This window comes from Elgaria multicarinata, chromosome 18 (genome assembly GCF_023053635.1).
Source record: "Elgaria multicarinata webbii isolate HBS135686 ecotype San Diego chromosome 18, rElgMul1.1.pri, whole genome shotgun sequence".
NCBI classification, from domain to species: Eukaryota; Metazoa; Chordata; class Lepidosauria; order Squamata; family Anguidae; genus Elgaria; species Elgaria multicarinata.
The window spans coordinates 22527704-22633812 of NC_086188.1; the positions used below are offsets into that span (position 1 = coordinate 22527704).

General features: G+C 44.8%; 1 protein-coding gene across 2 annotated transcripts; it reads right to left on the reverse strand.

Annotated features, from left to right (window-relative positions):
• Positions 1 to 12007: 12007 nt before the first annotated feature.
• On the reverse strand, positions 12008 to 104559 carry SPECC1L (sperm antigen with calponin homology and coiled-coil domains 1 like). 2 transcript variants are annotated; one of them, XM_063143998.1, is made up of 16 exons: positions 104468 to 104559; positions 95775 to 95964; positions 88709 to 88862; positions 85893 to 87526; positions 84695 to 84902; positions 73464 to 73537; positions 72906 to 73081; positions 69388 to 69551; positions 57912 to 58003; positions 56607 to 56697; positions 40299 to 40382; positions 38706 to 38862; positions 23933 to 24035; positions 19201 to 19317; positions 16504 to 16563; positions 12008 to 13634 (listed from the first exon to the last, which is right to left on the reverse strand). In XM_063143998.1, exons 2-16 carry the CDS (start codon positions 95925 to 95927, stop codon positions 13545 to 13547), a joined length of 3357 nt encoding a protein of 1118 aa, XP_063000068.1. In that variant the 5' UTR covers positions 95928 to 95964; positions 104468 to 104559; the 3' UTR covers positions 12008 to 13544. The 2 variants fall into 2 exon arrangements, with proteins under 2 accessions (XP_063000068.1, XP_063000069.1); XM_063143999.1 differs by lacking the exons at positions 85893 to 87526; positions 88709 to 88862; positions 95775 to 95964; positions 104468 to 104559 and having other exon boundaries at positions 72906 to 73109; positions 84695 to 84810.
• Between the last annotated feature and the right edge of the window lie 1550 nt (positions 104560 to 106109).

Consider the following 106109-nt stretch of genomic DNA (forward strand, 5'->3'; position numbering starts at 1 on the left):
AAGGGAGTTTGAGGAACTCAGGCAAATAGTGGTGACAAAAGATAAAGTTTTCAACCTTATTGATAAAGAACTCAAATATGAAATTGCTGATCATCTAACGAAAACATGAAACATGTCCCTTAGATGATGGGATCTGAATCTGATGGGAACTGACCTGGCAGTGACTGTTCAAGAAAGAGATCTTGGGGTTGTGGACAGCTCAATGAAAAGGTCCACCCAGTGTGCAGCTGCTGTCAAGAAGGCAAACTCCATGTTAGGCATTATTAGAAAAGGAACTGAGAATAAAATGGCCAGTATCATACTGCTTCTGTACAAATCTATGGTGCGACCACACTTAGAATACTGTGTACATTTCTGGTCACTGTACTTAAAAAAAGATATTGTAGAGCTGGAAAAAGTACAGAAAAGGGCCATTAAAATTATCAAGGAACTGGAGCATGTGGATAGGGCAACATTTTTCTCCCTCTCCCATAATACTAGAACCCAATGGGGTCATTATCCCATGAAGCTGATTGGTGGGAGATGCTTCTTCACAGCACATTGTTAAAGTGTGGAATTCACAACCACAAGATGTGGTGATGGCCACCAATTTGGATGGCTTTAAAAGGAGACTGGATAAATTCCTGGAGGAGAAGTCTATCAGTGGCTACTAGTATTCAAGGCTATGTGCTACCTACAGGATCCGAGGCAGTAAGCTGAGGAACATGGATGGGAGGGTGCTGTTGCACCGTGTCCTGCTTATGGGTCCCTGGTCGACAGCTGGTTGGCCATTGTGTGAACAGACCGCTGGACTAAATGGACCCTCAGTCTGATCCAGCCTCAGCCTTATGTCTTCTTATATTCTCATTTCCCCTGCAAACCCTGGACCAGGGCCAGCATCAAGAGTAGGCGTGGTTCTACACCTGCCAAGGGTCCACCCCCCCGCCAGCAGGAGGGCACTGACAGGACCTCCTGGAGTTGCCCCTTCACCCTTGCAACCTGCTTGTACACTTCCTCTCGCTCTGCCCCAGACAACAGCAGTGGCGAGAAGGAGCAGGAGATGTCGCTAGCCATCAGTCGATGTCCCTGTCTGTCAAGCAAGCGGCAGCAATGATAAGAGGAGGCACAATAGAAGCTAGAGACAATGGTAGTAAGGAGGTAGATGCATTGTGGGAGGGAGCCCATTTGGGGCGTCTTGCCAAAGCACCCTCAAAAACCTGGAGCCAGCACTGAGTGGTGGAAGGGCAGTGAAAACCACAGGTTGCCAGTTCAGATGGCTGGTCAGAAACCAGAGATGCAGGAGGGAGCACAAGCGTCTCAAGGCACATTCCAGGCTTGCTCACTTCATTTGTTACATCTGAACTGAGCCACTCAACGCATGGTTTATTTGAGGGTTGTTTAATCTCAAATAACCCCTGCCATCTGCTTTCCCCCCAAAATATGAACAGAGCTTGCAAAGGGACCAAAGTGATAAAATCAGGCAAAAGGCAAGAACCAAGTCCACTTACATAGGATTGCTTTGTCTTACTCCACGCGACGATACCTCACAGAAGCTCCTCAGAGAGAGACCACCCACCTCCCCCCACCGCTTGCATGTTGTTAGGGGGGAATCTAACTGCCATTATGAGACAAAGCAGTCTTGGGGTTTTGAAAGATGAAGGGAGTTCTTGTATGTCAAGTGGAGAAGTTTACAATTTGTTGTGTTGGGGAGACTGTGTAGTATTGGGATGATGGGAAATGGAACAGATGTACCAGCAGAGTGCCTCTGCTGCAAAACCAGTGGCCCTTACTATTTCATGACCTGGCAGTGCAGAATCAAGGAGCACACCTAAGCGACCCACCTGGCACTTCAGGGGAAGCGTAACCCCTTCCAGTTCCTAAGCCAGACTTCCTATTGATCAGTATCTCCATCTCCTCTGGATGTGGTCTCAGCTTGTTCTCTGAACCATTTATTGAACCCAGGCAATGCTCAAGGGCTCTGACTGCTTACTTAAGTGTTAGGCGACAAAGAGCAACAGGGCTGGGTGTCATCAGCATATTAGTACCACCTTACTCCAAAACTCTGAACAACCTCTCTCAGAAGTTTCATGTAGATATTAAATAACATGGAGGACAAAATAGATACTTGTGGGACACTATTGGCCAATAACCGTTGAGTCTATCAGTAATTCCCCATCACCACCTTCTGAACATGGCCTGTCAGAAAGGGCAGTAACCGCTGCAAAACAGCACCCCCAAGGCCCAGCCCCACCAGGCAGTCCAGAAGGAGACCATGGTTAATGGTATCGCCACCAGGAGGTCCACGCTCACCCCATCATTCGGTTCCTGGTGTATGCCATCCACCAAGATGACCAAAACAATCTCCGTCCTGAAATGGGTCGAGATAACCAGTTTCATTCAGATGTCATGACATCCCCTCCTTGATCACCCACATTAAGGGGGTGAGAGGTTGAACACCACTGCAAACCCCAGGGCCGTGGCTTTTTCTTGGATGACTTGAATGGCTGAGTGATGACATCTGAAGATCTTGCCGGAGGCTTAGCCTTTAGTTTTCAACTGAAGGTGACTGATGGCCCAATACAAAAAAATCTCTGGGAGAGTGGTCCAGGTGAAGGGGGGGAAGAGATAGTTGGATATTAGAGGGCACACTATGACCTGGTGATAGACTGTGCTCCTGGGAACTTTAACAGGCTTGCAATTTGTGCAAGACAGGCTCAGATGGATAACTGGCGTCAATATGGAGCAGTTGTTTTAACTGTTCTCCAGCTCTATTGTATGAATCACTTTGAGAAATGCAGGTTGCTTACCTGTAACTATAGTTCTTCAAGTGGTCATCTATGCATTTACACATATGGGCTTTGCGCCTGCGCAGAGACCAGACCGGAATCTCTAATAGCTTAGGGAAACGCTTTTGGGCGGGAACCCCTCCCCCACGCTACTGCGCATGTCCATGGGGTTCCCGCCCTAACCTCAGTTTACAGGAGTCCAACATTGTGCCCCCATAAACATGAGTGTATTACATAAAGAAAATAAAGTTAATTCATAGTCAATTATATGTAGATATCACACCACCAAGAGGGGATGGTGGGTGAGTTGTGTGAATGCATAGATGACCACTCGAAGAACTACAGTTACAGGTAAGCAACCTGCATTTCTTCATCGTGGTCTCTATGCATCACACATATGGGCGAGTAGCAAGCTCACATACCTTGGAGGTGGGTTGGTGTATTATTTCAACACTTCCGAGAGCACCGTCCTTCCAAATGAGCAATCATGTCTGGAGCGAATGTCCAAGCTATAATGCTTGACAAATGTGGAAGGGGTGGACCAGGTCACAGCTTTGCAAATGTCCTGAAGTGGAACACCCCTGTTAAAGGCCACAGATGTTGACATCGCCCTGGTTGAATGAGCTGTCACCGGACGCTGTATCTCGAGTTTGGAGATAGAGTAGGCAAGCTCAATTGTCTCTACAATCCAGCGTGACAGTCTTTGGGATGACACTGGGAGTCCCTTATAAGGCTCACCATAGCATAAAAACAGTTGCTTGGATTTCCTAAATCCTTCGGTTCTAGCTCTGTAAAAAGAGAGAGCCCTTCTAACGTCCAGCATGTGCAGAGCAGTGTCTGCAGGCGTTGTAGGATTAGGGAAAAAGGCTGGCAGGATAATATCCTGAGCCAGGTGGAAAGGTGTTACCACCTTAGGCAAGAAAGATGGGTCTGTTCGTAAGACAACCCTATCATTATGAAAAACTGTATAGGGCGCACCTATTCTTAGAGCTCTAAGCTCACTTGCGCGCCTTGCCGAAGTTATAGCAACCAAGAACACAGTCTTAAGGGTCAAGAGCCTTAAGTCCGTTGTAGCCATGGGCTCAAAGGGTTTTCTTATTAGCGCGTGGAGCACAACGGATAAGCTCCATGAAGGTACGACGTTCCTATTTGTTGGAACAGTATTTTTAAGTCCTTTTAGAAACTCCTTTGCAGTTGGGTGAGTAAAGGGCGAGAACCCTTCCACACCTTCATGAAACACTGTGATGGCAGCCAAATGGACCTTGATTGACGAAACTCCTAATCCTCCTCGGTAGAGTGAGAGCAGATATTCGAGAATTACTAAGATGGGACAAGTCTTAGCCGTGTGATTTGTTTCTAATGCAAATTTAGAAAACCTTTGCCACTTAGCTGCATACGACTTTCTTGTTGAAGGCTTTCGTGATGCAGTCAGAATACTATGTACAGTCAGTTGTGCGGTACCATCCTCCACGCTGTCATTTTGAGCGTCGAGAGGTCTTGGTGTCGAACTCTGCCCTGGTGTCGAGACAGAAGGCTCAGTATCGATGGTAGTTTGATGTAGTCCCCTCTCGACAGTCGAAGGGCGTGAGGGAACCACGGCTGTCGAGGCCACAACGGCGCGATCAGAATACAGTTTGCGCTGTCTGTCCGTATCTTGGTCACGACTTTTGTCAGGAGTGGGAACGGGGGGAAGATGTAGAGTAATCCCCCTCACCACGTTCTTGTAAAGGCGTCTCCTAGCGAGTTCCTTCCGCCTCCTGCTCTGCTGCAGAATCTGGTACAGACTGCGTTTTCTGCAGTGGCAAAAACATCGACAGCAGGATGGCCCCAATACCGAAAGAGATCGTTCCTTACTTCGGTATCGAGCTCCCATTCGTGGTCGACATGGAAGGACCTGCTTAGGGAGTCCGCTACGATGTTCTCCTTGCCCGCTACGTGGATCGCAGTCAGGTAAGTCTTTCTCTTTATGCACCAGTTCCAAATCCTGAGTGCAGATCGGGTGAGGGGGTACGACCTTGTTCCCCCTTGCCTGTTTATGTAGCAGACTACCGTGGTATTGTCTGTTGCGATCAGAACATCTTTGCCCTCGATGATTTGGGTAAAGGCTTTTAACGCATTTTCTACCGCCAGGAGTTCCAGATGATTGATATGTTCCTCTTTCTGCCGAGGAGGCCATCGACCCTGGGCGGTGAACGAGTTGCAATGAGCTCCCCATCCGATGAGGGAGGCATCGGTCGTGATAGTTACCGATGGAGCCCTTTGCTGAAAAGGGATTCCTTCCAAGAGGTTTCCCATCGAGAGCCACCATTTCAACGACGCCCGTACCTGTCTCGGTATCGAGAGGTAGGTTTTGCGAGTGTTGCGTCGAAGGTCGAAAGTCCTTAAAAACCATCCCTGAAGAACCCTCATTCGTAATCTTGCGAATCTGATGACAGCGGTGGTTGCTGCCATCAAGCCCAGTAATCTTTGGATTGTCCATGCCGAGGGTCTTGCTTGGGTTTCGACATCGAGAATAAGGTCTCGAAGTGTCCTTGCTCTTGCCATCGGGAGGTAAGCTCTTCCATCCCGAGACGATAGAGTCACTCCTATGAAGTCTATTGTTCCCTGAGGAGTTAGTATAGACTTTTCTTGGTTGACCCAGAGTCCTAGGGAGTCTAGGAGATTGAGAGTCGTGACTATGTTCTCCTGGAGCGTGTAGCCGTTCTCCGCTACCAAGAGCCAGTCGTCTATGTACAGATAAATGTGGATTTCTTTCTGTCGTAGATGGGCGCATACAACCGCCATCACCTTCGTGAAGACCCTCGGTGCCGTCGCAAGGCCGAAGGGGAGTACGGTGAACTGGAACTGCTTGGCGCCGATGGAGAAACATAGGTAAGTTCGATGCGACTTCCTGATAGAGATATGGAAATACGCATCCTTCAGGTCTACTACCGCAAACCAAACCCCCGTATGCAACAGCTGGAGAATAGAGGCAATCGTTGTCATACGAAACTTTCTGGGGGTGATGTACTTGTTCAACTGTCTTAGGTCCATAATCGGTCGAAGCCCTCCATCCTTCTTCGGGACCGTGAAGTAGCGCGAAAAGAACCCCTGGTTGATCTCCTCTGCGGGTACAGGCGAGATGGCTCCCTTCGCTAGTAGAGTTTGTACCTCAAGCAGCAGAGGAGGGGATGGCGCTGTTACTCTCACTCCCGAAGAAGGAGGAAGGGTATCGAATTCGATGGAGTATCCCGTCTTGATGATAGTGAGCACCCAGGAGTCGGATGTTATGGACTCCCATTGATGGTACATGGGTGCTAGACGGTCGGTAAACGGTAGTAGGCCTGGAGCAGGGAAGTCAAAGACGCTGTCTTTTAGAGAAGTCAGGCTGATGTCTGGTCTGCTGGTATCGGCCTTGGTAAGGCCTCTTTCTTTGAAGTTGTTGCTGTTGTTTTACAGGCTGTTTGTCATATTGAGGGCGCTGTTGCAGCTGTTGGTACGGTTGCCTTGTCCAGCGCTTTTGTCTAAATTGTGGTTGGGGTTGTGAAAAACCCATTTTTTTGGCAGTTGTGCGAGCCTTATATATCGAATCTAAGGACTCGTCAGTCTTATTGTTGAATAGTCCCTCTCCGTCAAAGGGTAGACTCTCTATTCTTGTCTTTGTTTCATTTGTCAGGTTGGCTGATCTTAACCAAGCATGACGCCGAAGGGCTATAGATCCCATCATTGATTTAGAGTGGGAATCCGTCTGATGTTTTGCGGAATTTAGTTGCAGACGAACTATTGCCGTAGCTTCAGTCTGGAAAATCCTCGCTAACTCCCTTTTGTCCTCAGGTAGATGGTCACAAAGGGAGTTTATCTTCTCCAGTAGGAATATTTGATATCTGGCCGTAGTTGCTTCGTACGCCGAGGTTCGTATTCCTAAGGATGAGGACGCATACACCCTCCTGCCGAGATAGTCGTTTCCTGCCCTCTCTATCGATGGGGGCTGAATGTACTTTCTGGGATCTTCCCTGGGCAGATTCGACGATTATGGAATTAGGTTTTGGGTGTTGGAAAAGAAACTCAGCATTATTTTCTTTGACCTTATACATCGACTCCAATCTCTTAGATGTTGGTTGAGCTGCACAAGGGGTCTTCCAAGACGTTTGAGCTGTTCTCCGCAGGGTAGGAGGGAACGGAATAGCAATGGTCGAGCTAGTTTCCGTTCGCATCACGTCATAAATTGGGTCGTCATCGACTTCCGTTGGCTGATCGATGTCGAGACCTAAAGACTGTGCCATTCGAAGTACATGGTCGGATTAGTTTCCCACATCCTCCGAGGTGGAAACGGGTTCCTGAGTATTTACTATATCGTCAGGTGACGGCATCGACGGGGCCACCGACACCACAGAGTCTGAGTCAGATCTGTAGTCTTCATCAGGAGAGTTTTGATTCGCCTGCACCGTTCGATGTACTGGCTGTAAAGCCTGATCTTGGTGAGTTGATGGAAGCACAACAGTTGCTGTTGGTATCGAGAATTGATCTATACGATCATCTCTATTGCCTTTGCTACGAGGAGTGCGGGATTGCAGAGCCGGAGGAACTTGGATAAGTCTTGCATGTGGAGGAGGCTGAGCATAATGGTCGTAGTGTCTCCGTTCACTTGGATAAAACTCCTGGGGACGGTAGTATTCCCAGTCATAAGGGTAGTCCCTTTGGTATCCAGAGTACTGAGAGACTCGATCGAAATCAGGTCTAGGAGACTGTCGTTGTCGGTGTGATGTCTGAGCCACGAGCTCGATTGGCTCCTGTGGGGCAGTAGTGCACGGTACTGTAGGGTACGTGGCAGAGGCAGCCGATGTGGAATCTCGAATCTCTCCCTCCGACATCGAGCTTCTTGCTGTCGGTAACGGAGTTGGTACCGACAACTGTGTCGGTACCGAGGTCGACGCCGGCCGGGTAGGCTCGGTGGGTACCGTGGGTATGGTATCAGACCTTGAGGTGGAGCGTTTTTCAGCGTCCTTCCTCTTTTTCTTCTTCTTCTTTAATTGCTCTGCCGATTTAGGGGTCCGGGCTTTCTTTGAGATTCTCTTAGCCGCGGAAACCGCTAGGGATCGGCCTGGCGTCAGGGGTATGGCCCTGTTATCCGCCATCATCTCCTCATTGATAACAAGTGACTGAATCTCAGGGCTTTGAGTTTGGTCCATTGCCCTTGAGGAGGATTGTTCCTTACGCTTTTGAGGCGTAGGTTCAGTAGCTCGCAAGGCTTTTTCCCAAAGAATAGACCATAGTCTATCCGCTCTGTTCTTCCGCGTTTGTTTCGTGAACGCCATACAGTGATGGCACTGCTGAACTTTATGTCCCTCGCCCAAACAAAGCACACAGAGCGAGTGACCGTCTTTAGGTGGAAGTTTAGCGCCGCATTTGACGCACTTTCTGAAAGGGGCCCTTACGGCCATGCACCTGAGGTGCCAACGCGATCAAACGATCGCTAGCAAGGGAGAAGGGAGGAAGAAGAAGAATAACAATTTTTATATATATATAGTAAAGAAGAGAAATGAAGAAAGTATGATAGGAAAGAGGCTGTGAAAAGAGCCAAAGGGTATTAGAACGATTTGAGAAAAATTGAGCGAATTCACGGTTCCTAGGTCTGTGCACAATGGCGGATGACGAAGAACTGAGGTAAGGGCGGGAACTCCATGGACATGCGCGGTAGCATGGGGGAGGGGTTCCCGCCCAAAAGCGTTTCCCTAAGCTATTAGAGATTCCGGCCTGGTCTCTGCGCAGGTGCAAAGCCCATATGTGTGATGCATAGAGACCACGATGAAGAACTTGTTGGAAAGCTGAGATTATATGAATACATCATACACAAGTATTAGCATTACACAGAGTTTGTCTGAGCAGGTGCCCTTGGCCAAACTGAGCTAAACAATCCATGGCCAAACAAACCGCCCAGAGAACTTCGGCTATTGGGTGGTATAGAAAGGCAATAAAATTAATAAATAAAGTCCATATGAGCTGTAGAAATGTTGAACTATGAGCAGTGCAAACAGGCAGGATCCTGATCTTCCTTCCTTCCGTTACTCATAAGACACCACGTTGCCAGCTGAAATCAAGGAGTCCTGACAGAGTCTTTTCAACTGCCAAACACAAGGACGTATTTGTGGCACCTTGGTCCACAATGGAGGAGTAGAAACTGAAAACAAAGGCAGGATGTGGCTCTATGTGGGGAATTTTGGCAGCCAGTTTCTGGCGCTTGCAACGTTCAGTCTCAAAGAGACGTCTGCAGGCAAGAAGAGTTGCTCCTTCCAACAAGTTTGCTTAGTTTTTGACAATGGGTTGAGGAATCGACTGTTCTTTAGCTTCAGAATCCAGGCACTTATTAAAACAGACCCACTGAGCCACAAATATGAGGAAAGAATGAATGGTGACCTAATCAAACAAAAGTTCAAGCGGCCCCAATCTAGAGGGGTTTCTCACTTGTCTAATTAGAAGAGTGGGAAACCTGTGGCTCCCCAGATGTTGTTGGTCTCCATCTCCCATCAACACCATCCAGGTGGCCAGTGTAGCCTAACAGCACCTGGAGGTCCATAAATTCCCAATCTCTGGGTAAAGGGAAGAATTTAGTGATAATCTCACTGGAGAAGTTATCTCCCTGTTGTGGCCAAGAGACGTGAGTAGGAAAGCCCCAGGCCCCACCCTGTAACACCCATGTTTAGGAGAAAGACTCTGCAGGAGGGAGAGGGCAGGTGCTCAGCCGCAGGACTTGAGCTCTAGAACATTTCCAAAGGGCTCTGTGCAGGCACAGAACCCAGTGGCATCCCTCTTCCAATGGCACCACAATTGCTGGCAATTCAAGCAACAGAGAGCCAACGATGCTTATGTTGAGAGGGTTCCCCCACCCACCCTCAGTTCCCTGACCTGGGGAAGACAATAAATCTGTCACATGGAGGAGACCTTTAGTCTGAGACCCGTCTTGCCTGCATTGTCTCCAGTTCTCAATAGTGGGTAATAGACTTCCCGCACAGATCAAACACATTTGCAGTTTCCACCCCACCCACCCCAGTAAAGTTATTGCATCACACTGAAGTCCGCCTGTGCCTGCAGCTGGGCCTGTCTGCCCATTTTGCTGAGGTGGTTCTGAGACTTCATCAGTCCTAAATTATCAGTTATTTTCATAACTGCTGTAGTACATTGGACAACCAAGCTTTCCAACATTGCCGTCACCTGCAATTGTTTCAGATTTGGAAAGAGTTTGCATCTTCAGGTTAGCGGCACCCTTGTGTATGTTTATGTATGTTTGTGTGTGTTTCCACAGATCTCTCTGATTCCATGGAAGCTTGAGCCATAATAAACCTGTTAGACTTTAAGGTGCTACAAGATTCTTTGTTTTTGATAATTTAGCTGCCTAAGCCTGAAACAATTGTTGGGTCAAATTTTCTATCTCTAAAATATGATCCGTAGGGCAGAAGGGCCATAAAGGCCTGGAGGCGATGGTCTCCTCCGAAGGGAAGGTTGCGGACCGTCCCCCTGGGGACCGTGGGAGCCGTCGCGGTCGATGGGAAGCCATTGGTGTTATTTTTCACAGGATGTCCATCCTCCAGTCACCAAGAAAGGCTTGGAGGGGTGGGGGCAGGGAGAGAAAGATAAATTGCTCCGAGAAGTGCGGGGTACAGCTTATTTTGGGCCAAGGGGCTCAGTCAGTAGGTCCTACCTGCAGACTCTGTTCCCAGGGCAGCCAGACCACAAACTAGCCCTCGTCCTCCTCTGGGAAAAACATCAGGCCTGGTGAAGACTGCAGATGTTCTTGCCTCCCTGTGTGGTTTGCCCCCCTGCCCTCTTCAAGTGCTCTGAGGTTTCAGGGAAGTGTTTGAATCACCTGAAATAGCTTTCCACCAATAAGGTAAGGAGTAAACCAGATATGCAGGAGCATCTGCAAGGCATCTGCTGAAAAGCAATTTTAAAAAATCAAGTACGTTGTTGGACAATTTTATAGTATATTCCAAAAATATTTAATAGGACAAAAACAGCAAGATTGTATTTTACAGTAACATGTAACATAAGTTGGTCTTTAAAAGGTGAGGAAGGAATTAAATAATACCTTTTAAGAAGGGTCATGTAGCTAATTATCTAATCAAGAGCCAAAAATGTTTCCTTGAGCCCAGTTTTTATTGTAGAATGAAATGTTTGTTTTCAACTTAATTTTTTTTATCCCTTTGAGTTCTTCTTGTCTTGATGAAATCATCTCTTTCTATGATGGGACTTCTGGCTATAGCTCCATCTTTACCAAATAAAAATCTACAAATAAACGATGCAAGGAAGTAACACAGTTCTTTTCCTGGTCTGTACGCAAACTTCCACGCTTAAGTTCTTCTTATGTTCTGGCTGTTTGCCTCCTTGCACAACTGAGCGCTCATTTCACCAGTTCCCTCTTGATTAGATATACCCTTTTAACAATGGAGCAAGGGTTTATAAATAAGATTCTGCTCAAAACTTGTCTTACTGCCACAGGGACAAGCACAGCCCATAAAATAAGTTGCTGTTGAGTTTAGGAGAAAGAGAGATTGCTGGGGGGGGGGGGGGGAATGTTTCTTCAATTATAACGCAATAAATAAAGAAGTGCCACTGTGGAGCAAGACATCTTCAGTTCACAAGAGACAGACGGGAAGTGACCTCCCCTGCACCACAAACAGCAAGAAAAGCATTAAATAGTAAGAATGGCTTTGTTTTAGCATCTCATTTTAGGGCTACCTAAAAGGGTTTTTTTCCCCGTTCAGAAAAGTGAGTTCCATTTCAATCTTACCCACACTGGGTAATGTTAACCCTGTTTACTCGCAGGCTGAAATCTTTTAGGTATTTGCGGGAATCCTTGACATTCGCCTCACATTTGAGAAGAAAAGGAAGACCACAATAAAGTAGGAGCTCAACGGGAATATTTGCATGGAGCGCCCACCGGGCATTTTACGACCGTGCTCAAGTTTTGATGTATTCCTTGCACTGTACGTCATGTGCAGAAAGTACTGCAGGCACAAGGAGACAGGTTCTGGCTACATTCTTCAGAGTTTGTATTCTGACTTGCTCCAAGATACAGTTCAGCATCTACACCTATCCTGGTGGCCATTCAGCAGCAAGCCTTGGAGCTGGGTTACATTCTTGACAGTTCAGACTCCTATGACATTCAAAAGTGTTCTTTCGAGGCACATAGAAAGAAAGGCAAAACTATTATTTCTAATTGGGCAAAAAAGTGTGTGTGTGTGTGTGGGGGAGAAGCAGAAAGTATGTTTATAAACAAAAGCTAACAGGGTTTATTAAAAGAAACACATACATACACATGCACAAGCACACGAAAGTACTGCATACCCCACAGCAGTGACCAGATCTCCAGTGGGACTGAACTGTTCCATAGCCAGGAAAGTGATGGCAGGTGTGCAAGTCTTCTGAACTGTGCAAGGACAGAATCACAGCAGCTTTTTGTTTGAGCCCTGCGGCAGCGGCGGCATCTCCTGGATGTTGTAGCAGCTGTTAGGTCTTTTTGTTCTGTACAGGGCCCTGAAGCTGCAGCTTCTCTTAATGCAGGGCCAAATAAGGCACTTGTTTGAATGCTTTTCACCCCAAGAATTGTGCCACATGGATTCAAAACCACAATACAAGCATCCAGAACTTTGCATTTTCTTCTCTCACAAGCATTCATCCCACACTGCAAACTAGGTTTATAGGAAGCCAATTTTAGCCAAATGGGCATAATCTACAGAGCGCTCCTGCTACACCTGGTCCATTAATTTAAATAAGTCCCGCAAGGGAAATCCACAGAAACCCCGTTTAAATACACCCAGCAGAGGTGGAAGCAGAAGCAGCTCTTGGCAGGGCAGAACACACTGCAGAGCTACCTGTAGGTCACAGGAGCAAGAAACTATTATTGCCAACTGTTGAAAGTTCTTCTGAATAGGAGCTTACCCTATCCAATGGCCAAAATAATATTTTCATTTAAACTTCTGCAAAAGGAAAGGTTACACTTTGCCAAACATGACTAGAAGGCAAAAGAAAAGAAAAATCCACAGAAAGAAAATTCTTCTGGAAGCACAAATTATCAACTCATCTACATATGGTAATATCTTCAATTTTGGAATCACGTGTGCTATGCTAGAGCTCACCCAGTAATAAAGTTGGAAGCTGTGTTGACAGTGGGGCAGAGGTAGGCTTAAACACAGGCCCTAGAGCTGAAGAGGGTCATTTGCTTTGCTTTGTTTTGTTGACTGAGGGGGCTCCAGATTGGACACCATCTTCCGTCAGGTGAACTTGACAGAGGAAAAAGCAACCCCAGACTTCCCATAATAATTGTGCACTTTCAGGAGGTGGAATAAGGCAATCGCTAGGTTACGATGAAGAGGGGGCCCTCCCCCAGTACTTGGGGGTGCCGTGTTGAGGTGTCACGAGTAGAGCATTCATCCTACCCTTAGGGGCACTTTATAGGAGGAAATGTCATTGTGATGCAGACACACAGATCTCTCCTCCTCTGAAATTTCAGCTGTGCTTTTCTGTAGCATCCACTCAGTTCACATTCCTCCAACAGAAGTATGAAAGCTTGTGACACTCGGCATTACAAGATCATTCTTAAAGTTCAGGCTTCTCAGGCTAATCATTTAATCCAGCGCACTTAGCTATTTGGCTTTACCCAAGCGCTGTGGTAACAAAACCATGTCCCCCAAAGCCACTCCGAAAGGTCCATTAGAGCTCCATGAGAGGTCCAGAGATGTGGAAGATGCCAGCCACGCTTAGTGGGTCAGGTTGGGTTTCTGCTTCCTCCTCACCTTCAGCCTCTCAGGTTTCAAAGTATTTGTAGATCGCTGTGACATACAGCATGACATTCTGCCAGTCTGGACGCTCCGTTCGTACCATCTCATTAATGTCCTATCAAAGGGAAGAGAGAAAAAAAGACCAAAATATTAAAAGATATCCATAGTACTACAACTCTAGGGAAATATACTATTCATCCAAACCATAAAGCTTCTGGCCAGCTAGAAGAAATATTATTAATAAGCAAGAGTTTGCAGCTCTGCTTCTGATTTTGTTCTGCTGAGCTTATCCTGATAGGCAAATGAGGCCTGTTTTAGAATTGTCGTTCCCCATACCAACAATAAGAGACAAAGGGGGGCTGCTGCTGCTGGTTTCTTGCAAAGGGGGGAGGAGAATGAGAGTGGCCAGGGCTGAAATCAGCTCAGGGCCATAGCTGCTGCCCCCCATCCCAAAAGCTTTGGGCCAGCATTCAAGGACTGGCCATACTCATCTGCAGGTGGGCCTTGATGAACTCACGAGGCAAACCTCTGTTGTCCTTCAGCTTTAGTTCCTACCTGCGAAACAGGAACAGTGGCCGACCACCATGCAAGGGCTCTCTTGGGACCAAGTCAAGAGATCTCTATGCTGCTGTACATTTTAAAGTGTTGACCAAAGCAGCAATCCCGTTGTGAACACACAGATACTCACACTAGCTGCCAAAGACTCTGATAGTGGATAAGGAAAGTGATTTTAATAATTATTTCCTATATTTGCCTCCTCTGAAGTCATAGGTCCAAAATATCAAAGCAGAATATAGGTTGACCTCTGTGACAAGTGGTAACACCTTTCCTGCAATCAGAGACAAGAGTCTTGCAGGGCACTGAGCTTTGCCTTGCATACTAATAGCACCTGCCTTGATAAAAACACACACAGAGAAATGGACACCAGACAGAAAAGTGGCAAAAGGCATTTGCACGCGTGCACACACTCTCTTGCTCTCTCTTGAGGGGCCGTTCAGTTTTTAGGATGAAGGTAGTTATCAACCAGGTTCACATGACACGGCAACCCAACCGTGTTTGTCTCTGGGCGGCCTTGTTGTGATGTCTGAACCTGGTACAGTTTCCAGAGAACCCATGGCCTGTAGCTGGGTTGTTCAGGGTGGCTTGTTTTCAGAATGGCTTGTTGTGGCGTGCAAACACGGCACAATGGCTTGTATGTGGACTGTTGAAAAGGGCTACAGAGCCTCTGGGCAAGAGCGATGAAAGACCCAGTCATCCTCAAGAACTTGCTAACGATGTCCCCTCTCTGTTAATCCTCTTTAGTGCATCTTGAAATGACACTAGTCAATGTACTCCTCCACTTCGTCGATCCCTACACAGTGACACCTTTTAAAAAAACTTTTCGGGAGGTCTGCAAAAATTTCACTTTGATTTATTTTAACTTTTGGGGAGATTTGTGCAAATTTGCAGTAATTACTGTGCTTAAGTGAATTTGCGCAAATCTCCCTAAAATGACTATATACAAAAAACTCAAAGGTAGAAAAAAAGTAAAATGTGCAAATCTCCCTGAATGTGACCCCGCCCCCACAAAGTAATCGCTAACTCTGCTAATGAGCACATTTGCATTAGCGCCCATTAGTGGAGGAGGCTCCTAATGTGTCACAAAGGCCCACTGGAGCAAGCAGGAGGACTAAGGGAGAAACAAGCCACAGCAAGTCTCAGACTACCTGGTTGTCTGTCAGGGGTAACGTGGGCTGGCAGGTGAGCAACCGCCCCTGCACCCCCTCACTCCCAGCGGCTTATTTCCAGGGAGGCTTATTGTGATGTGGGAGCCAGCCCATCAGCGTGTTTCTAGTCTAGACTCTTTCGGTAAAGTAACGTCAAATATCCATTTCAATGCAAAGAGAATCAGAACAGATCAGATTCTGGCAGATCAGAACACCCTGCACAGCTACAGGAGCAAGAAGATATGGGTAGCAGCAGCAGCAGCAGCAGCCAGGGCTCCCCGGCACGGTGCCTCCAGCGGAGAGCCTGCTCCCTCTTGCTGAGGCCCTCAGAGGGAGGGAGGGAGGGAGGGAGGGAGGGAGAGGAAGCAGCAGCCCTTCTGCTGTGTCCAGGGCCTGCTGAATTTCTAGTGCCTGGATTTGCCTTTTTCCTCCTCCCTCCCAATCCCATTTAACTTGTGTCATGTGAATACACTTGTGTCACTTGTGTCACAAGAAATTAAAATAAAAAATTTAAGGTTTCCCAGGAAAAATCGCTAGAGTTTGTACGAGTTGCCACAATGGCGGTCGAAGAAAAACTGAAGTTTGGGCGGGAGCTGCTAGCGCTTGCGCAATAAGGGGGAAGAGTTCCCGCCCAAAAAGGTTTCCTTTAGCTTTAGAAGCATCCGATACGAGCTCTGCGCAGGCGCAGAGCCCATATGTGTGATGCATAGAGACCACGAAGAAGAAGTGGAGGACATTCAACATTATCTGTTGCAATGCCCTATATATACATCTCCTAGACAAAAAATTCTCAATTACATTCTTCATTATCTTTCTGACCGATCTTCCCTTGAGCAAATCTGTATATTGCTGGCTGGCAATAATGTATTTATTACTGATCTGGTTGCAAAATTCGCTTTAGCTGCAAGTAAGTTGAGAGCCAGGCACCAAGACTCCCAACAAGTTTCATAATGGAGTGCTGGAAATTTCGTTCTGGTATCTGTACTGATCTAGTTCCCCACTCGCGAGTTCTTAATGTATGTTAATGTGATTTTTATCTTTATATTCCATTTGTGTTCATTATTTTAATTTTACTTTATATTATCCATTTTAACCTATTTAACTTATTTATTTTAGCTTATCTTTTCACTTGTTTTTATTATGTTGAATTGTGATGGCTTATTGCTTTTAGCAATAAAGATTTCATTCATTCACTGTTTTCAATGCAGCTTGTTCCCAGGTAAATGTGTGTAGGACTGCAGCCTTAGATAGAATGCCCCAAGCTTTGCATGCACTTACCAGAGTGGATTTGATGCCAACACTTTCAGCTGCCTGGAAAGCCAGAGTGAAATTTCTTCTCTGAAAGTACAGTTACGTCATAATTATTCAAACATAAGAAACGGCCTTTGGGGCCCTTTTCCAAAGCCAGTTAAGCCCCCTTCCCCTTTCACCACTTGTCACAAATTCTCTCCCTGTGTATTAAGAGTGATCAATTGACTCCAAGAAATGTTGGAGGAGGTGGCTGCACATAAGCAACAGCAGACACAAGACAGACACCACATTCCAAACCTTTGCTTCTTGTCACAACTTTGCTAATCTCCTTCTTCCCCACGGTGAGTGGTACAGCTTATGAATAACCCCTCACCCACATTTCTGGGCCAATAATATTGATTTCATTCACTAAAGGCAGCATATATGCTTATAATACATATACAGGTATACTCATATACTGCACATCAAGGGGTTATGCCAGCCAAAATTCTGCAACTACGAAGTTGCCATGGACAGTCACAAAGCACCCACTTCCCAGAAGGCAAAATGATGCTGCTAAAAGAAAATTAACTGTATCCACAGTGGTTGTCACACAGAGGAGGGCCAGGATCTCCATCATTCCAGAGTGCAGGACATAGAAAAATGGTCCCAAGCCAGGAAGCCAGATTCCAGCTGGACATCAGGAAAAACTTTCTGGCTGTTAGAACAATGGAACCAGTGACCTAGGGAGGTTGTGGGCTCTCCCACATTTGAGGCATTCAAGATGCAACCGGACAACCATCTCTCAGGTCCTGCACTGAGCAGGGGGTTGGACTCGATGGCTTTATAGGCTCCTTCCAGCTCTACTATTCTACTCAGGTTCTTGCCCAAGAGCCTGAATACAAGGACAGGAAGGAGTCTGAGCACCAGCACACAAAAACACGCCTTGTTTTTTGGCTTCAGCATCCATTTTGCAGAAGGCAAACTGATGAGGCTCAAAGACAAGTATTTAAGAAAATGAGCATAAGGCAGAGGAGGTGACTACGCCCCAAATGCCAAGCCAGGTATTTGCCTCCAGAATGCATAACAAAAAGCCCCAGATAGGGCCATATGCCATTCTTGGAAATAAGGATGGTGCACTGTTCAGGTCACACATAGAATCATAGAATAGCAGAGTTGGAAGGGGCCTACAAGGCCATTGAGTCCAACCCCCTGCTCAATGCAGGAATCCACCCTAAAGCATCCCTGACAGATGGTTGTCCAGCTGCCTCTTGAAGGCCTCTAGGGTGGGAGAGCCCACAACCTCCCTAGGTAACTGATTCCATTGTCGCACTGCTCTAACAGTCAGGAAGTTTTTCCTGATGTCCAGCTGGAATCTGGCTTCCTTTAACTTGAGCCCGTTATTCCGTGTCCTGCACTCTGGGAGGATCGAGAAGAGATCCTGGCCCTCCTCTGTGTGACAACCTTTTAAGTATTTGAAGAGTGCTCTCATGTCTCCCCTCAATCTTCTCTTCTCCAGGCTAAACATGCCCAGTTCTTTCAGTCTCTCTTCATAGGGTTTTGTTTCCAGACCCCTGATCATCCTGGTTGCCCTCCTCTGAACACGCTCCAGCTTGTCTGCATCCTTCTTGAATTGTGGAGCCCAGAACTGGACGCAATACTCTAGATGAGGCCTAACCGGGGCCGAATAGAGAGGAACCAGTACCTCACGTGATTTGGAAGCTATACTTCTATTAATGCAGCCCAAAATAGCATCTGCCTTTCTTGCAGCCATATCGCACTGTTGGCTCATATTCAGCTTGTGATCTACAACAATTCCAAGATCCTTCTCGTTTGTAGTGTTGCTGAGCCAAGTATCCCCCATCTTGTAACTGTGCCTTTGGTTTCTATTTCCCAAATGTAGAACTCCATCTACCAGTTTTTGGTTTTTTTAAAAGAAAATTAATTTTAAAAAATCAGGAGGTGCAAGATGTCTGGCAGGCACCAGGAAAGGTATCTGTCATCACCAAGCTGGAAACTCAGACATATACAGTCTGTGAAAATGTGAAATGGTATTATATTATATTTAATCTTACCATTCTCAAAAACCATCAGTGACTTGTCCTATGCCCTATGGACATAGGACATTGGCTGTGTTCACACATTCACCAAAACATAAGGCTGAACTTGTGTTGAGCATGCTTTCCTGGTCCCCTCTCTTTCCCTCTGCTGGTGCAACCATAAGATCAGAGGCTTTTGTTTCCATTTTTGATTAACCACAGTTTAGTGTTAGGACCAAAATCTGAGCTGTGGTTAATCTTAACTATAGTTTACTAAAACAAACCAGCTTCATAAACTATAGTTTGAAGCTGTCTTATTTTAAATAAACCATAGTTAAAATGACCCACAGTTTATTCAGAATATAATGCTGAGCTGCAGTTAGGCAAAAAATGGAAGCAAAACCTTTTGAGCATGTGTGCATGCAGCCTGAGGCTTGTCCTTGTAATACTAAACATTATGTGCTAATGTTTAGTATTTGCTAATACTGCCCCCCAAATTCATACAAGCAAAGCATTTAAATAAAGATGTGATGGACTAAGCATAGGGAAGGGATGCCTATTACTAGAAATAATGCCCATAAAGGCTCATTGCAAGTATCCACAGCATGCTACTAAAAGCGTGGCAAAACTTTGAAAGATTTGATAAGAACTTTGCTCTCCATCACTGTTGTAATGGCTTCTGGCACAGCCCAATATCATACTGTACCTTGTCCTGACTGTTCAGCTCTTGATAGGGAATATGAGCAGGCAGGTAAGTGTGGAGGACGGCACAGAAAGCCAACCCATCATTCCAACTGCTGCTGAAGTTAGTGATATCAATATTCTAAGAGGTGGAAAAATATAAATATGTAAGGTAAAAGTATTAAAACACAGGAAGTTTACTCATTCTGTTACTTATCCTTATCTTTTTACAATTATGAAAGCCAAGCATTCTTAGAAGCAAACTAAAGGGGGGGAAAGGCAAGGCAGTACAGTACAAAACACTTCCAATGTTGAGGAAGGAAGAAATAAAGACAAATTATGGGAAGGGCCCCCAAAAGGGGAATTCTTTGGTAAAGCCAGAACATTCTCCTGGGCAAGTTGGACTCTGCCGGACCGCCCAGTTTATCACTGTCCAAACTCTAGCCTGATTTTTGAGCCTCCAGCTAGCAAACCATGGATAGCCACCCTCTCATACGGAGAGCGCTACCATCTTGTGCATGTTCCGAGGCTGCACGGTAACATCAATTGTACTGGGAACAAGTTCCTTTTCCCCACCACTGTTTTCATGTCACTGGAGTTGTAGACGCGGCTCTCTCTTCACCGCTGTATGTTTTTCTCGCTGATATTATTGAAAATGCTTTGCAATCTGGTCTCAGGCATTTCCACGCAGCAGAACCAGATGTGAAAGCTGTGCAGAAGTTAGTAACATTGCCACCTAAGCATTTATTTGCCATTCTTGGAATCAATCTGCAACATACATAATTGGGAAGCGTGTCACTTCATATGGTTTTTTGGGGTGGGGGACAAAGCAGAAAAATTCTGCTGATTAATGTCAGTTATGCATATTCAGCTAGACCATCGATGCAGAACCCTTTCAGCCCAAGGACTGAATTCCATCATGGAGAATCACTTGGAGGCCGCATTTCAGGGGCAGGTTGGGCAAAAGGGGCAGAGCCCAAAAACACACACGCCTGCATATCTTAGCTTCAAACCCCTTTACTGCTAATATCTATTATTATTATTATTATTTATTTATATAACACCATCGGAGAGTCCTGAGCACTTTTCAGAATGGGGGCGGGCAACTGGGAAGCCACCAAACCATCGGCGGTTGGCGGAAAGGAGACGGGGCAGGGGAAGGGGGCACGCTGTCCTGGGCCAGGCTGGGCTTCCAGGCTGAGGTTCTGCACCCCTGGACTAGACACAGTTCAGGTGAATAAAGGTGGCAACAACAATATAGGCTTATGGCAGAAATGCTGACTAACTGCAAACACGCTGCAGCCCTTAACAATGTTTGCTCAATCTGCTAAGTTACCTATGACTGAGTGCTCAGCTCTTATCTTCTTCTGAACGATGCTCAAACATGAGGGCATGAGGTATCTACCATTTTGCTGAGTGGCCTCTTAGAAATCAACGCAATACACTGCTAAGTTGTTTTTATTCTCAACTGAATGCCTGTGTCAGCAAAGAGATATTGGCATACATAAATGGCACCCATTTAGGCAGTGAAATTAATGCTTTGTAAGCTATCACGTTTCTCTCTCTATGTGGAATCACACTAGTACCACAAATGAACATCGATGTGGCTCATTTATTTGCTAGCAACATGATCCTTCCCCCACAATACAACTTCTTTTGTTCCTGTGCTATTTGTTTTGAACGAAGACTTGTCAAAGAACAGCATCAGGAGAAGAACAAACCACCAATAACTATAGCACACATTGCTATTGCACAAATGCTAGATGCATGATCTGGAGTAATAAAGGCTTTTTAACAGAAACTACACACTGTGACTGGGGCGCTGGGAAAATGCAGCGAGAACAAGGGGGAAGAGCAAGGGAGGGGATCTGTGTTTGGACCTTCCACAAGGGGAATAATTTCACACGCGAAGCAAGATACAAGAAACGTGGGATGTAAATACGCTACTGTTTATAAATAATTATTACAATGCTATTTGTGTACAGAGGAGTCCAAAATTATTGGGCTAAATTCATCTGTGATGTCAGAACGCTACTTAGGCAAAATTAAACTACCAAATATAATAATCCTCTGGATATGGGAATGTAGATGTTTGTTCTTCATGTTACAGTGTCTTAGATCGGCTAGAGCAGGGCCTTCTTAGCTCTGGCTCCACATTCTACAGAGAAAGCAAGTGATTGGTTTATAGCAGAGATGGGGAACACACAGGCAGCATATGGCGCTCTGGCCTCTTTCGTAGCACCTGCTCCCCATGTGGCAAAGAAGAAGAAGAAGAAGAAGAAGAAGAAGAAGAAGAAGAAGCCGCCACCGCCGCATTGTGGCATCAATGGCAATTTCAGCAGCAGGGGCATGTGCGGCCCTTGGTGGGTTCTGTGGTTTGGAAATTGGCCCCAGAGACTATGAAGTTACTCACCCCTGGTTTTGAGGTAAGCATTTAAAGAGAGGCTGGTTGTGTTTTATTTTCCTTTCAGACAAATTTCACCTTCGAAACTGGCTTATAGCAACAACAAAAACCAATATACAAAGCCACCGTATAGACTGAAAAACAGATACAGGCCCTGCTCTCAGGCTTACAAAAGATGGCACATACGGAAAGGGGGAGGGGCATCAGTTTGACCACGCCGGAGGTGAGTTCACAGGCTGAAGCCAGACCTTCCCTGGGCGGAAGTCATTGCTGGGATGGAGGAGGTGCAGCTACAGCAGGAGCCTTATTATGTCATTAATGTGTTTGTGATTCTCCCATGTTGTACACATGCCTCATTCTTCTTTAAGGAAAGTAGAAGGTTTAAAATACATGCCCCCGCTCTCAAACTGTTATTTGCCATTACTTATTCCTCCAAGTTCTTTCCAAGCCTTGGAAAAAGAATATTGCACAATGGTTACCTAATTGGCACCATTATATGCAGTGTGCCAAATTTTAGACTACTGGACACACTAACATTCAGTAGTAATAAGATGCGTCATGAAAAGAAATGGAGACCTCGGCTGTGGAGGCATCATCCAGCACCTTGCTCAGCGCAGAAAATCCATACCTAGAGCATCCCCAGTGGATGGAGCATTGACAGGGTAACGGAGTTATGTTGTTCATTTCCCAAGTAATCTTAAAAGATTTGCTTACAACATTGCAAATGAAGATTCTGGGAAAGTTTAGCCAGTTGCTATGTTTAGTATCAGAAAGGAATTGTTTCAGACAGGAAATGTCTTGCTGCTGCTGCTGCTGCTGCTGCTATTGTAACAGTCAAGGGAAAGGGCTTCCGCAGTGCTGTAAATCCTACCCGACATGGGAGTGACAGGTCAGTTGGTGCACGTGCTCTTTTGGCCTCGCTTGAATACATGCCCTCCTGAGGACAGCACAGCTCACTCTTTACGCAAGAAAGGGAAGGAAGATCAGGAACCCAGGACTCATATTAGGGTGAGGCTTCTCCCCAAAAAGCAACGAACGTGGTGCTTGATTAATTGCACGCCAACTAAGTGACAGATTTAAAAGTGCTATCAAAGAGGCCATGTGAGAAAGGTTAGGGCCCAATGTGTTAGTTTTCTATGTGCAGGGAGCATTAAAAGTGCCATCTCCTACATGAAGCATGAAGTAGCTAGGAAAAGCAATTCTACCTGGTTCTACTGAAAAGACAAGCTGGCCTAAGACTGGTACTCTGCCCTCCTACCAAAACAGGTTTGTGTGATGTGGTTCTGCATGAAGCAGCACATGCTGAAAGTCATGTAACAGCTGCCAGCCCACTAAGGACACCCAGCATCTCCCTCCTCCCCTCTTAGCTGTTGCCGGGAAGATCCAGGAAGATCAATAACAGTCAGACAATCCAATGTGAGCAAGAGGAGAGTCTTCTTGGCAGAGGCAGCTTGGGACAGACAGCCTGGAAACAGATAAATTAAGTACTCTGTCACATGCACCTTGCATCATGATAAGACAAATCAGATGCTTTCCCATTTGGGTATTTTTACAATTTATTAAGCAGCGTACCCAGCATCCTGCCTTTCAAAGCCAGGGGGAAGTGGGGCCCCTCCTCCTCCACAAAGAAGGACCTGCACTCAGAAATAGCACCGTTTGAGAAGGGCAGGGATGCCAAGGAAGAAGGGGAGGGGTGCCTCTGTCTTCCCATCATACAGCCTTCCTATTAATGCCCCCTCCCCCTTCCTGTTACGTGGTCTCCCAGCTTCCTCTGGTATTGTGAGTCTCAAGCCACTGACAAAGCAAAATGACATTTAAGATCCAAGAGCTTATGTTCGACATTCCAAGGGCTTGCAACACACGCCAATTAAACACATGCAACTCGACAGTTCACAGCCTCGTTGGTTTGCAAAATCTTGCTTTTAAGCAATCACCAATGAGCAAAAGCAGGACACCCTCTCAGGCTGGAAGGAAACCGACTAACAACATCAGTGCAGCAACAAGCATGCCTCCCAAGTAATAAATGGCTGCCATTTGGAGCAGTTCCATCCTAAAATAAGCTCTTTCATACTGCTGATTCTGCATTTGGAATTCCCAATGTGTCAGATGGAGGCTGCCTCTTTAACCGGCTTCAAGGGGAGGGTCAACTGCTCTGCAAGAAAACACGTGTATATTGTGCACAGCAACTGGAGCAACGATTAATAATAGTTGGGACTTGCAGCATGTGTCCTACAAGCACAGCACATACCGGTTCGCTCGTGATCTAGGCAGTGAGCTGTGGAGCCGCCCAGCCTGTGCTCCTGGCAGATGCTCAGATGATGTTTGCACTGTGCAGAGGACAAGGTGCCGTTACCTGATAGCCTTCTGTCTTCTTCTGGCACCACTTCAGGAGAGCATTTCTCTTGGAACCGCCGTACTCTCTTGCCAGAGCAGACAAAGGGTCTTTTCTTTCCTCCCTAGAAATGGAGAACAGAGTTCATAACTCATCCGACATTGCTCATCCCATCAGAATATTCTAAAATATTCATTTAGCGAAGGCGGTGCCTGTGCCCCACCCCCGCTAAGCACCATGGTCTGCATGCATTTTGGATTTCTGCTGCCTGGTCTTTCCCAGGCCAGTGTCAGCAGTACTCGAGCCGCACCCACTCACTTCTCTCCATGGAGGTCAAGAGAGCCCAGGCAATCATTCCCAGCAAACCTGCCTCTGACCTGGGAAGGCCCTGGCCCAGGGAGACAAACATGCAGTCAGTGCGCTGCATGCACCTCTCTCCATGGGGAGAGCTGCGCACAGGAGGGAGTGTTTCAAGCCCTCACGAGGCTGGGTGTGGAACAAATAATGTTTCTCCTTTCTCAGGGCCATGGATGGAGGTAGTTTTAGCAGAAGACTAACTGAACGTTAAGTTATACTGAACTTTAGCTTGGATTTAGAAAATAAACTGATGGTATCTCCCCGCAACTCATGGCTGACTGTGAATGTCACCTTGGCAAAGGCAGGCAAGTCAGAATGTTAACTGCCAACATCCTGAAAACCTCCCTGAACACCTAGAGGACAGAATTGCACAGTCACAGACTTGACTTATGCTGAACCAGGCCCTCTCCCAAAGGACAAGCTTCACCCTTCCCATTCGTGGGGGGAAACGGGACGGAGCTGCTGTTTTCAGCTGCCGTCACACATCTCCCATAACATCTGATTCCACCCTCGGCCTCTGAAGTGAAGGCAGCGAACTTTCCTCAGGGATACACTTTAAGCATTGAAGCTCTTTCCAATCTAGAACTCATCATCACAAATCTAAAGAAATATAAGCAATTTATTTATTCATTTTAATTTATGTATTACATTTCTATGCCGCCCAATAGCCAAAGCTCTGCCTTTTAACCACAAGAGACCTGCTCAGTTAGGTTCCTGGACATTCTCTATGAGACTGTTCTCCCACACAAGCACAGTCCGGCTCTCACAACTTCCACTCATTTCAATGGTACTTGTAGGAAAGGCATTCGATAAACTTCCACTATGGCAAACAGCAGATGAAGATGTCAGCCTGTTTCTCAACTGAACCATTTCGGACTACAGGTGGGACTTTATATGGCTGAACGCTTCTCCATATGGGGAAAATAGTTCTGCACATAGACAATTTGCAGATCAAAAAGAAGGGTCCCAGCCTTCTCTTTGATGTGCCAATTGTCTATGTAATGTCTGAGCAACTTGTGGCCCTACAGATGTTTTGGCCTACACCTGCCACCATCCCTCCCCACTGGCTATGCTGCCTAGGGCTCATGGGAATTGTAGACCAAACCATCTTTAGGCCTGCATGTTGCTCACCCCAAGTCTATGTGATGGGATTGTATTCACAGAATCATAGAACTGTGGAGTTGGAAGGGACCACAAGGATCATCTAGTCCAACCCTCTGCAATGTGCAGAAAAACCAGTTAAACCATCCCTGAGAGATGGCTGTCCAGCCTCTTTTTAAAAACTGCCAGAGATGGAGAACCCACAACCTCCATAGTTAGACTGTTCCACTGTTGTACAGATCTTATCATCAGGAAGGTTTTCCTTACATCTAATCAGTATCTAGGTAACTGTAACTTATATCCTTATTTTGGGTCCTAATTTCTGAGGTCATGGAAAATAATTCTTGACCATCTTCTCTGTGGCATCCTTTTATGTACTGAACACTGCTATCATGTCTCCCCTCAGTCTTCTTTTCTTCAGACAACATCTCAAGTTCCTTCAGCCTGTCTTCATAGGGCATGTTCTCAAGTCCTGGTATTATCTTTGTTGCCCTCCTCTGAACCTGTTCTAATCTGCGGATGTCCTTCTGGAAATGTGCTGCCCAGAATTGTACACAATACTCCAGGTGTGGTCTCACTAGTGTCGAGTAGAGAAGAATAAGGACTTTACGTGTCTTTGATGCAATGCTTCTTCTAATGCAGCCCAGAATTGCATTAGCCCTTCTAGTGGCTCTCTCGCACTGGTGACTCATGTTCAGATTGCTGTCAGTGACCACACCCAAATACTTCTCCACTGTAGGGCTTCCAAGCCATGAGTCACCCATTTTTTATGTGTACCCTACATTTTTCCTCCCTAAATATAACGCTTTCGTTTCTCCCTCTTAAAGGACAGCAGCCAGATTGATAACTGGGACCAGAACGTTCGAGCATATAAGACCCACTCTGGCCCGCTTGCACTGGCTGCCTGTATGTTTCCGAGCCCAATTCAAGGTGCTGGTTTTAACCTATAAAGCCTTACACGGCTTGGGACCACAATACCTGACGGAACGCCTTTCCCGACATGAACCTACCCGAACACTACGTTCAACATCTAAGGTCTTCCTCCGGGTGCCTACTCCGAGGGAAGCTCGGAGGGTGGCAACAAGAGAGAGGGCCTTCTCTGTGGTGGCCCCCCAACTGTGGAACAATCTCCCTAACAAGGCCTGCCTGGCACTGACATTGTCATCTTTTCGGCACCAGGTTAAGACTTTTCTCTTCTCCCAGGCATTTAGCAATATGTAATGAGCCTGGGTCTGGTTTTTTGGCTCATAGTTTTTAAAATTGTTATAGTGGTTTTAAATGTATGTGCATTTTGCATGTTTTTATTGTTTTTAATTTTTGTATATTGTTTTTAAATGTTTTATCTTATGTGAACCGCCCAGAGAGCTTCAGCTATGGGGCGGCATACAAATTCAATAAATAAATAAAATAAATAAATAAATAAATAAATATAATAAACTTGTTCCTTTCAACCCAGTCTTCCAACTGTATCAAGGAGCATTCAGTCATGCAAGGCCCCACCTCAGGCCTTAGCTAGATCTATTTTTATCGCGAGATCTCCCCCTCTGTTCACATGCGGTGTGTGACAACCTCAGAGGGAGAGGCATCACGCCCGCCACGTTGTTGTTTTTCTTAAAGAGGAAGATGCGCTCCCCCCACCCCACCCCCGCTGGATGCAGTGCTCCTGAGGAGCTCTGCGCCCTGTGTGTGGGTTCCGGCTCCTCGTGAGTAACCGCGAGGAACTGGGACAAACTGGGACGTCTTGGGCTTAGCCCGGGACCATGGAAAAACCGGGCTCAAAGGGTAGGGCGAGATCTCAGGGCAAGGGAGGGATCATCCTTCCCTGATCCCGGGATACCCTGTGCATCATGTGAACGCACAGGGACAATCCCGGGGATTGCCCCGAGATTTCGCCCCGTCTAGCTAAGGCCTCAGTCTATACTTTGGAAAACTTTTTGTTTGCTATGTTTGTAGCAGATCCTAACTCTTTTTAAAAATTGGACCTGTGTGTCCAGACTGCAGGGAAGAAGCAACAGGAACACAATGTAAGAAAAGATTAAGTGGGACCTTCAACAAAAGGATGAGATGCTGTTCAGGGTTCCAGCCACTCCATTCCCCCCACCCCCGCAGTGCCTGCTGAGCACGCTTAGTCCTCCTAGGGCTATTCTGATCCCCCATACCCATTTTGGGTTTTGAGGATATGTGAACAGACTTGAGCACAATTCCAGCTGCCTTAAATTATTTAATTTCTTTACTGAGGTCCATGGGTAGCCCTCTCTTCCATTCTGGGAAACATTTAAAAATAGCTTCTCAGCGCAAACCAGGAAATGACCTATTCAGACAACGTGCTCGTCCCCCTCCCCCTCCTTTTTTATACGTGTGTGAGGGTGTGTGTTCAAGCCGCTCCATTCTATAGCCAATTGTCAGTTTTTTCTGACTCACTCAATATTTTGTGCTAGTTTTGTTTTGGTTTCACCCCGTAGGTTTTTTTTTTAGCTTCTGCAAACTATGGGGTTACCCCAAGATTGCTAACAGCTTCTTTCTTGTGCATGGGTAGTGCAGTTTTGGCTACATAAAGATGAGTGCCCAACGACTCAAATTGGTATTAGTCTAGTATTTTCATTATTATATATACTGTGTGTTAAATAAGAACATAAAAGAACTTTGAATCAAAAATTTCTTTAAAAAAGGAACACTAAACATGCATAACATTGTGAAAGAACAGCACAGCTTGTTTCTAAATTCCAGTAAGGAACACAGTTTATGTCAAGTTCTTTGTTTTGAAAATACTGTTTCAGGAAACAAATAAAATGAATTGTGCAGGCACAATGAGAAGTGGCTTACCACAAATATTAATCTTATAAATGAGTCTGTTAGGTCAACTGCATTCCAAGACCAAGACCTGATTAATAGTTTCATGTTGGCATTGCAGACCTTCATTACATTGTTGAGATTTACATATTTTTACCTCCATTTCCCAGGATATTCTTTTTTTTAATGTTTAAAACCACACAAATGGCTTTCCTTACATAAGATTGTTTTTCTAAATAAACTTCTAAACAAAGTGTATTAGTTATTATAAGTTTCCTGAAATAGCCACCAGCAACTGATTTAGTGATATTATGATTAAAAGCCAGATGTATTCAGCTAACCCATGGAACTACAAGAACAGACAGCTAATAATTAATTATATTTCTGTACTGCCCAATAGCTGAAACTAATAAAGCTGCTTATACAGCCAGAAAAAAACATTAAGAAAAAAGAAAGAACACAGAAGATTGCATGTATAGGGAACATGGTGGAGTGCTCACAGGTGACAAAGGAGGTGGAACTACATAACTACTATTTTCCCTCAGTCTTCTCCCACAATTCCCGTTCAATATTGGACAAAAAGGACAAATGAAAATAAGATGGGGCTTGTAGCCGATATGTTAGAAGATGATTACACAACACCTAGCTACTGTAAATGAGTTCAGACCCCCATGGCCAGATGAACAATACCCCAGGGTGGTGAAAGAGCTTCCAGACACTATTCAGAGCTGCTGTCTATAATCTGAGAATTCTTGGAGAATGGCTGAGTGCCAGAAGCCTGGAAATGAGCAAATATTGTCACCATCTTGAAGAAAGAGAAAAAGGTGGATCCAAGGAAGTGCAGGCCAGTTAGCTGACGTTGATACTATGGACGTCGTACTGATGGATTTCAGCAAAATGTTTCACAAAGTTTCCCACAATGTCCTTGTTGACAAGATGGTAAAATGTGAGCAGGACAACATGACTGTTAGGTGGATATACAGATGGGTGAGCAAGTGTATCTGATGAGTGCTCACAAATGGCTTTGCATCAAGCTGAATGGAAGTCTTGAATAGAATGCTACAGGATTTAGTCCTAGGCCCTGTGCTGTCCAAGGTTTTTATAAACAACTTGGATGAGGATGTGGAAAGAATGTTTATCAAACCTTCAGAGCTGAGAGAGAAGGCCAACACCGTAGAAGACAGAATCAATATTCAAGAGCATCTTGACAGGCTGGAATACCAGAACAAAACTAACTAGGTGAAATTCAAAGATAAATGTAAAGTCTTGCCTTTAGGTACAACAGAAATCGAACACACAAGTATAGGGTGATGAACATCTGGCTTGGCAGAAGTGTACGTAAAAAGGATCTAGGTGTCTTAGTGGATAGCAAACAGAGTGTGAGCCAGCAATATGATGGAGCTGCTAAAAAAGCGAGTCCAATCTTATGCTGCATCCCAGAACACAGGAAATAATAGGCTTTGTTATTTTGGCATGGAGTACTGTTCTCTTTGGTCTTTGCATATCTGTTTGGCCCCGTTCAGACAACACGCTAAACCATGCTGCTTAACCACAAAATGGTTAACATAATGAATTAATGCATTCCATTAACCATTTTGTGGTTAAGCAGCATGGTTTAGCGTGTTGTCTGAATGGGGCCGTTACCTTTCCCTTATATAAATAAACTTCACCTCTACCTCAACAGCTGTGTGTGTGCCTCTGTCCAGGTAAAACCTCAGCGCCTCCTGCTTGGGCAACCTGCTACTGTGCAATGTTTCAGGCTTGAAATAGAGGCTGCCAGCCTGCACCCTTATTTATGTGGCAAGGTGTGTCCTGAAAGGTCTGGGAGTGCCCTGGCTCAGGCTAAGGTGGAGGTAAAGAGGCGGTGGCAGCCTGTCCCTGCCTACGCAGCACGGAGTTTGGGCAACCCCCTTTCTCCCTTCACTTCAGACATGACAGCTGTCTTAAATATCAGAAGGGTTTTCATGCAGAAGATGGAACAGTCTCATTCTCTGTCGCTCCAGAGGGCAGGACTAGAACCAAGGGGTGGAAATGGCTGGGAAGCAAGTTCCATTAGGAGAAGTTTCCTATTGGTAAGAGCTGTTGTACAGGGGAACAGACTGCCTGGGAGATGGTGCGTTCTCCTTTGCTGGAATTGTTTAAGCAGAGGCCAGAAGGACATCGGTCAGAAATCCTGTAGTGGTAGAGCGGCTTAGCAAAAAAATCGTGCACATTGTGATACAAGTGTGAAATTTGGTATGGTGGCATTTAGGACCATGTAGATTAAAATGAGATGTAGGGACATCTTGGAAAATGGCGGCCAAAATCCAGTTTTTGCACAATAACTCTATTATTTGTAATCTCACAGAAAAGATGTCTCAATACAAAATTTAAGAGCATAAAATTTGCTACTAAAAAGTCATTAACAATCTTTTCATAGGAGCAGCCCTCGTCGAGATAGAAAGGTTTTATTCCTACCCATTTGTCTGAGAAGTCAACAAAATGCACTATTTCACCCTCATTCCAATCTTGCACTTTGTGTTGCAAGCCTGAAACTTTCAGAGGTCACATTTTACACATTTCTCAACATTATCAAAGTAAAGGAAAACCGATCCTCCACAGATGCAAACATGTGGAATTTCGCATTGGTGGACTATCAGGACAATGGCTTAAGAGGATTTTTTTTTAAAAAAATCCTAAAAAAATCAAGGGATGAACCGATCTGATTCAAGCTTGGCATAGCCAAAGCCTTACTTAAAAGCTCTCAGGGTCCCAAGTTTCATCTGTTTATCTTTAAAAATAAGGGCGCTGTGGGCAAGGAGGGGGGTAGGGTTGGAGCAGCAAAAGTATGTTACACCAGCTCAGCCCCTTGGTTTGAAAGGCGTGGAGGAGGAGAACTGCCCCACCCTCCCATTTCATCAGCAAGCTCTCCCTTACAGCACCCGCCTCCAGCAAAGGAAAAAACAGGGGGGAAGCTCTACACGGAGGCTTCAGGGTGCATTAAATTCACTTGGGGAAAATAATCCAGACTTTCCCCATTCTAGGAAAAGACAGAAAATGCTGGGGAAGAGGCGGGGGTATCTGCAGGACAGGCACGACGTCATGTGAGTACCATGCTGCAAAACCACACACCAGGCATGACGAGAGTGCATTAAATCACTGGTGTGATGGAGCCCTACTCTTGATCCAGCATGCCTCTTCTTAAACTATTAACCTTTTTTATATATCTGTGCTCCTTCTACCACAATGGGAAAAATGGCTATAATTCTCTAAGATTTGCCTTTGTGTGGTGAATTTGGAGGAAGTGTAGTCCATGTAGGTACCCAACCAGATTCAGTGTCTTCCTCCCATCGCCAGTTGCTGGGATCAGGGTATGATGGTATTGGCTGTAAAGAGGTTCCCCACACACATGACCTGTTCAAAGACGGCACATTTTACATGCTGTAACAGAGCACTTGAAGTTGGTAGGATCCATTCCATGTGTCTTCCTTTTTTTGCAAATACTTCTTTTTTGGCACTGTTTACGTCTTCTTTGATGCTAGTATGATCATACATTACTATAACAAACTTTTCTATTGTTTTCAATTGCTGCTGTGTCACATCAGAGACTGGCATGCTGAATCAGAGTAGGGCTCCACCACACCAGTGATTTAATGCACTCTCGCCATGCCTGGTGTGCAGTTTTGCAGCATGGTACTCACATGCCTGTTCCCCAGCCTTTTCTGTCTTTTCCTAGAATGGGGAAGTCTGGATTATTTTCCCCAGGTGAATTTAATGTACCCTGAAGCCTCCATGTACTGCTGCCCTCCTGCTTTTTCCTTTGCTGGAGGCAGGTGCTGTAAGGGAGAGCTTGCTGATGAAATGGGAGGGTGGGGCAGTTCTCATCCTCCATGCCTTTCAAACCAAGGGGCTGAGCTGGTGTAACATACTTTTGCTGCTCCAACCCTACCCCCCTCCTTGCCCACAGCTCCCTTATTTTTAAAGATAATCAGATGAAACTTGGGATCCTGAGAGCTTTTAAGTAGGGCCTTGGGTATCCCAAGCTTGAATCAAATCGGTCCATCACTTGATTTTTTAGAATTTAATTTTTTTTCCCCTTAAGCTATTGTCCTGATAGTCCACCAAATTCCACGTGTTTGCATCTGTGGAGGATTGGTTTTCCTTTACTTTGATAATGTTGAAAAATGTGTAAAATGTGACCTCTGAAAGTTTCAGGCTTGCAACACAAAGTGCAAGATTGGAATGAGGGTAAGATAGAGCATCTTGTTGACTTCTCAGACAAATGGGTAGGAATAAAACCTTTATATCTCAAGGAGGGTTGCTCCTATGAAAAGATTATTAATGACTTTTTAGTAGCAAATTTTATGCTCTTAAATTTTGTATTGAGACATCTTTTCTGTGAGATTACAAATAATAGTTATTGTGCAAAAACTGGATTTTGGCCACCATTTTTCAAGATGGCAGCCGTTACGATGATTTCCCAAGATGCCCCTAGATCTCATTTTAATCTACATGTTCCTAAATGCCACCATACCAAATTTCACACTTGTATTACAATATGCACGATTTGGCCAGAAATTGTCGTTAAGCTGCGCTACTATAGCTACATCCTGAGTTTGGACCACAGATAGAACCATAGAATCACAGAATAGTAGAGTCGCACCTACAAGGGCTGGAAAGAATGTGTTCGGCCACAGCATGAAGAACTTGATCAGGAGGGCTTACGGGGGCGGGAGACGTCAACTTCAAGGCAACAATGGATGAAGGCCAACGCACGACAGTATAAAAAACAGCTCCAATAGTACCCCCAAAATCGTGTCCGCAACAATGTAGGAACGAAGCCAGACTATAAAACACATGGTCTTCGATGTCTATATACTAATGCCCAGAGCATGGGAAACAAACAGAATGAACTTGAACTCTTATTAAATGAAGGTAAATACAACTTGATAGGTATAACTGAAACTTGGTGGGATGACTCCCATGACTGGAATATAGCAATTGAAGGATATAACTTATTCATAAAGAACAGAAGAAATAGAAAGGGAGGTGGAGTTGCACTATAGGTTAAAAATACCTATCCCTGCACAGAAATACAGGCGGATCAGACTGGGAGCCCCATAGAGAGCATCTGGATTAAAATTATCAAAGAGGGCTAGGGAGCAAACATCGACTGCCGAGCTTTGACCCAAAAAGAAGAAGAAGAAAGAGGGGGAAAAGACTGGGAGCCCCGTCGAGAGCGTCTGAATTAAAATAAATGGGTCTAGGAATAAAAAGAACATGATAATCGGAGTCTACTACCGACCACCCAATCAAGGAGAAGACGAGGACGAAACTTTTGAGAAACAAATTGCCAGTGTTTCAAGGAAGTGTGATGTAGAGTAGTGATGGGGGACTTCAATTACCCTGATATCTGTTGGGAGACAAATAGTGCCAAAAGCGGCCCTTCCAAGAAATTCCTGACATGTGTGGGTGATAACTTTCTCCTACAGAAAGTGGAGGAAGGAACTAGAGGATAGACAATCCTTGACTTGATATTGTCCAATAGGGATGACTTAGTGGATAAAGTGGCATTTACAGGAACTCTGGGGGAAAGTGACCACATCATACTTGAATTCTTGATTATGAAGGAAACAAAAGTTGAGTGTAGGCATACACGTACTCTGGATTTTAGGAAAGCTGATTTTAATAAACTCAGAACTATGATAAGTAAGGTCCCATGGCAAATGAGCCTAATGAGAAAAGGAGTGCAGGATGGGTGGGAGTATTTAAAAAAGGAAATGTTAAAGGCACAGTTACAAACAATTCCAACAAGGAGCTTAGAGATGACCTGAAAACAAAAAGGGATACATATAGGAAGTGGAAGGAAGGCCAGGCTACAAAAGAAGAGTACAGACAGGTGGCGCAGAAGTGCCGAAATGGCGTCAGGAAGGCTAAAGCTGAGAATGAGCTGAGATTAGCGAGGGATGCTAAAAGCAATAAAAAGGCTTTCTTCAGATATGTGAGTAGTAAAAGACAGAGGAAAGAAATGGTGGCTCAACTGCTTTATGAGGATGGCAAATTGATAACAGATGACAAAGAAAAGGCTGAAGTGCTCAATTCCTACTTTGCCTCAGTCTTCTCCCAAAAGCGGGTCTATGACCCCCTGGAAAAAGTGAAGCAGAAGTTGAAGGGGCAGGATTGCAGTTTGAGATTGATAAACAAATGGACAAAGAACACCTAATTTCCTTGAATGAGTTCAAATCTCCAGGGCCCGATGAACTGCATCCTAGAGTAATGAAGGAGCTAGCGAAAGAACTCTCAGAACCTTTGTCTATTATCTTTGCAAAATCATGGAAGACGGGTGAGGTGCCGGACGACTGGAGGAGGGCTAACGTTGTCCCTATCTTAAAAAGGGCAAAAAGGAGGAACCTGGGAACTACAGACCAGTCAGTCTGACATCCATCCCTGGGAAAATTCTGGAGCAGATTAGAAAGAAGTCAATCTGTAAACACCTTGAAATCAATGCAGTGATCACTAGAAGCCAACATGGATTTGTCAAGAACAAGTCCTGTCAGACTAATTTGATCTCATTTTTTGATAAGGTAACCTCCCTTGTGGACCGTGGGAATGCTGTGGATGTCATATATCTTGACTTCAGCAAAGCTTCTGACAAAGTGCCCTATGATATTCTGATTAACAAACTAGCGAAAAGTGGGCTAGATGGAACAACTATTAGGTGGATTCACAGTTGGCTACAGAATCGGACTCAAAGAGTACTTATCAATGGAACCTTCTCAAACTGGGGAGAGGCAACGAGTGGGGTACCACAGGGCTCAGTCCTGGGCCCAGTGCTCTTCAACATTTTTATTAATGATTTGGACGAGGAGGTGCAGGGAACGCTTATCAAATTTGCAGATGACACAAAATTGGGTGGGATAGCTAATACCCCGGAAGACAGAAACAAACTTCAAAGTGATCTTGATAGGCTGGAGTGTTGGGCTGAAAACAACAGAATGAAATTTAATAGTAATAAATGCCAAGTTCTACATTTAGGAAATAGAAACCAAATGCACAGTTAGAAGATGGGGGATACTTGGCTCAGCAATACTACAAACGAGAAGGACCTTGGAATTGTTGTAGATCACAAGCTGAATATGAGCCAACAGTGCGATATGGCTGCAAGAAAGGCAAATGCTATTTTGAGCTGCATTAATAGAAGTATAGCTTCCAAATCACGTGAGGTACTGGTTCCTCTCTATTCGGCCCTGGTTAGGCCTCATCTTGCGTCCAGTTCTGGGCTCCACAATTCAAGAAGGACGCAGACAAGCTGGAGCGTGTTCAGAGGAGGGCAACCAGGATGATCAGGGGTCTGGAAACAAAGCCCTATGAAGAGAGACTGAAAGAACTGGGCATGTTTAGCCTGGAGAAGAGAAGATTGAGGGGAGACATGAGAGCACTCTTCAAATACTTAAAAGGTTGTCACACAGAGGAGGGCCAGGATCTCTTCTCGATCCTCCCAAAGTGCAGGACACGGAATAACGGGCTCAAGTTAAAGGAAGCCAGATTCCAGCTGGACATCAGGAAAAACTTCCTGACTATTAGAGCAGTACGACAATGGAACCAGTTACCTAGGGAGGTTGTGGGCTCTCCCACACTAGACACATTCAAGAGGCAGCTGGACAAGCATCTGTCAGGGATGGTTTAGGGTGGATTCCTGCATTGAGCAGGGGGTTGGACTCGATGGCCTTGTAGGCCCCTTCCATCTCTGCTATTCTATGATTCTATGAGTTGGAAGGGGCCTATAAGGCCATCGAGTCCAACCCCCCTGATACCTTACAACTCTATGGGCCAGTTCAGATGACAAACTAACCCACCATGGATCGCTCAAAATGTAATCCACGGTAGGTCACGTAACCATGGCTGCTACCAAAATGGTTAGTAGAATGGGTTTTTTTTTTTGGTCTGTACGCCGCCCTGAGATCTTAGTGAAATAGGGCGGGATATAAATATTTTAAATAAATCAATAAATCAATAAATAGCAGGAATCTGTGGTGGTTTCCGTGTCATCTGATGCGTTTTAGGTCTTGAAATGGCGAAAAACAAGAAAAAATGGCGTCGACAATAGAGACAATAGCATTCTGGTGATGCTCTTGGAGCCAAGAATATTTCCTATGGTCATGCGGCCCTTTGACTGACTGGAGCGACTGCTGTGGCCTGAGTTGCGCCGCTGTGCCTGATGGGATACGCGGCTGATATGTCAGGAAGCCACAAATCTATCCACGGAGTGGCAATGGGTAAGTAAACTGTGGTGTTCTGTGGGGTAATGGTCGTGTGGTGTCCCCTTCCCCCAGTGATTGTGTGACTGGAGCCCATGATTCTATGAATATGCCAAGAAGGCAGCTGAATAAGGGGCAACAGTAAAAGACAAAGTCCCGAATTGCCAGACAAAACCACTTGGCGAACGTCTCTCTCCGCTACAGAAAACGACTCAGTCATTCAGCTCCAAGGCCCAGGAGACACAACAGAGTTAAGGCAAAGAAATACTGACTTTTCCTCCCTCACAAACAGTATCTGGCATAGTCATCAAAGCCGTTCAGTAGAATCGGCTGATACGCCAGCTGCGCCCCTTCCTAGAGTCGGAAGACCTAGAGACGGTAGTGCATGTGCTGGTAACCTCGAGGCTCAACTTCTGCAATGCGCTCTACATAGGGCTACCTTTGTGCCTAGTCCAGAAACTTCAACTAGTGCAAATATGGCAGCCTGGTTGGTCACCGGTACACCTACGGGTGACCATATTACACCAACTTTAAAATCACTTCACTGGCTGCCAATTAGTTTCTGGGCAAAGTATAAATTGTTGGTTATTACCTTTAATCCAAGAGCCTTGTGTGGTGCAGAGTGGTAAGCGGCAGTTACTGCAGCCGAAACTCTCCCCACGGCCTGAACTCGATCCCAGAGGAAGCTGGTTCTCAAGCAGCCGGCTCAGGTCAACTCAGCCTTCCATCCTTCCGAGGTCGGTAAAATGAGTACCCAGCTTAGCTGGGGGAAAGGTAACTGCGACTGGGGAAGGCAATGGCAAACCACCCCGCTACAAAGTCTGCCAAGAAAACGTCAGCGGAAGCAGGCGTCCCTCTAGGAGTCAGCAATGACTCAAGTGCTTGCAAGAGAGGTTCCTTTCCTTTCCTTTCCTTTCCTTTCCTTTCCTTTCCTATTACCTTTAAAGCCCTACATGGTTTGAGTCCAGGTTACCTGCAGGATCGCCTTCTCCTGTACAACCCACCCCAGACACTCAGGTCCTCTGGGAAGGACTTACTCCAGTCAGTCAAAACTAGGTTGACAACTGTTATCCAGAGGACCTTCTCTTCTGCCGCTCCCAGACTGTGGAATGGCCTGCTGGGAGAGATTCACCAATTGAACAGTCTTTCCGAATTTAAGAAAGCTATAAAGACTGATCTCTTCCGGCAGGCCTACCCTATCTAATTTTAAGATGTCTGGCTGTTATTAATAATAATAATAAGAATAAGAATAAGAATAAGAATAATTCTTATCCACCTCTCCCTCTGGATCAAGGCAGGGAACCACATCAAATATAAAAATACTATAAAATATATAAAACTGATTAAAACACATAAAACTAATATATTATTAAAATAACAGCCAGACATTTTAAAATTAGACTGGGTAGGCCTGCTGAAAGAGATCAGTCTTTACAGCTTTCTTAAATACAGAAAGACAGTTAAATTGGTGAATCTCTCTCGGCAGGCCATTCCACAGTCTGGGAGTGGCAGAAGAGAAGGTCCTCTAATAACGTATTAGTTTTTTATGTTTTTAATCAGTTCTATGTATTTTACAGTATTTTTGTTTTCAGTGTTGTTCCCTGCCTCGATCCAGAGGGAGAGGCGGTTAAGAAATAAAATTATTATTAATAATAATAATAATAATAAATGGGTGAGTCTCTCCCCATTCCTCTCTCTGACTCTCCACTATTCTAACAAACTTTTCCTTCTTTTACTGTTGATCTTATTCAGAATTGCTTTTTTTCACAGCAGCATCTATTGTTTGCCTCTTCTGCAACTCGATGTGCCCATAGAGCATTTCAGATTAAACTACGGTGGCTGTGCTGGCAGGGAATGAAAGGAGTAGCAGCCCAACACAACTGGAGAGCTCCAAGGTGGGGAAGCCCAGTTTAAACAAATGAGAGCTGATTCCGTTCTCTCTGGCACATGTGCAAATTCCAAAGTGTGCAGAGACAAGGAGCCAAGCGTGCAGGCAGTATCACCAGCATCCCCTGGCATGGCACACACACACACACACACACACACACACACACACACACACACACAGAGCACTGCACAATGGGACCGGCAGGGGCCAGCCCGAGGCCACCTATGAGGGGGCACGTGCTCAGGCAGCCCACTGAAGCCGCCAACACCCAGCCCCACTCCCCCAGTCCAAGCATCCTACAGGAGATCTTATCTGTTCCCTACCAAGAGGCCTACAAGCGTCCCCAAGGGCAAAGCAGCAAGGCATCCCTGTATGAAGAACACCCAACGCCTGCTCAGGCTGTTCAATCATGAGCCCTTACCGTATTCGATTGCGCGTCGTAGGGGTGACGGACGCCGTAGGGGAAGACGAAAGGGACAGCTGTGGTGAAGTGGTCCCCATAGCTATGAGAGAGGCTGGAGACGCGCCATCAGGAGCAGTGATGTCTCGCTTGATTTCTTCACTGCTTCGTCGAGACACTGAAATAGAAAAAGGAAACTTAAGAAACTTTCTGCATACATATACAGAGCTAAGGAGCCTTGGCAAAAATCCAGCTTGTAAGATACGCTGTAATCTCAGATGCACTGAGCCATATGACAACTGTAAAAGTGCTCTCACATCAACAACAATCTCATCTATTAAATATGAAGTTGCCATTAAGTTTGCCTGAAGGAGGAAGACTTGAGCTTTTGCCTTTAAACCTATTCATTCCAAAGCTTTACAGCTGGGCTCCCTGACTGATCCCACTGACTTTTAAAAAAATGTTGTTTAAAAAATGTGTGTGTGCGTGTATCACCTGGCTTGTTGGACTGTTTTGATGTGATGTGTCTTTTGTCGGGGTTTTGCATGTGCTCTGCCTATTTTGCCTGTTTGTAGGTTGTTTGTTTTGCATTTTGGTGTATTGTTGTTTTTTTGCCTTGGTTTGTGTGTGTAGTGTGTGTTTTCTGTCTGGGTCATGTGTTTGTTTCATCACCATTCTGCCTTTTGTGAAAATAATATTTTCTTGTGCTTTGTGTGGGCAAAATGTGACTTGGCATGGGTGGCTCAGATCCTGCTTCTGCTGTGTACTCAGTTTCTTTGCCAAGTTACTCATCTCTGAGTCTCAACGGTGTTCCTTCAGCGAAATGGATGTTGGAGCAGAAAACCGTGGGTTCAAAAGAGGGCTTTTGTGTTTTGCAACTCAGGCCCCGCCTCTGCCCCCTACTTAAGTTTCGAGGAAGTTAATTTATTTTCTTTTAGCCTCACTAGTTTGCTTGCTGGGAAATGGGTGCTTTGGGACCAGGCACGCCTGCTTAGGGCAACTATTTTGTGGAGTCACCCCAACATACTCTCAGAATTCCAAATTTGCTCACCTTAAAGCAGGGGACTCCCTCTTTTTAGGAATATATGCAGAGGGCTTAAATTGCCAAGACTCCATCTCTGGAAGAGGCAGATTTGTAAACTATATTACTTCTTTTGCTCCAGAGCACTTATTGCCTTCCCCAACCTGGCACCTCCAGATATTTTGGACTATAACTCCCAGCACTCCTGACCAATGGCCATGCTGGCAGAGGCTGATAGCAGTTGAAATCCGAAACATTTGGAGGGCACCAGCTTGGGGAAGACTAATTTTCAATTTTAAGCTGTACAGCAAGCATTTACATTAAAATCAGGGGAGGGGAGGTCCTTCCTCCGCCCCACAAGCCACTTTCCTCCAGCACTGTCCCCACTGGATGGAGGCTCAGACCCACAACTTGACTTGGTGCGTGGTCTCACGACACACCCACTGCTGCATCATCCCGGCTAGGAGGTGTTGCGTACCAAACCTTCACGACAGAACTCTGCCAGAATTAGCTTTATAGCTCAGACAAAAGTGCAAAAGGGTGGCTTCCTGCCCTTCCTGCTGCCCACCATTGCTACATCACTCCATGATTACCAGAGATAGACTTGGCACTTTCCATAGCAGGAACTCTTGGCAGAGAAGCTGGTCTGCTGGTTGAGGAAGTTCTCAGCAAGTGATCTGCACAGAGAGGGAATGAGGAAAAGTCACCTCACCAAAGTGAGCCTCACGGCTGGTCCTGCCTACGGAATGAGGTGAAGGGATGGACTGAGCTGATGCAGGAGGGCCAATGCCCTCCTCTCCACTCCCCTGACCAAAAAACTGCCTGTGAGAAGCAGAACATGAGTATCGCTGAGTGAGAGGTTTTAAGCCAGCCCACTCCTCGAGGTGGAGTGAGGATTTTTCACAGGAGGGGCATTCAAAAATGCCATTGCTCACCTGCAGCGGTCCAGTCCATTTCGCTGCAAGTGTAGAGCTCGTTGTAACTACAAGCGCATTTGCTTAGAGGGAAATGCAGGTTGCTTACCTGTAACTGTAGTTCTTCGAGTGGTCATCTATGCATTCACACATATGGGCTTTGCGCCTGCGCAGAGACCAGACCGGAATCTCCAATAGCTTAGGGAAACGCTTTTGGGCAGGAACCCCTCCCCCACGCTACTGCGCATGTCCCTGGGGTTCCCGCCCTAACCTCAGTTTACAGGAGTCCGACATTGTGCCCCCATAAACATGAGTGTAATAAATTAAGGTACATTCCACATAAAATGTGTCATTCGTAAATTTCACACCACCAAGTGGGGATCGTGGGTGGGTTGTGTGAATGCATAGATGACCACTCGAAGAACTACAGTTACAGGTAAGCAACCTGCATTTCTTCATCGTGGTCTCTATGCATCACACATATGGGCAAGTAACAAGCTCACATACCTTGGAGGTGGGTTGGTGTATTATTTCAACACTTCCGAGAGCACCGTCATTCTAAATGAACAGTCATGTCTGGAACGAGTGTCCAAACTATAATGCTTGACAAATGTGGAAGGGGTGGACCAGGTCGCAGCCTTGCAAACATCCTGAAGTGGAACACCCCTGCTAAAGGCCACAGATGTTGACATCGCCCTGGCTGAATGAGCTGTCACAGGACGCTGTATTTCTAGTTTAGAGATAGAGTAGACAAGTTCAATTGTCTCTACAATCCAGCGTGACAGCCTTTGGGATGACACTGGGAGTCCCCTATAAGGCTCACCATAGCATAAAAACAGTTGCTTGGATTTCCTAAATCCTTCGGTTCTAGCTCTATAAAAAGCGAGAGCCCTTCTAACGTCCAGCATGTGGAGAGCAGTGTCCGCAGGCGTTGTAGGATTAGGGAAAAATGCTGGCAAGACAATGTCCTGAGCCAGGTGAAAAGGTGTTACCACCTTAGGCAAGAAAGATGGGTCTGTTCGTAACACCACCCTGTCATTATGAAAAATCGTATAGGGAGCATCCATCCTTAGAGCTCTAAGCTCACTTGCGCGCCTTGCCGAGGTTATGGCAACCAAGAACACAGTCTTGAGAGTCAAGAGTCTTAAGTCCGTTGTAGCCATGGGCTCAAAGGGTTTTCTTATCAATGCATGGAGCACGACTGACAAGCTCCATGATGGTACGATGTTCCTAGTTGTTGGTATAGTATTCCTTAGACCTTTTAAAAATTCTTTGGACGTAGGGTGGGTGAAGGGCGAGAACCCTTCCACACCTTCGTGAAAAGCTGTGATGGCAGCCAAATGGACTTTGATCGACGAAAGTCCTAATCCTCCTCGGTAGAGTGAGAGCAGATATTCCAGAATCACCAAGATGGGGCAAGTCTTAGCCGTGTGATTCGTTTCTAGTGCAAATTTAGAAAACCTTAGCCGCATACGACTTCCTTGTCGAAGGTTTTCGTGATGCAGTCAAAATGCTCTGCACAGTCAATTGTATGGTACGGGAGGTTGTGGCATCATCCTCCACGCTGTCATCTTGAGCGTCGAGAGGTCTGGGTGTCGCACCCTGCCTTGGTGTCAAGACAGAAGGTTCGGTATCGATGGTAATTTGATGTAGTCCCCTCTCGACAGTCGAAGGGCGTGAGGGAACCACGGCTGTCGAGGTCACCACGGCGCGATCAGAATACAGTCTGCGCTGTCTGCCCTTATCTTGGCCACGACTTTTGTCAGGAGCAGAAAAGGGGGGAAGATGTAGAGGAATCCCCCTGTCCACATTCTTGTGAAGGCGTCTCCTAGCGAGTTCCTTCCGCTTCCTGCTCTGCTGCAGAATTTGGTACAGACTGCGTTTTCTGCAATGGCAAAAACATCGACAGCAGGACAGCCCCAATACCGGAAGAGATCGTCCCTTACTTCGATATCGAGCTCCCATTCGTGGTCGACGTGGAAAGACCTGCTTAGGGAGTCCTCTACGATGTTCTCCTTGCCCGCTACGTGAATAGCAGTCAGGTAAGTCTTTCTCTTTATGCACCAGTTCCAAATCCTGAGTGCAGATCGGGTCAAGGGGTGTGACCTTGTTCCCCCTTGCCTGTTTATGTAGCAGACTACCGTGGTATTGTCTGTTGCGATCAGAACATCCTTGCCCTCGATGATCTGGGTGAAGGCTTTTAATGCATTTTCTACCGCCAGGAGTTCCAGATGATTGATATGTTCCTCTTTCTGTCGATGAGGCCATCGACCCTGGGCGGTGAACGAGTTGCTGTGAGCTCCCCATCCGATGAGGGAGGCATCAGTCGTGATAGTTACCGATGGCGCCCTTTGCTGAAAGGGAATTCCCTCCAAGAGGTTTCCCATCGAGAGCCACCATTTCAGCGACGCTCATACCTGTCTCGGTATCGAGAGGTGAGTTTTGCGAGCGTTGCGTCGAAGGTCGAAAGTCCTTAAAAACCATCCCTGAAGAACCCTCATTCGTAGTCGTGCGAATCTGATGACAGCGGTGGTCACTGTCATCAAGCCCAGCAATCTTTGGATTGTCCATGCCGAGGGTCTTGCTTGGGTTTCGACATCGAGAATAAAGTCTCGAAGTGTCCTTGCTCTTGCCATCGGAAGGTAAGCTCTTCCATCCCGAGACGATAGAGTCACTCCTATGAAGTCTATTGTCCTTTGAGGAGTTAGTATGGACTTTTCCTGGTTGACCCACAGCCCTAGGGAGTCTAGGAGATTTAGAGTCGTGACTATGTTCTCCTGGAGCGTGCAGCTGTCCTCCGCCACCAGGAGCCAGTCGTCTATGTACGGATAAATGTGGATTTCTCTCTGTCGTAGATGGGCGCATACAACAGCCATCACCTTCGTGAAGACCCTCGGTGCTGTCGCGAGGCCGAAGGGGAGCACGGTAAACTGGAACTGCTTGGCGCCGATGGAGAAACGCAGATAAGTTCGATGCGACTTCCTGATGGAGATATGGAAATACACATCTTTCAGGTCTACTACCGCAAACCACACCCCGTATGCAACAGCTGGAGAATAGAGGCAATCGTTGTCATACGAAACTTTTTCGGGGTAATGCACTTGTTCAACTGTCTTAGGTCCATAATCGGTCGAAGCCCTCCATCCTTCTTTGGGACCGTGAAGTAGCGCGGAAAAAAACCCTGATTGATCTCCTCTGCAGGTACAGGCGAGATGGCCCCCTTCGCTAGCAGGGTTTGTACCTCGAGCAGCAGAGGAGGGGATGGCGCTGTTACTCTCACCCCCGAAGAAGGAGGAAGGGTATCGAACTCGATGGCGTATCCCGTCTCGATGATAGTGAGCACCCAGGAGTCGGATGTTATGGACTCCCATTGATGGTACATGGGTGCTAGACGGTCGGTAAATGGTAGTAGGCCTGGGGCAGGAAAGTCAAAGACGCTGTCTTTTAGAGAAATCAGGTTGATGTCTGCCCTGCTGATACCGGCCTTGATAAGGCCTCTTTCTTTGAAGTTGCTGCTGCTGTTTTGCCAGCTGTTTATTATATTGAGGGCGCTGCTGCAACTGTTGGTATGGTTGTCTTGTCCAGCGCCTTTGTTTAAATTGCGGTTGGGGTTGTGAAAAACCCATTTTCTTGGCAGTTGTGCGAGCCTTATATATTGAATCTAAGGACTCGTCAGTTTTATTGTTGAATAACCCTTCTCCGTCAAAAGGTAGACTCTCTATTCTCGTCTTTGTTTCATTCGTCAGGTTGGCTGACCTCAACCAAGCGTGACGCCAAAGAGCTATGGATCCCATCATTGATTTGGAGTGGGAATCCGTCTGATGTTTAGCCGAATTTAGTTGCAGTCGAGCTATTGCAGTGGCTTCAGTCTGAAAAATTCTTGCTAACTCCCTTTTTTCCTCAGGTAAGTGGTCACAGAGGGAGTTTATCTTTTCCAGTAGGAATATTTGATATCTGGCCATAGTTGCTTCATACGCCGAGGTTCGTATTCCTAGGGATGAGGACGCATACACCCTCCTGCCCAGATAGTCCAGTTTTCTGCCCTCTCTATCGATCGGGGCTGAATGTATTTTTTGAGACCTTCCTTGGGCAGATTCGACGATTATTGAATTAGGCTTAGGATGTTGAAAAAGAAATTCTGCATTAGTTTCTTTAACCTTATACATTGACTCCAACCTTTTAGATGTTGGCTGAGCTGCGCAAGGGGTCTTCCAGGAAGTCTGTGCTGTTCTCCGTAGGGTAGGAGGGAACGGAATAGCGATGGTCGAACTAGCTTCCGTCCTCATCACATCATAAATTGGGTCATCATCGATTTCTGTTGGCTGATCGATATCGAGACCTAAAGATTGTGCCATCCGAAGTACATGATCCGAGAAGGTTCCCATGTCTTCCGAAGAAGAAGCGGGGTCCTGAGTATTCACGATTTCGTCGGGTGATGGCATCGAAGGGGCCACCGACACCACAGAGTCTGAGTCAGACCTGTAGTCCTCATCAGGAGAATTTTGATCCGTGGCTTGCACCGTTTGATGTACTGGCTGTAAAGCCTGGTCCTGGTGAGTTAATGGTACCACAATAGTTGCTCTCGGTATCGAGAAGTGATCTGTCTGGTCATTTCTACTGCCATGGCTTAGAGGAGTGTGAGATTGAAAAGCAGGAGGAACTTGGATGACCCTTGCATGTGGAGGAGGATGACCATAATGGTCGTTATGTCTTCGTTCGCCTGGATAAAACTCCTGGGGACGGTAATATTCCCAGTCATAAGGATACTCTCTTTGGTATCCAGAGTACTGTGAGACCCGGTCAAAATCGGGTCTAGGAGAATGCCCTTGTCGGTGTATTGTAGAAACTGCGAGTCGGTTCGACTCCTGTGGGGCAGCAGTGCACGGTACCGTAGCACATGGTACGGAGGCAGCCAATACGGAGTCCCGTATCTCGCCCTCCGACATCGAACTCCTCGCTGTCGGTAACGGGGTTGGCAGTGAACGATGTTCTGGTACCGACGACTGTGTCGGTATCGAAGTCGATACCGGCCGGGTAGGCTCAGTAGGTACCGTAGACACGGTATCGGTCCTCGAGATGGAGCGTTTTTCGGCGTTCTTCCTCTTTTTCTTCTTCTTTTTTAAGTGCTCCGCCGATTTAGGGGTCCGGGCTTTCTTTGAAATTTTCTTAGCCGCGGAAACCGCTAGGGATCGGCCTGGCGTCAGGGGTATGGCCCTGTTATCCGCCATCATCTCCTCATCGATTACAACCGATTGAATTTCAGGGCTTTGGGTTTCTTCCATTGTCCTTGAGGAGGCTTTTTCCTTACGCTTTTGAGGCGTAGGTTCAGTAGCTCGGAGAGCTTTCTCCCAGAGTATAGACCGCAGTCTATCCGCTCTATTTTTCCTCGTCTGTTTGGTGAACGCCATACAGTGATGGCAGTGCTGAACTATGTGTCCCTCGCCCAAACAGAGTACACAGAGCGAGTGACCGTCTTTGGGTGGAAGTTTAGCGCCGCATTTGACGCACTTTCTAAAAGGGGCCCTTACAGCCATGCGCCTGAGGCGCCACGCGATCAAACGATCGCTCGAAAAAAAGGGAGGAAGATACAGAAAGCAGAAGAATAACTATATATATGGTCAGAAAGAAATGAGAAGAGAAGTATGAAGAGAAAGGATCTTAGAAAAGAGCCAAAAGGTAAGTAAACAGAACAATTTGAGAGAAGTCACGGTTTCTTGATCTGTGCACAATGGCGGACGACGAAGAACTGAGGTTAGGGCGGGAACCCCAGGGACATGCGCAGTAGCGTGGGGAGGGGTTCCCGCCCAAAAGCGTTTCCCTAAGCTATTGGAGATTCCGGTCTGGTCTCTGCGCAGGCGCAAAGCCCATATGTGTGATGCATAGAGACCACGATGAAGAACAAACACTTCAGAAATGTACAGTGGCTCCATTGGGCATTCTGCACCTGCTGCATCAACTTTACATCCTGAACTCTCCACACATCCTACTTCATTCTGCAATACTTTTTTACATGTTGGCCCAATCCAGAGACATTACCAATCTCACTTGTGGATACTTGCCAACACTTTGACATGTGGCCAGATAGAGAGAGTCTTTGCTGGATCAAGGCAGCTGGGGTTTAAGGAGAGCAGTGAGCAGTGAAAATGTTCTTGGTTTGCACAGACTAGCGGTGCCCAACCCACAGCTGAAATGAAGTCCACAGCACGCAAAGGTGCCTCTCTAGTACACGGTACAGTACAGGTGCCACAACATCCATGTCATATAGGTAGCTGCCTTATACATGGTGGGATGTAAGGGAGATGGAGACATGATAGAGGTGTACAGATTCATGCGCAGTGTGAAGATGTGCAAAGGGAGACATTTTTTCTCCCTCTCTCATACTAGAACCTACGGTAATCCCATGAAACTGACTGGTGGGAGATTCAGGATAGATGAAAGGAAGTACTTCTTCACAAAGCACGTAGTCAAATTGTGGAATTCACAATCACAAGATGTAATAACCGATTTGGATGGTTTTAAAAGGGGGTTTAGGCAAATTCATGGAGGAGAAGGCTATTAACGGCTACTAGACATATCAGGATCAGGCCCTGTCTCCCTGGAATGTATCCTGAATCAGACTTGGAACCTGAAGTAGACCAGCCAAGATAGGAAGTGGGGGAGGAAATTCTCCAAGACTCTCCAGGAGTGGAGGAGGAATCTTCCCAGGAGCTTATCGGACAGGAGGCCCAGGCTCAGAGATCGTCTTCCCTCTCCTCCCCGTCCCTAGGAACTCAGTCTTTGTCAAAAGGGGAGGGCGCATCGGAATTCACAGATCCCAGTGTCTGCCACAGGGTCAAGCAGGTGGAGTTGAGAGGAAGTGGTAGGCAGTCCGCTAAGCTAGCCACTCGCCATAGGTTACAGCTTGAAGACCCTCACTGAAGGAGGGTCTCCGTCAAAGCCTGTCAGGCATGGGGGGAACCTATCCATTTAGTTGATAGGAAACTGGCTTCCTTTGCTAGGCTAATTAAGCTTAGAGGATAGCTCCTAGCATTCATCCTCCCTCCAGGCGTGAAGAGGTGTATATTTACTGAATAAAGCTTTGTGGATTGCACGGCAGACCTCTTTGTTGTCTCACATCTCAGTGGCAGGGCTTGGAAACATGACACTACCTCCAGCAGCAGAGGCAGTATGTCTATGTACACCAGTTGCTGAGGGACATGGGCAGGAGGATGCTGTTGCATTCAAGTCCTACTTTCTGTTGACAGCTGGTTGGCCACTGTGTGAACAGAATGGTAGACTTGGCAGACCCTTGGTCTGATCCAGCATCAGGGCTCTTCTTATGTTCTGATCCACCACTTGACCCATCTCACGACACACCCACTGCTGCATCATCCCGGCTAGGAGGTGTTGCGTACCAAACCTTCACGACAGAACTCTGCAAGAATTAACTTTACAGCCCAGACGAATGTGCAAAAGCACAGCTTCCTGCCCTTCCTGCAAGTGGTGGATCTCCAATTGCTGCTCTTTCACAGAGGAACTATTCCAGTTCAGTCTTCGCCTGGAGATGCTGTCAGAGACTGAACCTGAGCCTTCGTCCATGTAAAGTAGGTGCTCTGCCAATTAGTGACCGCTCTTCCTCCAGGAGCCTAGGGAGCAGGCTGAAGTTCAGTGCAACAAAGAGAGGCATACAAGTGACCTAAATTGTCATTCATGATGTAATTGTGTCCCATGCTGTTTAATATCTGCTGGGAGAGATCATCTAGGGATTTGGAGCGTGTTGTCTCTTTTGTCTCTTGTTCTAGAAGAAGCTGTTGATGCTCTGAATGGCGATGGTAATGGGACTGAGAGGGCAAACAAATTGGAGCTTGGTTCAGATAAGACGAACGTGCTCCTGGTTAGGACAATCAGTCCAGGAATAGGGGCTTGACCCATTTTAGATTGGGTTGCACTCCCCTTTGAAGTATCAGGCTTACAGTCTGGGTGTACTCCTGGATGGTCACATGAGGATGATAGCTTTTGCCCCGTTTAGGCTGATGCGCCAGCTCTGACCACCCCTCAGTCAATCAGACCTAGGCATGGGCATATGAGCTTTAATTATATCCAAATTATATTACTGCAATGTGTTGTGGCTGGAGCTGCTGTGGACGAGTCTCCAGACACTTCAGCTGACTCAGAATGCAGCGATAAGGATGCTGGTTCAAAGCATGCAATACGTACACTACCAGGGAGGCATTGGTTACCAGTTTGTTTCTAGATACAATTGAAGATGTTGGCAATGACCTTCAAAACCCCTAACATAGTTAGGGCCCAGGAAACCTTAAGAACTGCCTCCCCCTGATGAGCCTGCTCATCCTTTAAGATATGGGTGGGGGGAGATCCATCTTTGTGTCATGGTGTTGGTGGGTTGGTATGCAGGGTGGGGCTTTCTGTGGCCGCACCACGTGGCTGTGGAGCACCTTGCCATGGGAGCACTGGGCTTGCCCCGTCCATCTGCCATCTGGTTCCACTTTTGTTCCAGCAAGCATCTGACCTGCTGAGACACAGCTTTTAAACTGATACCTGATTTTAAATTCTCAGTTGTGGCTGCTTCTGCCATCCTTGTATTGTAATGGCTGAGATTTGTGTAACTCTGTTTCAAAGCCTCTCTGGAAGGACAGGTTGCTTACCTGTAACTGTGGTTCTTCGAGTGGTCATCTGTGCAGTCACACATATGGGCTTTGCGCCTGCGCAGAGCCTCATTCAGGAAGTTTCTATAGCTGAAAGAGATTTTTGGTGGGAACCCTCCCCCAACGTCCCAGTGCACATGCCTAGGAGGTGGGCTGGTCAAGTCCACCATACCAAGGATGTGGCAACCTTGGTCAGTAGTCGAAGCATCGTTTTCCTAGCATTTGATGCAGGGTTGAAGGCTCTGATGAACCATAGTTGGAGATGGTGCATTTTCAGGCACGCAAAGGATACAACTGCCGTGGTGGCTGCCTTCAGACCTAATTTTTGTGAACTGCCTAGAGAGCTTTGGCTATTAGATCTAAGACAGGGCGCAGACCCCCATCTCTTCTTGGCATGGTGAAATAGTGGGAGTAAAAACTGTCTTGGGGTATATGTACAATCGCCCCTTTTTGCAGGAGGGCTAGAATTTCTTTCTGCAGTGCTGGTGATGGCTGAGTAAACCATATTTATCCCAACAGAGGGGTTGTCAGGAATTCTATAAGGTAATTAAGGTATCCTGTTGCTACGATCTTGAGTACCCAAGAGTCGGATGATATTTGAGTCCATGCCGAAAGGAAAGGGGAAAGTCGGTGTCTGAAAGGCGTCATTTAACAGCATTTAACAACATATGCTAAGTTTGTTTGTTTTTTAATGGATCCCAGAACTGTTGTGGTTTAAATGGATACTGTTGTTTTATACTGTTGTTTTTATATTTTTGATGGTTTAAAATTTTGTATACTTTTTAAAGTTCACTGTTTTTAACTTCTGTAAACTGCCCAGAGAGCTTTGGCTATGGGGCGGTATATAAATTTAATAAATAATAATAAATAATAATAGTATATTGGAAATATGGGCGTCAAGAAAGAACTACAAGAGAAAGATAAATCAGCTAACGAACGTAGTTTGAAGACAAGTGAAACTCCCTCACATTGCTGCCGCAATGGCGGTTGAAAAAGAACTGAGGAGTTAGGCGGGGACCCTCCTAGGCATGTGCACTGGGACGTTGGTTCCCGCCCAAAATCTCTATCAGCTATAGCAACTTCCCTAATGAGACTCCGTGCAGACGTATAGCCCATATGTGTGACTGCACAGAGACCACGAAGGAGAATTGTGCTGCAGTGGAGGGCTGAGATGTGGGTCCTGTTCATAAATACCTTGATCCAAGCCCGAAGGCTACGCAACGGCCCATCCAAGCCCTGTCTGATCCGGTACCAGATTGGCTGCACCAGCTGTGCCACCGGTTGGCCACCCAGTAGAGAGGAAGCTCACTTTTCCAGTTTTTGTAAATAGCAGGGTGTTGACGATCAGCCTTCCATGGGAGGAAGGGGTCTGCTCAGACAAGGTCCTTCTGCTCAATTTCTGGAGACACCCCCGCCCCCTACACACACACATTTCACCCCATTCTGTATGTTCTCCTTACCCTAGGTGTAGTATTTTCAGGAGGCTGGAAAAGCCAGGTAAGCCCACTTCCCCCAGGTTAAATCTTGATCCAACCCCAGGCAAATTCCTAATTTACTTTCCCTTGTACATTAAATCATCCCAGTGCCATTCAAAGAATAACCAAAGAAAAACTAACACAAAACACTCTTATAACCCTGAGAAGACTTTACAATGTAGCTGTTTAGCTGACATTTGTCAACATGAAAAAGGAAGACTACTGCTTTGTTATATGAAAGCTACTCTTGAGAAATTTCTATTTTAAAAGCCGCATAAATCAAAGAACCACACCCAGCATACAACAGCCATACATTCTTACAGGAAGGGCACTTTGAACTGAAAAGCTTAAAAGCAAACAAGTTTGTCAGGACCAGAAAATATATTTGGAAACAGAGAAATAAACATTGGGCATGCAATCCATGTTGCTACGATAGAAAATTAGCTTTTTAATGATGTGTTACCTTTTGTTATAGAAAAATAACAATGAATGTTAATAGTGGAAATGTGGGCTATATCCAACAAAACCACACAGCTACTTCTCCACACCCAAAGGGAATTTTGGACTTGGGACACTGTTGCACACTGTTGCATACTTGAATTCTTGATCATAAAGGAGGCAAAAGCTGAGTGTATCCATACACGTACTCTGGATTTTAGGAAAGCTGATTTTAATAAACTCAGAACTATGATAAGTAAGGTTCCATGGCAAGTAGCCCTAATGAGAAAAGGAGTCCAAGATGGGTGGGAGTTTTTTTAAAAAGGAAATCTTAAAGACATAATTACAAACAATTCCAACTAGGAAAAAAGATAGAAGACAACAGAAGAAACCAATGTGGCTCCACAAAAAACTTAGAGATGACCTAAAAACAACAAAGGATACATATAGGAAGTGGAAGGAAGGTCAGGCTACAAAAGAAGAGTACAGACAGGTGGCACAGAAGTGCCGAAATGGCGTCAGGAAGGCTAAAGCTGTGAATGAGCTGAGATTAGCGAGGGATGCTAAAAGCAATAAAAAGGCTTTCTTCAGATACGTGAGTAGTAAAAGACAGAGGAAAGAAATGGTGGTTCAACTGCTTAATGAGGATGGCAAATTGATAACAGATGACAAAGGAAAGGCCGAATGCTCAATTCCTACTTTGGCTCAGTCTCTTCCAAAAAGAGGGTCTATGACCCCGACCCCTTTGAAAAAGCGAAGTTCAAGGTGAAGGGGCAGGATTGCAGTTTGAGACTGATAAACAAATGGTCAAGGAACACCTAATTTCTTTGAATTTCAAATCTCCAGGGCCCAATGAACTGCATCCTAGAGTAATAAAGGAGCTGGCAGAAGAACTCTCAGAACCACTGTCTGTTATCTTTGTGAAATTATGAAAGATGGGTAAGGTGCCGGACAACTGGAGGAGGGCTAATGTTGTCCCTATCTTCAAAAATGGCAAAAAGGAGGAACCTGGGAACTACAGACCAGTCTGTCTGACATCCATCCCTGGAAAAAATTTGAAGCGGATTATACAGAACTCAATCTGTAAGCACCTTCTAAATACTGCAGTGATTATTAGAAGCCAACATGGATTTGTCAAGAACAAATCTTGTCAGGCTAAACTGATCTCATTTTTTGATCAGGTAACCTCCCTTGTGGACTGTGGGAATGCTGTGGACATAACATATCATGACTTCAGCAAAGCTTTTGACAAAGTGACCCATGACATTTGATTAACAAACTGGCTAAAAGTGGGCTAGATGGAACAACTATTAGGTGGATCCACAGTTGGCTACAGAATTAGACTCAAAGAGTGCTTATCAATGGAACCTTCTCAAACTGGGGGGAGTTAATGAATGGGGTACTGCAGGGCTCAGTCCTGGGCCCAGTGCTCTTCAACATTTTTAATAATGGTTTGGACGAGGAGGTGCAGGGAATGCTTATCAAATTTGCAAATGACACAAAATTGGGTGGGATAGCTAATACCCTGGAAGATAGAAACAAACGTCAACGTGATCTTGCTAGGCTGGAGTGCTGGGCTGAAAACAACAGAATGAAATTGAATAGGGATAAATGCCAAGTTCTACACGTAGGAAAAAGAAACCAAATGCACAGTTACAAGATGGGGGATACTTGGCTCAGCAATACTATGAACGAGAGGATCTTGGAATTGTTGTAGATCACAAGCTGATTATGAGCCAACAGTGTGATATGACTGCAAAAAAAGCAAATGATATTTTGGGCTGCATTAAGAGAAGTATAGCTTCCAAATTGCGTGAGGTACTGGTTCCCCTCTATTCGGCCCTGGTTAGGCCTCATCTTGAGTACTGCATCCAGTTCTGGGCACCACACTTCAACAAGGATGCAGACAAGCTGGAGTGTGTTCAGAGGAGGGTAATGAGGATGATCAGGGGTCTGGAAACAAAGCCCTATAAGAAGAGACTGAAAGAACTAGGCATGTTTAGACTGGATAAGAGAAGATTGGGGGGAGACATGATAGCATTCTTCAAATACTGTACTTGAAACGTTGTCACACAGAGGAGGGCCAGGATCTCTTCTCAATCCTCCCAGAGTGCAGGACACAGAATAATGGGCTCAAATGACAGGAAGCCAGATTCCGGCTGGACACTAGGAAAATCTTCCTGACTGTTAGAGCAGTATGACAATGGAACCAATTGCCTAGGGAGGTCGTGGGCTCTCTCACACTAGAGTCATTCAAGAGGCAGCTGGACAGCCATCTGTCAGGTATGCTTTAAGGTAGATTCCTGTAATGAGCAGGGGGTTGGACTCGATGGCCTTGTAGGACCCTTCCGTTATTCTATGATTCTATGAAAACACACGAGTTAAAACACTTCTGACACCAATAGGACTTCAAAACAATTTGTGATAAGGCATTTGTCGGGAGAGGAGAGGTCTGCTTTCTAAGGAAGCCAGCCAAAAATCTTACAAGGCTTGCAGTGAACCTTACTGAGCTCTTTGGATCCCAGCCCTGGTGCAAAGCCCTGGGCCTTTGCACCAGCTGCAAGTGTGACTTCTCATTGACACAGAGGCTCAACTTATTTAGGAGACTGCAAGAAGCTGGCACCTGGTTACTGCTACCAATAGCCAGTTGTCTATATGCAGATAGATCTCCACCCCGTGCACTCAAAGGTAAGAGCAAACTACTGTAATGCACTTTGTGAAGACCTTTGGGGCGATAGCAAGGCCGAATGGTAACACTTGAAATTGATACACACCAGTCCCGATTGCAAAGAGTTGGTAAGACCTCTTGATTGCAATATGAAAGTAGACATCCTTCAGGTCAATTGAGGTGAACCATTCTCCCTTAGACAGTAGTGGTAGAATCAACTATATGGCGACCACGCAGAACTTCCTGCACATAACGTAGGTGTTGACACTCCTGAGATCCATCCCTCTTCAATACTGTAAAGTACTGGGAGTAAAGCTGCAGCTGAGATGACGAGGCAGAACCATCGTATAGTATCTTTCATCAAAAAGGTCTGTACTTTTGGCTAGAAGATTCCAAGTAGAGAGAGCGTATCAAACTCAGCCCCGTAGCCCTTCTGGGCAATGGAGAGGACCCAGGGGTGCAATGATCCAGGATGGCAGAAAAGAAGGCAGGTAAGTTCTGAAGACAGGAGGTAGAGCAGAGAGATGAAGAAAGAGAGGGCGAGTGTCAAAGGTGACAGATGTTGCCTCCCGTCATCCTTGCAGTGACAGCTCCGAAACGTGGCTGAGGAGTACTGCTTTTCCGGTACTGGAGCCTGCTGTTGAAACTCTTGCCACAATCCTAACTGCTGGTAGGGAAATTGTGTCACAGGAGGATGATACCAATGGCGTTGCTTGTATGGAGGTGGTGGCTGGCTCAGTCCCATGTTTCATGCTACAGTATATTTTATGCCTTCTGGACTGAAATCATGGCCTCGGTCTCAGCATCAAATCATCCTTGTTATCAAATGACAAGTCCCTGATATGAGACCAAGCCTCCTGGGAGGAACCTGAAGCTCTCAACCAAGTGTGGTGCTTCAAAGCGATTGCACTAATAATCGCAGTCCCTCTGGTGCCAAGATGTGTTGATTTGCTGTGGATAAGTGCAGGCTTCTTCACCTTGGAACACCCAAACAAGGTCTCTTTTATCCTTCAGAAGGTTGTTGAAGAGTTGCCCCAACTCCCAGAGGAAGACTTGATAACCCGACATAGCTGCCTGGTAGTTGAAATCCTTAATTCCAAAGGTCGCCGAGGAATACAGCCATCTCCTCAGTAAGTCAAGATGATGACATTCCTTGCCTATGGGCATGGGGTGGCGCCTTTGTGATTTACCCTGCACTGCCTTGACAAAAATGGAGTTTGGGGCAGGGTGAGTGAAGAGAAATGCGGCACCTTTCCTCTGAATGTAATACATTGCCCCTCAAGTCATTTAGACAGAGGGGGCATTGTTAAGGGGGCGTTCCACAACTGACGTATGGTATGATGTAAGTCTGGAAGGAGCAAAATATCCACAGTGTCAAACCCTGGGTCTTGAATGGTAGAGACGGACAGCTGTGTCTCAACTCCCAAAGACTGAGCCGTATGAATGACCTGATTTGAAAATTGCCTGAAGTCCTCTGATTGTGGGATCCCACTGCAGCATCTGGTGAAGAAAGGGATGTGTGCAGTGAAGGCTGTGAAGTTGAGTCCAATTGATTTCCATTGTTACTAGCCAGCAGGGAAGCTATTGGAGGATCTGGCTTATGTTGTTTCACGTACTGCACCCCAGGCGGAACCTTAGTCAAGCGGTGAAGCAGTGGAGACTGCAGAGGCTATGTTGGTGGAACAGATGGAGGTGTTGTTTGGGAAGTTATTATTGGAGCGGGAGCCATCATCCCTCACGCTTGAGATGGTGGCTGAAGGTATACATCAATAATGATGAGTATTGAGGTCACAGGTGAGGGCAGAAGTGTTGGTGGTACTGGTACACACGAGCCATGCCCCAATCTCGAGATCTCCTCTAAGGCATGTCCCATTCCGACTGTCAAGCCCAGTCTGACAACGAGGTTCTGTATCAGCACTGGCATCACTCATAAAGCCTAGAAGTATGATTCCTCTGTATCAGTGTCACAGAATCTGAGGACCCAGGTTGGTGTTCTGGAGCTGTTCCATACCAAGGAGATAGGTACTGAACATCACGATGTGGTGGGATGGGTGGTTGAATCGGGGAAGCAATGAAGTTAAGGCAGGATATAATTACTATTGTTAATTGCTAACCTTTTAACAAGTACTCAAGGTGAGCTGCCAAAGTGGTAAATCATATTTAATGATTATCATTTTTTCATAATGATGAAACAAGTCTTTGCTTTTTAATTATACACACATTGGTATGACTTCTGAGTGTTGTGAGTTTACTAACCAAGTTTCTAGGTTTTATGTCTTGTGTACTTGTTGTCCAACAATTCTACCATGACCATAAGATAGTGAGTCAGTGAGTCAGTCTCTCTCTCTCTCTCTCTCTCTCAATCACTTCCCTCCCTACAGCACAGCTCAACACAAGTTGTTAAAAGAGAAGAGGAAACAGACACTAAAGAGGACAGTAAGGAAGGGAGAAGGTAAAGGTAATTGGGACCGCACACTGTGTCACCCTAACAGTCATGTTTTGGGGGGCTGTTTCTATGCATTATTGTGCACGCTTAGTTTGGGCAGCTCAATTTTGGAGGAGGGCAAAGCAGGATATAAAATTCTCTCTATAAACAAACAAAAACCTTGCTGCACATACCCGATTCTCCTGATTTTCAAGAGAAAAAGAGCTGATGCATCTTTTGCAAGAGATCCTTTCAGACTCTCCTATTCAATGCACATTTTCTTTTATCTAAGGAAGAACTGTGGGAGTTATAATGCTAACACAGAAAGACACATACCTTGAACTGGGATTTCTGCATAACTTGGCCTTTTGTCTGACAGAGTTGTAAGTGGTTTAGAAGTAGATATTGGTCCGCTTATGGAATGTCTCTGCAGGAAAACCAAAATAATTATTTTTGAGGTAGAGGAAACAGCTTGCTAAAGTCTAAGTTATACACAGTTTACAATTTGAACTTAAGGACCCTTGCTGAATTTTCGAAGAACTGCCAAGGTAGACAACACCATTATAGTGCCACTGTAGTCCAGCTGAACTGCATATTGGCTTGGACTGTAGTCCAAAAGTGGCCCATCAAGCAGTCTGCAGTAGCATCTCAATTGCAGGTCCTTGTCCGTAAAACATGAATTGGGCACCTACTTTGCAGGGCTGCTGAGAAGGCAGGTGAGGATTTTAACTTATTTTAATTACATCGTTACAATTATTAATCGCAGCAATAGTAGTGATGTGTAAATTGGTGATTTAAGTACCATCAACAGGTTTTAAGGCTAAAGAACATGAATGTTGGAGGGCCTGGGTTTACATTCTTGTTCAGGCATAATGTTCACTGGGCCAGATTCAGGGATAACAGTGCCAAGTTAAACTATTTATTTTATTTGTTACATTTATTTGTTACAACCATTACACCATAGTGGCTCTCAAAAATTCAAATATGGAAGAAAGTGAAACCGACAGCTATGCCCATCCCTAGCTGGGGATTGACCTTGGGGCCTTTGGAATGCAAAGCAGGTGCCCTGCCAGCGGGAGCACTCTCTCCTGTCCCCTCCTCCAGCTGCAGAAGGGACTGCCTGGCTTGTTAATCCACAGTTTTCCCATGAAATCTGTCCCGTAAAAGTGTGGTTTAAGCACTCCCAACAAACCAGGATTGCATACCAGGATGAAAGCTGGTTTCTAGGGAGCACTCAGTTTCTCAGTTTAGACATTGTGGGGAAACTGGCTTGAAAAAACTCCTCTACAAGAGGAAAAGTGCTTGAGCCTTTACCTCATCCCCACTCCCCAAAGCCATAGTTTGGTTGCCTGAAAATTATACATCTGAACTTGGACACTGGCTCACCTGGGTTAGTCACTTTCCCAGTGTAGCCTACTTCACCTGGTTGTTATGAAGATAAAACGGGGAACCTATAAATCCCTGCATAGAATTCTGAGCTCTTTGGACAAGGTCAGATAAAAGTATGATAAATAAAATTTAATGTAATGCACACATTTTACTGCAAAATCTTGTCTTTTATTTGTATAATGCAAGTGTTGCTACAAATCCTGCTAAAACAGCCTTCACATAATTCCTTCAAGCCATTAAACACACACTTACCTGCATTGGTGATACTGCAGCTGCTGGTGGAGTTTTCAGAGGACTTGGGCTCAGTGGGGTACGAGGAATCGTAGCTGCAGCAGGACTAGGAACTAAAGAGAGGAAGAAAGAAAGAAAGATGGATGGATGTTTCTCCTTAGCGTACAAACATTCCCAAGCAAAACCTCTTCTCCTTTTCTCATCTAAAGTGAACAAACCAAGGATGATGAGCAGCAATTTGCTAAATTCACATTTACTTAACATATATCCCAACTTTGCACCAAAGATGGTGCTCAAGGTGGCTACAACAGAGATTTTAAAACAAATAAACAGTAAAACATAACTTAAAAACAAATACATTAGGAACACATGTCCTAGAACTGGAGGTCAGCCCAGTCTGATCATGGGCTGTCTTCATAGCTCGTGAAACACCCCGAGTAATAAGGTTGGAAATCAATGCATTTCCCGCTGAGTGATGCTAGCCATCTACATCACTCCAAGGAGGAGTTTCCTGAGGTAAAGCTAGTATAAAATGCACATCTTAGTCAACAATTTTCAAACTTCAGATTAACTTTTATTTTTGGTTTAAATCCAGAGAAGCATACCAATGGAATTCATGGATAGAATAATATAAATAAGACATTTAAAGAAAGACCAAAAAGCACCAAGATAAGGCAGTTTAAAAGGAGGTTTTACATTTAGATGAACAAGACTTGCTATGCGGTGCCTCAGAACAACAAGGACTCACATGACTCCGGGCTTCTCAGACTAGAGAACATATTAACCAGTATCTTTTCAAGAGTCTCATCACCCAGCAGGTAACTTATTTGAATGCCCAGAGTATGGGAAACAAACAGAACGAACTTGAACTCTTAATACATGAAGGTAAATACGACTTGATAGGTATAACTGAAACTTGATGGGATGACTCCCATGACTAGAATACAGCAATTGAAGGGTATAACTTGTTCAAAAAGAAGAACAGGTTGCTTACCTGTTACCGTGGTTCTTCGAGTGGTTATCTGTGCATTCACACATATGTGCTCTGCGCCTGCGCAGAGCCTCAGTCCGGGAACCTTCCAAAACTGAAGTTGTTTTGGTAGGAACCCCTCCCCACCGTCCCACTATGCATGCCTAGTAGGGATTCCTGCCCATTCCCCTCAGTTCCTAGAGACCGCCATGGTTCTTACACCAAAGGGTGGACCTCAATCGGTATCAATAACTACATCAACACCGAAGAGGGGATGGAGGGTGGGTTGTGTGAATGCACAGATGACCCCTCAAAGAACCACAGTTACAGGTAAGCAACCTGTTCTTCTTCATCGTGGTCTCTGTGCATCACACATATGGGAGAACGATAAGCTCACTTACTGGTGGAGGGTAGGTGTTCATAATTAACTGTAATATTGCTGAAAGGATAGCTCACCCTGAATGACAATCCTTTCTAGCTCTGACATCAAGGTCGTAGTGAGAGACAAATGTCGACTCTCTTGCCCACGTAGCAGCTTTACAAAGTTCAGGTAGTGGGATGCCCCTTTAAAAGGCAGTTAATGCAGCAACTCTTCTAGTGGTGTGTGCTCTGATTGTCTGTGGCAGCTCAAGGTTTGCCATGTATATGCCAGTTTAATAATCGCTACTATCCACAAGGAAAAATGTTGTGAGGAAATGGGAGAGCCCATTGACTTGCCTCCATGAGCTATAAATAGCCTGTCTGATTTGCGAAGAGCTTCTGTGCGATTCTTATAGAACGCCAAGGCTCTCTGCACATCTAACGTGTGCAGCGTCGATTCCAACGGAGTTGATGGGTGTTGAAAGAAAGCTGGGAGTACAATGTCCTGATTGACATGAAACAAAGATACGATCTTAGGCAGAAAAGATGTCTGGTCTGAGAACGGCTTTGTCCTTGTGAGAAACCAGATAGGGAGAGTCAACACAAAGGGCACAAAGCTCGGAAGCTCTCCTAGCCGATGTTATGGCAATGAGAAAAGCAACCTTCCACAGATGGAGGTCTACAGTAGCTAAAGGTTCAAATGGTTTCTTGGTAAGGGCATTTAGCACCACCAATAAGCACCAGGCGGGTATTGGTGAACAGATTGGTGGGATCAGATTCTGTAGGCCCTGAAGAAATTGATGTATCATAGGATGGGTAAATACTGATCTGCCATGGATATGATCATGATGAACTGAGATGGCAGCAAGGTATACTCGTATAGATGAAAGCTTCAGTCCTTTCTTATATAAGGAGTGCAAGAAAGAGAGGATTCCCTCAACCGGGCCCAAAATTGGATCAAACACAGCATTCTCCGCAAACTGGATGAACAATTTTATCTTGGAGTCATAAGCTTTTCTTGTGGCTGGTTTTCTTGCTGCCTGCAAGATAGACTACTGTCCAAAGGCCCTTGGATTCAAAGATCTTTGCAATGTGCTCCCCCAACCTATGAGAGAGGCATCTGTCGTCAGGACACACATAGGTGACTCTGGTCGAAAAGGAGTTCCTTGGACCAGATGGTTTGAGATTGTCCACCAACACGAGTTCTTGACTGTCAGTGGTATTCTGAGGTACACCCTGTGGGCATCTAGATGGTCTGGGAATCGCTGAAAGAACCAGTTCTGAAGAGGCCTTATTCACAACCTGGCCCATTGGACTAACCACACTGTCGATGCCATTAGCCCTAGCATTCTTTGAATTAGAAACACAGAGCTGGTTCGTGACGTCTTTAGACGGTGTGCGAATGCTACAGTGGCCTCTACTCGATCTGGTGGGAGGAAAGTCCTGGCCACAGTGGAGTCTATCATGCCTCCAGTAAAAAGGATTTTCTGTGCAGGTTGTAGCTTGGACACATTGACAAGGAGGCCAAGGTGTGCAAGAAGAGTGCAAATGGTCCACGTAGCTTCCTCGACTCACAAGCAAGAATGAGCCACTATTAGCCAATCATTGAAATAAGGGCATATCTCGATTCTGAGCATCCGAAGGTGAGCACAAACTACCGCCATGCATTTTGTGAACACCCTTGGAGCTGTGGCTAGACTGAAAGGGAGAACGCGAAACTTGAAGGCTTCTTCCCCAATCATGAACCTGAGGAATTTTTGATGGGTTGGATGAATGGTGACATGAAAGTAAGCATCCTTCAGGTCCATGGCAATAAACCAAACGTTTTGTCTTAAGAGAGATAGAATTCCCGCCAGCGTTACCATACGAAGCTTCCAAGGAGCGATGTAGAGATTCAAGTCCCTCGAGTCCAAGATAGGTTGACGTCCTCCGTCCCTCTTCGGCACCGTAAAACAGAGGAAGTAAAACCCCTTTTGCCAGCTGCATCCATGGAACCCTTTGGATTGCTCCCTTTTCTAATAGGGTACAAGTCTCCAACTGCAAGATGTCAGATGGAAGTGTTATCTTTACGGTACCGAGGGGAGAAAGGATGTTGAATTCTATCCTGTAGCCTAATGTCATAATATCGAGTACCCATTTTTCCGTTATTTCCCCCCCAAATGGAAGATGTTTACGGAGAGTATTCCCAAAGAACGGAGCAACTTGCGGGTTGATAGGGATCAAAAAGTCAAAGATGACGTTTCAGATGACTTGGGGCCGCTTTGTTTTGTGAAAAATTTGACTGAGATGGTCTCTTCCTTGAGTGTCCTGATTGTTGATAATGAAAACTGCAGTCAGAGCCTTTCTGCTATTAAAGTATTGAGGCGTAGGGCGAAACCACTTACATGGCTTATATTGAAACTGTTGTTGGTGGGGCTGATTAATGCCCATTTTCCTGGCCGTATTCTTAGCTTTTTGGATAGTATCCATTGCTTCATCTGTATTGGAATGGAACAATCCTATGCCATCGAATGGTAGGTTCTCAATCTGGGATTGTGTTAGCCCCGCTGCTCTAACTCAAGCATGTCGACGAAGGGCGACAGCCCACACCATTGCTTTTGTGCCACAATCAGTTTGATGTCTGGCTGTATTGATCTGCTGTTTTGATAATTTAATTGCCTCATCTTGGAATAGTCTTAATTCACGATGATCTTCTGGCAGGTCGTCGTAAAGGGACAACATTTTCTCCCACAAGAAGAGTTGGTAGAGGTCCATGGTGGCTTCATAATTTGCTACTTTCAGACTCAATGCCGGCTGTTGAGTGTCGATACCGAGGGACTGCGCCATGCAAAGGATTGGATCGGTAAAACGAGCCGTGTCCTCAGATGGAGAGGCGCAATATGGGACAGCAAGAACATTGTCAGAAGAAGAAATAGATGGTAGCACTGAAGAATATGAGGAAGAGTCTGACCTATCCACAATCCACTGATTGTGGAGAGGATTCCTGTGCCAATTGTTTCATTCTACAATCAGGCTGTTGTGTTGGGGAGTGGTCCCTAGCTGGTAAGGTAACAGTGGTGGTGGATGTGGCTGTTGGTACCGGATTGTAGGTGTAGGTTGTACTGACATTGGCATTGACCGAGCAGGCAAAGGCTTGGTCTGTGTAAGAAGTGAATGGTGAGTTTGTCGTTCAGGAGAAAACTCTGCATCTCTCCTAGAGTGCCAATCACCGTAACAATGAGGCTGACAAGAAGGAGGTATGGAGGGTGGCAAACTTTCCCACTGTCTTAATGGAGAGCGAGATCGGTCCCTGTACAGTGTCTCCCAGTACCAATCTGATTGTTGCCAAGAGGTGTGAGAGACCACTGATTCTGAAGATCGGTATCGAGGGCTGCGCTCCCTGTATCGGTAAAAAACGACATTCTTGACATTGACTTTGCTCTCTTGATCGGTGTCAGGGAGAGTGCTCCCTTATATGGTGTCGAGGGGTGGTGTCTCGAGATCGACAACAAGAAGTCAGTTCTCTAGATTGACTCTGGGACATCGGCTGAAAGGATTGATGCTGAGGGGTTGACTCTCGAGCTCAACCCCTGGGCGACGTGATGGAAAGAACTCGGATATCCTCTTGTCCCGGTGGTAAGAAGGATGGAAAGAACTGTGTTGATCGTCTGTCAACTGACGGCGTGTCACAAACCTCTCCCTCTGACATCAAAGAGGGTCCAGGCAATTCTAAGTCATGCACAACCGGGTTAGGTGCCCTAATTGGGGAGTCTAACATTGGAGGCAGTAGAGGTATACTCATTGTCTGAGGCGGATTTTTGGTCTTAGAATCATAGAATAGCAGAGCTGGAAGGGGCCTACAAGGCCACCCCCTGCTCAATGCAGGAATCCACCCTAAAGCATCCCTGACAGATGGTTGTCCAGCTGCCTCTTGAACGCCTCTAGTGTGGGAGAGCCCACAACCTCCCTAGGTAACTGATTCCACCATCGTACTGCTCTAACAGTCAGGAAGTTTTTCCTGATGTCCAGCCGGAATCTGGCTTCCTTTAACTTGAGCCCGTTATTCCATGTCCTGCACTCTGGGAGGATCAGGAAGAGATCCTGGCCCTCCTCTGTGTGACAACCTTTTAAGTATTTGAAGAGTGCTATCATGTCTCCCCTCAATCTTCTCTTCTCCAGGCTAAACATGCCTAGTTCTTTCAGTCTCTCTTCATAAGGCTTTGTTTCTAGACCCCTGATCATCCTGGTTGCACTCCTCTGAACACGCTCCAGCTTGTCTGCATCCTTCTTGAATTATGGAGCCCAGAACTGGACGCAATACTCTAGATGAGGCCTAACCAGGGCCGAATAGAGAGGAACCAGTACCTCACGTGATTTGGAAGCTGTACTTCTATTAATGCAGCACAAAATAGCATTTGCCTTTCTTGCAGCCATATCGCACTGTTGGCTCATATTCAGCTTGTGTTCTACAACAATTCCAAGATCTTTCTCGTTTGTAGTATTGCTGAGCCAAGTGTCCCCCATCTTGTAACTGTGCATTTGGTTTCTGTTCCCTAAATGTAGAACTTGGCATTTATCCCTATTAAATTTCATTCTGTTGTTTTCAGCCCAGCACTCCAGCCTATCAAGATCACTTGGAAGTTTGTTTCTGTCTTCCAGGGTATTAGCTATCCCACCCAATTTTGTGTCATCTGCAAATTTGATCAGCGTTCCCTGCACCTCCTCGTCCAAATCATTAATAAAAATGTTGAAGAGCACTGGGCCCAGGACTGAGCCCTGCGGTACCCCACTCGTTGCCTCTCCCCAGTTTGAGAAAGTTCCATTGATAAGTACTCTTTGAGTCCGATTCTGTAGCCAACTGTGAATCCACCTAATAGTTGTTCCATCTAGCCCACTTTTAGCTAGCTTGTTAATCAGAATGTCATGTGGTACTTTGTCAAAAGCTTTGCTGAAGTCAAGATATATGACGTCCACAGCATTCCCACAGTCCACAAGGGAGGTTATCCTATCAAAAATGAGATCAAATTAATCTGACAGGATTTGTTCCTGACAAATCCAAGTTGGCTTCTAGTGATCACTGCATTGATTTCAAGGTGTTTACAGACTGACTTCTTTATAATCTGCTCCAGAATTTTCCCAGAGATGGATGTCAGACTGACTGGTCTGTAGTTCCCAAGTTCCTCCTTTTTGAAGATAGGGACAACGTTAGCCCTCCTCCAGTCGTCCGGCACCTCACCCATCATCCATGACTTTGCAAAGATAATAGACAAAGGTTCTGAGAGTTCTTCTGCTAGCTCCTTCATTACTCTAGGATGCAGTTCATCGGGCCCTGGAGATTTGAACTCATTCAAGGAAATTAGGTGTTCTTTGACCATTTGTTTATCAATCTCAAACTGCAATCCTGGCCCCTCAACTTCTGCTTCACTTTTTCCAGGAGGGTCATAGACCCGCTTTTGGGAGAAGACCGAGGCAAAATAGGAATTGAGCACTTCAGCCTTTTCTTTGTCGTCTGTTATCAATTTGCCATCCTCATTAAGCAGTTGAACCACCATTTTTTTCCTCTGTCTTTTACTACTCACATATCTGAAGAAAGCCTTTTTATTGCTTTTAGCATCCCTTGCTAATCTCAGCTCATTCACAGCTTTAGCCTTCCTGATGCCATTTCGGCACTTCTGCGCCACATGTCTGTACTCTTCTTTTGTAGCCTGGCCTTCCTTCCACTTCCTATATGCATCCTTTTTTGTTTTCAGGTCATCTCTAAGCTTTTTGTGGAGCCACATTGGTTTCCTCTGTCGTCTTCTATCTTTTCTCCTGGTTGGAATTGTTTGTAACTGTGCCTTTAAAATTTCATTTTTTAAATACTCCCACCCATCCTGCACTCCTTTTCTCATTAGGCTCACTTGCCACTGGACCTTACTTATTATAGTTCTGAGTTTATTAAATCAGCTTTCCTAAAATCCAGAGTACGTGTATGGCTACGCTCGACTTTTGGCTCCTTCATAATCAAGAATTCAAGTATGACGTGGTCACTTTCCCCCAGAGTTCCCGTAACTGCCACTTTATCCACGAAGTCATCCCTATTGGTCAATAACAAGTCAAGGATTGCCGATCCTCTAGTTCCTTCCTCCACTTTCTGTAGGAGAAAGTTATCACCCATACATGTCAGGAATTTCTTGGAAGGGCCGCTTTTGGCAGTAATGGTCTCCCAACTGATATCAGGGTAATTGAAGTCCCCCATCACTACTACATCACACTTCCTTGAAACACTGGCAATTTGTTTCTCAAAAGTTTCGTCCTCGTCTTCTCCTTGATTGGGTGGTTGGTAGTAGGCTCCGATGATCATGTTCTTTTTATTCCTAGCTCCATTTATTTTAATCCAGACGCTCTTGACGGGGCTCCCAGTCTTTTCCCCCTCTTTCTTCTTCTTCTTTTTGGGTCAAAGCTCGGTAGTCGATGTTTGCTCCCTAGCCCTCTTTGATAATCTCTTAGCTGCATGTATTGCCAAAGAATGACCTGAAGTAGGAGGGTCTGTGGACAAAGAGGGCTGTGTGGTGGCACTTGGAGTGGAAGAAGGCTGCACCACAGAGCGTCTGGACTTCTCGTTCAATTTTCCAGTAGGCCTCACCAATGGAGCATTATCGACAGCCTCCAATGCTCTTTTCCAGAGGACTGCTTTAAGGCAGTCTGAGCGGTTTCAACGGGTTTGCTTTGAAAAACCTTGACAATGATGATAGGATTCAATTACGCGTGTCTCTCCAAGGCCAAAAAGACAAACAAAGTGCCCGTCCGTCGGAGGGACTTTATTCCCGCAGCACTTGATGCACTTATGAAAAGGCGCTTTCAGTGCCATACGCAACTCCCTCAACAAAACAGGGCGAAGAAATATCTCTCTATAAATTTTTATAATTAACAAGTAGAGCAAGAAAAAACCTGACAGAAAAGGCACTCTGGCTATTAGTCGTCGCAAGAAAAAAGCTCTTAAGAGCGGAAGATTCTGATGAGGCACCTAGTAAGGCACCTAAAAAGAACATGATAATTGGAGTCTACTACCGACCACCCAATCAAGGAGAAGACAAGGACAAAACTTTTGAGAAACAAATTGCCAGTGTTTCAAGGAAGTGTGATGTAGTAGTGATGGGGGACTTCAATTGCCCTGGTATCTGTTGGGAGACAAATACTGCCAAAAGCAGCCCTTCCAAGAAATTCCTGACATGTGTGACTGATAACTTTCTCCTACAGAAAGTGGAGGAAGGAAATAGAGGATCGGCTATCTTTGACTTGATACTGACCAATAGGGATGACTTAGTGAATAAAGTGGCAGTCACGGGATCTCTGTGGGAAAGTGACCACAGAGAGAGACCATACTTGAGTTCTTGATTTTAAAGGAAGCAAAAGCTGGATGTAGCCATAAGCATACCCTGGATTTTAGGAAAGCCGATTTTAAAAATTTCAGAACTATGATAAGTAAGGTGCCATGGCAAGTGAGCCTAATGAGAAAAGGAGTCCAAGATGGGTGGGAGTTTCTAAAAAAGAAAATTTTGAAGGCACAATTACAAACAATTCCAACTAGGAAAAAAGATAGAAGACAACAGAAGAAACCAATGTGGCTCCACAAAAAGCTTAGAGATGACCTGAAAACAAAAAGGGACACATACAGAAAGTGGAAGGAAGGCAGGGCACGTAGCATAGAAGTGCAGGAACGGCATCTGGAAGGCTAAAGCCAGTGTGGTATAGTGGCTAAGGTGTTGGACTGGGAGTCCGGAGATCTAGGTTCTAGTCTCCACTTGGCCATGGAAACTCACTGGGTGATTTTGGGCCAGTCACAGACTCTCAGCCCAGCCTACCTCACAGAGTTGTTGTTGTGAGGATAAAATGGAGAGGAGGATGTATGCCGCCCTGAGTTCCTTGGAGGAAAAAAGGCGGGATATAAATATAATAAATAAATAAATACCCTATTTCTTCGATTCTAAGACGCACTTTTTTCCCCATATAAACATCTCTAAAAATGGGGTGCATCTTAGAATTGCGGGTGTGTCTTAGGGTTTTTTTCTCTGTTGGTGGTACTGAAATTAGTGTGCGTCTTACAATCGATGGCATCTTACAATCGAAGAAATACGGTAAATAAAGCTGAGAATGAACTGAGGCCTGCGAGGAATGCTATAAGCAAAAAAAATAAAATAAAAATGCTTTCTTCAGGTATGTGCATAGTAAAAGACAGAGGAAAGAAATGGTGGTTCAACTGCTTAATGAGGATGGCAAATTGATAACAGATGACAAAGAGAAGGCCGAAGTGGTGAGTTCCTACTTTGGCTCAGTCTTCTCCCAAAAGCAGGTTTGTGACCCCGCTGGAAAAAGTGAAGTTCAAGCTGAAGGGGAAGGATTGCAGTTTAAGACTGATAAAAGAAAATGGTCAAGGAACACCTAATTTCGTTGAATGAGTTCAAATCTCCAGGGTTGAACTGCATCCTAGAGTAATAAAGGAGCTGGCAGAAGAACTCTCAGAAACACTGTCTATTATCTTTGCGAAATCATGGAAAACGGGTGAGGTTCTGGACAACAGGAGGAGGGCTAACATTGTCCCTATCTTCAAAAAGGGCAAAAAGGAGGAACCTGGGAACTACAGGTCTGACATCCATCCCTGGGAAATTTTTGGAACAGATTATAAAGACTATAAAGAAGTCAATCAGTAAGCACCTTGGAAAAAATGCATTGATTACTAGAAGCCAGCATGGATTTGCCAAGAACAAATCCTACCAGACTAATCTGATCTCATGTTTTGATCCAGTAATCTCCCTTGCGGACTGTGGGAATGCAGAGGATATAATATATCTTGATTTCAGGAAAGCTTTTGAAAAAGTGCCCCATGACATTCTCATCAGTATCAGCTAGATGGAAAACTATTAGGCAGATTAACAATTGGCTACAGAATCGGACTTGGAGTGCTCATCAATGGTACCTTCTCAAATTGGAGAGCCAGTGTGGTGTAGTGGCTAAAGTGTTAGACTTGGGAGTCTGGAGATCCAGGTTCTAGTCCCCACTCAGCAATGGAAACCCACTGGGTGACTTTGGGCCAGTCACACACAATCAGCCCAACCCACCTCACAGTTTTTGTTGTGAGGATAAAATGGAGAGTAGGAGGAGGATTATGTATGCCTCCTTGGAGGAAAAAAGGTAGGATATAAGTGCAGTAATAAATAATGAATAAATAAATAAATAAATTGGGTGGAGGTAACGAGTGGGGTACTGCAGTAACGAGTGGGGTAACGAGTGGGGTACAGCTCAGTCCTGGGCACAGTGCTTGTCAACATTTTTATTAATGGTTTGGACGAGGAAGTGAAGGGAATGCTTATCAAATTTGCTGAAAACAACAGAATGAAATTGAACAGATATAAATGCCAAGTTCTACAACTAGGAAAAAGAAACCAAATGCACAGTTACAGGATGGGGTATACTTGGCTCAGCAATACTACAAGCAAGAAGGATCTTGGAATTGTTGTAGATAAAAAGGTGAATATGAGCCAACAGGGTGATGTGGCTGCAAAAAGAGCAAAAGCTATTTTGGGCTGCATTAATAGAAGTATAGCTTCCAAAACGTGTGAGGTACTGGTTCCTCTCTATTTGGCACAGGTTGATCAGGGGTCTGGAAAAAAAGCCCTGTGAGGAGAGACTGAAAGAACAGGGCATGTTTAGCTTGGAGAAGAGAAGACTGGGGTGAGATATGAAAGGTTGTCACACAGAGGAGGGCCAGGATCTCTTTTAGATCCTCCCAGAGTACAGGACAGAATAATGGGCTCAAGTGACAGGAAGCCAGATTCTGGCTGGACATCAGCAAAAGCTTCCTGTATGACAGAGCAGTATGACAATGGAACCAATGACATAGAGAGGTTGTGGGCTCTCCCACACTAGAGGCATTCAAGAGGCAGCTGGACAGCCATCTGTCAGGGATGCTTTAAGGTGGATTCCTGCAATGAGCAGGGTGTTGCTCCAGGTGTTGCTCAATGGCCTTATAGGCCCCTTCCAACCCTACGATTCTATGAATGAAACACATTCTACTGATGTACAGACAGCTTTTTCTGTTTTGAAGAAATAGAACATTCAAACCACCAGGTGGGCACGGGTGATGGTTATATCTAATAATATGCTTCCAAATAATATATTAACTTTATGCAGGCACATTTTTTAAATTACCTTGCGAGGCACTGTCAAAGGATTTGATGAGAGTTTTGACAGTGGGTGTGGGCTCAGAAGAAGTGGACGATCTGCGGCTCAACCCCATTCCTTGCCTCAGAGCAGCTAAGTCTCTTTCTACAGCATTCATGTAGTTGTAAACTCGGCCACGCTCTTCTTCTTGCCTGAATACCAGAGTAAAGTAGTCTTTAACACTTGAAGATGTCTTGTATTGTACTCTAGTATCCGAGTGATATGTGAGTATGAGTATGACAGCTACCAACTGTCTCTGGAGAGGCCACCAGTGAGGGAGGAAGCAGCAGCCAGGCCCCTCTCCATCGTGCCTGGGTCCAGCTCCAGCTGAGAGCCCCCTCCCTCCTGCTGCCAACTGTCTCTGCAGAGGCCACCAGTGAGAGAGGAAGCAGCAGCCAGGCCCCTCTCCATCGTGCCTGGGTCCAGCTCCAACTGAGAGCCCCCTTCCTCCTGCTGCCGTCAACTTTAACTGCTGAACTTGGCAACTAAGATTGTAATGCCTGAATTTGCTTTCCTTTTCCCCCTCCTCCTCCCTCCCTCCCTCCCAGTCCCCTTTCCTTTTGTGTCATGTCTTTTAGATTGTAAGCCTGTGGGAAGGGACTGTCAAGAAAAACTTTTGTAAGCCGCCGTGAGAGCCTTTTTTGGCTGAATGGCGGCATAAAAATGCTTAAATAAATAAATAAATAAATAAATAAAATAAATGATTCAGCAGACCATCTCCAATTATTTTTAGGTGGAAGAACACTGATTTCATTTATACGGTGGGCAGGGTGAAACCAATAGCAGAGTTTTGGAGAATAAAATCCTACATTCTACATTTCGGTACTAAGGACCCTCTCCTCACTCCAGCAAATGAGACATTCAGGAACTCATTCAAATAACATAGGTCTCTGCACGTGGCGATCCTGTTCATTGCCTAATATATCAAAGTGGGGTTGCGACAAGTACAGTCAATGGAACTGCAAACAAACCGTGGTGCGTTTTGGAATAAGGGGCATATTCCCTCTCAGAATTTGCATCAGCATTTCTCTACCCACGCCAGCTTCAAAGGGGCATGGAATGATGGGTTTCTCATAAGGAACAATTAAGCTGCTTAGCACTCTGTTCCTTACTGAGGTGCTTTGCTTAGTTTAAAAAAGGGGACCGGGCCCCACTATCCAATCGAGTTGCAATGCAGAGCTTGCTACCTGGACTGTACTAGAACCTCTCAGACTCCTCAGAGATCCTTTAGTTGGGTGGGGAGAACGGTGTTTCCATAAGGACACCGAGCATTTTCCTTACCTGTGAGATCTCCTTCTACTTGTGCACCAGGCAGTGGTCCAGACACAGGTGTTCTCTGCTCCACCCAGTAGGAGGCAGGATCTTTTCCAACTCATAAGACTAGACCCATTTCCTTCCTATGGCCAGAAACTAGAATCTAAGTAATAATCCTTACTTCATATGGCCTAACCCAGACCACAGTAATAAATCCAGACTTGTCACCCTACAGGTTGGGAGCTGGACCACTGGCTGGCAAGCACGTAGACAGGAGCACTGACAGGTAAGGAACATTCTCTGTCCTCTCTGCTTAGCACCAGTGATCATGGAGGCAAAGTCGTGCTCCACACATAGGATGGTGAGTGGGAAGTACAGCGTCATAGCTGAGTTACACAGTGAAACACACTACAGCCAAAGTCCACCTCAGTGGGAGCAAACGTAGCCAGCCTGTCATGCTCAGTGAGCCCTGTGCACCTCTTCAGCACCAAGGGCTCTAGTGGTACCTGCTCCTTGGGAGGAAGGAGGGACGACCCCAAGAAGTGGAGGGCTTCCCCAGAGCTCTATAGGCTTCTGGTTTACACTTCGTCCACTGAGAGGGAAAAGGTCTCTGAGACAGCCCTACCTCTGCCCGCATCCCCTAGGACACGGGTGAACAACCCGTGGCCTGCAGGCTGCGTGTGGCCCTTGGCTGTGGGTTGTGCAACCCATGCCCATGTCTCCCCACTGCTAGCAGTGTCGGGACAGCAAACCAGATTGCACTCATGGGGGGGGGGGGGAAGGAAGCTTTGTTTAGCTCTAAGCAGTGAAAATCCATCTTTTTGAAGGTAGATATAGAGCAAGGTATTCCAAGTTTTAACCTGTTGGTTGTTTTATTGTGGTTTTAATTTTTGTGAACCGCCCAGAGAGCTTCGGTTATTGGGCAGTATAAAAATGTAATAAATAAAATAAATAAAGAAATAAAGAAATAAAGAAATAAGTTGAAATGGCTTTCAGTCACACTCATTTCCAATCACTGATCATAAATAAGACCGAGTTTCCCCAGCTTAGCCTGGAGAAAGCCCCCCCTGCTCCCCTCTACCAGGACCCAAATCTGGATCACTGTACTTCACATGTTTGGGGCTTACTTCCAAGCAGACATGCATAGAGTTGAACTGCCTAAAACCATTTTGAATTTGAGTTGAATTGCATGCCTAAAACCAGCTGCATGGGGGCTTCTTCTAAGTGGAGATGCAAAGAACGGAGCTGTGCTTTGCATGCTTGCCAGGAAAATGTCTGACATTTGTGTGCACATATGCACATGTGCCCCTCAACATACCAAGGATGTGGTGCTTGGGACTGAAAAGGTCATGCACCCCTGCCCTAAATGATGAAAAGGGAAGTCGATCATCTGAAGGGCTGAGTACAGCGAAGAAGACCCTCCTCTAGAATCAGAAGGGGCACTTCCTATAACCGTTAAGAGCATGATACCTCATCAAAGCAATATAATACAAGTCTGGTCAGATAAATGTCCACAGTGAAACTAGGGGTGGGTGGGTGATGTTTTCCTAAGTCCAGCAAGGAGAGCTGCTCAGCTGCCTATTAAGGTAGAACAGCTAGCAAAGCAAAATCAATTCCCAAATATAATAGTGGGAAATGACAGGGATACATTTTAACCCTTCACTATATATTGGGGTGGAACTAAAACTCTACTCCAAGACTGTTCTGGTGATTACTTTCATTCTCCATTTCAGTTACGCTTCGGCTGGTTTCTTAAAAAGTGCCCCCCTTCAAAGGAAGGAACTTAACCCTAAAGAGACTATAAATACAAGAAGCCCATGAGGTAAGCACCTCTTTCCTGTTAAGGCTTCCTCCTTCTTTGTTTCATTTTCCTTCTGGTTTGCTCTCAGGGACAGACCCAACTTGCTTCCACCTTGGAGGCAGGAGGAAAACGGGTCTTTTTTTGGGAGGGGGGGGGGAAGTGCCTCCCTAGCCCAGCCTCTCAGGTTGGCTTTCCTTCATTGAAGAAGAATCCACCTCCTCCCAGGCAAAACACCAATGCCTGGACCAGGCTCCTGGATGGCACCACGTAGGGAGGCTGGAGGCTTCTGAGCCCCCTCCGAGGAACAGACATAATGGCTGGTAAGAGGGTGGGCTGGCTGGCCAGCTGGCCAGCTCTTGCCTTTTCCTCCGTGTGAATGGCAGGTTGTGATTTCCAGCTGCAGGAGATATAAGCACAATAATAAGAAAATATCTAATTTGCATTCACATACTTGCGTGATTTTATTTCTTCCAACTCTTTTGTGAGTTTTTCGTTCTTCTCTTGAGCTTCATGCAGTCTGCGCTTTAAGTCTCCAATTTCTTCCTGGGCCTCAGATTTTATATCATTGGCTATGACCACGGCAGTCTGCAAATCAGCCTGGAACTGCCGCCATTCTGCAGATTCCTCCTGAAAATAAAGAGAATATAAAAAGGACCTGAAAAAGAAATTCGCTGCCTTTAATTCCATGATGGAAGAAAGGTGAGATAGAAATGGACTAGATAAATAAAGTTTAAATTGGCAGCAGTGAAGATACCATCCCAAAGGTATCAGCCTTGCACTTCCCCACTGCCCCTCCTCCCAGCCACAAACACCTTGAACTCATTCGCACAACAGTGACCTGGTTCACCCTGAAAAAATGCTTGCTGCCTGGGTTCGCACGACATGACAAGCTTGCAACCAGCCAGCATAAACAAGCTTGCAACCAGCCAGCCCCTGTGGGTAAACTGAGCCATATTGGGCTGTCATGTCGTGTGAACCAGGACACTGTGCATAAAGCCAGGCCACCTACCCTGAGCCGCCTGTGCAGAGTCTTGATCTCTCTTTCCATGTCATGCTTTTGGTCTTGAAGCTTTTTAACAGTATCTGGCAAAACAAAATCAAGACATGATTATAGCAGAAACATGTGATTATAGCAGAGAAATAGATGAAGCAACTTGTATGATATTGACCAGACATATGAGGCCTCCAACAAAATAGGGCAGTCTTGTTCAGGGTTCCATCCAGACATGCCCATCCCAACCGCCCCATTTTCTGTTTTGTCCCCCTCTAGACACTTTGCTGTTCTGTGGCCATAGAGCAATGCTCAGTCCTCATCTTCTTGTTTATTTATTGATTACATTAATATCCTGCCTTTTTCTTCCAAAGGACCCAAGGGGTCAAACATAATCCTCCTCCTCTCCATTTTTATCCTCACAACAATCCTGTGAGGTAGTCTAGGCTGAGAGTCTATGACTGGCCCAAAGTCACCCAGTGAGCTTCCAGGACCGAGTAGGGACTAGAACCTGTGGAATCACTAGAGCTGTGTAACCGCTTTCAGGTCCAGGGAGATGAGACTGGAGGGCAGTCTGCAGAGGGAAAATTACAGGGGACCCCGTGCAGCAGTGAGCAAGAGGCAGAAGGTCAGTTCAGCAGAGGCAACATACCAAGTTCTTCACACATCTTGTCAGACTAATTTGATCTCATTTTTTGATCGTGTAACCTCCCTTGTGGACTGTGGGAATGCCATGGGCATAATATATCTTGACTTCAGCAAAGCTTTTGACAAAGTGTCCCATGACATTTTGATTAACAAACTAGCTAAAAGTGGGCTACATGAGCGCTTATCAATGGCACCTTCTCAAACTGGGGGGTGTGTGTTAACGAGTGGGGTACTGCAGAGCTCAGTCCAGGGCCCAGTGCTCTTCAACATTTTTATTAATGATTTTGACGAGGAGGTGCAGGGAACGTTTATCAAATTTGCAGATGACACAAAATTGGGTGGGATAGCTAATACCCTGGAAGACAGAAACAAACTTCAAAGTGATATTGATAGGCTGGAGTGCTGGGCTGAAAACAACAGAATGAAATTGAACAGGGATAACTGCCAAGTTCTACACCTAGGAAAAAGAAACCAAATGCACAGTTACAACATGGGGGATACTTGGGTCATCAATACTACAAGCAAGAAGGATCTGGATTTTTTGTAGATCACAATCTGAATATGAACCAACAGCATGATGTGGCTGCAAAAAAAGCAAATGCTATTTTGGGCTGCATTAATAATAGTATAGGTTCCAAATCACGCAAAGTACTGGTTCCCCTCTATTCAGCCCTGATTAGGCCTCATCTTGAGTATTGCATCCAGTTCTGAGCACCACACTTAAGAAGGACGCAGACAAGCTGGAGCGTGTTCAGAGGAGGGCAATGAGGATGATCAGGGGTCTGGAAACAAAGCTCCATGAAAGAACTGGGCATGTTTAGCCTGGAGAAGAGAAGACTGAATGGAGACATGAAAGGTTGTCACAAAGAGGAGGGCCAGGATCTGAAGTCAATCTGTAAGCATCTTGAAAACAATGCAGTGATTACTAGAAGTCAGCATGGATTTATCAAGAACAAATCCTGTCAGACTAATCTGATCATATTTTTTGATCGGGTAACCTCCCTTGCGGACTGTGGGAATAATATATCTTGACTTCAGCAAAGCTTTTGAGAAAGTGCCTCATGATATTCTGATTAACAATAGCTAAACGTGGGCTAAATGGAACAACTATTACGTGGATCCACAGTTGGCTACAAAATCAGTGCTTATCAGTGGCAACTTCTCAAACTGGGGAGAGGTAATAAACAGGGTATTGCAGGGCTCAGTCCTGGGCGCAGTGCTCTTCAACATTTTTATTAATGACTTGGACAAGGAGGTGCAGGGAATGCTTATCAAATTTGCAGATGAGGGTAATGAGGATAATCAGGGGTCTGGAAACAAAGCCCTATGAGGAGAGACTGAAAGAACTGGGCATGTTTAGCCTGGAGAAGAGAAGATTGAGGGGAGACATGATAGCACTCTTCAAACACTTAAAAGGTTGTCACACAGAGGAGGGCCAGGATCTCTCCTCGATCCTCCCAGAGTGCAGGACATGGAATAATGGGCTCAAGTGACAGGAAAAACTTCCTGACTGTTAAAGCAGTACGACAATGGAACCAATGACTAGGGAAGTTGTGGGCTTTCCTACGCTAGAGGCAGTCAAGAGGCTGCTGGAGAGCCATCTGTCAGGTATGCTTTAAGGTGGATTCCTGCATTGAGTAGGGGGTTGGACTCAATGCCCTTATAGACCCCTTCCAACTCTACTGTTCTATGATCTCCTGACTCCCAGTCCAACACTCTGACCACTACACCACATTGGCTCTTGATTAAGAGTGCTTCCCCCTCCTTGATTTTTTCCTTCAGTATTTCTTGTACTTTGGCAAACCCTGGTGTCCTTCTAAAACCTCCCTGTTGTACATGGACGATGCCGTTTGGCTACATAGGGATTGGCACTCAAGAGAATGAGTTCCGTATTCGTTCCCTCCCTGATGTTGTGGAGCCCGCTCTACTTCCTGGTATATTGGGGCACAATGGTCAATGAAACAGGCTGGACGTCGGCGCAAGTCTTGAAGCAAAGATGACCAAGCACGCTCTATAGCACATAATCATGCCTGCTGTGAGGTGGTGCAGGCAGCAAAGGCGGCTTACTTTGCTGCCTCCATTGCATCCTCAAGCAGCCATCCAGCGGAGCTCATCCAGGTGGCCTAGAAGCTGTTAATGCTCTCCCCAGTGAATGGAGCCTGGTCTCCTCAAGGACCTGCTGTGATCTTTCTGCATCACATTTTGAGAACAAAAATCACTTGTCTCCGCATAGAACTTAATGCTGTTATTAGCGCAGTTCCAGTCGAGGTGTCTGATTCCACCATCTGCCTGATTTTGTGGGATCAGTTCCAGTTGTTGCAGCCTGATGACATGAACAAGATACCTGTGCAGCAATGCAACTAACCACGTGCCCTCTCAAGTTGTGCACCTCCTAGCTAATAAAAGCTAGCTATGACTGGGTGTGTCCAGGGAGTGGTGAATGCTTCTCTACCTGGACTCATTCCAATCTAGGTTTTGCCCTGGTTATGGTGCTGAATCAGCCTTGGTCGCCCTGATGATTGGCCTTTATTGAGAGAGGGACAGGGGGAGTGCAACCCTGCAAATTCTGCTCAATTTCTCATTGAGTTTTGATTGCATCGACCACAGTATCCTCCTGGATCAACTCCATGGGATGGGCATTGGAGGCACTGTGTTAAACTGGTTCCAGTCCTACCTGCAGGGCCAATTTCACAGAAAACATTGGGTGACCATTCCTAGTCCACTTGACAATTGAACTATAGGGTTCCACAGGCTACCAACTGGTCCCCAATGTTGTTAATACCTTTATGAAGCTGCTGGAAGCAGTCATTAGGGGATTTGGAGCCAAGTATCATCAGTATGCTGATGGCACACAGCTCTATCTCTTTGTGACATCTGAATCAGGAGAGGCTAATGCAAGTCCTGAATCAGTGCTTAAACTCAGTATTGGGGTGGGTGAGGACAATAAATTGAAACTGGCAAGACAGAAGCCCTGTGGGTAAGTGATTTCGAGTTCAGGGAAATAGATTGATTGCTTGTTCTGTATGGGGCTGCACTCCCTCTGAAAGCCCAGGTTCATAGTTTGGGGGTACTCCTAGATTCACAGAGGCCCAAGTGGTCATGGTGGCCCAGAGTGCCTTTTACCAGCTTTGGATGGTTTGTCAGCTACGGCCTCTCCTGGACAGGGATAGCTTGGCCACAGTGATACAGGGGTCTGTAACTTCAAGACTGGATTACTACAATGCACTCTATGTGTGGCTGCCCTTAAGGCTACTCTGGAAGCTGGAGCTAGTGCAGAACGCAGCAGCTCAGCTGTTGTCGGGAGCTGCCCTTTTCAGCATGCAACTCCTTTGCTGAGGCAACTGCACTGGATGACTATTGGCTACCAGGCCAGGTTTAAGGTTCTGGTATAAGTGTTCAAAGCCCTAAACAACTTGGGACTAGGATACTTGAGAGAGTGCCTTCTCCCTCACCAACCTGCCTGGTCACTGAGATCATCGAAGGGCAAACTTCTGGTGGTTCCACATGGACCTATGGCCCAATTGCAGTCCACCTGGAGAAGAGTCTTCAGCGTGCTGGCCCCCTTTCTGTGGAACTCCCTGCCCTGGAGGTCAGGCAGGCGTGAACACTGTGTTGCTTCCAGCACCTCTTGAAAATAGCTCTATTCCAGGAAGCATTCCTCAAGTGACCACGGCATTGCATTTATTACATTTCTAAACTGCCCCATGACCGAACCAGCCATAGTTTTTAGTGGCATTCTGTTTTAAAAAAGAATAACTTTAACATGTTTAAATCTTTTTATCTTTTTACTATTTTACCTCTTATGTTTACTGCTCTGGAATCTGTTTTGGATTAGGAATGGTATACAAATGTTGTAAATAAATAAAGGACTTTGAGAAGTTTTTTTTTGTTGCTGATGCTTGCATCTTAGTGGCAACAAGATTTCTAAAGCATTGTGCACAAAGAGGCAAACTGTAAAAATACAAGGTACTAGAAATGTAAGCCATGGCAAGTCATGTATTTTAGTTCAGGCTCTTTATATATCATTATGCTGGCAGTGCTTCCCTCAAACCAAAGCTGCCTATAATCAGCATTAATTGCAGGCTAATGCCACACTCTCTATTTTCTTATCATTCATGATGGGATCAGATAGCAACATACATGGTTCAGATCTCCTTTAAGGGTATGGGCCAAGGAGAGGCAACATGAGGAATCCTTACCACAAATTTAACTTACTTGGTACAGCTTCCTAGGCAGCACACACTAGGTTCACATTTTGATTACTGCAATGCATTAAAAAATGGGCTGCCTTTGAAAATGCTGCATAAACTTTAGCTGGTCCAAAACAGGGCAGCAAGATTATTAACAATGTCTGGTCAGTATGATATTACACAAGTACTCTGTGAACTGCTCTGGCTTTCAAAGTTTCTGGTCCCACTTCAAAGTGCTGACATTAACTCTTAAAGTAACCACCTTGGGGCCTGGTTACCTGAAGGCTCATCTTCTCAACACATCCCTGAAGATCTTCTTCAGAGGCCCTGCCCCTGCCAAATGAGGTGAAGCAGGTGGCTATGAAGAGCAGGGCTTTTTCAGTGGTGGCCCTCTGGTTGTGGAATGCCCTCCCCAAAGCGCTGACACTGCAGACTTTCCGGTGCCAGGTGAAGACCTTGATAGCTTTTCAGGCCTTTTTAGTCCTCCACTTTATGTGTGTTAATGTGTTTTAGGTCTTTCCATGATGCTTGTTTTTAATGTTATTCTGTTTTAAACTTTTAAAGAAATTATGTTTTACCATGATGTATTTTAGGATTTAAATTTTGTGAACAGCCCAGAGAACTTTGACTATTGGGCAATGTAGAAATGTAATAAATAGAATAAAAGAAAATTAAAAGGTACAATTTCAATTTTGCTACTTCTTGGACACCATTTCAGGTAGCTTGAAATGAGCAATGTTAAATGAAAGGAATAATCTGAAGGGTTCCATTTCACATGATGTTATTAATGTGTACTTGCATAATGCTATTATAAATGCATGTAGTGTGATTACTACACATGCTGCAGCCCGAATATTTATATGAATATACAGATGCATTGCTGATTGTAAAGACCGAATACCTTAGCTAATTATGGAGGCAAAAGATGCTCATTTAAGGCTCATGAAATACTGGAGATTTGTTTAAAGATTGCCATTAAAGTTCATGCTTCCCCATTTGTAAGCGCCAGCTTTCAAAAGCCAAGTATGCCACCTAGCGTACTGCTGAATGAAAAAGCTACAGCCCAGTTCAGATAATACTTTCCTCTACACCAGTTTTCAACCAATTCAACCCATTGCAGCCTGATATACTCTTGCTTCTTTTCTTTGACATTTTATAGAATTTATGCAGTGCCAAATAGGAATGTGGTAGAGGAACTATACCCCTGTTCCTTAGAAATCAAAGTTGTCTTTTGATATCCTGCTTAAGTTTCCTGCAGTCCTCGTCGAACCACAGGTCACCCTCTTCTGGCCTCTGGTTCTTTAAACAACCTTTCCAAAGTAAGAGAGGTTCAACTGCTGCTGTAAACTGGGCATAGCAATCTATTACTACTTCCATCTCTTTTGAGGTGAGCAGGGTATTTCTCAAAGCATGTAAGTTCTCAGAATGCCATAAGCATTCCAAGACACTTAAATCCACATTTGCCCACTTATGGCAGTATGCTGCAACACTCGTGCTTGAAATTGGAGTTACATTTTCTTGATTTGCCCGGACTTCTTTTAACACTCCAACTGGACAATCAATGGTTGGTGATCACTGCAAATCCACTCTAAAGCATGATCAGCCCAAATACAGCTGGAGGGACTGCAGTATAGTCAACTACATTGGCACCAAGATGGTTGATGAAGGTGAATTCTCCTGTCAAATCCTCGGACAGAGAACCATTCAAAATGAGAAGTCCAATTTGGAGGATCATTTGAATAATCAGCTTCCCTTGAATATTTATTGTATGGTCCTTAGATTGTCTATCCTCTATCAGTGGGAAGTCATCCAAGGAAAAATAAGTGGATTGCTATATTGCATTCCAGTTTGGGCCAATCCGGGCATTAAAGTCACCAATTAATATCAAATGAGCTTCAGAGAACTGAATCTGCAGGGCAAGTAAATAATCCATAAGATTTTCCTAAACATTCTCACTGTAATGAGTTGATTTCCAGGGAGGGATATAAACATTTACCATAATATATGATGTTAAAGTAGCTTTGAAATTACTGATTAGATAGCTTTCCCCTTTCAGTGAAGTCGATATACAGCAGGCTAATCCCCCGCGCGCCCCATACCTCTGGGGGAACTTGCAGGGACTACATAAGTTTTCCTCTATGCATGCAGCAGAGAGTGAGATCACACCTTCCTGCTCCATCAAACATCCACACATAGGCATAATAGTTAAATATGCCCAGATTGCATGTGGCATATGCACTGTGCGCAGGACAACCAATCTCACAAATCAAATCTGGGAACCGACTAGGAGATTTGAGCATATGTACATAACTTTCTTCGAAGTTTATACTCACACTTGAACATCTAATAGCCTTCTAGATGAGGCAAGGGTGCATTCTAGCTTCCCCACTACTCGCAGGAGAAAGACTGGGGAATAGTAGTAACCCAACCAGCCTTGTGAGCTCCAATTGCACTTTTGGGCATCAAGAGTCAGAAGAGCTAAATATTGAGATTCTGTCTTCTGTGTGACACAGTTTTGCTCGCTTTGTACCTTTTCCACAGGCAGCGTGCATCTCTGAGTCCTCGTCCTTTCCCCGTTCCAAGCAGGGCGACAAAAGCTAATCTCCAGTTTTACCAACACGATGACATTTTGCCTTTCCTATTCTCTGCCTTCCAATAGTTTTGCAAGGCTCAAATCATGCCCATTTTTCCAATGGGAACATACAGTTTGAAAGTATTGTCAATCCATCTGATGGCAACTATATTTCACAATTCCCACAAGATATCATCATTTTGAGGGAAGGTCAGAGGATGGCAACAAGGGAGAGGGCCTTTTCGGTGGTGGTCTCCCAATTATGGAAAGATCTCCCTGACGAGGCCTGCCTGGTGCCAACATTGTTATCTTTTCAGTGCCAGGTCAAGACTTTTCTATTTTCCCAGGCGTTTAGCAACATATGTTGAGTTTTTAATCGATCCCAGATCTATTTTTAGGTTTGGCTGATAGCTCAAAGTTGTTTTTAGATGCATGATGTCTCTGTGTATGCTGTCTGTTTTATGTTTTTAAATTTTGTATATCAATTTTTAATGCTTTAATCTTTTGTAAACCGTCCAGAGAGCTTCAGCTATGGGACAGTATAGAAATAATAATAATAATAATAATAATAATAATAATAATAATAATAATTCTGTCTTCATATTTACAGGATACAAGCAGTGGGGATGTATAATAATTTCATTGCTGTTCAAAACATAGATGAAATGCCTTATTTGCAACCTTGAATCCACTCACATTTTTCAAGAAAAACTTGCACATTCTAGAGCTTACAATTGTTTTTGCAAACTGCACTTTTTGTAAAACGCACATTTTTTAAAAGGATGAATTTTCACACTTCAATCAATGAGAGGGGGGTGAGCATTTGGGCACGCGCTTAGAAAAAACACACCTCATATTTGGGAGTGAGAATGAGATAAAAGAAGCATCGACGTAGAAAATGGATGAGCTTGAACAAGCAGTCACTTCATACAGCTTCCAGTTCCTACTCAGATTGCTACCCTCATTTCAAGTGACTAGGTAAGGCCTTGTCTATGAGTTTAATTGGATGAGAACCAGATCAGGATGAACTGCACCAGCAACTGCTCTGCAGGACTCCTATTGGAGACGCTGGGGGAAACATGCCAAGCCAGTCCCACAGATCACGTTCCCCTTCACTTTGCACTTTATGCTTTACTAGGGAGGAAACATCTGCATGAACTTTGGACTCAGCCACCACCATGGTCCTGTGTGGTTAGCTTGCCCTTAGGCCTTGCCTCTCTGCTGTATTCATTCATTCTGCCTGGTTCAAAGTGTGGCTGGATCACAAATGCCCGTACCATGGGGAATGGTACAAAAGAGCTTAGCATAGTTTGACCAATGAGAGGGAGAGAACTCTGCTCCATTCATTTAATCTTCCAACATTCATTTTCTCTTAAAAGAAAGCAGTAGACCTTTGGTTGAAAAGCATTTCATCATAGAATCACAGAATAGCAGAGTTGGAAGGGGCCTACAAGGCCATCATTAAGACAGACAAAGAATTGAAATCCATAACTTCTCTCTCAGAATAGGTCATGCTTGGGATTTAAAGATTTTTTTCTAGTATATATGGTGGGCTTGATGGTTATTTTTTATGGCTGCAGCCTCTGGATCCACATCATAAACTGTTCTGGAGTGGTGCCCTGTAACCATTAGGACAGGTGTGGGGAACCTGCAGCCTGTCGAGGTTCCCAGTCAGGCCTGGGGAGAGTTCGGTCCCCTTCACAGGCCCTTCTTCCTCCTCTTCGTAGGTTGTTCCTCCTCCTTAAGTGTTGTCCCCAGGAGGGGAGAGGAATCCCCATGTTATCTCCAATGGCAGGGGGCACAAGGACTCAGGGGAATCCCCTAATTATCCCCGATCACTTGGCAGCTGCTTGCAAGAGCTGGTTCTGTGAGTGGCTGCTGAGTCCCTCAGGTTTGTACACCGCTCGCAACCACTTGGGACACGATTGATGCATGAAGCAGGCAAGGAGAAGACAACCAACTTTTGATTACCTTCCACACCAGAGAAAGGCCTTTGCCCTAATTGGCACCATCTGACAAGTACAGCAAGCAGAATATGGCCTCAACAGATGTCCTAACGGCACATGGGCAGGTTGATGCGGGAGAAGGTGTTCCTGGTCCTCAGTTGTTTAGGGCTTTAAGTACTAGCAATTTGAACTGGGGTCAGACATGGACAAGCAACCAATGAAGCTCTTTTAAAACTGGTGAGATGTTTTATTTATTTATTTCATTTCTATACTGCCCCATAGCCAAAGCCTCTTACAACAATTCATAAAAATACAAAATATGGTCTGAACAAACTGCTCCAGTTAAAATCCTCACAGTTCTATTTTGCACGAACTGTAGTTTTTGAACTGGCTTCAAAGACAGATCTGCATATAACATATTACAGTAATTCAGCTGGAAATTTACCAGGGCGTGAATTACCAGGAGAAGCTGCATCTAGCAATTCAGATGTAGTTGTAAAAAGTTCACCAAGTCAGTGAGGCTTGGTCAAAAGGGATCAGAAAAACCACCTGTGATGCCTTCCCCTGAAACCACTGTCACAGAGGAAGAATCTGACTGAGAGATAGAAGAATGTGACTTAGGGCCTAGACATGTTTTAGATGGTCAGGGTGCTGGGAATTTGTTTCTGTCTGAGTTCACAGCAGACTGCAATCAGGAGGAGGCAGCCACCCCACATTACCAGCAGCTAACTTGGGAAAGAACGGCCAGCTTGCACCCACCTGAGAGACAATCTTTGATAATCGCTCAGGAGGCAGGTTTGTGTGAGGAGAAAGGGGGGTGCCCAAGGCTGTCTCCCAGACAACTCCACAGGCTGACGAGGTGAGAGGAAAGACAACCCATCAGGAGGAACTTCTGTTTTCCAGCAGGGTGAGTTTAAGAAGTGAGGAACTCTAGTTGCCCCGCCCCTGCATAAAAGCTGATGAACAAGTGAAGGAGGATATGAATATAACATTGCTTTTGCTTGGACTACTCTAGAACCCTGACCTTGGATTAAACCGATGGACTTTAAGGCCCTGCTTCTGGTTCCTGATTGGATTATCTAAGTTTATTTGAACTTGGGACTCACGAAGGACTCTGATTCATGGACAAAGTGCCTGTGTTTGTGTCTTGCAGTAAAAAGGAATTCACTATTTTTTTTAAGATGAGTTTGATTGTTACAGTTGTGAGGGAGCCGTGCCTGACACCACCAAACTGCAAACCTGCTCTTTCAGGGGCAATGCAACCCCATTCAGAACTGGCTGAATACCATCATCCTCAACTATCTATTCACACCACTGAAGCTCAAGTTGGGATGGAGCTTCAGTTTATTGGCCCTCATACAAAGCACTACTGATTCCTGATTCAGCAGTTCCAGTGTCTCAACTGGGTGACACACTGATAACACATATTCTAAATCCCCCGATGACCTCGCCCAGTGGCTTCGTATAAATGTTGAACAGCATGGGGAACAAGATGGAACCTTGCAGGGCCCCATGACAAAGATCATAAAGGGCTTTATGATGAAAAGCAAAGCTAGTGTGGTATAAAATCAAGTAACGTGCTCCCCCCATCCCTCCCCGTACTATTTTTTCCTATAGAAAGATGGGCTATACAGTTTAGACTTATATCAACTTTCTATTGGAAGAAACAGAAAGCACTCTATTTACATAAAGATGTATACCTTGCCCTGCCACTGCATATGCACTACCATTGACAAACATGTATATAAAACTATTAACAAGTAAATAAAACTGTGTTCATGACTGCTATATTAAGAACATCTCACTCTACTATAAACAGAAAATTATGGACAGACACTGCAACTGTGAATAAATAACTGAAACAACTCTATATAAGGAAGAGGCAGGACTTACTCTCCAAATCAGAAATAATGAGATTATCATGGAGTTTCACAGCTCGATGCTGCTCCACTTCATCTTCCAATTCAAATATGGTTTCCTTCATATCACTTCTTTCTGTTTCTTTTTCCTCCAACTCTGTCCGAAGCTTTTCTAAGGTCATATTCAGTTCCTCAATTTGTTTTTTTGCTTCTTCTTGGAAAGCTCTATATTCATCTTCTATCTAGTTTGGGAGGGGAGGGGGGAAAATCATACTTCTCTTATTGCATCTTCAAAAGAAAACTCTAAATTTCAAAAAAACCTAGTGTGCAATTAAATATATAGGATGGTATGGTATCCCTTACCATATTAATTTACATTTCATAAATACTATTAAAACTGCTTCTTTAATAAGCAGTTGTATGGAGCATGAGTTCCACCACTCAACTAGGGGGCTTCTCCACTCAGTCTGACACAAGTTGGGACAAAGAGCAAACACATTCAGTGAGGAAAGGCTTAAATATAATCATTTCGATTTTTACCAGAGCCAAGTAATTTATTATGTTACTTAGAAATGCATCAGTAGATGGAGCTATATTTTGTATCTGCTTAAACATACCTTGCAGTTGCAACACTAAGGCTGCAATCTTAGACCCAATTACCTGAGAGTAAGCCCCACTGAACTCAGTGAAATTTACCTCTGAGGCAACATGCATAGCATTTTTCTGTAAAACTAGACCTGAATACTGTCATAGTGTGCACCATCATATGGCATAATTTATTTATTTATTTATTTAATTTATTACATTTTTATACCGCTGAATAGCCAAAGCTCTCTGGGCGGTTCACAAAAATAATGTACTTGTTTAACAAGGAACAAGTTGACAATTCAGCATGTCAACCAATCTCCTATGAAATGCACAGCTCACAGTTTCAGGCAGAAGAAAACACAGGCTAAACCCCATGAATCCAATTCAAAGTAAGGAATGTAAGTTTTCCCTATTAAAAATAAGCCGTATTGATGTGACTTCATAAAAGGAATTAGAAGTCTGAAATGTTTAGCTAACAACAACACTCACAAATTAAGAGAGTCATGAAAGGAACTGTGTGTAGTGAGCACCAATCAGGGAACCTTCTAAATCAGTTGCTTGCACCCCCAGCTCCCTCCTACACCTGCCCTAAAAGGGAATACAAGGGGGAAGTTTGGAATGTCCCCTCGCTTAATTACATTTACCTTTGCAATGGTGTCTTGCAGGCGATTTGCATCGTTACGTGTATGAGCTAGCTCCTCTTGTAGGCCATTGGCTAACGTCTCTGCTTTCTCCTTGTCAAGCCTGACACTCTCTAGCAAGTCTTGTATATCTGATTTGTCACCAGAATTGTGTATGGAATACAGCTCAGCTACTTTCTGTTTCTCATGCTCCAGCTGGGCTTTCAGCCGGTTCATCTCAATCTGGTCACTGGCTACTGTGGCTTTGTACTCATCCAAAGTGACAGCTAGAGTGGTCTTGCTTTTCTGTTCTGATTCAATAATTCGTTCCATGTGGTGATTTCGTTCTTTCAGTGCCCCTATCATTTCCTGCGCTTCCTTGTTATCTTGTTCTGCCATCTTCAAAGTGTTGCTCAGATGCTGCTGGACACCAAGAAGTTGCTCTCTTTCAAAACGTGCATTCTCTGCAAGGTCCATGTAACGTTGCTCTAGCTCCATGTAGCGCCCACTTTTCATGTCTTCATCAATAACATAAGATATGTGATGCTCATCCAAAAGAGAGCGGAAATACTCAATTTGTCGGCTAAAGTGTTCCAATTTATCACTCTGCTGACACAAGGATTCCATAAGAATAACCTTTTCCTCTCCAAGTCTTTCATTCTCACTGTTCAACTCCTGAGTAATTTGCTGCAAGTCTGCAAGTTCCTGAAGAGTTGCTTGAAGTTCTTCTGCTGTACTGTGTTGGTTCTCTTCCATCTGGTGTATCCGTTCTGTCAAACAAGCCACAGACACTTCACTGGCATTGCCACTACTCCCTTTCCTTGACCTTTCTATGCTTGGCACACCCTCAGACTCTGAAGATGATGGAGCGTCTAAGGCATCATCACTTGAAGTGAGTGGCTGATAAACTTCGCTGCACTCACTATCCAAGTTATCCATGGAGTTACTGTGTTGATTGTCCATTAAGGTGTTCTCATCCTGACTCAAAAGATCTTCCATGGAACCAGGGGCAGAACCTTCTACTGAGGAAGTAAGGGTGCCTCCACCATCACTATGGCTTCCAGCTGTGTTTTCTGGGCTCAAAGACTGGTAGCCAAATAGCTTTTCAGAGTTATCCAGCCTTTGCTCCAGAGAAAATCCCAATGCATTTAGCCTATCCTTCAACATCCGATTCTCATTTTTCAACTGGTTGAGCTCCTCTCGGATGGCAGTATTTTGCTCTTGCAACTGCAGCAATGTGGACTCTACATCAGTTGGCTGGTGGACAACAATGGTTTCTTTTTCCTCAGCTTTTTCGTCTCTCTCAAATTGATCTTCATTAAGGCCTAGCTGAGTACGCATCTCTCGGAGCTCATTCCTCAGGTGTAAGATCTCAACATCTTTCGTTTTGGCTAAAGTCAAAAGATCTTTCACTTTGGCTTCCAGAACAGCTTTGTCACTGATCTGATTGTCTGATTTAGACTTGCTCATTCGGACATCAGAGTCTGGGTTAGTACGGCTGCGGGAACGTTTTGTAAGGACTGCATCATTGCTTGTCTGCCCAATCAATGGCAATTTTTTGCTCTGGGTCAGCCGGGAACGGTCACGAATTCTTTCCCGAGAAGAGCTGGACTCTTTATTTCCAGATGAAGTGCTACGTTTAGCTGCAGAATTTGTAGCTGTATTGTTTTAAAGGGTTAGAAAAAAACATTAAATTGGTATGTAAGTATACAATTCTGTACAAGGTAATGTGGTTTTCAGGATTATGAGATTACAAATTCTGTTCTACATACTTGGAAATGAATAATGGAGAATATAAATTTATACACATCTCTCACTAAAAGGGGTCATGGAATCTCAGTGTTTATTTCTGAAGTTATTTATTTTTACGCAGTGCTAAATGAAATTCTGATATCATTCACGAGCAAGCATGCTTGTGCATGCTGCCAGATTGCTTCTGTTTGACTCCTCATCCAAGCAGGAAAGGACCAGGGTCAAAAAGCTTATCATTCTGTCTGAAGAAGGACTCCTGGCTTGCCCTTCCTCAAAGCCCTTGGAAGTTACCTTCTGGATCCAGACTTGTTAGAAGAGCGACAAAGCAGGAATGTTGTTGTTGTTGTTTTTATTATATTTATTTGTATCCCGCCTTTTGCGCAATACTGGGCCTCAAGGTGGCCTTACAAAGTTTAAAACATACATTGTAAAACCTAGGAAAAGAAATGTACAAAACAACAACAACATAAACGTTTAAAACACAGGACAAAATTATAAGTCATTAACATAGATGGAGGACCAGATTATTCTCCCAAAAAAGTTTTTGCCTGCTTCCGAAAGCCCATCAAGGAGGGAGCCAGTCTAGCTTCCCTGGGAAGAGAGTTCCAAAGCACTGGAGCAGCCACCAAGAAGGCCCTCTCCCATGTTCCCACCAAGCGTGCCTGTGAAGGTGGTGAGACTGAAAGAAGGGCTTCTCCAGAAGATCTCAAAGCATGGGCAGGCTCATAAGGGAGAACACGGTCTTTCAAATAACCTGGTCCTGAGCCATATAGGGCTTTATAGGTCATAACCAGCACTTTGAATTGTGCCCAGAAACAGACTGGAAGCCAGTGGAGCTGTTTTAGCAGGGGAGTTGTATGGCTTGGACATCACAATAAGCTTTTGAAATAAGGATTAAGTTCCTCCACTTGCAGGAGGAGCCAAGTGGGAGTAATGGGGCAGCATGCGAACCTCAATGGATCCACACACAGAGGTACATGGTCACCTTTTTCACACTGGCTTCATCCCATCTTTTACATTAAGATCAGCATTTTTTTTTCATTGTTTAAAGAGCAGAAAGCACACATTCAAGGGCAAAATTTCTTTACCTGCAACAGACTTAGATTTATTATCCAGATTGTTCATGGTGGTCCCTGCAGTGGAAGGTGCTGTGGAAATGGAAGTGCTCTTCTTTCCCTTGACACCGTTGCTCATAGCAACCCCGCCAGCCATCCCAGCTAAAAGGTCATCATTGCTCTTGGTCTGGATGATAGATGTTATTTGACAGAAAGGGCAACAATTAAAAGCAGCCCAACATTTTTAAATTGAATTGGTTTCTCACATAAAGTTAATAATAAAAAGCAAGGGTAGGTCAATGTTTAATACATGATACTGAAAACCCATCTTTGAAAGTGAATGGAAAAAAAATACAGTGCAGTTTTAATATTCACTCTTCAGTTAGACTGTTAAAGACATCAGAGAAGTGGTGATTATACCACGTTCAGGTTGAAGCAAGCAGGATTTTTCTCCTATACAAAAGCAGTTATGAGCCAAGCCATCCTCAGCTATGAATGCCCCCTACAGTTGCATAGCAAAACATCAAGCAATTCATGATGTTGAAGCAATTTTTGTGAGTCTGGCACCACTTTTTCTAACTGCTATGGCAACAAGAATTGCTGCTGGATGGATCTATGTACAACTGATCCTGAAAGCAGCTTCTGCATGAAAGCACATTCAGGTAATTAGGAATATCTGTATAGATGTTGAACCAAACCCAAGCCAAGCACACCTCAGTCAGAGCCTTGCTTGGCATGCAGAAGGTCCCAGGTTCAATTCCTGGCATCTCCAGTTAACAGGCTCAGATAGCAGATAATGGGGAAGATCCATACTGGAGATACTAGAAAACTGCCGAAAGGCAGAGGAGGCAATACTGGGCTAGATAGACAAATCATCTGACCTGGTAAGAGGCAGCTTCTTATGTTCTTATGAGGATAAGGCTAATAAAGGCTTGTAGACAGGGTGAGTATATACTATCTCCAGGATCAGAAGCAGTATGCTATTGAACACCAGATACTGGGAAACAGATCCTAGGGATTCTTGTGGAAAACCAAGGTCTTGAAGGATCAAGTACTGGTCCTTCAGAGGGTTACTCTTGAATGTGGCATCATTACTGGATTCCCAGAAAAACTGCTGTATCAAGGAATGATTTTCGTTAAGCCTGTCTTATATACAAGTTATTAGCCATGCCTTTGCAACACCATACTCAGCCATATTTTTGAATAATCACACTAGCTTCCTGTTCTCTTCTGGGTACAAGTTTAGGTGCTAGTTAGACCAGTTTGGGTACCTATACTTCAGGAAATGCCCACCGCTTGAGAACTGGAAGCCGGGCCTTATCCAGAGTCCTATCATTAAGAAAGTTGGGATTGGCTGACGCATGGGACAGGCCCTTCTCTGCAGTAGCCCCAACTTTATGGAATGAGCTAACTACCAAGATCTGCCTTAGGTCAATCCTTCAAATGTTCTGCATTCACTGCAAAAGTGTTACTTAAAATATGGTCAAGACTGCATAAAGGTTTCATTCTGAAATATTTTTAGCTGTGGTTGATGGCTTATTTTATGCTATGGTTGGTTTGTGAAGTTTGTCAGCTTTTATTTTAAAATGCCATGTTTAGGATTTTTTTTAGAAACTAGAAGTACAGAATTATTGTCAAAACAAAGAACATTTTTCACTGGTGACTTCAATCAATCCTACCATAAACACTTGTTCATTCTTACAACTGTAATTGTGTTTCTTCAGGCAGTACCTTTTACACATTATTTTAGCTTTTTATCAGCAAGAAGAGGTTAAGAAAATCTCTTGTTCAGTTTTGCATTACCAGTACAAGAGAGCACTCACATCTAATCTATTGCAGGGAAGCCACAGGATGCTCAATGACTTAAGAAATTAATGGTTCACAAGAACACAATAGAGCAAATTGCGCATCTCTGATAATTTCTGATTGTGGTTTGTCTCGCCTGTCCCAACAAGCCCATACAGGTTGAACCTTCCTGCCAATTGCCTACATTTCCACCACACCTAGTAAGAAATGTTAAACAGATTAATTATAGGTATGCTATGGAGGTAACAACTATGCATTACTGAGCCAAATAGGTCAGGTTGTAAAAACTGTAAAATGAGTAAGCATGGAAAAATCTACAATGAAAACATTTAACAATGTTTGTCATGTCCTAGGCTTCCAAACGCTAAAGCTAACTGAGAAGGATCCAGGATCTGCCTTCTGTGGACAGAAGGGCTCCTCTCAAAAAAGGTGCCTCCAACCAATTTTTTTTTGGGGGGGGAAACCACCTCCCCCACCTGCTCATCCCATTCAGCATGGTGCCCTGGTTCTCTGTTAAGCATTTTCAGGGGCTTGGAGGGGCTGGCATCCTTGCGGAGGAGAGGGAAGGAAAGTCTGCTTCCTTCAGCCCAAATGCACACACCTAAATCTGGACTCAACCTGCCAAAAAGAACCAAGAACCTCTCCCCCAATGCCTCCCTCTCCCTCAAAAGCAGGTGTATAAACAAGGACAGAGCTCTGACCTACATGCTGGGAAAGATAGAGGGCAAGACAAGACAAACGCTAGGGAAACACTCAGACAATTATGAGTTGGAAGACATATGAAGGCCTCTCCCATTTGGAGCTTGCTTGGTCCCTGCCTTGATCCAATCAGAAAGGCGGGTAAGAAATAAATTACTATTATTATTATTAATAATAATAATAATAATAATAATAATTTCCTTGCTTTCAATTTCTGAGAGACTCTACATTGAAAAGGGAAAAAGAAATTCTCTATTAACCTTTGCCCTAAATAAATACAATATTTCTTTTCCACCTTGCCCACAAACTGCCTCTAGTCTAGTCTAGATTACCACCTCCACAACCAGTTGAACAAGTTCGGTCAGACTTGTTTGGAGAAGCAAACACTAATATTTTGATAAGAATAAGAAGAGTCACATGGCTTTTTCAAAACATAGGGACAGCAGAACTGGCTGGAAGTTTAATCTCAGGAGTAGAATCAACAGGCAAAAAACGTGACTTTTCCCGGAGTGGTGAAGCTTATTAAAACCAATTTTGCACCTACTGGTTGTGCCTCTTATACTTTCCCATGAATCAATGTAGCCTTCTCAGAATCTGGGAGCTTTGACCTTCTTATAAGTAATAACCCCTTTGAGTCAATGAAGTTTACAAAATGGTTATTTCGGCAGTGTGAAGTACTGGAACATTAAAGGCATCCATCGACTGCTGCTCCCACCCACCCAGTGCCCTCCAGATGTGTTGGACCACAACTCCCAGCCAGCCTGGACAGGGAAGGCTCTGCTCTACTGAATGGATTAGCTTCTGAACAAGACAGGTATTACATCACTTAGCAAACCAGAATCAGAAACCACAGCTGAAGTGTCCTTTTATTAACATAGGGCTGGTTCATGTGTCATGCTAAGCCATACTGGAGAATAAGTCACTGTGGGTTGGTTGTTCACATGTCAACCCACGTCACCCCTGAGAGACGATCTTTTAGGATTATTTTTTCTATGGTCCTTTGCAAGTGTGCCCAGATTAGCCTATGGGCAATCTCTCCTTGTCAATTTCCCAATACATTACCTCCGCACTTCAGCAGCTCATATCTGAATCATCAGAATATCATCTATTTCAGCATATGCCTAGACCTATGGTGAGTCATCGGCTGTGTCAGACATCACTTTAAGACATGTTGGGTTGATAAACTACTCACAGTAGATTATTCTGAAAATAAACTACTGTTATCCCCCACATGATCAGCCAAATAAGATACTGTGCATAATCTGAGTCATCCCCCCACTCCCTGTCCAATTGCAATCCTTCAGCCTCAACAGTGTTGCTGTTTCACCCATTGACAACATTTCAGCAACCTGTTTTAACCTTCTACAATATCCCAATGAGAGGGAAGAGGAATGGAGTAAAGTACAGGGGCTTAATTCAGCCCTTCCAGCAGAATTAAGCCCCCACCCCAGACAAGGAGTGGGGTGGCGGCTTTAAAACGCTGAAAGTTTGCAGAATCAAGACAAAACTTCATACACAGCCTTTCCCAGTTAGGAGGCACCCAACGCACCATCAAAACCCTGCATGATTATGTACAAAGGAATGAAAACCCCAGGTGCACCAAAAAGGGGGGGGTGCAAATAAACCCTTTGAGGTTTGCAGGATTGGGACTTCAATCACAGCCTGCCCTAGCAGGGATACATACGAGACTCACTGAAAACCCTGTCCACTAACCAAGCCACGTGAGTGAAAGCGCTTTTATGCCAAAAGGGGGGGATTGTGGCTATGCCTCCATGGAAGTTTGCATGACCAGGACAAAATATCATACACAGCATCCCCTGGCAGTAGAGATGTGAAGGCCTGGGGGCGGGGGAACAGAAAAATTAGGAAAAAACGGTTTTTTTCTGAAGAGTTTTTTGGATTTTTTCTGAAAAATTGAAAAAATGATGAAAAAATGGATTATGGGATGTTTTATTTTAGCATGATGAATAAAATGTTTAAGACAAGGTGTTCATATATTTACTTCTCCAAATAATTTCTAAAAACTATGTACAGTATTAGATCATTACAGTATTACATTATTATAATTTCTGTGCACTGTGGACAAGCAAGTCCTAGGTTGCAAATTGAGACTACAACTCTCAAATGCAAAAGCAAGATGCATTTCTGCCTCTAGGGGGCAGCACTGCCATTGAAGGAGAGACTGAAACTGATAGCAATAGCTATAGCAAAGAAAATGAGTCTGATTAAATTTCATGCATATTCGTTGAACCTTGTTTCCCCCCCCCCCCTTTTCTCTGTTCTTTTTATGGGAATGGGTGCTTTATGTCCACTCGACACTGTGGAGGACTAGCTGAGACATAAATAATTTTCTTTGTTACTAATGTTGATGGTTTCCTCTGTTGTTGTTTTTTAAAAAATTTTGCCTGCTCTTCATAAACTGGCAAAATCAAAGAGGTTCCTAACAGTTCAGGAGCTTGTAGCTCCATTTGTTACCAAAAAAGTATTATTATTATTTTTTAAAAAAGTAAATTCAGTTTGTAATAATTGTTTGAATATACTGTACTTTTAATATACCAAATGTAATAATTTTATGCCAAACCAACTTGGACATAATTACATTTTATGCTCCAATAGTAACAAAGTGACTTTCAATCTGTAAAAAGTGTTAATATTGCATTATTTAAATTTTTCCGAAATTTTTCATTTTTTCCCAAACCCCCACCCAGTTTTTACCCATGGCTTCAAAATTTCTGGAAATTTTACATCTCTACCTGGCAGGGATGCACACAAGGGAAAATTGACAACCCTGTGCCACTGCTGCCTTCCAACCGAGATGCTAATTGACACCAGGGGACGTTGTAGAGCACGCTGCTAGGGAAGCTAGAGCAGAGTTGCACTGTGAGCACGATCAGTTGCTAGGCAGATCATGCCAGCTGGAGGAGAGCGGTGGCAGCAGTTTTGAGCACTTTTGCTAAGCAACTCTGTAGGTGACCAAAATAACCCACTGTGACCACCAGGCACTCTTGGAGGATACTGATTATCTAGATCCATTCCAGTCTGGGTTCCGATCTGGTTACGGGACTGAATCAGCCTTGGTCGCCCTGATGGATGACCTTTATCGAGAGAGGGACAGGGGGCATGCAACCCTGTTAATCCTGCTCGATCTCTCGGCGGCTTTTGATACCATCGACCATGGTATCCTCCTGGATCGACTCTGTGGGATGGGCATCGGAGGCACTGTTTTATAGTGGTTCCGGTCCTACCTACGGGGTCGTTTTCAGAGAGTAGCATTGGGTGACCAGTCCTCGGCTTCTTGGCAATTGAGCTATGGAGTGCCGCAGGACACCATCTTGTCCCCAATGTTATTTAACATCTATATGAAGCCGTTGGGAGCAGTCATTAGGGGATTTGGAGCTAAATGCCATCAATATGCTGATGACACGCAGCTCTATCTTCCTGTGACAACTGAATCAGGTGAGGCTGTGCAGGTCCTGGACCAGTGCCTAGGCTCAGTAATGGACTGGATGAGGGCCAATAAACTGATACTGAATCCTGGCAAGACGGAAGCCCTGTGGGTGAATGGTTCCCGAGTCCGGGAGACAGGCTCATTGCCTGTTCTGGATGGGGTTGCACTGCCTCTGAAAGAACATGTTCGTAATTTGGGGGTACTCTTAGATCCATTTCTGTCATTGGAGGCTCAAGTAGCTGCCACGGCTCAGAGTGCCCGTTACCATCTTCGGTTTGTTCGCCAACTATGGCCTCTCCTGGACAGGGATAGCTTGGCCACGGTGGTACAGGCATTGGTAACCTCAAGATTGGATTACTGCAACGCGCTCTATGTGGGGCTGCCCTTGAAGCTGCTCCGGAAGCTGGAGCTAGTGCAGAATGCTGCAGCTCGGCTGTTGTCTGGAGCTGCCCCTTTCCAGCATGTAACTCCTTTGCTGAGGGAACTGCACTGGCTGCCTATTCGCTACCGGGACAGGTTTAAGGTTCTTGTACTTGTGTACAAAGCCCTAAACAACTTGGGACCAGGATACCTGAGAGAGCGCCTTCTCCCTTACCAACCTGCCCGGTCACTGAGGTCATCCGAGGGCCTGCTCCTGGTGGTTCCACCTAGATCCATCCTCCGATTGGAATCCACCAGGGGAAGAGTCTTCAGCGTGGTGGCGCCCCTCCTGTGGAACTCCCTGCCTCTGGAGGTCAGGCAGGCGCCAACCTTGTACTTCTTTTGGCGCCTCCTGAAAACATCTTTATTCCAAGAAGCCTTTCTTTAACATGCAGCCTTGGATTACTGTTTTTGCTTCTTTTTAAATTTTGTCTTAACTGTTTTATTCTGTTTTTATTTTCATTTTACCTTGTACACTGCTCCGAATTTTTTCAATGGGGAGCGGTATATCAATATTCTAAATAAATAATAAATAATAAATAATACAGATGACACCATAACCCATGAAGGGCTTATTTAACCCATCATGGGTTATTGTGATGTCCAAACCCAGCTCAAACCTATATAGCAGCATTTACATGATGCAGATTTTGCCTACTGCTTTACTAAACCACCCAACAGCAGTATTAGTTCAAATCTAATTAAGGAAAAATAACAAGGAAATACCTTCAATAATGATGCTGCTGTCCCTGTTTTTGAGAGTTTTGTTACTGCAGATACTGTGAAATTGGTTTCTGGTTTGACTTTTTCCACGGTTTGTATTTTATTTATCCCAGGCACTTTGGGCGCTGAACTAGCGCTCCGGCTTGCTTTCTTCATTCTTGGCTACCTGTTTGATATGCATTTACGAACAAATCTGGAAAGGGAAAACAATTTTAATACACTGAGAACAGAGATCATTTCCCCTTAAAATAATGTCCATAGCTGAAAATACAGTGAGCTGATTTAGAAGCCAAAACATAACAAAAACGAAGTCCTTGCCACTGTTCTTGGGCAAGAAAACCCTTTACTTTTGTTCGCATTATTTTTCAATAATATTTGCAATAATTTTTTGTCTTCAATTATTAAAAATGAACAACCATCCCCTGTTTTTCAACTGGAAGAAGTTGCTTACTCACTGGGAGTGAAACATGAATAGGACAATCTGAGGATATTTAGTTTTCAGAAGAAGATTAAGAAAGAGCTTCAGAGGCTCTGGCTAGGGACAAAAAATATTTTAAAGGAAATAAGGAATTAGGAATAAACCCAATGATATAACTGCATTTACAGTGGTGAGAATGGAATTAAAAATCAATGACTACAATAAAAGAATAATGAAATCACTCTTCAAAGTGGTAGACAGTTCTTCAATTGCAATTCTATGCATGTTGAGACAGAAAAGAAGTCCTAAATGGCTCAAAATGTTGGAAGTTGTAGGATTTTTTTGTCTAAACATGCAGACAATTGCACCACTAAGCTGTTATAAAATAATTTCAGACATAAGATCTTTTAAACACTTGTTCATGCATAAGACAGCACAATAGGTTTATGTATAACACTGCATAATAAAGCAAAAAGGAAATTAGATTAGTTGAAAGTTGTGCATCCTCAATACCACAACAATAGAGCAGCTGAATACATGTGGGGGGGGGAGGCAAAATGTATTTGGGATGTCAGTAGGTTATCTTATTTCTATGCTGTTCAAAATGCTTGTTATACTAATCTTTTCATCCAAAAGAAGAAACACATTCAGTGAAGACACGTAAAGATACCCTAGAATTGCTTCAGCTCTCTGTCATGGAAACCTTTAGTTTAAAAGGTACATAGCTCCAGCTGAGCCCAAACACACATATATTTTGGTGCATCTGAGGGCTGTCAGAGGCCCCGCCCTACTCAATACAGATAGCGTGATCCCTCATACAAAACTGTCATGTCACATTGAAAGGACGTTGAAGGCAACTGCAGTTCTCAGCAGCATTTTCTACTATGCTAAAATATATTTCAGGAAGAAACAATTCCCTAATTTGCACATTAATATCTGAAGGTCCTGAGATTATCGCCAGAACTTGTGATCTATTGCTGGTAATGCTAGCCTGCTACCACTACCTAAAGAATTTTCTTTTCCTATGCTGTACCCTCAAGTATACCAGAGTAACTTTGCTGCTGCTGTTTAAACTGCCAGTTCTAATTCACATGGGTAACTTGACTTCAGCCAATCCATGCGTTGTAAATAAGAACATGTTAATTTCCTACTTAAACAACAGTAACAAAATTTCAGCTCAGTTCAGAGTTTCTCTACACAGTGGGAAAACTCCACTCAATGGCTGAGTTTTTAGGAGATACTCACCATACAACATGTTCTAACTCCACCGTTCTGTGACTGTGGCCTCCTGTGGAGTTGTGTAAAAGGCAACACAATGCTTTATTGACAGTTCCTCTGCTCTCTCTCCTCCCCCAGTTCTCCTGATGGCATCCTATCAGGCACTGCTGCAAAAAAAACAAACCAAGCAACTCTTCTAGAGCGGCACTTGCTCCTTTCACGGCTCTTGCCAGCAAACTCTGTAGCCAGTGGGAAAAGTCAACTCAACGTAATGGAAAACTCCACAGAGCCCTCCACACAACACAAAAGTTGTGCAGGAACTCTCCTCTGCACAACGTGGATATTTAGCGTGGAGTGTTTCCTAAAAAAACTCCACCACAGGGTGAAGTTTTCCCTCCATACAACACATTTCTCAACGGTGCTGTAAAAACTCCACCGTGGGATTCTAAAACCACCATTGAGAAATGTGTTGTCTGAACTGAGCCTTCACCTTCTTCCAATGTCAAGAAAATGGTAAACAAGAGTAGACAAGGATATAAAAATCAACACCATAAAAACAATCTAAAAATACAATACAAAACAATACAAAAAGTTTTCATTCACAATACATGCATCTACTCTGCCCCTCATAGCCTAAAATGACCACCACAAAGGCAGCACACAGCAACTGGACCATAACTAATGTCCAATGCCTGGGAATATAAGTACATCTTTGCCATACACCTGTGTCAGGTGAGCTTCCTTGGGTAGAGAGATCCATAAACACAGGGGTATCACAGAAAAGGCCTGTTTCTGAACTGCCACATCCTAAGCTCCTCCAGAGGGGAGACACAAAGAAGGGCCTCTGAAGCTGCCCTTAGACACTGAGTAGGTACAAATGAAGAGAGAAGGGTCCTTGAAGTGTTGGGATCCTGAGCCATGTAGGTTAAAACCAGCACTGTGAATTCAACACAGAATAAAATGGGCAACAAGTGCAAGCAAGTCAGGACCAGATATATGTTCATATCACCGAATTCTGCACTAGTTGAAGTTTCCAAACCATCTTGAAAAACAGCTTAACATACAATGCATTGCATTAATCTAACCTAGAGGTTATCAGAGTGTAGACTGTTGACACCAGATCAGGTAACAGTGGGGCTACCAGCCAAAGCTGGTAAAAGGCACTCCACTCCCAAAGCTGCACATCTGCTCCTTTAGGGAGAATACGACCCATTCCAGAGCTGGTTGGATTTTCCTCATCTGGACAAAGAATCCACCCATCAACAGACCCTCAGTCTTGTCTGGGTTGAGCCTCAGGTCTCATCCAGTCCATTACTGAGGCCAGACACTGGTTAACTCCCAATTAAAGTGTGTGCAACCTAAGAGATATATATGCCTAAAGCAGAATGTGAAGAACTGCATTCTTGAATTGCAAGTTGTGATGTAAAGATTAAGGTCACTTAGGCAGCAAATAACTCTTAACCTTTGGATTTATTTTACATAAAGAAATAAATCATGAATCTGCAGTCAAAAATAATCAAATGTTTCCCATACACCAAAATATTCCCCCTGTCACTTTGAGGCAATGAGCCAAAATGAGTAAGAAAAATGCACATACATATCCCCAAATGCACACATGTATACTTTGCGCTGCTGATTATTCCAGATCATTTCTCCCATTCCACAAAGTACTCTAATTCACAGTGGATAGTTTCAAAGTTTTCCTCAGTGTTAATATTGCCTCCAAAATTAAATGTATCAAGCCCACACAAAGATGGCCTACAAACCATTACAAATGTAGTCTCCAAAATAGAGATGTGAAAGCCTGGAAAAAAACCGGGAAAATTCAGGAAAATTTCACTTTTCTGAAGCCTTTTTTGGTTCCCCCCGCCTCAAAATGGGAAAAATTGAAAAAAATGAAGAAAAATGGATTATAGAATGTTTTATTTTAGCATGACGAATAAAATGTTTAAGACAAGGTGTTCATATATTTACTTCTCCAAATGATTTCTAAAAACCTATGTACAGTATCAGACTATTACAATTACAAAGTCCTAGGTTGCAAACTGAGACTACAACTTTCAAATGCAAGAGCAAGAAGCATTTCTGCCTCTAGGGGGCACCACCATTGAAGCAGACGAAAACTGATAGTAATAGCTATAGCTCAGAAAATGAGTCTGATTAAATTTCATGCATATTCATTGAATCTTGGTCCCCCTTTTTTCTCAGTTCTTTTTATGGGAAAGTGTGCTTTTATGTCTGCTTGACATTATACAGGACTAGTGGAGACATAAATAATTTTCTTTGTTACTAATGTTGATAGTTTCTTCTGTTTTTTATTAAATTGTTTTTGTCTGCTCCTCATAAACTGGCAAATCCAAAAAGGTTCCTTACAGTTCAAGTGTTCCTTACAGTTCTGGAGCGTGTAGCTCCATTTGTTCCAAAAATAAAAGAAAAGATTTTAAAAATTCAATTCAATCTGTAATAATTGCTTGAATACACTGTACTTTTAATATACCAAATGTGATAATTTTATTTATTTATTTATTACATTTCTATACCGCCCAATAGCGGAGCTCTCTGGGCGGTTCACAAAAATTTATGTCAAACCAACTTGTACATAATTACATTTTATGTTCCTAAAGTAACAAAATGACTTTCAATCTGTAAAAAATGCTAATAATGCGCATGCGCACACACACACACACACACACACACACCCAAATTCCATTTTTTTCTGAAAAACCCGGGGGTGGGGGGTGGGGAAATGGTTTTTTTCCCCCATGGCTTCAACATTTCCGGACATTTTACATCTGTACTCCAAAAGTACCACAGCCAATTTGCCACAATAGGTTAACATGGAACAATGCTTCCTCAGCACTTATTAATTCCTCCTCTAATATTTCAGATCAACATCATCCATTATTTATACTCATAGAAAGAAATCCCTAAATTTCACTTTCCCATTAACTTGACCTTTGAGCAATTTACACTTCCTGGAGCTCTATAGCAGGGACGGGGAACCCCCAGCCGGCAGAGGTTTGCCATCTGGCCTGGGGAGCCTCCTTGAATTCCTCCAGACCGTGGTGCTTGGCCAGTGATAACAGGGAGGAGAGAACAGCGATTGAAGGGAACAAGGCTGTTTCCCATGTGTACCAACTCCCTCACAACTGGGGGGGAGAGTAGTGCTCAAAGGACTGCTCCTCCCCCCACCGCATCTCTGATCATAGGTTAGAGATAACAGGAGGGATGCATTGTGCATGAAGCCGGAGACTCAACTGGGCTGGGAGGATTTGCTGGTCATACGCCACTAGGCATCCTAATTCTGTTCAAACGCCACTCACGATCTCCACGGGGACGGGCATTAGGCGAAGCCTCAAACTCGGATGGTGCTCAGAGGGCAAAACACTCCTCACAGTGCAGGCCAAGTCTCTTTCTCCATGCTCAGGGAAGCACAAAACTCTGTGCCTCTCTCAGCACAGATAAAGACAAAATGGGCAGGGAGGATGATGTCAGTGGCCATGCCTAATATCACCCAGTCTGTGGAGGGCCTGATGGGCCATATAAGACATTACCCTGTACTGGAAATATACTTCTAATCACATGTCTCTCAGCTGTTATCCAGAGTACCTCACATGATTCACTCTCCATAGCTAAAAAATCCTCTATAATAATTCTGTTCTTATCCCTCAGACAATAATTCATGATAGGGTTAAGGTAATATATACCCACACAGGTTGCTACTTGAAAGGCAAACTTGAACCTTCTTTTTTTAAAATTAAAAAATTATTATTCTTTGAATTGGCAGAATATAATCCCCAGAGAAATATAAAATGAAATTATCTCAAGTCCTGGGAATAAGAACAACAACATTACTCAGAATGCTTAGAAGTGGTTTATGAATACTAGTGAGCATTGTTGAGATTCCAATTGTTGAACAAAGATAATTGCTATACACTCAACAAAAAACTATGAAGGACATAGTCTTGTGGCACTCCACTAGAGATGTCCCTCATTCTAGAACCATTAATGCATACTTCCTAGGTATGTTTGTTCAACTAGTTGTGGATATACCAAACAGTAGTACTGTCCTGACCATATTTTGCCATCTTGTCAACAACAATGTCACGGAAGAGCTCATCAAATGCTTTGCTGAAATCAAGTTATGGTATACTCAAGGAATTCCGTGACCTACCAGATTAGTAACTATCAAAACAGAGATAGGGTTGGTCTAGCATGAATTACTGGGCGCAAGTGAAGACACTGCCTTCAACCCACTCGCTACTTGCATTTTGAATCAGCTTTTCAAAATAACCCAGGAACGCCCTGTTTCTGGGTTGTTGTTGTGGCATGTAAACTCAGTATTCTGGGTTGTTTAGGATTAACAACCCAGAGTTTTAACCCAACAAAAAACATAGGTTAAAACTAGATAACTCAGAGTTCTGGGTTAGCTCATCACAACATTATGCCAGGAACTTTATGAGGCACTCCAGATTCAAAAATTGTTAAGCAAATGTTTTTGTGGCAGACATGGAAAGATAAGGTAATTTTTACTGTGGATCAACTGGCGGGTGCCAGAGATGATTACTTGTTTTCTATGCTACACGTCAAATATGATTTGTCAGCTATGGCTGAATGGCAATACTTTCAATTGCAGCACTTGCTAGTATCTAGGTTTGGCCCTACCGCTTTTACAGTTTCAGAGACTCTGTCATTGCTGGAATCACTTTTTCAGACTGTTTAGGCAGTGACCCACAATCCATATCTATAAATACTTGTTACAGATTAATAAATAGAATGTATAGGGTTATAAGCAGGAATGGAATAGGGAACTGGATTATCCCATTTCGCTTATCAATGGATTGCTGCTTTGGCATCTATACTTGTTGCATCTATGCATCTTAGGCTGTATCTTATTCAGCAAGGAGCTGAGAAGTCCAGAAATCTCCCCTCAACCATGAACTCATTGAATTCCCTCCTCAGTCAGGCTAGGCAGGTCAATTTCTCTCAATCTCACCCCACCACCCATAAAATAAGGGTAATGATATTTGCCTACAGTACAAAGCTGTTGTAAACAGGCCTATCCAGCGGAATTTTAAGATCTTTTAGAATGTTTTTAGGATGTTTTAACAATGTATATTATGTTTTAATTCAGTTTTATGTATTTTATATTTACTGTTGTTCCCCGCCTCAATCAGAATGGAGAGGCGGGTAAGAAATAAAATTATTATTAGTATTATTAAAAATGATATTTCAATGACACAGCACTTAAAATATCCAGATATACCATATAAACACTACTAATTACAACTTCTCTTAGGAATCTTCTCATGCAAACAGTGATCAAAGCTATGTATATTTCTAAAACTATATTAAAAACATGACAAAAATAATCACATGAACATATTTAAAAGAGTCAGACCATAGCTTTTACAATTATTATTTTTTTATTTGAAATATTTAAAGAATATATTTTCCAACTATTATAATAATAATTCTTGTTAGTTCCACTGCTGGCTGAGATTTGATGTAATATCCCAAGCTTTTTTCTGATTGGAGTGACAATCGTGTTTATTTATATAATTTACACCCTCATCTTTTCTATATCAAAGCAGCAATCTAATTTTTGAAACAACTGATATGACATATCCAAACTCCAAAAACCAATCAAGATGGCAGATTTAAAAGCAGCTGTAGAGTAAAAACCATTAACACTGCAGCTCTAACAACACATGCTGGGAGAAAGCCCCACTGAGTTAAATGGGGTTATTCATGTTTAAGATTGTACTTCCAGAGCACGTTTATTGCAGCAAAAACAAAAGGGTCCTGTAGCACCTTGAAGACTACCATGGTCATTATAGCATATATTTTTATGGATTGTAATCCACTTCATGAGATGCTCTGGCCAAGGAACATAGCTCAGTAGTAGTGCACATGGGGCAGAATCGAATGGGGCACTTATGCTGCCAGTGGTTTCTTTCTGACTTGCCAATTCCGTTCAGAAGTGGTGGGTCCTTGCCAATTCCATTGCAGCAACAGGACCCTCTGCTTATGCAAGGGAGATTTAGCGCTTCCTAGGGGAAGCCCTGAAAGGTGCAGAAACACTGGTTTCTGGAAGAAGGCAGGTCAGCGGACTTCCCATATGTGAGCTCTGCTGACCTGCCTCCTTTCAGAAAAAAGTGTTTCTGCTTGTTTCGAGTTGCCCCAGGATTACTAAATTTCTGTCGTGCAAGCGGTGGACCAGGGGGAAAAAACCCCAGCAGGTGTGGAAGGACCCTGTTTGATTGTTGCCCATTCTCTGCAAGGAGACGTTTGCAAGTTCATCTTCTGGCATCTCCAGGCAAAGATTGGAAAGGCTCTTGTATGAAACCCTGGAGAGCTGCTGCTAGTCACTATAGATCAGCCATCTGCAGCCAGTGGCTGAGGATGATGGGAGTTGAAATCCAATGCATCAGGTGTGTGTGGGGATAAGATAAGGAAAACTGGTTTAGATGATACAGACTGGCAGCTTCCTAATACCCTTCTTTTTAAGGCTCTGCAAGACTCTTGTTAGTATCTCAAAAACAAATAGAGCAATAGCTTTATTAGGATAACCAAAAGATCACCAAAATTATAATAATAAAAAAGACCTGGCAAGCCTTTGAGAACTCCAGATCTCTATCAGGGAAGAGGTTAGAAAAAGCAGACGAGGCGGAGGAGGAGGTATTTGTTGTTGTTGTTGTTGTTTGGAACTGCTTTGTCATAAAAATGCCCGCTTCCCTCACGGTGTGACCCATCTGGAGGAAGGCAGCCATCGCCATCCTCTTCCAGATGTCATGAGGAGGAGGAGGATGACGACGACCAGGCCGCGGCCGCGCTGTCTCGGTGGGAGCAGGGAATACTGAGCGCGGCGCACAAGCCAAACAACGGAGAGGCGTCCTGGGCAGAGAGGGGCGACCGAGGGGCAGCCCAGGGAGCGGCGCGGGAAGTGGCCCGGGCCAGGCCCAGGCCAAGACCCCTCGCCTGCCTCGCCCCGCCCGCTCTGAGGGGGAGGTCGGGGGGCCGCTTGCTTGCTTCCCCTCTCCCCCCGCGGGGCCCTTACCGGACTGCGCCGCCTGCTCCTGCTCCAGTTCCTTCCGGGCGAGCCGAGGCGAGTCGGGGGCCGGAGCGGCGCCTCTCGGACCGGCGGCTCAGGCGACAACGACAACGACAACAAGCGGGGCTGCAAATTGCTCCCAGGCGCCGTACTGCGCAGGCGCCGAAACACAGCAGCAGCGCGCAGGCGCCGGATTTAGAAGAGCTAGAGAGGCGTCGCGCGGAGCTGTCTGGAGCGCTCCGCGGAACCCCCAGCGCATGCGCACTTCTGCTCGGGTGGTGATGTCCGCGGCAGAAAAGGCGGGAAACAGCTTCCTGAGGCGACGTGCTGGGCCGAGGCTCCCTCAGGCACGTCGCTGCGACGGGGCGCCGCCCGGCCACTGCCAGCCAGGGGACAGGAAGCGGACATCAGTCAGCCGGCATTCCCGCGCCTGACCCCCGCCCCACGGGCGTGTTGTGGTGCGTTCCCTAGCTACTGGGGGATGGTGGGAGTTGTACTCCAACATCTGGAGGGCGCCAGGCGGGGGAAAGTTGTTACACGCCTTGTTTCCTATGTAGCGCACTGATGGCGCTTCTGGGGTCGATTCCTGGGCCCTGAGGGCCAGAGCAAGAGCCGCGCCAAGACGCAGGGGCGCCAGCGGCGCTTCCACAAAGCCCTGGGTGGGCTTCCAGTTGGGAGAAGCTTGCATGGATGAGAAGGGCGTCTCCTCCTCCTCCTCTTCCTCCTCCTCCTCCTTCTGAGCAACGTTGGCATGTGCCCAGCATCAGCTGGCCTGGAATTGCACAGAGCGGGAGCTAGTCCAGGAAAGGCCCTGCTAAGGGTGGTCTCGAAGTGGACTTCCGGCCCATGCAGAAGCACCAGGAGCACCTCATCCCATGACCTCAGCTTTAAAATGCTGAGAGGGCAGGTATTGAATGGCATAATAATTACATAAAAAGAAAAGCTCATGCCTGAGCTTCAGTTTCAGACTTTGTCTCCTTTTTATGTTTAGCCTTTGAGCTGCAAAGGGTTGCACTGGTCAATTTTCATGTGTCCATTTTGCCTTTTCTCTCTCTCTGCCTGTGGGTGTGTGTAAGGTGTTCCACAGGGTTTCCTCTTGTCCCCTATGCTATTTACTTTTAACCTAGACGAAACAGCAGTGTTGTGGATTGGTGCTTTGTCTGGAGTGTTGGTGATGGCCACTCTGTTTTGGATGTGGTTGCACAGACAAATCTGGTTTGCAAGTGCTTTCAATTGGTAGCAAAAGCAGCATCAACTAGTCAACTGCAACCTCTCCTGGACAGAGATAGTCGGCCAATGGATCATGCACTGATAATGTTTTTATTTATTTATTTATTACATTTCTATACTGCCCAATAGCCGAAGCTCTCTGGGCGGGTCACAAAAATTAAAACCATAGTAAGACAACCAACAGGTTAAAAGCACAAATACAAAATACAATATGAAAAGCACAACCAGAATAAAAACCATGCTATGTGTTGGTCCTTTCTCCTTTGAAGGCCATTCAGAAAATACAGCAGCATACTTGCTGATGATGGGATATACGGAATATTCAGCCTTCCCCAACCCAGTTCCCACTAGATGTTTTGGCCTTCAGCTCCAATCAGCCCCATCCTCAGGGCCGGTGCTACCATAGAGGCCACTCAGG

Excerpts from the sequence above, each read along its gene's own strand:
- SPECC1L (XM_063143998.1), bottom strand. The coding sequence starts at position 95,927 with ATGAAGAAAGCAAGCCGGAGCGCTAGTTCAGCGCCCAAAGTGCCTGGG. Across the intron at positions 87,527-88,708 it reads TAAATCTAAGTCTGTTGCAG|CTACAAATTCTGCAGCTAAA; the intron begins GTAAAGAAATTT and ends AAAACAATACAG. Across the intron at positions 38,863-40,298 it reads AAGTGCCAAGTCTATCTCTG|TGTCTCGACGAAGCAGTGAA; the intron begins GTAATCATGGAG and ends TTTCTATTTCAG.